Here is a 144,179-nt window from a genome sequence, read left to right as displayed (position 1 = left end):
CTTGGCCCAAAGTTCTGACTTTCTAATCCTGTGTTTGGTCTTTCCGATGACCAGCCTTCATCTTGAAACTATCTCAGGGCCACCAGGAATCACTTCATTAGCATAACAAACACACCATCATGGTTCAGGAAATGCCAAGGGTTTTTAAGACTCTGCCAAGAACTAGGGACAAATATATATTCTTTATTATACAAGAGAACTTTTACAATTTATTGTCTCCCTCTATGGATCCCAAGCAACAGCTTAATTTTCTTCCATCTTTAGGTAAGCTCTCAGTCCTAAAATGTTGTGGAAACTGTAGGAGGAAGTATATCTTTGCAAGACTCATGGCTGAGGATCCTATAGTAAGGACATGTTAATAAGAAAATAACCTAGAAATGTATTTAATATAAGTTTACATGACACAGGATCCTTCAGAAATGAAGATCCAAAGAAGCAGGAAAACTTGTTTATACTTAGGTTTGATGAAGAAGTGGACAAAGGGGTTATGATCTAATGGTAATAAACTAGGGAGTCTTAACAAGGTCTGTTTGCTTGGATTCTTCTGTGTGTCTGTGTCATCAGAGATAAGGACATTCCTTTCCTCCAGGTATAGGAAGGTCGGAGAATTCTTTTATGACTTTCTTCAGGAGTGGAGGTGGAAGAGGGTTAAATTTAACACTTTAACCTTAGTTATTAAAGAGAACTTCCTGATTCTGCTGTTTTCTCAAATGCCATGGTGCCATATTTTGAAGTAGCATGTTCTGAGTCCCATCAACATTTTTATCTGCCTTCTCTACTCAAAGTTATTAAGCTCAGTTTCCCAGGAAACTGACCATCAGTCCCCAAATTCTTGTTGACTGATTTTTCTCTGAGGACTATTAGAATCTTTTGGGAATAGAACTCATGGTGGACTATTCAGATAGCTCAGAGTTTTGTAGACACTTGCAAACTAGGATCCTCTTAAGGACCTTGCTACATAGGCAGAACTTCTATTTAAAGTAGGTCACTTCAATTTATCTTATGCCAAGCCATCAGGCAGAGTTTCTAGGTAGAACACCATTGTTTAGAGGTACAGGTAGGCCATTAGACACATGTCTGGACACCTGCCAGGGAAACCTGGCTTAAATCTCAGGAGCTTATGTAAAATGCCATAGACCAATATGTCCAGACGGTTACACTGTTACATGATTAATAGACATTTTTTGATCACCCTCCAAAATGTATGTTGTCTATTTCTCCCATGGAGCTAGAAAAATAAATTCGTTTGAAATTTCTGACATCATGTGCCTATTTCACTAATCCGGGGAAAACTGGCAAGCTTTTTAGAAAATTAGCATCCAAAATAAATTTTTATTTTTTTTTAGGATTTGGAACCTAGTTGCAGGTTATTTTTACTCATTTGCTCCAATTTATATCTAGTGACATGTCTGAGTGGTCCAAGGACACCAGATGCCATTTGCTAAATAAATGATACCCCCTGACTCCGGAAGAATCAGTAACCTCGTGTGTTTGAGCACTTAACTTCGGAAACACATTGCTTACTCTGACCTTCCATAGGATCGGGTTGACATATGGATGCTTAATCAAGTATTTAAAGTCAGCATAAATAACAGGGACTTTACATATGTAATATCCATAAGCTTCCAGACTTACTTTTCAGATTTCTTATACTAGAATATCTAGTAAAATTTAGTTAGAACATAGTTTAAAATTTAGCACTTTAACCTTAGTTATTAAAGACATTTGGGGAAATTATGCAAAATGTGGTATATAACTCTGTGGTAATATAAGCAGATGTTTTATATATCTGCATAATTCTATTATATATTTGTAGAACTCTAGAGTTAAATGAAATTTCCCTGTGAAATTTCAGAAACATCTGTGTCCTTCCTTCCTTCTTTCCTTCCTTCCTTCCTTCCTTCCTTCCTTCCTTCCTTCCTTCCTTCCTCCCATCCTTCCTTCCTCCCATCCTTCCTTCCTCCCATCCTTCCTTCCTTCCTTTCTCTCTTTCACTTTCTTTTTCTTTTCTCTTCTTGCTTTAATAAAAATAACTAACATGAATAGTAAAAACCTAAATTTTCAATACCAAGGTCATAGGTGTATAATGCCAAACAAAAATGAAGATATTTTAAAAAAATTAAGAATGAACACTAAAAATTTCCTGGAATTGCTATATCACAAAACAACAAAATCTTAGATTTGAAAGAGTTTCCTGAGCCTTTCCCTAAATACAGAAATTTCTTCTATAATGGGATCAAACGAGTTTCAAACTTTAACTTGCCTTTGATAATAAGTTTGCCAACTGAATAAACAGGAATATAATTTTACTTCTAGGGTAGAAACTTATCAATTTTAGTTTTGCCTAGTAGAAGATCCTTTTGTTGATAGACTGGAATATTTTCTTTTCTTTTTTTTTTTTTTTTTTTTTTTTTGAGACGGAGTCTGGCTGTGTCGCCCAGGCTGGAGTGCAGTGGCGCCATCTCGGCTCACTGCAAGCTCCACTTCCCGGGTTCACGCCATTCTCCTGCTTCAGCCTCCGAGTAGCTGGGACTACAGGCGCCCGCCACCTCGCCCGGCTAGTTTTTTGTATTTTTAGTAGAGATGGGGTTTCACCATGTTAGCCAGGATGGTCTCGATCTCCTGACCTCGTGATCCACCAGCCTCGGCCTCCCAAAGTGCTGGGATTACAGGCTTTAGCCACCGGGCCCGGCCTGGAATATTTTCATTAATGCATTTATTAAAAATAATAATTTTTGTTCAGAAAAGGGTGCTATTCTATCTGTTTTCTGGCATTTAAATGGAATACCCTTATCAAACTAGCTCTAGTGAGTTTTGAAACTACAGTTTTAAAGAAAAAGGACACTAGTAAATTACTCATTATTTATTTCTATGCAAAGAAAATTAAATTGCATAGAGAAATGTGGAAAGCTGACATTTTTAGGATATAACATAAATTTCCAAAAAAAAAAAGTAGATGTATCAAATGGTAAGAATCAAGTATACTTTAGTTAAGACTGCTATTTATACAGTTTTAAAAACACTAGCAAAAATGTCACATATGTAGGAGAAATTTCTCTAATAATAAAACATGAACATAGATATTTGGAAATTCGTTTCAGTGCAGCTTAAAACTGTAGAGAAAGAAATATCCCTCCTCCCACCCCCCTCCTCACATGTCAGTTTAATTTCATGCCATTTCATTTGATATGTATTTATGCTATTTTATTGTGTGTTTAACATGTTGTTAGGTGCTGGGGAAATTAACATGTAACTGGAAGGATAGACACTAACAATTATTGACCATATACAATGAATCAAGCACTGCTAGGTGCATCACACAAATGTCTTATTGTTCTCATTTTATGCAATTAGAACGAGTAAGATTAAGTCACACGAGACCAGGCACACAGCTGTGAGTGACAGACACATGTTTCCAACCAAGGCCTGTTGTGTTGCACAGCTCTCTTTGCACATTATTGTGTGAAATACTTTCCTTGTTCAAAAGAGGCTCAATGTCCGATTGGCAACATCACAATCACACATGAAACCATCAGAGACACAATCAGATCAAGTGTTAACATGAATGGTATTAATGAATATGCCAGTTTATTGAAGAAAAGACATTTTAATGAAGTGTTTTTTATATTTAACTTTCATTGTCTCAAATTCTCTTAAAAACTATAATTGCTATAACTTTTTTTTACTTAAAATTCTCAGTGTAGAATGTTTGACAGTAAAGAAAGATACAAGGCAGAAAAATACAATCACCCACTGTCTCACTACTTTAGCTGATATCATTGCTGATATTGTTTTGTAGTTAACTTATATTCTTCTGGTTTTACTTCCATCTAAATATGTCTATGCAATGATGCGCAACATTTTGTCCATGAGAAGTTTTGCAGGAGGAAAGCAATAAAAACAAAGAACAGCATGTCTCAGGAGTCCTGGATAAGGAGTCCTGGAGTTACAGGCTCTTCTTGGGGTGACTTGGAAAGCCTGGAGAATGAGGGAGGGAAATATGCAAGTCACTTCTGGCCTGGGGGCCAAGTGGCAATGTTATGGTGAGGAGAAGGAAATGAACAGGCAAGAAGGATGGGATTGAGAGTTTGGGGAATAAAGAGAGGGAATTAGGGTTAGCTCCTACCCTAACTGGGGAGCTCTGGGCAAAGGGACAAATGTCTAAAGAAAAGTGGTAATAAGCTTTGCAGTGCCATAAGTGGTCAACAAATCTGTATTAGTTAGCAGTCTCCAGAGAAACATAAGCAGTAGTATGTGTGCATGTACCTATGTATATATGTGTGTGCATATATGTGTGTGTGCATATATGTGTGTGTGTGTATACATGGAGAGAGAAAGAGAGAAGGCAAAGAGATAGAAAGGAGAGAGAGAGATTTTAAGGAACCAGCTCATGAGATTGGGGAGGTTGTCAAGTCTGAAACTTGCAGAACAGACCAGCAGGCTCGAGACCCATGGAAGAGTTAATGTTGCAGCCTAGAGTCCAATGCAGGCTGGACGTGAAATTCTTTCTTCCTTGGGAAACTTAGTTTTTTCCTTAAGGCTATTTAAATGAGGCCCGCCCACGTTATGGAGAGTAATTGCCTTACCAAATTCCATTAATCTATTGATTTAAATGTTAATATTGTCTTTAAAATTCGTTCACAGAGACATCTAGACTGGCATTTAACTAAATACTTAAGTACTATGGTCCAGTCAAATTAACACCTAAAATCAACCATCACAGCATCTTTTAGATCAAGCTTGTCCAACCCACGGCCCATGCCACATGCGACCCAGGACAGCTTTGAATACAGCGCAATACAAAATAGTAAACTTTCCTAAAACATTATGAGATTTTTTTTTTGGCAATTTTTTTTTTAGCTCATCAGCAATTGTTAGTGTTAGTGTATTTTACGTGTGGCCCAATAAAATTCTTCTTTGAATGTGGCCCAGTGAAGCCAAAAGATTGGATACCCTTGTTTTATAGTCTTTGAATGAAAGGTTCTTTAGAACCTGAACCATGTCAGGCACTGTACTAGATCTTGGTTATAAGAGGGATAAGAAAACAGAGTCCTGCTCTTAAATTGCTTATGTTCTTAATAAACCACATAACACATAAATAAGTCAGATTTCAGATTGTGAGAAATGCAATGAAGGAAACAAACAAGGTCAGGTGATGACATTTATGATCAAGCTTCTAGGTGGTTGCAACTTCAATTACTCATTTCATTCTGACCCACAAAACATGCATTTACATTCCAACCCAGTAGTAAAGTGATAGTTCACTAAAGTGAAAGTGTCATTAAACTCTCTATTTTCTCTTCTCGTGTGTGTGTTTGTCTATGTGTGTGTTGAACACATTCTGGTCATAACCATTAATTGATTTCACTCTCACACATGAGTCAACAAACTCCACACTTTATCTGGAGGAGTGAGGGAGATCCCTCTGCATAGGAGACATTCGAAGGGTGATATAAGCTTAAGGGGCTAACAAGGGCAGGACAGCCAGGTGGCTGGAGCTTATTGATGGAGGAAGAGAAGCCAATGAGGGAAGGTTGGGGGCTCGGCTGGCGCCAGATCCCAAAGATTCTCTTTTATTGTACATATAATGAGAAACAATGATATGCTGTTAAAGGGCAGTGACATCGTTTGTATTTTTAAACAGTTGTTCTAGCTGCTGTGTGAAGAAAGATTGTGACAGGACAGGAACGGAAGCTGAAAGACTCATCGAAAATTTACTGCAGAGTCCATGTAAGAGGGTTAGAGCAGGGATGCTAATGGGAAGTGAACAAACGCAAATATTGAAGTAAATACAATGGCCTCAAGTAAGAAACTTTGGGAAGAAGAAGAAAAAAGGAAGCATTGAGATATTGGACATTATCTAATTAATGCTATTGTCTAATTTGTCACAGTGTCAATACAGGTTAAGGTACTAATGAAAACTTCAAGGATTCTTCTTCTCCCTCCAAAGTCCAGGTTACAAAAGGCCTAAGTACCTTTTGAAGATAAAGTAAAATAAGGCTTTTAAGAATAATTCAAACTAGCAAGTGAGGGGAGACTGGATGGGAAGATATTTCCAGACCTCTAGATTATCAAATAGATGACTCTGATCACAATACAGTCAGGAATCACTTAACACTAAGGGTATGTTCTGAAAAATGCATCATTAGGCAATTTGGTCATTGTGCAAACATTATAAAGTGTACTTACACAAACCTAGATGGTACAGCCCACTACATACCTATATGGTATGGTCTGTGGCTCTATGGTATAGCCTATGGCTCTTGGGCTATAAACTTGGTAAAGCATGTTACTATACTGAATACTCTAGGCAACTGTAACACAAGGCTAAGTATTTGTACATCTAAACACAGAAAAGAGAAAACAAAGATCTGGTATTATAATCTTATGGGAGCACTGTCATCTATTTGGTTCATTGTTGACCAAAATATTTTTATGTGGTGCATGACTGTGTATATAACACTGGCATTGGTAATGATATTTTATTAAAGGCAATGGAGAAATGTAACTTTATTTTATGTAAATAATTTTGACCACTTTCTACCTGGGAGGTCTCTCTCCTTTTGTCTTGAGAAGTCATTACGTTAGATCAGTTTCTTAATATCAGTGGAGAGAGGCAAAGTTCAGTATAAAATTATTCTAGTGTTGAAATGGTGATCTAGAAAGAAACATTTCTACTTACATGATCATTAAACTGGTGTTTATTATAGATGACCTAATGTGTGTCTGTGGGTGCATAGACATTACATTGGAAAATGAGAAGTTAGAATTTTCAGCAAATATCACAGAATAAGCTTTGCTTCTTGATTAAAAAGTCAAACGTGAAATGATTGTGAAAATACGAAACATAAGGTTCTCTATAACTGATTCTCCTTCCCTTTATAGCTAATTCTTCTGCCTTTATTCATCACTTTATTAGGGAAACAGCCTCCGAGCCGGCTTCCCCATCTCAGGTAGCTTCAAATCCGTCCTCTGCATTGCTGTCAAGGTTATCTTCCAGGAAAACAAAACACCTGGCCCTTGCCTTCAGGATAAGTTTCAAATATTCTTAAAAACGTGCAGAGCTGTTGCAATATTAAATTAGACAATGTATGTAAGGCACCCTCTACAGTGCCCAACCCATATCAACATTTTCAATAAATGGTAGATTATATTGTGATTGCTACTTTAAAAAGAATAAATCAATATTCTATTGGTTTATAAATTCACCAAGTATCTAGGCAATTCTGGCACAAAGGCATTCAAAATTTTCTTTAAAATATTAGAGGATAGCTATAATTAGTATTCAAGAATACCTTCAAAGTCTGAAAGAAATTAAGTTGGGCTTTAGAAAAATCAGGGGGTTTAAAAAGCAAATAATATTTTAAATGTAATCTGCAAATGGAGTAAAACCTAGCCATTACTATTCATAGCTATCGCATTAGAAAATCTGGAACTTTTTTTTCCCCCAACTGATAGATTTTTCTAAATTTGTATGTAAGGTTGCCTCTGAGATCACATTATTTTAATGGTTGTCATTATTATTATCCATTTAAATACAGAGGAATTTAGCTTGAAGAGAAACTATAACCTTTCTTTATTTTAATTCACATTCTGTACAGGAAAACCATGACTTACAGGTTCAAAGGAGAAAGCCTTTAAAAGGGCTTGTAAAAGGCCTGGTAGGCTTCTTGGACATCAAATAGCTCAGCAAAACAGTATTATGATGATTTAAATGTAAATGAATTAGAAACATATGGGTCACATTCCCTTGGAAATACACATGGGTTTGGAAATTAAGGGGGAACTGCCCGACAAACTGCACTGCACTTTGCTTAGCACAAAATATTTGAATAATGGGTTGAATTTTTTTTCCCCCAAATTCTGAAAGTCATGGGTTTGTCCTACAGATATTTTAACAAACCCTATGGGTCTTGAGTTCTTTGGCTTTGAGAATCATGTGACCTGTCAAGGCCAACCCCTGCACCCATTGCTTCTGTGCCCTTCTCTGCACCATGCATATGAATGTACAGTTATTAAAATGGAAACAAGTTTGAGAAAATGGAAGAAATGGGGTGCAGGGAGAGGATGTTACTGATTTTTTTTCTCTTCTTCTTTTTCTGATACATTTTTGGCCTTACTTCATCTATTTCTCTTCAATCTTTTCATCCTTCATTTCTTCTTTATTTTGTTATCTCTTTTCCCTATCCCTACATTTTGCTCTTCTTCTCTTAAGCACAAGAATGGATAAAAACAATATGCTTATAAGGCACAGCTTGTGAGAGGGCAGAGGAAGGAATCATCTGGATTACCCACTGTTTTGTAATTTCTTTTCTTCAAAGTTACGCACCATCAGTTCCATCAGAGAACAGAAAACTTTGAAAGACTTCCACTGTGGAACATTTAGCTTTTACCAGGGCATAAGGGGAATTGCTTGGACTTTTTCTGTTGTGTTTTAAGCAGTTTAGGGTCTCTTGAAGGTAGTGTTGCCTCAGTTGAGCTTATTTTTAAAAGGTAATTTATCATTATTAATATCAATTCCAGGTATAATTAATTAATTTCTTTAAAGTGAGTTGACACATAAACTATCAGAGGCCAAAGGCTAATTCATTGCTGGCTTGCCTGGGTGAAAGCAGGTGTCACAGTAACAGAATCTGGCTTTTGTGTGTGTGTTACCAAATATACTGCCTCTTGATAAGCAGCTACAGAATTGATAGTTAAATCTATCCTCATGGATTTGCTTCCCATATGGAACTAATTGCCTCTAGAATAGTTAAAGCCAAAAGATCTCTACAATTTCAAAAGCTTCTCTTATCTTTCCTCTTGTATGGCTGTTGACAGGAGTGAAACACATCTATCCTCATTTATTATATTGGTCTCATCAAGTGAGGACGTGTTGATGGGGGACTGTTACAGAACCAGATGGTCCAAGTTGGTCTTTTATGTTTCAAGCATTTCCCCTCCTCAGTTTTAAAAGTCCGAACAAGGATTTGTCCTGCATTTGGGTTGATCTTCTAGAATTTGTTTACTTAAAAAATCCAGTCCGGTGTCTTGCTATTCCTAAACAACCCCCCCGCCCCCGAGGATCTGAATATTTCTGTGTCTTTCACCTTGTTTCATACAACCTCACTCCCTTTTTCTTTTTTAGTGCTCTTAAGAGGCTAAGGGATGATGAGCTTTTCTGATGGTCTGGACCCTGACAAAATGTTCTTTTCTCTCCTATCTCCATTTCCACCACAGGAATATCTCCAGATCTTTCCCAAATTGCATAGGTTAGAGACCTCTAAATTCTAAATCTTGACACTAGTAGTATCTTTCTTGTTCTCTGATTGAGGTCTATAAGGCAGGGCTTGACCTGGTGTTTCTTCTCTAAACCACTGAGGAAAATAGTGTAGAGATAAATATGTAGTCATCAGCACTGACATTATTATTGTCTTGATTGTCATCATATTAGTTAACATTTCTGGAACACGTACCTGTGCTAGGAACAGGCACCTTAGATGTATAAACTTACCGATCCTCTCAACCACCTTAGGAATGTGGTCATTATCTGCTACAGAAAAGAAAATGAGAAATAGGGAGATTCACTGTCTGACAGAATCTTCAAGCTGAGAACAAGTATGCTGAGTTTTATAAATGCCAAAGGCATAGGGATTACATAATGAGCAGGCCCTCTCACACTACATCCTTAATCTACCTCTCCTCTTCCCAGGTTCGAGAATAGATAGAAAAACTTTTGGAGAGAGACTCTCAGCCACAGGAGCCTGAAATCATGGATGAGAAATACTACTTGGGGAGAGGATAACATCCCCTTGGCATACCTCTGGCTGTGCTACATGGGAAAAGTAACCTGCACCTTCTGTGTTGCAATTTCCACATCTGTGAAATCAGGATAATAGGGTGCCTGCATCATAAGCCTGTTGTGAAGAGTCATACATCATACATGATTGTTAGAACAGTGTCTGCAGCTAAGAAAGCCCTATGAAGAGAAGCTAGCTATGAGATTATTATCCCACCAAGGAATGTCCCAAAATGCCAGAGCATGCATTATTTTCACATGGGAAAAAATCAAAGTAGTGGATCACTCTAGATTTGATATTCAGTTTCCTCCTTAGTAAGCCACCTCATACTGAATGCCACAAATCAATTATTTTTTTCTATCAAACTGATCAATTCTTCTGCATTTCCTACCTTCATTGGTGGCACTGGAATATTTGAACATAGTGGTCAAAGGGAAAAACCTTAGAGTTAGCCTTTATTTCCCTGCCCTAAAACAATCAGTCATCAGAAATTGTCTTGATTCTGCCACCTTTTGAATGCCTGCCTCTTTGTTCATAGCCACGGCCCTAACTCATTGGATAGCCATCAAGCAGCAAGCAGCCTTCCCGCCTGCATTTTATATAATGTGCCACTAGAGCATTAAACAAACAAACAAACAAACCTCAGGTAATATTATTCTTATGAATAGTCACCCATTTCTAGAGGATGAATTTCAAGCCCCTTGGTATGTACGGTATTTCTATCTGCCTTTTCTAAATACAACACACATATATTTCCATGCCTCTGGGCCAATGGCCATACTTTGTCCTCTATCTGAAAGATCTTTCTGAGAGAGGACTAAACCTTTCTAAGCTTCAGATCCTTAATCCCCTCAATCCTCCACCCCGAAATAATTATACATAGCTCAGAGCAAAGGCTGTTGTTAGAACAAAGTGAAAGAATGAGTCTAAAGTACATACTACAGTGTTTGACCTTGCAGTGTGACCTTAGGTAATTTATTTAACTTCTCTGTGCTTTATTTTCACTTTTATAAGGTAAAGACAGTACCTATAGCACAGAAATATCACAGGAGCTGAATTAACTAACCAGCATATGTAAAATGCTTACAACAATGCTTGTTATTCCTGTCTTATTTTTCTTATTATTTGTGTAGCTCAGTTATAGGATGCCATTGATGCCAATTTGTGCTACAGAGTGAGAAGTGTTTGGGGGAAATTTATTACAGTTTATAATGTAAATTTTACAATTCTGAAAATAACGTTGTATCAGAACAGCATATTTTAAGGCAGAGCCCAAATGTCATTGCTTTGTGAAGACATCCCCAGGCTCTCTGTCTTCCAGTCGGCCAACTTATGCCCATCTCCCGTTTCCTGAGCAGTTTGTCTGTATTTCTTTTATAGCACTTTATTGCATGATATGAGAATTATCTGGATATGTGTCTGTGTCCCCACTAGAATGGGAGCCAAGAGTTTGTGCCATGTTCACTTTTTATTCTTTCTCACCCCCATTATCCTTTCCTGCAGCCCCAGATGCCACCTCTGTGCCTGGCAACCAGTAGGCATCTAATAAATGTTGACTGAATGCATTTTGAATTGGGTAATGAGCCATTGTCCCACCTTGGTGGCTGCCTTCACGAATACCTAAGGTTTAATTGGGACGGGGGCCATGTTGGATGAGCTTCAGAGACCAGAGTGATGTCACAGCAGCAGGGACCCCACAAATTTGGCTGCTAGAACATTCTGACAAGAAAAATGTCTAAGTTTCAAGATACCTGAGGGCTTATTGCCTGTTTTCCTCAAACACAGTCAGGCTTTCATGTGGTCTTACACTCGCTTATTGATACCCAGGATTTTTCTTGTTGGGCCAAATGTGGCAACATATTATTTATTTGACACTGTGGTAATCCATTCAATTGGATGGAAAAGAACATATTAGTCAAATGAAACTGATGTCTCGTAGTCATGCACACTCACCCAAATAATCTGCCCCTGGATCCTGTTCATGGACCGGTTCTCCAGCTGCTTGACGCCGAGCCATATTCTCGCTCGGGAATTTATTTTCCCTGGCCTTGCTGGGATACTAAAACCAACTTTCCGATTCAGCCTCAGCCTCAGACTCCAACCCCTGGACAATAGCAATACTGTGTGATGACTACCGAGGACAGGCTAAGAGGGATGACTGTTTTAATAGCACTTTATGACTCCTCAAGATGGACTGGAAACATCACCACAAGGAGAAAAAAGGTATTCGCCAAGGAGAGGGGACGCCACTGTAGTCAGAATCTGAGCTGGAATCAAAACCACAGACAGAAATAGGGCTGAGGTCCTACAGTGTAAATTCCAGGAACTGGGGAGGAAGCTTGAGGACATGGCCATCGGGGTTTTCAGAAATGTGCTAATTGTGCAATATTCACAACTAGTGAGAGAGAAATGATAAAATCACAATAAAATTGAATGACTGCATCCACGGGCTAATGGTTTGGGGAGAAATCTTCAAAAACTGTAGGAATAAAGGAGAGACATTTGGTAGCATCGCTCTCATTATTGTCTTTCCATTTTTCCATACCCTCCCTTCTTAGTTACCCCTCCCCCTCATATCCTTTCCTCCCACCCCTTCTCTCTCCTTCTCTTTTCTTTCCCTTTCTTTTTCCTTCCCGTTGGAATCATGAAACACAGTAAGTCCATAGGGTGTGCTTATGGGAGCCACATGGTGCTTTGTCATGTTCCTATCTCTGACCAAAATATTAAAAATGGACATGTGAACCTAGAAATTCATTGATCAAATATAGCTTTCACATTGGGTGATCAGAAAGGTCAACTCTAATTTTAAGCTTTGATTCTGAACTATAAACAGCATCTGAAATTCATTTCAAAAATGGCCGAGGAATGAAGCAGGATCCTACTAGAAAAATTCTCACTTCTTATGAGCCAACAAGAAGTATCTAGTCTTTAGCCAAGGGTCAGTCAGTGACTGTTTCAACCTGTGTTTGGCAGGAATGTTAATATTTAGGAGTTCTCACTTAGGTGAAGTCCCAGGGGATGTCCTAACTAACACATGTGAGGAGCCCTGCCATGCCAGGGCAGGCTGCCAAAAGTTCTCTATTCAGGCAAACCCAAGGACTCCTGGAAGAAACACTGTCTGACTTACCATTATTTCCCAGAACCAAGACTCTTGAACAATGAATACACAGGGTGCCTTAAGTCTTGGAGCTTCCTTGCAACCTTAGATAGCAAGGAACCCATTCTGGAGTAAAATATTTTTAAAAATATATGCTAATGAAAGGACATATAGTTCATGCCATTAATGAACAATCAATTGGCTGTTTCTTTCTAGATTTGTATTAAGGGGTATTCAGAGGTTCCATGAAGACCCTGTTGGAAGAAGTGCCATAGTCAATAAGCAACACCTGCCATTACTGGCATAGGTGGATGTGTTTCATATTGTCTCAGTGAGTTTCATTTTCCTCAGTGGGCGAAAGCAAAAACTTTTGGATGTGATGCTATGTGGGATTACTCAGATATGGTCTGCTCAGTCTGGGAAACTATCTCCAGCTTTTGTGAGACAGTAGGTTGTAAGAAACTGAACAACGTCAGTCATGAGTTGTAGTAAGAGTATAGTAGTGCAGCAATGTATAGTACAACATTTTCAGTAGAAATACTGAAAGCATAATACCATTTCAGAGCCTACTAAGAAAGTGTAATAACAGTAAGGAGAGAACTCTGCTCATTTTAGAAACACTGACCAGAGAAATCATCCAAGCCAGCATTCCAGCAAAGGGAGGGCCGTGAAGCCACCAGTGAAATGGCAAATCAGCGGTTATCTGTTCTCCTGTAATCCTAGATTTCTGTTATAGCACGTTATCTTCTAGGGAGATAATACAGGTACAAAAATTATTATAAGGTAGAAATTGTAAGAGTATCACAAGGACAGATTAATTGCTGAGAGTCCCAATTCCTTCCTGGTAACGCTTCTAACTGACTTCATACGTGGGACAAATGTTTTGCTTACTACTTTAAAAGTAAGTCATTTGCCATTTTGCCACCCAGTTGTTCAGATGGTAAGTAAGCTTCCAGAGTGCTCTGTGTATTCATAAGCCTCTCATCCTACATTAGCACTGATATTGGTAGTGATGAATCTTCTGAATAGGTAGACTCTGAATTTCACTAAACCTGGTAATTGTCGTGAGATTTGTAGAGTTTAAAATCTGAAATGATCCCGCACCAGCACCAGGACTTTGAAAAACCAGTGTACCTATCCAGTGATGTTAGACATGACATGGGAAGCCCTTTTTACTGTTTCAAAGAATGAAGTAGATTTTGTAGATTTAGTGAGATTTTCTAGCCTTCTTCATTTCCTTCGTTACCCAGCAAGATGAACTGATTTTCCCAAGGCAGCACCCCAAGCTAGTCTGACAGAAAAGCTGTTAGCCGATCTAGGAAGAATGGGTTAGGTGGCCTGAGAAACTTCTCTTTTTTTCATCCTACCTCTCACCTAGCTTTCTAGGTGTGTGAGAGCTTCTGTATATGAGGTTGCAATCTCTTAGAGAAGTCCCTCTTATACCTGATACATAAAATCCTGAATAAACACTGATTTTGCTATGATTTTTCACTCTCAATTAGACTTAGCTGGGAGAAGAGGAAATTCACACCCTAGAATTTGCGCTGAAACTTTAAAAATTAATTCACCAGATTTGAATAGTTTGTCTAACCCACGATGGTTTCATAGTTTCTGTCCTGAAAGCTGCTGAAGTCACATTGTACTATATCATTTGGAAGATGTTAATGACTCGAAGCCATTGGTTTGTAAGATTACCCACTCCTGCTTTTGAATTTATTTTGTTTATTTTGATTGGTTTTAACTTAAAAATGTTCTTCCAAACTATATTACTATGTTGGAAAATGTGTTTGAAAAGTCATCTCTTTCCTTTTCTTCTAAAAACTACATAAGCGAAGAAGGGGTTGTTTCATTTTGAAAAACATGTTTTGCTTTATTTTGTTTACTGATTGCCATTTTATTTTCTGCCATCCTTGGAAACTTTATGAAGTATCAGGGTGATACTGGGATCTTCAACGATATCACAGGACCCTTGCATTTATAGAAGTGCTGACCAAGAAGAAAAAGCAGGAGGGTAAGAATTATTTAGAGGGCCTGTTACAGGCTCATTGAAATCTGGGAGCAATGTTTTACCATTCAAGTAATAAATTATTGCCTTTCCACTATTTTACTTTGAATGTATTCATCATATCCCATCTGCTGACAAAGACCAAACTTCAAGTATTAATAAGTAATAATTGTTGAAATAGCTGTAACTTTTCAATTTTGCTCATACAGGTAATAATCTTTCATACATTTTAATACATCAGTAATGAAATCTTTAAACAAAACTTCACAGTTCATCTGCTTGCTCAAAGGAGAGGCTGTGAAGTGCTATTTAAGAATGTTTTTCTTTTTGCAATGCCTTCATATGTTTTCCATCAAAGCAAGCATGCAATTTTAAAATATTAGAATATAATCTCTTCAATATAGCATACTTTCAAGAAAGGTGAGATATATATATATATATATATATATATATATATGTATTTTATTTGTAGATGTTGACTTTGATCTATTAGAGACAGAAATGTATTTCTTAACTTCAATAATAGGCCACAATATAATAATATTCATAAATAAACACTTAATATTTCTTATTGTATGCTATAAGTAAATTCTCAAAGTAACTATTTGAACTAAATAACTTATTCTTAGACATTGATGTTCCTGTTAAATTATTCTCTATTTTTAAAAAATTCCACATTTGCCATGCACTCCATACATCTTCAGTATTTGGGACATTTTCAAAAACTTCTGTTTTTATTTATAAAACATTTGTTCATAATATTATAATTAGAAGCATATACACTGTAGCTTTTCTTTGAAAACCCATTCCTTTTTAAAAATCTTCTAGCACAGAGAAAACTTTCCATCACCTCTTTTGCTTTAAACTAAACAATCCAAAGGGCTCCATTTTCTATGTGATCTGTATTGTCTATCCCACAGAAACATTTGTGAGTTCCTTTCATTCAGCAAATAGATCGAGTGAGCCTTTTCACGTAATTTTTCACATCTCACCATCAGTAACCTTGCAAAGAAACACATCTGTACAGCTGTCACTAAGATAGTTTCATTTTTAATCTATAGCATATTAGTTCTCCATTTCACTGAACTCAAAGGCAAGTTTGGACAAAAAAAAACTATGGATTCATAAACGTCATTTCTACATGTGCATTTTGATGTCACCTCAGACTTCAGAGATTTAAAACAAAAATCTTCATTTTTCTTTCCAGTCTTGCTCTCAGCCTAACTTCACTGTTTCTACTGCTAGGGCCAGCATTCTCAATTTCCAAGCTATAAACTGGATGATTGTGATGGTTAATACTGAGTGTCAACTTCATTGGATTGAAGGACACAAAGTATTGATCCTGAGTGTGTCTGTGAGGGTGTTACCAAAAGAAATTAACATATGAGTCAGTGGGTTGGGGAAGGTAGATCCACCCTTAATTTGGTGGACACAATCTAATCAGCTGCCAGCAAATATAAAACAGGCAGAAAAATGAGATAGTGTTGCAAAAAGAGATGAACATTTGAGTCAGTGGGCTGGGGAAGGTAGATCCACCCTTAATCTGCTGGACACAATCTAATCAGCTGCCAGCAAATATAAAGTAGGCAGAAAAATGTGAAAAGGAGAGATGGGTCTAGCCTCCCCATCTACATCTTTCTCCAGTGCTGGATGCTCCCTGCCCTCAAACATTGGACTCCAACTTATCAGTTCTGGGGCTTGGAGTAGCTCTCCTTGCTCCTCAGCTTGCACACAGCCTACTGTGGGACCTTGTGGTCATGTAACTTAATACCTAATAAGCTCCCCTATATATATAGGTATAATGTTGTTATATCTATATAACATATATCTATATAATATAGTATATAATTATATATTATATATCTGTATATTATATATAATGTATATATAAATATATCTGTATATGTTATGTATATATAAATATATATTATATGTTATGTATATATAAATATATCTGTATATGTTATGTATATATAAATATATATTATATATTATGTATATATTAATATATAAAATATATATATATTTTATATATATATATCCTATTAGTTCTGTCCCTCTAAGAGAACCCTGACTAATAAAGATTTTTGTACCAGGAGTGATTCTAGAGGAACAGAATAGTAAGAATGGAGTTCTTTCATTGGTTTTGGTTTCTAGAGTTGGGTGCTTAATAAGATTAGATGTAGAAATGCTAAGGACTCTACTTCTAATAGTATGGAGAACACTGATTATGCTTGGCATGAACTGTTTAGAGAGTTATGCAAAATAAATGCATTTAACACTCCTGATTCACTACTTGTGAGAAGCAAGGAGTTTAGTGACTCTATAGATAATACCTTTGACCATATGTGGAGAACCAAGGAACATAATGAAGCTGATTGGTTGCTCCTAAGTTCAGTGGACTAAGTTATGAAAGAAAATGATGAACTCAGGGATTCTGTCTCAGCTTCAGAAACAGATACTGAGCCTCAAATCTGCTAAGATTGCCCTGAATGAGAGTCTTATCTTCTGTAGAGAAAGAGCTGAAATTGTAGAAAATCAGACACAAGCTCTTATTGTGCAAGTGGTTGACCTGCAATGAAAGGTGCATGTGCAGCCTCACCAGATGTCTACTGTTAAAATGAAAGCATTGATTAGAAAAGAATGAGACCCGGAAACTTGGAATGGAGACATATGTGAAGACCCTGATGAAGCCAGGAACACTGAGTTTGTAAACTCTGATGAACCATTTTTTGCCAGAAGGAACAGCTTTCCCATCCCAGGAGTGGCAACATCCCCTCCCTGACCCATGCTGCCATTAGCCTTTCCACCTTTGCCTGAAAAGATAAACCCTACACTGCCTAAGGCAACAGTGATGGCCTCCTCTGAAACAGTTGTCAGGCAAGATAATGTTGATTCTCCTCAGAAGCCACCCCCAACATCTCTGTTTGCTTCTAGATCTATAACTAGGCTAAAGTCCCTGTGGGCTGCTAGAGGTGAGGTTGAGAGTGTGACCCATGAGGAGGTGCACTACACTCGAAAGTAACTGTTTGAGTTCTCCAATCTATATAAACAGCAATCTAGAGAACAGGTATGGGAATGGATATTATGGGTAGGGGATAATTGTTGAAGGAACATAGTGTTGGGTCAGGCTGAATTTATTTATTTGGGCCCACTATGTAGGGACTTGGCATTTAATATTGCAGTTTGGAGACTTAATAAAGGTTCTAATAGTTTATTTGCTTGGTTAGCTGAAATATGGATTAAAAGATGGCCCACTGTGAGTGAGCTGAAAATGCCTGATCTCCTTTGGTTTAATGTAGAGGAAGGGATTCAAAGGCTTAGGGAGATTGGGATGGTAGAGTGGATTAGTCACTTTAGACCTACTCATCCCAGCTGGGAGGTCGTTGACCAATGTCTTGTGAAATATATTTGTAAGGGCAGCACCTGCATCTTTGAAGAGCCCCACAATTGCTCTTTTCTGTATATCAGATCTAACAGTGGGAACCACAGTCACTCAACTACAAAATTTAAATACAATGGGAATAATTGGATCTTGAGGTGGCAGGACTAAGTGGCAGCACTCAACTTTCACAGGCAAGGTGGGTGTAGCTACTGTAATGGACAGCAGAGGCAAAATGGCAATCAGAATAGTCTGACTCATGTAGAGCTCTGGCATTGGCTAATTAATCGTGGTATTCATAGAAGTGAAATTGATAGGAAGCCTGCTGCATTCCTACTTAAATTATACAAACAGGAAACTTCTAGGTCAAATGGACAAAGACTAATTTGAATTATAAAAACAGAATCATGGCCCCTCAATCAATTTCCAGACTTGAGTCAGAATCCCTTGAATGAAGGGGAGGCCGGGTCCCTTAAAGGAAGGACCCTACTACATTACCAATAATTTATGCAGTGAATCTTTCTCCCATCCTTCCCCAAGGAGATCTCCAGCCTTTTATCAGGGCAACTGTGCACTGGGGAAAGGGAAATGATCAGACATTTTGGGAACTACTGGACACTGGCTCTTAGCTGATGTTGATTTCAGGGGACCCAAAGCGTCATTATGGTCCCCCAGTTAAAGTAGGGGCTTATGGAGGTCAGTTAATTAATGGAGTTTTAGCTCAGGTCTGACTTACAGTGGGTCCAGTGGGTCCCCAGGCTCATCCTGTGGTCATTTCCCCAGTGCCAGAATGTATAATTGGCATAGACATACTTAGCAGCTGTCAGAACCCCGACATTGGCTCCCTGACTGATAGGGTGAGGAATATTATGGGGGGAAAGGCCAAATGGAAGCCATTAGAGCTGCCTCTACCTAGAAAAATAGTAAATCAAAAACAATATTACATCCTTGGAGGGATTACAGAGATTAGTGCCGTCATCAATGACTTGAAAGATGCAGGGGTGGTAATTCCCAACATATCCCCATTCAACTCTCCCATTTGACCTGTGCAGAAGACAAATGGATCTTGGAGAGCCAGTGGATTATCGTAAACTAAACCGAGTGATGACTCCAGTTGCAACTGCTGTACCAGATGTGGTTTCACTGCTTGAGCAAAGTAACACATCTCCTGATACCTAATATGCAGTCATTGACTTGGCACCTGCCTTTTTCTCTATTCCTGTCCATAAAGCCCACCAGAAGAAATTTGTATTAAGCTGGCCAGGCAAGCAATATACCTTTACTGTCCTACCTCAGGGGTATATCAACTCTCTAGCTTTGTGTCATAATCTTATTCAGGGAGACTTTGATCGCTTTTGGCTTCCAAAAGATATCACACTGGTTCATTACATTGATGACATTATGCTGATTGGATCCAGTGAGCAAGAAGTAGCAAACATACTGGACTTATTGGTGGGACATTTGCATGCCAGAGGATGGGAAATCAATTCAACTAAAATTTGGGGAACCTCTACCTCAGTAAAATTTCTAGGGGTCCAGTGGTGTGGGGTCTGTTGAGATATTCCTTCTAAGGTAAAGGGTAAGTTGCTGCATTTGGCCCCTCCTACAACCAAGAAAAAGGCACAACACCTAGTGGGTCTATTTGGATTTTGGAGGCAGCACATTCCTCACTTAGGTATGTTACTCTTGCCCATTTATTGAGTGACCTGAAAGGCTGACAGTTTTAAGTGGGGTTCAGAATAGGAGAAGGCTATGCAACAGGTCCAGGCTGCTGTGCAAGCTGCTCTGCCACTTGGGTCATACGACCCAGCAGATCCAATGGTGCTTGAGGTGTCAGTGACAGATAGGGGTGCTGTTTGGAGCCTTTGGCAGGTACTTATAAGTGAATCATAGCAGAGACCTCTAGGATTTTGGAGCAGGGCCCTGCCATCTTCTGCAAATAACTACTCTTTTTTTGAGAGACAACTCTTGACCTGTTACTTGGCTTCGGTGGAAATTGGACATTTGACTATGGGTCATCAAGTCACCATGCGACCTGAACTGCCTATCATAAACTGGGTGCTTTCTGATCCATCTAGCCATAAAGTGGGTCATGCACAGCAGCATTCCATCATCAAATGGAAGTGGTATATACATGATTGGGCTGAAGGCACAAGTAAGTTACATGAGGAAGTGGCTCAAAGTCCCAAGGTCTCCACTCCTTCTCTCCCCCAGCCTGCACCAATGGCCTCATGGGAAGTTCCCTATGTTCAGTTGACAGAGGAAGAGAAGACTAGGGCCTGGTTCAAAGATGGTCTGCAGGATATATAGGTGCCACCCGAAAGTGGACAGCTGCAGCATTACAGCCCCGTTCTAGGACATCCCTGAGGGACAGCGGTGAAGAGAAATCTTCCCAATGGACAGAACTTTGAGCAGTGCACTTGGTTGTGCGCTTTGCATGGAAGGAGAAATGGCCAGATGTGTGATTATACTCTGTTTCATGGGCTGTAGCCAATGGTTTGGCTACATGGTCAGGGACTTGGAAGAAGCATGACTGGAAAATTGGTGACAAAGAAATTTGGGGAAGAGGTATGTGGATGAACCTCTCTGAGTGGTCAAAAAATGTGAAGAGATTTGTATTCCACGTGAGTGCTCACCAACAGGTGACCTCAGCAGAGGAGGAGTTTAATAATCAAGTGGGCGGGGCATGGTGGCTCAAGCCTGTAATCCCAGCACTTTGGGAGGCCGAGACGGGCGGATCACAAGGTCAGGAGATCGAGACCATCCTGGCTAACACGGTGAAACCCTGTCTCTACTAAAAAATACAAAAAAAAAAAAAAAACAAAAAAGGAAAAACTAGCCGGTTGAGGTGGCAGGCTCCTGAAGTCCCAGCTACTCGGGAGGCTGAGGCAGGAGAATGGCATAAACCCGGGAGGTGGAGCTTGCAGTGAGCTGAGATCAGGCCACTGCACTCCAGCCCAGGTGACAGAGTGAGTCTCCGTCTCAAAAAAATAAATAAAAAATAATCAAGTGGATAGGATGACCCAGTCTGTGGACACGACTCAGTCCCTTTCCCCAGTCATCCCTGTCATTTCCCAATGGGCCTTTGAACAAAGTAGCCGAGGTGGCAGGGATGGAGGTTATGCATGGGCTCAAAAACATGGACTTTCACTCACCAAGGCTGACCTGGCTATGGCCATTGCTGAGTTCCCAATTTGCCAGCAGCAGAGACCAACACTGAGCCCTCAATATGGCACCATTTCTCAGGGTGATCAGCCAACTACCCGGTGGCAGGTTGATTATATTGGACCTCTTCCATCATGGAAAGGGCAGAGGTTTGTCCTCACTGTAATAGACACTTACTCCAGATATGGGTTTGTCTATCCTGCACACAATGCTCCTGCCAAGACCACTGTCATCGGACCCATGGAGTGCCTTGTCCACCATTATGGTATTCCACACAGCATTGTCTCTGACCAAGGCACTCACTTTACAGCTAAAGAGGTACGGCAGTGAGTGGGCTCATGCTCATGGAATTCACTGGTCTTACCGTGTTCCCCATCATCCTGAAACAGCTGGATTGATAGAAAGGTGGAATGGCCTTCTGAAGTCACAATTACAAGGCCAACTAGGTGACAATACTTTGCAGGGCTGGAGCAAAGTTTTCCAGAAGGCCATATATGCTCTGAATCACCATCCAATATATGGTACTATTTCTCCCATAACCAGGATTCATGGGTCCAGTAATCAAGGGGTAGAAGTGAAAGTGGCACCACTCGCCATCGCCCCTAGTGATCCATTAGCAAAATACTTGCTTCCTGTTCCTGTGACATTACATTCTGCTGGCCTAGAGGTCTTAGTTCCAGAGGGAGGAACGCTGCACCAGGAGACATAATGATTCCATTAAAGCGGAAGTTAAGATTGCCACTGTGACACTTTGGGCTCCTCCTACCTTTAAGCTAAGAAGGGAGTTACAGTGTTGACTGGGGTAACTGACCCAGACTATCAGACGAAATCAGTCTACTACTCTACAACGGAAGTAAGGAAGAGAACACATGGAGATCTAATAGGGCATCTCTTAGTATTAACATGCCCTGTGATTAAGGTCCATAGGAAACCACAACAGCCCAATCCAGGCAGAACTACAAATGATGCAGACCCTTTAGGAATGAATATTTGGGTCACTCCTCTAGGAAAAATCCACGACCTGCTGAAGTGCTTGCTGAAGGCAAAGGGGATACGGAATGAATGGGTAGTAGAAGATAGTCATCAGTACCAGCTATGACCACGTGACCAGCTGCAGAAATAAGGACTGTAATTGCCAGAGTATTTCCTCCTTTTTAAAAAAAAATATTTGTGCATGTATATGCTTGTACTAAGAAAATATCTTCATTTTATTTCCTTTCTCCTTTATAATGTGACATAAGCGTTATTGCCTTCATATCAGCATTTAAGTATTGTTAACTTCGTGTAATAGTATTTGGGTTGGGGATTAGTGCATTTCCAGTTGTATGAAGTATAGTTGTATTCTGTTAGGTGTAATTATGACCTTATTATTGTCTTTATTTGACAATTATGTTTAATCTCAGGAGATGTATATGGGTTCAAGTTGACAAGGAGTGTGTGTGTGATGGTTAATACTGAGTGTCAACTTCATGAAGGATGCAAAGTATTGATCCTGGGTGGGTCTGTGAGGGTGTTCCCAAAAGAGATTAACATTTGAGTCAGTGGGCTGGGGAAGGCAGACCCACCCTTAATCTGGTGGGCACAATCTAATCAGCTGCCAGCAAATATAAAGCAGGCAGACAAATGTGAAAAGGAGAGATGGCCCTAGCATTCCAGCCTACATCTTTCTCCAGTACTGAGTGCTTCTTGTCCTTGAACAATGGACTCCAAGTTCTTCAATTTTGGGGCTCAGACTGGCTCTCCTTGCTCCCAGCTTGCAGAGAGCCTATTGTGGGACCTTGTGATTGTATGAGTTAATACTTAATAAGCTCCCATTATATATATGTATAGTTCTGTCCTGTTTTATATTTATATATTATACATATATATATATGTATACTTCTTAGTTCTGTCCCTCTAAGAGAATCCTGAGTAATACAGTGATCAACTTTGATTTAGAGGCCTTGCTCTTTTTCCATGTCTAGAGAGTCTCTGTATACCACCACACATCCAGGGCAATCTAGGTGCCTATGACATCCAATATGTACTTTTGTCATTATCCTCCTGTCCACTTTTTCTGTCTTAATTTATTTTTATCTCCAGTTTATTCTACCAATCAAACACATGCAAAGCTATGTAATGCATCTCCCTAAGAATACCCCTTTCCTATTGCCTCTCCCTTTCTTGGGGCCCTTTAGTAACAGTTTTAACTTTAAGCCCTTCAGCCAGATTGCGCTATAGACTTACTTGCATACTCTATTTTCTTACATAATATTAGTCTTAGCACTAATATTTACAGAAAAGACTTTTGAGTCTTTTTATTCTGTTAGGTACTGGGGTAAATACTTTAGCTACATTTTCTAATTTAATCCTTGCCACAACCAGATAGTAGATATTATGTCCATTTCTCATGCCAGAAAACTGAAATTCAAGTGCATTTGAATAGCTCACACAAGGCCAACAGTCATAGAGATAGAATTTATACCGAGGGCTTAACTAAAAGCTGTGTTCATTTTTTGTTGTTGTTGTTGTTTGAGATGGAGTCTTGCTCTGTTGCCCCAGCTGGAGTACAGTGGCACGATCTCGGCTCACTGCAAGCTCTGCCTCCCGGGTTCACACCATTCTCCTGCCTCAGCCTCCCAAGTAGCTGGGACTACAGGTGCCCACCACCACGCCTGGCTAATTTTTTGTATTTTTATTAGAGACAGGGTTTCTCTGTGTTAGCCAGGATAGTCTTGATCTCCTGACCTCGTGATCCGCCTGCCTTGGCCTCCCAAAGTGAGCCGTGTTCTTTTTGTTTTCCTTTTGCCACAAAGGTTTATATTTTCAGCTAACACTTTATAATGCCTCCTGCAGACCTTTGTCTTTGACCAAATGATTCTATTAAATTTCCTGAAGTATGCCTCAAAGTTTTTCATCTACGTTCTTTTGTTTTTTTTTTTTCACATAATTGTGCCTAGAATGCCATTCCTCCTGCCCAGTGAATTGTCACTTTTCAAAGCCCATCACAAACCCTACTTCCTTCTCAAAAATTTAATCTAGCTATCCACCTATCATAAAAGTGGTTATATCCAATCCAAATTCCTACATATATTAATACTATTCAATTAGTTTTCTACTGCCCTATGTCAGATTTACTTTGCCCTATGGTAGTATTGATACTTTTTCTTGTTTGAATTTGTTTTTTGCATGTTCTTACGTTGTAGTATTTCTCCAACCATATTGTCAGTAGCTTTGTCTTTCTACAGTTTGTTGTACATAGTAAGAGATAGATAAATATTTGCTGATCTGATTATTTAAGAAATTCAGTTTAGATTGGTTGCCCAAACTGGTTGTTCTGACTGTACTGATGAAGTCAGCCATGGTAAGGAAGTCAGTTGTTTATACAAACAATGCCATATCCTGGATATACTGTGATTTCGGATGCAATTTAAACATTCATCTAACAGAAAAAAATATATTAGGTAATAAAACTGGGGGCATAAAGATTAATTGTAAAATTCAAATGTTATGATAATATCATGTTTGTTCCAAGTTGTTAAAAAAAAACTTAGACAAATTAAATTTAACAAAGTTTTGTTGAGCAAACAGGATTCTTGAATGGGGCAGTCTCCCAAGCGAGAGTTGGCTCAGAGAAACTCCAGTGCAGGCATGTTGTAGATTTATGGACAGAAAAAGTGGCATACAGAAAATGGAAGTGAGGTACAGAAACAGTCAAATTGGTTAGAGCTCGGCATTTGCTTGATTTGAACATGGTTTGAACAGTTGGCTGCCTTTCATTGGCTGAAACTTGGTGATTGGCACAAGAGCGGGTTAATCTGTTTACAAATCCAGTGAGATTTCAGTTTACCATTTATAAGGAAACCTTTAGGGCAGATTTAAAATATGTAAGGCGCCAACTTTAGGTTAAATTTGGTTGAACAAAATCAATAAGTATACATATATAAAGGTTTCAAAAAATCTGTGAAGATAAAAATCAACAAATATTAAACAATAATTGGTAGATCAAAGAGTAATTATCTCTGCATTGCTCTTGGACTGTTTTTAATTTGTGATTTACATTAAATCCAAATTGCAAGACACAAGATGACACCTTCCCCCACTTCATCCCCGACACACTCAGCTATTAAATCTCTATCTCACTCTTAATTAAAATCATAGAATGTTATTACTGGAAGATTCCATATAGATTCTGAGTCCAACCTCTTGCTCATTGGAGAAAATGTCTAGGAAACTTCCTTGCCATGCTGTGATTTTGTCATTCTGTCATTCAGCTTCTCTCTGAACACCTCTGGGAACAGGCAACTCTGTGCTTCTAAGTTAGCCCTGACAATTGTTAGGCATTTGTCATTGTTAAATCAGCTCTTTCTGAAAATAAGCCTTGGTCAACCTCTCTATAACATTTCCCCATTTTTTAAAATTCTTCTAAATTACAAGGTTTCATAATATATTAGCTAAAATCAAACAAACCTCAATTTTTCCCAATACAATTCCTTCAATTATTTGAAGAAAACTCCCCTGCCTCTTCCTAATATCTCTACTCCAGACCCGTTTCCCTAGCCCAGGAAAAAAATCTCTAGTTCTTTCAGCTAGCAGTCCTTTGACTTAGTCTCCATATGTCTCACTATCCTGGCCTTTCTCATTTGGATATTCTCCTCATCCCGAGACTACAATAAGCCAGATGTGGCCTCAGGAGGGCAGAAACCCTGAAACCATAACTTCTCTTGCATTAGAAATGTTATTTCTGTCATTGCAGCCTAAGTTTGCATTAGCTTTTACAACAGTAGCATTATACTCATGGGTTCTGCTGAACCTGTGGTCTAAAGTCCCAGGCCTTTTTTTCCCCCTAGGAAGCACATTCAAGCCATGTATCTCTCATCCTGTCCTTATGTAATTAATTTTTTTTTTTTAAACTGTGCAAGACTTTTCCTTTATGCTTTTGTGCCTTTTATCGTGTTGGACTCCAGAAGTGCATGATGGGACAAACGAGAGGAAACCACAAGATTCTTGGCTGCTCTGAATGCTGAGAATCTGGAATGGCTTTGGTGAATTACAATAGGAGTTCTACTCAATAAACCCAAAACCCTATGGATATTAAAAACATAAAAACAAGCAAAGTGAAGAAAACCCCAAAAGCCACTTGCTGGTGAGAGTTGCATTTTACCTTCCTTATTACTAAAATTGGAAGATGAGGAGGGAAAATACCTAAATCCTTGGTAGTTGAGGCCTCCAGCTAGGACAGTTTTTCAGTCTTCTGAAAGTTTTTGCCTTCATTCCAGCCTTTCAGTTAGTAGGGGATCTAGTAGATGGGAACATATTTAAAATATGCAGAGTTTTTTTCTAGGTTTCTTCTTCCCTGAGCCAATTATCACTGATTCAACAGCTTTCCCCTTCCTCCATTAGCACATAAGTTACCTTTTGCCTCCAAACCATCTGGAACTCAAATGACTTTCAACTACTTGCACTCTGAAAGCACTTGTTGTTTCCTAGAAACAATTCTCTTCCCACTGGGGAAAATAGTGGGGAGCAGGGGAGACACAACACATGTCTCTTCCAAAAGGCCAGGCCAGATCATTGATAAAAGCAGCCTTTTTCTTAACAATTATGTGGTGCATCATACCCACAGCGTCTTATCTTTCCCTCTGTTTCTCTTTCTTCTGTTGATGACTTTTTAGATTTGCTTTTTCTTTGGGGGCTACAGCAGATGCTGTTGGTACCTGTATTTATTTGCTAGGATTGCCATAACAAATGCCACAGACTAGGTGGCAGAAGCAACAGAAATTTGGTTTCTCGTCGTTCTGCAGGCTAGAAATCCAAAATCAATGTGTCAACAGGGTTGGTTTCTTCTGAGGCCTTTCTCCTTGGCTTGTGTATTAGTCTGTTTTTTTTCATGCTGCTGATGAAGACATACCTGAGACTGGGTAATTTTTAAAGAAAAAGAGGTTTTTTTTAAAGAAAAAGACTCAGTTCCATGTGGCTGAGGAGGCCTTACAATCATGGCAGAAGGTGAGGAAAGAATGTGCCTACATCTTACATAGCAGCAGGCAAGAGAGAATGAAAACCAAGTGAAAGAGGAAACCCCTTCTAAAACCATCGGGTTGGCAGCACATGGTGGCTCATGTCTGTAATCCCAGCACTTTGGGAGGCCGAGGTGGGTGGATCACCTGAGGTCGGGAGTTCAAGACCAGCCGGACCAACATGGCAAAAACCCATTCTCTGCTAAAAATACAACAATTAGCTGGCGTGGTGGCACATGCCTGTAATCCCAGCTACTCAGGAGGCTGAGGCAGGAGAATTGCTTGAACCCGGGAGGCAGACATTGCAGCGAGTCGAGATTGTGCCATTGCACTCCAGCCTGGGCAACAGAGCAAGATTCCATCTCAAAACAAAAACAAAACCATCAGATCTCATGAGACTTACTATCATGAGAACAGTATAGGAGAAACTGCCCCCATGATTCAATTATCTCCCACTGTGTCCCTCCCACACCACAAGGGAATTATGGGAGCTACGATTCAAGACAAGATTTGGGTGGGGACACAGCCAAACCATATCATCTTGTAGATAGCCACCTTCTCCCTCTATCTTCACATGGTTGTCCCTAGGTGTGCGTCTATGTCCTAATTTCCCTTCATGAAAGGACATCAATTATAGTGAATTAAGGCCCACCTTAATGACCTTATTTTACGTTGATTATTGCTTTGAAGACCATATCTCCAAATACAGTCACATTTTGAGGAATTGGAGATTAGAATTTCAACATATGAACCTTGTAGGGGACACAATTCAGTGCATAACAGTACCCCCATCCAGATCCACTTCTCTGGACTTAGGCACTATTTCCTAGCTTCTTTAAGCTTCAGCTTCTGCTGCTAACTGCTCACAGCTTCTTCCAGCATCCTTCTCTGAAGAATACACTTGGTTGACAGGAGCTGTCTAGCATGGAAATGTCAGGAAAGTTGAGAATGCTCCTCTCAACTCTGCCACAGTCAATTTTTTTTTTTTTTTTTTTTTGAGGCAGAGTCTTCACTCTGTCGCCCAGGCTGGAGTGCAGTGGCACCATCTCGGCTCACTGCAAGCTCCGCTCCCGGGTTCGTGCCATTCTCCTGCCTCAGCCTCCCGAGTAGCTGGGACTACAGGCGCCCGCCACCGTGCCCAGCTAATTTTTTGTATTTTAGTAGAGACGGGGTTTCACCGTGTTAGCCAGGATGGTCTCCATCTTCGTGATCCGCCCGCCTCGGCCTCCCAAAGTGCAGGGATTACAGGCGTGAGCCACCGGCGCCCGGCCTGCCACAGTCAATTTTGTCAGATGGTGGGAAGAAGGGAGGTTGCAGGGGGTGCAGTAACTTTTGTAGTAGAATTCCTGCTACAGAGCCCCCCATGGGATCAGAATGAGGCTAGACTTCTCCCGTAACCATCTCTGCCTATCTCTTTTTTTTTTTTTTTTTTTTTTTTTTGAGATGGAATCTCACTCTGTCACCCAGGCTAGAGTGCAGTGGCACGATATGGACTCACTGAACCTCTGCCTCCCTGGGTTCAAGCGATTCTCCTGCCTCAGCCTCCCTAGTAGCTGGGATTACAGGTGCCCGCCACTGTGCCCGGCTAATTTTTGTATTTTTAGTAGAGACAGAGTTTCACCATGTTGATGGTCTTGATCTCTTGACCTCGTGATCCACCCGCCTCGGACTCCCAAAATGCTGGGATTACAGGCATGAACCATTGCGCCCGGCCTCTGCCTATCTTTAATCTCATGGCTATCCCGATTTTTTTCATTACCTTGAACGTTCTTCTAAGAACAGTTCCATTTTACATTATTTGCATACAAATCTCCATTGCAGGCTCTGCTTCTTGGAAAAACAAAGGCAGATTCCTGCTTTAGTATTACATCACTTGTTTAAAAATTAAGCACTTCAAAAGAACATTCAATTTAATTCAGCAAACATTTACTAAGGATGATCTACAAGGCTGAATTTCTTCATTAGATGAGAAGCTTCTTGAGGGCAGGGATGAGGTCTAATTGACTCTTTTTCTCTAGTGGCTAGCACAGTGCCAATCTCAATGTATATATTTATTGAACAATGTTCTGTTGTGGAGGCATTATGATGAACATAATGCAGCCTCAACAGCAAATAAGTTTACAATTTTCTTGGGAAAAGCAAATGTGTTCCAACTCATAACAAATCAAATTTGAATTTGGAAAGTGCATAAAAAGCAATATGCACAGTGCTATGGAGGCATGGAGGATCAAAAGCATAATTTCAATTACAGGAAGATTTCATGAATCTGAATGAAATAGACATACGATCTTAATAGAGAAGAGAAAATAATATTGCTAGCAGCTATTAAATGACTACTATATGATAGACATTGTGTAAATTTCTTTATAAGTATTATTTAATATTTGTGGAATATCTATGGTATAAAGATTATTATTAGCTCTATCCTACAAAAATATGTCTTGAGACATTAAGTGATGTCTTCTAGCTGGGAAGTAGTGGAGCCCAGATTTAAACACATTCCTTTGAGGAAGGACATTGCAGGAAGAATATGATGAACACAGATAAAGATTCAGAAAAGAAGTCTACCAATATGAGCTTGAGTGGATGTGATAGGGAAAAAGCCTGAAAAGAGAAATTGGGACCAGTTTATGAGAGACTTGGAATACAAATGCTAAATTTGGACTTTATTTTATAAACCATGAGGAGCATCTAGAAGATATTTAATTGGAAAATTGGCTGATAATACTTGTGTCTTAAGAAAATTACTCCAAAAGAAGGAGAGAAAATGAACAAGTACTTTAGCTTGTTCAAAGGAATATGGGTAAATCAATACATTTAAATGTATGTATATTCCTTACAAACTCTTTTCTACCTAGATTTTACTGTGACTGACCCAATTTATCTTACATTTATAAGTGATTTTGTTAGGAGACTTGATTTCCCGTAACTTTAATATTGTGACACTCCTTATTTGACTTTACTATCTGTGCTACTTTTTCCCTGCCCTCTTTGAAATTTTATTCATTTATTTTGGTAAATAGTATAAACCTCTCTTCGAAAATGGCAAATAAGGAGTATGTTTCATGACACCAAACACAACCTCTTACAGATTCTCTTCCCCTATGTCCACAGAAAGCTCATTCTAAGTATTCTGGCAACTATCCCTAGTTTCTCATTTTATCCTTGCCAAACTGCCCCAAATCTCTACACACTCTGTTTCTTGTTCCTTTCCTCCCACCTTTCAACTTTTTCAATCTAGTGTTTTCAGAGCCAGTGACTCTCCAGCACTTCTAAAGCAGAAAAAAACACTAATCTTGGCTCTTTCTGTTTTTCTCCTCATTTGTTATCAAAAATGAGGAGAAAAATACTGAAATCTGAGGATAAAGAAGACAACAATTTATCATCTTTGTCTCTCTATCTCTTTCTCGCTCTAATTTATGTGTACCTGTTTTGCAATAACTATTGAACTAATTGCAGCCCACCACTCCTTTTCAGTTAAATGGATCCTGGCAATTGGAGAGATCTGCTTTCGCACTGGGGCGCAGTTGCTGTTGAGCTTCACATGATCAAGGATTGAAAGTCTGAACAAGAGAGTAACCATTTGTTTTTTATTTTTATTTTACTCCATGTAAAGGCCTCTCCATAGATACAGTCACTTAGGACCACCACATTCTTGAATTGCTTTTTTCAGAAATTAAAGGTTACTGTTAATTCAAAAGGAGCTAAAAACTCCCAAAGCTGAATGACTGCCATTAGTACCTCCAAAGGAAGACTCTGCTTTCTTTTTCCATGCATGGGGATGGCTTACTGCATCTCCGATGGTCATCAGATTGTCAGTGACCACGGTAAGACCTCCAGTTTTCTCAGGTGGGAAGGCTTAAAGAAATTGTGATAAGGCAGCCACCCTTCATATTTCTGTGAAGAGCAAGCATAAAGGAAGGTTTTCATTCATTTTCTGTGCCTTGCATTGTTTAGCCAGCCACCTGATGTTTCTGTCATGTTGCAGATCTGGAAAATGACTATTTGCTGAAATTTTTCACTGCTTCAATTTATTCAGAGACGTAAGACGGTTTCCTGAGTCTGGAGTATTTCTGATTACAAGAAAGAGAATCTGACCATGTTTGATTTCAAGTCCATTCAGTCACATTTTTCAACTGCCAATTCTTTATTGTTTAAGTTTTGTCACTTCATGTATTGACCCCACTTCATGAGTTAGGAAAAGAAATAACGTAACAATGACCATTTATTTCTCATGTGGAGAAATTGAGTCTGATAATCCAAATGGTCTGTTTGAAGCTACAGAAGAAAGTACAGATTGTGGAAGATAAGCATGGATTGGAAAAAGCTGTAAAGAGGGATTTTGTGCATACTTGTTGCTTTATAACTAATTCAGCCTTAAGAATATATATATATTTTTTATTATTATTATTATTTTTTAAAATTTATTTATTATTATTAAACTTCAAGTTGTAGGGTACATGTGCACAACGTGCAGGTTTGCTACATATGTATACTTGTGCCATGTTGGTGTATATTTTTTATTATTTAGACAACTCTTCTTTGACAGCATTAACCTAACTATTCTACATGCAGCCCGTTTTATAGTGGACCAAATGAGCACAACTCTCTACCATTGGTTTTTTACTTTGTAGCTCCCACAGTACATTGTAACTATTTCTGTTTAATCATGACCACACAACTTGAATTTACTGGTAGGGCTGCCAAATAAAATGCAGGACATTCTGCTGAATTTAAATTTCAGATAAGCCATGAATAAATTTAGTAAAAGTATGTCCCAAAAATATCATGGGAGATACTTATACTAAAAATTATTCATATTTTATCTGAAATTCAAATTTAACTGAGTATTCTGTATTTTTATTTGCTAAATATGGCAACCATATTTACTGGGAGAGTGATAATTTCATGTAATTTTGTTCTACTCAATAAATTCAGCTGCATACATTTAGCTGTTTTGTAAGTTTTTGTACAAAAAAATTAGGAAAAAGTCTTATTTTAGACTATATATTCCAATTTGTGATTTTGATTAAACGGCCAGTATAATTAAAGTTCCTTTTAAAATATATGGGGATTATCTATTTACCTGTTGTGTTCTCTATCCATTGATGAAATAAAAAATGGAAATCTCACTCAGTTTTGTACTTATTTTATTGGTACATAGGATGAGCTTGATAAATTGTTTAATAGACTGCATAATTAAAAAATGGTAGGTTGGCACAGCAACAAGTGTGTGTATGTGCATGTGTGTATGTGGGCATGTCAAAAGGGTCTAGCAGTTTTGAACACTAACTTTGCACCAGCACTCTGCTAAGAGTGCAGTGCCAAGACCTTAGTTCTTACTACCTTTTCATAGAAGAGCCTTTCATTAAAGGATGTTTTAAAATCAATCAAAGGCCATATCTGAGAGTGTATCAATAAATATATGAGTCAGCTTGATACTGCATCCTCCCTTTGTTCTTATTTATTTATTTACTTTTAAAAAAATTACACTTTAGGTTCTAGGGTACATGTGCACAATGTGCAGGTTTGATACGTAGGTATACATGTGCCATGTTGGTTTGCTGAACCTATCAACTCATCATTTAAGTTAGGTATTTCTCCTAATGCTATCCCTCCCACCCCCCAACAGGCCCAGGTGTGTGATGTTCCCCGCCCTGTTTCCAAGTGTTCTCATTGTTCAGTTCCCACCTATGAGTGAGGACATGCAGTGTTTGGTTTTCTGTCCTTGTGATAGTTTGCTGAGAATGATGGTTTCCAGCTTCATCCGTGTCCCTGCAAAGGACATGAACTCATCCTTTTTTGTGGCTGCATTGTATTCCATGGTTTATATGTGCCATACTTTCTTAATCCAGTCTATCATCGATGAACATTTGGGTTGGTTCCAAGTCTTTGGTATTGTGAATAGTGCCACAATAAACATACGTGTGCATGTGTCTTTATAGTAGCATGATTTATTGTTCTTATGTCCCTGTTTATTTTTGAGACACAGTCTTGCTTTGTCACCCAGGGTGGAGTGCAGTGGTGCAATCTCAGCTCACTGCAACTTCCACCTCCTGGGTTCAAGTGATTCTCCTGCCTCACCCTCCCGAGTAGCTGGGGCTGCAGGCGTGCACCACCATGCCCAGCTAATTTTTGTATTTTTATTAGAGATGGGGTTTCACCATGTTGGCCAGGCTGATCTTGAACTCCTGACCTCAAGTGATCTGCCCACCTTGGCTTCCCAAAGTGTTGGGATTACAGGCGTGAGCCACCGTGCCCTGCCTACATTCTCCCTTTATAGAGGCTCTAAAATGAAAATGTCTTAGTAAAAATTATTCATATATTTCATGTGCTTTCCTCATATCTCTGTTACTAAATCTTCATTTCTGAAAGTCAGTGTGTAACCTAGTTAGCCAAAATAGTGACAACCATGGCTCCCACCACATATGTTATTTTAGAATCTTGTCTTCCTCAACCAAGAGACAGAGTCTATGTCCCTTCTTTCAACCTGTGCAGGCCTTGACTAACAAAGTATAACTTAAGTGACAGTTTATGATTTTCTATGAAAATGTTCTACTTTGCTCTTTTGACACTCCTGCTCTTAGAACCCGGTCAGATACTATGCTGTGAGTAAGCCCATTCAGGCTGTGGAGATGCATGCATGGAAATGAACTTCGGTCCTTGGACCCTTGCCCTGTTTTAACTGCCAGCTGACAGCCAGCCCTAACTCACCAGTCATGCAAGGGAGTCATCTTATAATTGGATTCTCTAGTTGAGTCCTTCCAGCAGAAACCATGTAGAGCAGAGATGCCCCCTGTCCAAACTGCAGATTCATGAGCAGAATAAATAATTATTATTGTTTTAAGTCACTTTGCGGTGGTTTGTCATTGTAGCAATAGCTGACTAATAAAGATTTTGCTACCTGGAAGTAGGGTGTTGTGTAACAGAACCTAAAACATATGGCATTAACTTCAAGATCAGGTAAAAGGCAGGAGCTCCAAGGGCCTTCAACAGATTGTTAGTGAAGGCTTCAGGGCCTTGAGTAGAGAGTTAGCATGAGCCTAGCTGGCCTCAAGGAGACTGACAATGAGGGCTTAAAAGAAGTTAGAAAAAAGGAGAACTCTGTTATGTAGTTACACAAACTTTGGCAACTCTATAGCCTGGGGAAACTTGGAAAACAGGAAATGAACTCAATCATGTAATGATTTCCAGACAAAATATAGTAAGTGTCACCTGGCTTCATCTCACTGCCTGTGATAAAATGCAAAAGAGAGAGAAATGAGCTGAAGAATACACTGTTAAATAGAAAGGATCCAGGACTTGATGAGTTTAATAATAAAACTGTTTCTCATTCTTGGCCTATCCAGACAGCAAGTTCTAAATTAAAAGGCAAAAAATTTATACAATCTGAAGATAAACCAGATTATATCAAGTTCTAATTTAAAAAGGACCTTCAGGTCCAAGATCAAATCCAGGATAGGACTGTACAATTCTTTGATAAGACCTCACAAAGATCTAAGAGCATACCTTATAGACCCTTTAAGAGGGAAAGCAGATTCCTTAGGGACCTGAAGGGTGTGCTTTACAAATCTTCCCTATAAAATAGGAGGGCTTCTAAGAATCTGAATGGTGTTTGCCCACAAGAGCAAAAGCACTGGATAGAGAAAGAGCTAACTAAACAGTGTTTATGGATTTATGACTCTGGCTTTAGTCTAATGGAATAGGTTCATAAATTGATACATAAGCATCCCACAACATTTCTAAAAGAATTCTATCACCTTGGTCTGAAAACCACTGAGACAATATAAAATGAAAAAAGGTCTTCGGCAGTAAAATTTTTACATGCAGAAAACAAGCAGAAGAAAGTACTCAATTGCAAATACAGGCAACTTTTTATAGAAAACAATATATGACTCGAATAAACAGCCAAGATCCCAGAGGGTATAGCCAAGAGGTATGAACTCCCAAGGAGTAGGACTGGGCTCTAATCAAGGAACTGATAACATGTAAGGGGCTGGATGTCAGAACTGCAATGAACCCATATCTGCAATCCACCTCTTGTTTTCACAGTTCAAATGGGGGTGTCTATAGATATTAGCCGATGTCTGCCTCACCATCATTTATACAGAGTGTGGAAAGGGCCAACACAGTGGCTCTTTAATTTGCAGGTCTTTGGATTGAGAATAATGATGCTTAAGAAACTGTACCCAAGGCTGCACCTGAGAGCTTCATCCACATCTGGATCTGATTTAACTCCTGACATCCTGGACCTCTTGCCTGAACCCAAAGCCCTAGCAAAATGAGGCACTGGGGGATTCTTGAAGAAAGAGGTGAGTGTGAGAAAGCTGTAAATTGTGGATAAACAGAGGGCTGTGAAATATTGTATTTCCCAGAGATAGCCACCTCTCTTGTTTGACGTGGTGTTTTAGAACTTCACCACTCCATCATCAAATCTCCAAGATAAGCCTATGGCCCCTCCCCTTGAGCTTGGACAGGACTTTATGATTGACTTGACCAATGAAGTATAAAGAAATTTGCCCTGTGCAATTTCTGAGAGTAGGTTATAAAAGTGCCATGCTTCTTGGGATGCTCATTTCCAGACACAGCCACAATGCTGTGCAGAAACCCATGTAATCCATAGAGGAAAATGCTTCCTCCACCCCCCAGGGCTTCCCAGTTAATACTGAATGGACTAAAAACAAATAGATTTCACTGAGCCCTGCCCAATTTGCAAGTCCATGGTAAGTAAGTAAATAAATAAATAATACATTTAAGGTTTTGTTTTAAGTCACTAAATTCTGGGGTGGTTTGTTATGCCCCAACAGAAAACTGATACACCATATTACAATGATGAAAAAGTTTGGGTGTTCTCAAGGTTTCTATAGAAACATATTTACCAACCAACCTTTAGAATGAAAGAGGTCTGTTTGCATTTGGAAAATGTTATGTATCTGTATTTTAAATTATTTTATTTTTTTGTCAGGTACTACACATGAAATCTTTAAAAAGTCAGTGACAAAAGGCTTTTAATACAGATTAATGTTTATTGCCCCCTCCTTCCCATGTCATTTCACTCCCCAGTTCAATCTCTTTCAACTCTTTGAGTTATTTCTCCTGATATTATTTCTAAATAATATTCATGAGCTACTATTCCTTGGCTCATCAATTTTAGTTATTAATACATTTCTTCCTCTTTATGTTAGTGGAGGATTTTACCCTGCTTACATTAATCACTTTTTTCAAGTCAGTCTCATCCTCCCAATAAAATCATATAACAATTTTGCTTTAATACATATTCAGTGTATACATCAATTACAACTTAGCAAATATTCAATGTCAAGCCAAGTAGAGTACTACAGGTACACATTGTATTTTGAAAGGAATAAAACTGCTTCCTTTTTCAATTTCTTAACTTTTTTTTAAAAGTCTGACAAAATCTACACAATCTAATAAATCTGTTAAATGCTTCACAATACAGGTTTTCACAATTTGTATGCGAACATTGGCTACACCCTTTGGGATCTTGGCTGTTTATTTGAGTCATATATTCTTTTCTATAAAAAGTGACCTGTGTTTGCAGCTGAGTAGGGTTTTTTTTGTTTTTGTTTTTGTTTTTGTTTTTAAATGCGTGTTTGTGTGTAGTGTGTGTGTCTGGAGGATAGGATTTTTGCTGCTGTAGTGTTTAGCAAGCAATGAATGGATGAATGACAAGGAAGAATATGTCTCAGGTTTGGGATAGTGTTTTTTGGAAGAAAACTTATAGACAGAAGCAGAAGTGAATTATGGTTCCTCTGTTGGCCATGGCCTTCTGAGACAGTGCACCAAGATGTGTTATGTCCAGATATCAGACTTCCAGAGAGGGAAACTGCCCTTTGAATTTTAGTGAATTGTAGTTGAGTTGAATTATAGAAGAAACATGATTAGGGACCCATCAGCCCCTCCCCTGCCATGATAAGGTACAATGGTCCAAGTCTTGTGGTTGCAGCTATATGACAGGGAGAAGCAGTTGCTCTCAGCTGTCATCTGCCATCCTACAGTCTACTAGGATAGTATTTAGCCATACCCAATTTCCATGGAGCAAGTTTAGGTTTCTAAATGTTTCCATTCTGTAGGATGCTAACTTTTTCTCTTGTCACCACCCTGCAGGGAATCTGTCTTGCACAATCTATTCTTTGTTTCTCCCCTTGAAACTTCCTTCCTAATATGAAATGGTTCTATTTTAGATCTTCTGCACAGCTCACTCCCTCAGACTTACCTCTGATATTACTTTGGGAATCAACTTACCTACTCCCTGGGTTGGGAGTCACTGTTTCCTCGATCCCGTGTTCTTCTCTTTTTTGGACAATTCCCTCACTTTGATGGAATATATCCTACAGTAGCTGCTCACAAAAGTTTACATGGGAGGAATGTTTTTTTGATCCTTTATGCATTTTTCTACCCTTGCCTGATGGACTGAATGACTAGAGAATTTTAGGTTGAATTTCATGTCATTAGGAGGTTTTTAATACAGTATCATATTCTATTTGTCAAGATTGACCTTGAGAATACTGATAGATATTGGATTCCCTAGTATCTGTGACAATTTTTTTTTTAATCCCTAGGAATGTTTAGGAAATATATTTTTAAAATTTCTCATACTCTAAGACTTTACAATAATTTGCCTTTGTTTTTCTCACTTATTAGTCTGGATGTTCAATAGAAAGGTTATGCCCTTCAGCTTCGAAAAAAATTTTTATATTATTGCTTTGAAAATTCCCTGTTTATTATCACTACCATTTTATCTTTTATGTGAGATCCCATTTGTTGGCTGTTGCATCTCCTGGATAGGAGCTTCTAATCATTTTCTTTTTTATCATCCATTTTCTGTTTATTGTTCTACTTTTGAGCGAATTCTTAATTTAGCATTCAACCAGTTCTATTGAATTACTGATTTCAGCTATCACACTTTAAAGTTTCAAGTATTTATTCTTCTACAATAGTTTCTTTTGGATACCATAATATTCTTGTTTCCTTGATGCAGCATGTTTTTTTTCTCTATTGCAGATCAACAATTCTATATCTTTTGAAGTTTTCTTTGATTCCCTACATCATCTGTTTCTTTTGAGTGCCGGGTTTTTCTATTTGTCTGTTTTGCTGTTTGTGATACTTTCCTCAAATATCTGATCACCCTTGACTATCCATTCATGTCTAAAATTGGGCACTTAAAAATGAATTGGAAGCACTGTGGGCTTATAGGGCAATTAGGTAGACAGTGGGTTTTTATTGTTTGTTTTTCCCCAGGGTAGTCAGTTTCCTCAGAAAAGATCCTACAACCTTCTATCTGAAAAGCATGTGTGGCTGCTGCTTTTATGGAGTTGGGGACTTTCAGTAAGTACTTAATTTCCTTGTTTTCAGTATTGAATTTAAATAACCTATGCCTGGGCTAATGAGGCCAGAGTCTTGCTGGCTACTCAATTTTCCTTGACCAGTGGTTTTCACGCCTTAATATGTATCAGAATCTTTTGAAAGATTAGCTAAGATACAGTTGATTAGACCTCAACTCCCAAGCTTCTGACTCAGTAGGTCTGGGGTGGGGCCAGAGAATGCACTCCTAACAAATTTCCTAATCTGTGACCTGGGGACCACAGTTTGAGCAACATTGCTCTAGCACATAATCTTTTTGGTTGTTTTTGGGTGTGGGTGTTTGTAGGAGAGAGGGAGTGAAAAGTCTCTGAATGCATGGCATACTGGTCTAACTTACAACACTGTTAGATATTCCCTCTGTTTCACCATCTCAAGCTTTCCTCCTGATTTCAGTAATATCTGTGCCGTCTAATTCTTGAGACCTTCTAGAATGTTTTAGGGGTAAATAAGCAAACTTCTCTTTGGCCCAGCCCCTTCTCGCTCTTCTCAGCTTCTCTTAGGAATATTGGATTGACTTGCATCCTCTCTGTTTGGTCTCTTGTCCTCTCCCTGCCCCACACCGCTTTCCATCTTTATATTCCAAAGATAAATATTACCAAAGGCCTCATTTTCATCGATGGTGGAGTTGGAGTCTATTCTTTTTCTTCTTGTTGTTTGGGGTGTTATTTTGAAGAGAATAAACTAAAGAAACTGTGTCCGGAATTAGTGGGTTCTTGGTCTCACTGACTTCAAGAACGAAGCCACACACCCTTGCGATGTTACAGTTCTTAAAGATGGTGTCTCCGGAGTTTGTTCCCTCAGATATTCAGACGCGTCCATAATTTCTTCCTTCTGGTGGGTTTGTAGTCTCGCTGGCTTCAAGAGTGAAGCTACAGACCTTCGCAGTGAGTGTCACAGCTCTTAAGGTGGCACGTCTGCAGTTGTTCATTCCTCCTGTCAGGTTCATGATCTCACTGTCCTCAGGAGTGAAGCTGCAGACTTTCACAGTGAGTGTTACAGCTCATAAAAACAGTGTGCACCAAAGCAGTGAGCAGCAGCAAGATTTATTGCAAAGAGCAAAAAAACAAAGCTTCCACACTCTGCAAGGTGACCCCAGAGACTTGCCACTGCTGACTCCAGGAAGCCTGCTTTTAATCCCTTATCTGGCCCCACCCACATCCTGCTGATTGGTCCATTTTACAGAGAGCTGATTGGCCCGTTTTACAGAGAGCTTATTGGTCTGTTTTGACAGGGTGCTGATTGGTGTGTTTACAATCCCTGAGCTAGACACAGAGTGCTGATTGGTGTATTCACAATTCTCTAGCTAGACATAAAAGTTCTCCAGTCCCCACTAGATTAACTAGACACAGAGCACTGATTGGTGCATTTACAAACCTTTAGCTAGACACAGGGTGCTGATTGGTGCATTTACAATCCTCTGTCTAGACATAAAAGTTCTCCAAGTCCCCACTGGACTCAAAAGCCCAGCTGGCTTCACCTAGAGGACCCCACGCCAGGGCCACAGGGGGAGCTGCTGGCCAGTCCTGTACCAGGCACCTGCACTCCTCTGTCCTTAGATGGTGGATGGGATGAGGCACCAGGGAGCAGGGGGTGGTGCCCGTTGGGGAGGCTCCAGCGGCGTGGGAGCCCACCATGGAGTGGGGTGGAGCTCAGGCATGGAGGGCTGCAGGTCTTGAGCCCTGCCCTATGGGGAGGCAGCTGAGGCCCAGTGAGAATTCGAGCACTGTGCGGGTGTGCTGGCAGTGCTGGGGGACCTGGCACAACCTCCGAAGCTGCTGGCCCAGGTGCTAAGCCCCTCACTGCCCAGGGTGGACAGCCCCCGCTGGCTGATCAGAGTGCCCCCCGCTGAGCCCGCGCCCACCTGAACTCGTGCTGGCCTGCAAGCTCTGTGTGCAGCCCCAGTTCCCACCCACGCCTCTCCCTCCACATCTCCCTGTAAGCAGAGGGAGCTGGCTCTGGCCTCAGCCAACCCAGAGAGGGGCTCCCACAGTGCAGTGGAGGGCTGAAGGGCTTCTCAAGCGTCACCAGAGTGGACGCGGAGGCCGAGGAGGTGCTGAGAGCCAGCGAGGGCCGCCAGCACATTGTCACCTCTCAAAACTTTATTAGCATCGTTTTGATGGGGTGTTATTTTTGAATCAAATAACAAGAAGCTTGTTTATTTTCTTGATTCTGAAACAAATAAATCCATAACATTTTGATTCTTGCTAGTTTTACTTTTAAAGAGTATTTTTGTGAGAACTATATTTAAATGGGTGCAGCACTTAGAAACTGGAAATTTATGCTATATAATAACTTCCAGTTAATCGAAATAGTCCATTGACCAGCACAAAATATTTATCATTGTCCAATAAATAGTTTGTACTTAAGAAAGATCTAAACTTTGCACTAAAAACTATAGCTAAAGTGATGATGTTTGTCCTTCTATTTTCTTAAATTGATGTTGATCTTATTTTGCCAGAAATAAGGTTATTTGGTTAATATTTATTAACCTCAAATTTCAAAGAAATGTAAAATGCTGTCTTAAATATCTAGAGCCCTGCTACTTAAGGTAGTTGGCAGTATCCATAAATAGCTATTTACATTTAAATTACTTAAAATTTAAATTTATTTCTTTAGTCATACTAACCTCATTTTTGTTAGTCACACATGGCCAGTGGCCACTGTAATGAAAACCTTAGACAAAGAACATTGCAATCATTGCAGAAAGTTCTATTAGACATTACAAACATAAAATCTCCTATATTTACAGAAGGACAAAAGAAAAAAAAGAAAAAGAATGACTGTCGTTTTCATTTTGAATGAAAACAGTCTTTTGTCAATCTTAGACATTTTACTTAAGAACCTTAGTTTGAAAATATCAGTGCCTTCAATATATGCCCCAAATGGCCAAACACATTTTTAGCTTGATAGTGGTTATGCAGGAGATGGAAATGATTTACTCCAAAATGCAGGATGGATTTGTGTTAAATCATTTGCATGCTGTTAAGGTGTAGGAATGCTCATGGGGCTGCAACCCACCTCACCCATTTTCCTATCTGTTTAGTGTCTAAAGGAGGCATGTTGAAAAGCTGAGCCACTGCAGATGTGCTTTGTCAACTGGGATTCCAGCTCAGAGTTTCTCAGATCAACACAGTGTGTGGCTTATATGCAAAGTGCCTGCTTTCAGTTGGGAAGTGTGTGTGTCAAGGATAAATGGCTGGTTCCAACGCAGAGCCACACACTCATAGATTCTGGCTGTGTTTGTTGACCTTCAGATCCCAATTTAATTCTTTATTGATTAAATAAACATTAGAGGCTATTTATTGGGTCTCAATTGGGAGCTGTTATCCTAGCCAACGGATGATATATATATTTTTTAATCCTGTGGCTAATTTTTTAAACGTTAAAATAAAGTCTTCTTGGAACTGCCAATGAAAATAAAACATTTCTAACATTTACTCATAAAAAATATGCACATGGAAACAAAACTTTATTATTTCAATATTATAAAAATATTCTTCTGAAGCTAGTAAGTGGAAATTATTTAAAAAGATAAGGAGGTAGATAAATGGTAGGTAGAATTGTTGATTTGAGTATCAGCAACTTAGTTGCATTAATTATCTTCTTAATTTTGTTAACCACATTAATTAATTAGTGACATTTAAATCTTAGATACTTAAATTTTCTCTTTTCAGTTATCTGGGAAGATGATCCCAGAACAATCTCGCTAAAATGTGTGCAGGTTTTTTTTTTTTTTTTAACTATGTAAAACATCCTGGCTGCCCACATTTTGTTCTATACTACCTAGTTTGCTGCAGACGTGGAGATGTCTACCTAGATTTGTGAATGCCTGGTCTTTACCTAAGGCTAGCTTAGGTATTACTCTGATGATTTTCTGGAATAGGTGGAAATCAGCTCTCCTGCAGGTCATCTCTAAAGAGCTTTACCCTTCCCTCTCGCCTTGTTTGCAGGGACATTCTCCTCAGTGAATGGGATGACCAGGCTGCTAAGATTTATGGGGAAAATAATCCAGTAAGGCTCATTCAAAATCAATTGGAATTTTATAATGTAGGTACAAGTTAGCTACAAGTCAGCAAGATAACATCATGACAGAATTTAAATTTATAGAATCTGCTATATTTTAATAAGAACTTATCTGTTTTTTTGTTTCTAGAGCCTATAGCAATAGGTAAATAACAGAACAAAATAGACGTAATAACAATAATGATCATCACTGAATACTTGATATGTACGAAGCACAGTGTCTCATGCTGTGTACATAATATATTAAATACACTTAGAACTTCTAGTTAATCTATTGGATAAAGATTGTTATTTCTATTTTACAGAGAAGAACAATGAAGCTTACTTTTAGCACCTGGACCAGTGTTCTAGCTAGTAAGTGATGGTATTCAGGACCCAAATTTGTCAAACTCTACAAACGTTTCTCATAATGACTATGCCAGGCATTCAGTGTAACTAGTGAAATAGCATTTAGGAGGGACAGGACTGTGGAGACTTGAAATAGCATGTGGGATAGAAGTTAAACAGGTTTATACAAGATCATTTTTTAAATTCTCAGGAAATGCAAAATTTCTAAGAAATATAGTAAATTCTTGATGTATCCCAAGCACCTACAAGAGCAACTGGAACATAATGAATATTCAATGAATACATTGAATTAGGGTCACTATATAACTGTTACAACTTCAGATATCGTGAGAGATCTTTAAAGCTGATATAAAGTATGCCTATTTTTACTTGCATGAGACATAGCTTGGTCTATGTAATGACTGTGCAACTCAGCGAATCTATTCATATACATGTATATACCTTCTCCCATTATATTAAATATAAATTTGTGACTTTAGAAGCTCTCTGTAGGACAATATGTATTGCATTAAAAGACAATTCAGTCTATAATTAGTAAGGACTAGTAAATTTAGGGACTCATATGGTTGAAAAAGAACAAGTTTATGACTATGAGTCTGTAGTAGATATTTTAAATGTCCTCATTACCTCACGACACTATTGTACTTTGCCTACACCTTCCAATATTCTTGAATAAGTGAAGTATTCTCTAAAATAAGGTGGATTGATTTTCAAATAGAGACAATAACATCCTGAATCTGTCCTCCCCTTGGTTAAACATAACTGCCGGACTCTTTTTGGATCAGGATCACGTGTTTCCATGATTATTTAACAACTCTTAAACCACTGGAATATTTTACATCTTAGTTGTGTATCAATTTCTCATTGTTCCTTTAACAAGTTACCACAAATTTAAAAGTGGTTTGAAACAACATCAATTTATTGTTTTATAGTTTTGGATAACAGAAGTCCAAAATGGGTCTCACTGGGCTAAGATCAAGATGTGTTATGGCTGTGTTGTTTTCTGGACACTGTAGGGAGAATCCCTCTGCTAGCTTTTGCCAGTTTCAAGTTCCTATTCCTTGTCCCATGGCTCCTTTCATCTTGAAAGCCAACAATGACTAGTCACGTCTTTCTCATATGGTGTCACTCTGACATTGACTTCTGTCTACATCTACAAGTAAGGACCCTTGTGATTATAATGGACCTGCTTTGATAATTCAGAATAATCTTTCTAGTTTAAGATAAGCTAACTAACAAACTTAATTTTATCTGCTGTCTTAATTTCCCTTTGCCATGTTATGTAGCATATTCACAAGTTTTGGGAATTGGGACATGGACATCATTGGAAGGCCAATATTCTGCCTACCACAGAAAGATAACAGTATGGAAGTATTAAGTAACACACTTGCATGTAAATCCCGACTCTACATCACCTATTCGATCTTGGGCAAGTTACTCAATCTCCTTGAGTTGCCTGGATGGCAAAACTAAGTTAATAATTACTACTACTCAGGATTGTCAAAAAGATGCTCTAAGTATTGGAGAATCTGGGAGTCTGACACATTAAGAATTATCTTGTTTAGTGTGTCATCCTATTAACATTTGGAGAAAAGTCTTCTCAAATGCATATTGTAGGTTATAGCATGCTTAGATATCCTTTATTCTTCTTAAATGAAAGGAGTGAAATTCACCCGCTTATCACCTTCCTTATAGCTCATTGCCTAGTCCTGTCTCAAACATGATCACTGAGTATGGGTCTACTATCTGTCTTTTTCTTCACCAGTTCACCATGAAGATACTGCATTGTGACACAGTCCTTGAAGAGACAAGGTTAGTGAATTTGCAACATTTAGAAAAAAATTGATGGATAAATTGTGCTGAACAAGATTACCATTAAAGTTCAAGAAGGTGATAGATCTATAAAGAATAGTATAATTGCTGAAAGCTTTAATGCAGCATAGAGTGTACTGAAAGAGACTTTCAAACAAAAGGAAAAACATTAGCAAAAATGAAAAGTAGTGGATGAGAGACTGAACCTGGAATATAGGAGAAGACAAGTGACAGGAGGGAAAAAAGAGCTAACTGACAGAGTAGAGGCTATGTTAAAGTTATAAAGAGCACTGTTTAACATGGAATATAGAAAATGTGTTATAAAGAAACTTGAAACAAGGTAAGAAATTCTAGGGAAAAATAGACACTGAAGATTATTGATTAGAAGTTAATAAAGGCAAGGAAGTTGAGTTTGGAAGGAGATGAACTTGTAGGCACCAGAAATAAGTATGGAAGTTGAGACATAATTCCTTCCCCTACTAAGTAAATCAAAAATTGATATAAGCTAATGCACGAATCATCGGAGCACAAATCTTTCTTCTCTGTCTCATTCAAGCATTTCTACTTATATCAGAACTTTTAGAGAAAGAAAATTTGATCCATTAAGAGACTAAGAGGTGTCCTGAGAGATATGAGCCATTTATAAAAATCACTATGAGGGAATATAAGAAGAAGGTAAGAGAGATATTTATTAAACAAAACAAAGCAAACTCTGCTCTTGAGGTGAATTTGCTCTTTGTAACCTGATGTGGTATATATCTGTGATATTTAATTCAGGTGTCATTTCTGGAAAGAGTGTATGTTTATAGAATTCTGCTGATTAACTGGTGAATTTAGAAAAATAATGCACTTCTGAGATCCTCAAATTTCTTCATTTTTAATATTGGACTCATACTCATTACCTAGTAGGGATTTTATGAGGATAAATACAATATGGATAACTTACTTCATCAGTGAGACTGGTTCCTAAATAATTACTGGGTAGTCTAAGCAAGAAAAGAATTCATTGGAAGGATACAGGGCAATTCACATGATTGAAAAGGAGAGCAAATGAGGGCAAGTCCAGACATTTAAGGAGAAAGAACAAAAAGTTTGTGTTTTCAAGTGGTTACCACTGGAATATCTCAGTCCTACATGACTTCTGTCCTTACATCACTCTGTTCAGAATCCAAATTCCCAGGGGAAACAGGGTATCTGATGAGTCCAATGTCAAAGTAAAAATTTCACTGGACAAAATTAAATAGGCAACGAAGACTTTATTCAAGGACATTGCAACTGGGGAGAGACACCAGAACTGAGTCTGAACTCAGCTTTGCAGAAACAAGGGCAATAGGGTTTTTAAGAACTGGGGTGTAAAAAAGAACTGGAGTTTTAAAAAAGAACTGAGGTTTTAAGAACCTCTTTGGAGATTATAGGCTATCTCTTTATTAATTGGCTTTCCCCAAAAGAAAGGTCAACTTTCTCTTATTTTCATGGCAGGAGATGCTTTTACAAAATGGAACAAGGCACCCACCTAAGTTAGGCTCCTATCCTCCCACATAAACAAGGAAATAAATAGGGGCGCTATCTCTTTTGATGATTACGTTTCAAAGGGATGGCTCCCAGGACCTAGATAGCCTTGTGTGTAAAATTGGCAAGAGATTTTAAAAATATTTCTATATCAAAGAGACAGACACAATTATAAGCTTTCTCAGGAAAATGCTCTAAGAAAAGGGAAAGGTTGCCGGGTGCGGTGGCTCAGGCCTGTAATCCCAGTACTTTGGGAGGCTGAGGCAGGTGGATCATTTGAGGTCAGGAGTTTGAGATCAAGCTGACCAACATGGTGAAACCCCGTGTCTACTAAAAGTACAAAAAAAATTAGCCGGGCGTGGTGGCACATGCCTGTAGTCCCAGCTACTCGGGAGGCTGAGGCAGGAGAATTGCTTGAAACTGGGAGGTGGAGGCTGCAGTGGGCTGAGATTGTGCCACTGCACTCCAACCTGGGTGACAGAGTGAGACTCCATTTAAAAAAAAAAAAAAAAGAAAAATTAAGACTATCTTTGTCAATAAGTGCAGGCCAAGAGACTGCCTAAGCATCTGGATTAATGTTTCTACCAAGACCCCTTGGAATGGAGAAAAGAGTCATTCTCAAAGAGAAAAACAAGATACAGTCTCTCTCTCACACACACACATCAGGGAAGAAATGGTGGGTAGGACATGATTAATAACAAAAATGTGCCCAAGACTGTGTTGAAAGCTAGAAAAGAAGTGCAATGCTTCATTGTTTTAAAACTTAGTTAGAAACCCAACCCCCCAAAAAACAAAACAGATCCATTCAAAAGAATTAGCGAACAATTCAAAGGCAATGCAGAAACAAAGGCATAGCCTGTAAAATTGTGCCACACCATAAACAATCCTCTACACAGACTTGCATTCGGGGGAAATAAAATCCAACCTCAGATATGAAATTGGAGACAACCGACATCTTTACTGCAGCTCCTTACACTTGCCAGGCACAGGATGATATTGCATGACGCAGAGCAACAGATCTTTAAAATTCTTCTTCTTCACCCATCTCCCTCAGTGTGTCCCTTGTCATTCTTGTGTCCTGAAGTTTCCCAGAATGCTTTCCCTTAAACTTAACTTTTTTTTTTTTTTTTTTTTTTTTTCTTCTGGAGACAGAGTTTCACTCTTGTCACCCAGGTTGGAGTGCAATAGCGTGATCTCAGCTTACTGCAACCTCCGCCTCCCGGGTTCAAGCAATTCTCCTGCCTCAGCCTTCCAAGTAGCTGGGATTACAGGCATCTGCCACCACGCTCAGCTAATTTTTGTATTTTTTAGTGGAGATGGGGTTTCACCATGTTGGCCAGGCTGGTCTCGAACTCCTGACCTCAGATGATCTGTCGGCCTCGGCCTCCAAAGGTTCTGGGATTACAGGTGTGAACCAGTGGCCAAAACCCACCTTTTGTTGATCTCTCTCTCTTTCAATTTCTCCCATCTTTCTCTTACACACACACACACACACACACACACACACACACACACACACACACATATTTCTACATCTATTTGTTTCTCTTCAAAGTATTCTCTGCTTCTTCTAATGCAGATTTTTCAGGTCTTTTTAACTTCTCCAGTTCTGTTTTGTCTTTTTTTCTCAACACTTTATTCTAATAAATAGGCAACAATATTTCTCTTAGAAGTCAGGGCAGTGACATTTGGCTGCAAATCCTAATCCTATTGATGTTCCCATCACAAATGTGAAGGACCATCCTTCAAATAGTATGTATGTTTGCTGGGGAAAGTCAGGCTGAGGAGTTATCACTTGTTCATCATATCTCTTCAGTACCTACTTAACAGAGCCTGGCACAATAATAGTATTTATTAGTTTTACTTTTCTAATTGAATTGTTCAAAAACAGAATTAGTCAAAGTGTTAAGAAATATGTGATTCTTCTGCAGGTACAAACGAGTCTATAAATGCGTTCGGCAGCAGTAAAGCAGTGCTCAGGAGTTGCAGAAAGCTTTCCAAATTAGCAATGGAGAAGGGTCGCCATGACTTGAGTTCCTCTAGTAGTTCCATTGCTATTTAGTTCCCTAATCTGAGTGGAATATTGGAAAATCTGGCAGGAGAGAGAGAAAAGAGAATAATGAAAATGAAGAAAGAGGAAGAAGGGGATTTGAACATGGCCGTCATTGCCACCATTCCAGACTTCTCGCATGTCTCAGACACCAGACCAGGCTGTTGGATTCCAGACTGTCTGGATAAATAGTGGATGTGCGGTAGCATGTGCTAATATGACCCCTTTACCTTTATTTAAGTATCCATAAAAATGCTTTTATAATAAAAATATCATCTTGTTTCAAGTGGGTATTGAGTGGTTTAGCTATCAAAGTTTATATGGCATTCTAATTACAGTGTTTCTTTTCAGTAAAACTCTATTAACATATTTTTCAAGAGACCAGATACTAAAACCCTTTCAACAGGTTGAAAGAAAATTCTTAGGATGGGAAATGGAAAAACACATTGAGTGAACATAAAATATTAAAAGTTTGCAACAGAAAAATTTCTGGAGAACTCCTTCAGATATTTTTATGCTGCATAAACATGAAAGACAGTCCTCGGAGTATGTGTATATAGTATAAAACTCTGATATCTAAGAGCTGAGTAGCAAGATGTTCTTTCTACTGACTGCAAATACTCCTCAGAGCCTAAGAACTGAAAGATCAGTGTGAAACACTTCGTTGTGGCACAAATGCAAAAGAACCGTGGCTGGGAGTCATTGTTTCACTTTTCCAGTAGTTGTTAGAAGCTTTTGTGTGTTCTCCTCCCTACATCAAAAGCCTGAAATCTCTCAGCTCTAATGATAGATTTACATTGGGATTCAAAGGACAGCCAAAATGCAACAATGTTCTCAGGTTGCTAATCACAGAAACTAATTTAATGCAATGAAACAGACAAGATCAAGATTATAAGTGTTTAAGGCCCAAAACTAGAGCCTCTAGGACTAGTTAATACAGTTTCTATTTTGTTCACATTCAGGCTCAGGAAATTGTGTCTCATGCATTTGGAAACATTACCTTGGAAACATTAAATAAAAGACAGGAAACCACATACCAGCTGAAGAAAAGAACCAATTCCTGCACAGGGTCTCTGTAAAGGTGATACCTGACTTCAGTCTACAAACTCAATCACCAGACAAGGGTGTCTGATAACCTGCAAACTGACATTACAAACTCTGAAGGCTTACGTGGGGACTCATTTCCAGCTCAGGCCATGATTTCATATGATTCCACTTTTGCATAAATTAATCACAGAACTATAATGATTTCCTGCTAGGGTTCCAATTTTAAAACCCGGTTCCACCTTCAAGTCTGTACCATAGATCTTTATAACGCAAGTGGAAGTACTAACCTCAACCCAAAATGTTTGATCTGCTTTTAATCTCTCTTCTCCTTAAAAGGATTGCTCTCCAATTGTCTCTCTCTTGCCTGCTTGGTGGTAGATCTCCCAAAAGATGTACAGTTTGGGTGACTTTGGCAAAATGCTTTTATGCTTTGCCTCTTACATAACAACCTAAAATTGTTAGATCTGGATTCAGTTTAAAGGGTACAAACTACAAAAAGACAGCAACAAAAAAAGTACAAAACAAACACACAAAAATGCCAGAAGGAATTATTTTGATTCCCTTAAATTTCATCATACATATCAACAGACATCTAAGGAAGAAGAGTCTACTTTCTTGATCATTTTTCTAAGTAAATATTTTCAAATGCAAAAATCCATCTTATACAAGAAACTCTCAAATTGTTAGCTACTTCTGAAGGCATTTAGATTAAATTTTATTTTTTAACTTTTATTGATTGATTTCTTTTATTATTATTATTATTATTTTGAGACAGAGTCTTGCTCTGTTACCCAGGCTGTAGTGCAATGGTGTAATCTTGGCTCACTGTAACCTCCACCTCCCAGGTTCAAGTGATTCTCCTGCCTCAGTCTCCTGAGTAGCTAGGATTATAGGCAAGTGTGCCACAACACCCAACTATTTTTTTTTGTATTTTTAGTAGAGACGGGGTTTCACCATGGTGACCAGGCTGGTCTCGAACTCCTGACCTCAAGTGATCCACTTGCCTCAGCATCCCAAAGTGCTGGGATTACAGGTATGAGCCACCACACCCAGCCTATCATTATTTGATATTTGGTGGCAGGGGCTTGGGGAAGAGGCAGAGGATGGTGGAAAACTACGTTTTTTCTTATGACTGTTAGTAAGTAGTTGTTGAAAAAAGTAATCACCTCAGGGCTGAGGCTATTGTCATTGGCAGTGTCTGAAGTCTTCATGTTAACTTCATGTAAAGTCTTCCTATTTCACTCAATACAGCGCTGTACTTTCCCTGCTCTCAATTCTCCTCCCATATGCTCCCAGTTTATGGGGATGACTGCTTGCACTATTTCCTTCTTTGTTAGCCAGAACCAGACCAACATGAAAAATGTCCCACATAATTTTCTTCTGAGTGAAATAAATGGCTGAAGACACTGTTTTGTTGTTGTTCTTGTTTGATGTTTAATACTTATTCAACAGTGTTAACAAGGGGAAAAAGAGAAGGGCACCCTCAGACATAGCTGCTGGGAGGGCGAATTGTTACAAACTTTTGGTAAGAAAAATAAAATGTTCAAAAGCACTTCTATTTTGTTGAATTGATCTTAGTTAGTAGATAAGAATGTTCACAAAAGTTATCTCATGAGATTTTTTTTTTTTTTTTTGAGACAGTCTTGCTCTGTTGCCCAGGCTGCCTCTGCCTCCTGGGTTCAAGTGATTCTCCTGCCTCAGCCTCCAGAGTAGCTGGGATTACACACGCCCACCACTCCTAGCTAATTTTTGTATTTTTAGTAGAGATGGAGTTTTGCCATGTTGGCCAGGGGCGTCTGGGACTCCTGGACTCAAGTGATCTGCCCGCGTCGGCCTCCCAAAGTGCTGGGATTAGAGACATGAGCAACTGCACCTGGGCTTATCAGATATTTTGCATATTGATTTTAATAGCAAGAACTTTGAATAAGCCAAATGTTAAAATAAGGGATGAGTTCAATAAATTTTGACATATTTATGCAACAGAAAAATTATTTTTGAATGATATTAAATGATATATGCCTACAGAAATATTAAATTCTGTATTGCTTGTTGATGAGGTTCATATCCTATTTATTTATTATTAATGATTCTGCCGTGTGTGTATTTTTTTTCCCAAAATGAACCTCTAATTTAATTTTTTCCAAAACTAACCTATCTAAAAATATCTTTTAAATTTCCCTAAGAAGTCTAGAGGAGGTAAAACTCCTGGTGGGGCTGTGGGAGCTATAGTCAGATAAAAGTAGACCTTGAAATAGAAGTAAGGGCAGATATTTGCTTCCCTGTTAACTTTTTCAGCTACATTCATATTCATCAGACATGACACCATTAGGCCAAATTTACAAAGCACGTCGTGAAGTGGAAAGGAAGCAAGTAACTAATTAATCTGTTCTAGAAAGACAGGGAAGAGAGGAAGTAGTTTACCCAAAGCCCCTTTAGTGCTGATAACGGTCTTCATGAGCAGTGTGCTAATCTATTAGTCTTTGCTCAGCTTTATGTTCTTTATATAATGAGTTTGTTTTTTTGTAGTCATCGACTTAAGAATTGGCAATCTTTTCCCTATATTTGACTCGTGGAAATTTTGTTCTGTTCAGTTCAAGATATGTGCTGAATAACTTGCCCAAACATTATATCAGTATAAATAGATTAATAATACTTAAGATTTAGGAGTTTTATGGTTTGGTCAATTAATGTTGAGTTTACAGCAATTCTAAGCATTGCACTATCATTTATGAACATGATAATTGCTCATTAAACATTTGACCATCATCTGCCAAATTACCATCTACCCTCTTATAAAAATGCCTGAGGTTTTAAAATATATTTCCACTAAAAGAATAGACTGCACACATCCCATGAGATGAACCTGAAAGATAATATGGAACAGATTATTATGGCAAAAAAAAAAAAATGAAGAAACCATGGCTGAAGCTCCAACTGGACTTTTTAAAGCAACTGTTAAAAGCTTTTGTACATTAGAAGCCACTTCATTAAAAAGCCTTGAGTTTGTGAAACTTAATGATAGCTTTTGTCAAAGAGATTTAGAATTCAAAAATTATTTTAAGGTGGATAATCACTGACAGTAGCTTGGATTGTTAGTGCCTATGAGTAAATTTCAGTAGTGAAATTTGCAATAGCAGATGAAATCGACTGGATAATGGCAAGCTCTCCATTCCGCTTCAATGTGCATAAGCTTGGTCTCAGAAAACTAGTACATGAACCTATAAACAGAGATGAACACACACACACACACACGCACACACAGCTAAGCTCCATGTGTGAGCCTTTGACAGAGTACAAATATAGCATGTTTTAGTGTCAAGTTTGCGCTTAACCTCAATGTATTTATTTAAGTAAATATGGTAAAAGATCCAAGCATATAATATCTTGGCAAAACTTAGAAGGGAATATCTGGGTCAAAACCTCATAAACATATTTCATCTGATTTCACACCCATAAAACAGTGGTTTAGAAACCATGCACAACAACCAGACATCAGTTGTGCCTTCGAGACAAGTTTTCGGCAGTTGCTAATAAAGGATCCTGTGATCCCCTGACTTGCAGCATGGTTACTGTAAAAACTTTTAGAGTACAAACAGAAAGGGTGGAAGTACTTTTTGTATTGTCCATTTCTGTTTCTTTAAAGCTCTGGGCACATTTCATCTCTCTCTCTCTCTCTCTCTCTCTTTCTCTTGATCATTCATGGAGATATACAAAAAAGTTCTCTTACTTTTTAAGCCTTGTGTTTATTACCTTGGCCAACAGAGAGAGAGAGACAGAGGCAGACACACAGGCAGAGAATGAAAGATAGGACGGCCCATTAAATTTTTTTTTTCTTTTGATAGTGATTTATTGTTTAGAACTTTTTAAGATCAACTTTTAAGATCAAGATAAGCAATAAGGTGGTCAAATAAACAATATAAAGTCAGGGACACCTTCCTACTCAAGGATTTCTTTTTTTTTCATTTTTACTATTTTATATATACTCTTGAAGAGTAAAAAATAAAATAAGAATTGTAACACTGCATTTGGATAAGCATTCATCAGAACTAGGGTCTCTGTAGGAAATAATTACCCAAGAATCTTACAATATAAAGAAGTCAAGGCTTATGTTAAATAGCAACAAGCATCTCAAAAACGGACAAAAATGAGTCAAAAATCCATTTAATGATGTTCATGCATTTTACAACATTTAAATGATATTGGCAGAATTTTTTTCTTAGCATTAGAAAATAATGTAAATAGATATATACCTGTCCAAATTTTAGTTGTCTCTTAGTCTTTCTGCTTTGATTTTTCGCATCCTGACTTCCTCCCTGATTTCTGATTTCTCTACTACAAATCAATGCAAGCAAACTTATATTTAGACCCAAAGAAGAGAATATTTCTATTCCCACACATTGAAAAAGGGAAACATTTGCTGTTTTTACCCACTTCCTCCCCCTTAACTTTGTTACACAATTTTTGTTGTTGTTGTTTGATTGGGTAAGGGCACTTTTGTGTTAAGTCAAGCGAATTTGTTAAAAGTGAGGCATATGGTTACTCTAAGATCAAAACCAAGTCTTTTGGTCTCACGTGAAGAACTATGCAGTTTTGGACTCGCTGTTCTTAATTCAATTACAGTCCTCTTTGTATTTATTTGTTTCTTAAATCGAAGGCAGAGTACAACACAAGACAGACGGGGGAAAAAATAACAAAGGGAAGATCGTACTCTGTAGGCTCTTAAGAGATTTTCTCCTATGCTTCAAATCAGGAACTACTTCACCCAGACAGCTGAAGTCAATTTCACCAGTTATGGGGAGTGGGAGTCTTTGTTACTGGGACTTGCATGTTAAGCTGCTAAGTCTGCACTTACAGGCTTGCTCCATCTTCTTTAAATTTTGCAGTGCTCTTACAGCTCCCCAAACTAATTGTTCCTACTCATTAGACAGGAGAATGTAAACCCCTGTTTACTTCCATTGTTTGCTATTTTTTTTTTTTTCCCTCAAGGCACCTAATTCTTTATTCGCTCTTAATCATCTGACTTCATTTGGGTTGATAATAGGTGGTTCCCTCAGTTGCATGCCCTTTAAACCTTGCTAACATCCTCCTCAGAAAAACATGCTTGAAGTGTACTTGTAGAATAGTTTCCTTTTATTTTTAAGGAGCATGCTAAAAGATCATAACCCATGCTAAACTCTTGGTATGTTTCTTGTATTTTCTTTTGCTGAAAAGAGCATCCATTTTAAATAATTTATAACCAGACACAATGGATTTGCATTCCAAAAGATTAAATGGATATTTACTATGTTCTGGACTCAGTATTTACAAACTTTTTTTGATTGTCTACTCCATAAGTAAACATTTTAGCATCTATAATGTATATTTGTTTATTTGTATGTTATATGTGTACTTCTATATAAAATACTATACAGCTTTTATAAAAATAGAAAATGGAAACTGATCATGTATGTATACATACAAGATAAATTATAATATTTTTGCTTACACAATTATATATATATTTTTGTTTATACATATCCCTTAGGCAAGGACACAGCAGCTGGAGACCAGTGCTCTAACCCAGCAGTTTCCAAATTCCAGCACTTAAAAGCCTCTTCAAACACAGATTCTTAATCCTATGACAGTTTCTGAATCAGTAGATCTGGAGTAGCACCCATAAATTTCTATAAAGCTTGCACACATTGGGCCATGCTTTGACTAATACAGCTGTAATCTATAATGTGATTTATTGACTGGACTGGTCCAGGTTCAGCTTCATTTGTAATCTTTGTCAGAGGCCTAAAATAATAGGACTTGAATCCATTTGACCCAGAGTGTATATATCAGTCTTTTCCATCCTCCTTGGAGAATAATTTTAACATACCTAAATAAATATGCATTAAAACTCCCCTAATTCAGACCAACTGGAGAAGGGGCCATCTGAATTCACTGAAAGGTGCGTCTCGAAATCCAACTTTATTGTTCTTGACTCCACAAAATTACTAGAGGCAACTGCTGAGGAAGGATTATCTGGAAAAAACCTAAACCTAAAGATTTATGAATTAGATTAAAGTGCAATGAATAGCATAGTTCTGTATTTAAGTACAATTTGATGCTTTCCAAGTATTTTGAAAAGATTTTAACTTTAGTAATTTGAACATCCTCTGTAATATTGCTTACATTTCTTTGAAACTTGCTCACACAATTAATTTGCTTAGCAAACTTATAGGTCAAAGACAATTCAAAGAAAAATGAAAGCCCTAAGGGTGTGCAAAGACTTCAAATGTATTCTGGCCTAGTGAAATTTTATAGTATTTTCGGTAAAGTGAACATACCCCAAATTTTGTATGCCTGAAAATTTGGTAGATGAGTCTTTCTGAGTTAAAAGTAACCCACTTGATAATTGATTATTTGTTTATTCAACAAAGCATATTATGTACCTGTTATACACTGTTAATTCAATTTTTTTTCTTAAATTGAAGGTAGAGTACAACACAAGACAGATGGGGGAAGATACACTGTGCTGTGCATCACTGAGGGATAGCTGTATCAAAAGATTATACAAACATGTATAATATCATAATGATAAAATAGCTAAAGGAAGTTTATGATGCTGTGAAAGTGCAACAGGAGTAAATGGCTTAATTGACTCCAAGGTAAAATGTATACTGTGTCTTTCTAACCTTGTGTCTTGCTCTTAATTACTTGCTTATGGGTATCTTAAAAAAAGGTTAGGAGTCCATGGACAAAAGGCATGAAGAAACAGACCTTCATATTCAACAGACTTTCAGTGGATGTTCACAATCACTGTGTATATTTTTTCCTATATAGGTTCAGGTCAGCAGGATCAAGTACTATATAGGTGGGGGTAGGAGAGGCTAAGAGAATGGTGAGGAAATTTAGGCCAGCAATTGACCAGCTGTAGTTAGTTTAATTATTGAATAAAATGATTAAAGAATAGTGAAATGGTTTGGATCTGTGTCCCCGCCCAAATCTCATGTTGAATTGCAGTCCCCAGTGTTGGAGGTAGGGCCTGGTGGGAGGTGATTGGATCATGGGGGGCAGTTTCTCATGGTTTAACACCATCCTTCTTGGTGTTGCCCTGGTGAGAGTGAGTTATCACGAGATCTGGTTGTTTACAAGTGTCTAGCACCTCTCCCCTCTCTCTCTTCCTTCTGCCCTGGCAATGTAAGATGTGCCTACTTCCCTTTGCCTTCCGCCATGATTGAAAGTTTCCTGAGGCCTCCCCACAAGCCATCATGCTTCCTGTACAGCCTGTGGAACTGTGAGTCAATTAAACCTCTCTTCTTGACACATTACCCAGTCTCAGGTATTTCTTTAGAGTGATGCAAGGATAGACTAATACAAATAGGGTTGAATAACTTCCTTGCCAGTCAGATCCTGAGTCTCATGGCAGTTATTGACAGATCTGTACACCCTGGCCAAATTTCTTTCTGGGTGACTGTGCCCTGCCAATTTTATAAATAAGCAAACTGTTCTTGGCATTTTGAAAGGTCCACTGTTCTTCACATCCCTTTCCTAGTGCTCATGCTGATGAGGTCCTCATCCTACACACGAAAACCTCTTAAAGATCCTCAGGTTTTAGCCAGGTACGTGCACAGAAGGCATTATTACTCTTAATTTAATAATAGAGTAACATTTTCATACTAATCAGAGACTTGCTGGCTTTAATTACTACACATTATTCCATGGGAAAAAGAAAACACTCAATTTTTAAATAAGATGTTAGCAGGAGTGTGATAAGTGTTTCAGTTTTAGCTGCTGGTCTACTAATAAAATAGGTTTGTTCTGGATATTTTGACAGTCTTTCCATTTGTATTTTAAATCTGACCTCAGCGCAGGACTTTTTAAGTTGAAATTGATGTTCATTAAAATGGATTCTCTTTTTCCATCTTCTTACAGGAAAAAAAAAAAATATCAATGTTGCTTTTCTTGAGGAAACCACCTTAAAAAATTACTTGCAGAATGTGGTTTGTCCTTTAAACCATGTCTCCTGATTCCTAAACTGAGGTCACTTTGTTATAATGACTCACTGGGTTTGGTAACATCTATTATGATAGGGATTAGCAAGTTTACTCAAAACAAAGGAAGTATAATAAAGCCTGATTAATAAACTAGCAGACATTGGTTTCCCTCTAATCGCCCTCCTTTCTTCCACTGTAGTTTGGGAAAAGGAAAGGTGCCATCTTCTTCGTGGAGGCCTTACTAGTAAAAATGTATAAACTTTGAAGTGTGTGTGTCTGGTAGATTCTTCCTTACATAACTACTATTCTTACACCGCATGACTTAGCTAACTTTCTGATTTAATTAATTCTGGAAAGAATACAACTTTCCAACTAGTTAGTGGCTTTTTCCTAATTGATAGATTGTTAAGTTAATACAATCTGTATGTTTTGCTTTTGGTAGAAATCTAAGTTGCTATCGATATTCCTCAGTGGAGCCATTCTTCACTCCTCATACCACATGGCAATTAATACTGTGTCTCGGAAATCCAAATCATCAGACTGATGCCACCCTGCAGAACTTAAAAATGAACCACATATGCTAATTATAACAACAAGGTTGTAAAGAAGGAAGAAAAAATGACAATGCTGTATACTTATTTATCTCCTGCCTTTAGCCAAATACTACACCATAATTAATGACTGAGCTATTGAAATACATAATTCACCACCTCACTGTTGACTATTGACTTCATCTTGTTTCAAACTTGGAAACTCAGTGTAAAATACAAACAAAAAACAAAAACTAACAGTGTTGGCCAAGTGCAGTGGCTCATGCCTGTAATCCCAGAACTTTGGAATGCCAAAGCAGGTGGATCACTTGTGGTCAGGAGTTCGAGACCAGCCTGGCCAACATGGCAAAACCCCCATCTCTACTAAAAATACAAAAATTAGTCGGGTGTGTTGGCATGTGCCTGTAGTCCCAGCTACTCAGGAGGCTGAGGCAGGAGAATCACTTGAACCTGGGAGGCAGAGGTTGCAGTGAGCCAAGACTGTGCCACTCTACTCCAGTCTGTGTGACAGATCAAGATTCTGTCTCAAAAAAAAAAAAGAAAAAAAAGAAAAAACCAAACCAAGCAAAAAAGACAATGTCATCGATCAGACAAATCATAAATCAACACAAAAAAGTGTTACAAGTTATCAGTAATTTGAAGACTAAATATTAAATTATATAAGGATATGAATAGTAACCACAATTATAGGTTGTAGACTGGCTTTGCTGGTGTGCAGAGCTTAGAGTGGACTTCATGTGATGTTTCTTTGATGGGACACCTGTCAATCTGTTGACTAACAGCATCAACTTGGCTCACCTGAATGACTAGGCTGATGCATCCTCCTTCCTTTTACAGATCTAGGCTTGTTCCTCCTGAGACTACTTCTTTGACAACCTTATCTGAGAAAGAAGAACTATTTTTTAGTCAAAGGTGAAACGGGAGAGTTCCCTGACCCCCTCATAGGACTTGCAACAGAAGTGTGGCTCACTTGCTTGGCTGCCATGTGTTCAAACCTTTTATGGGACAGGGAGCATGCAGATAGGCAGGTGCAGGAGCCGGGGTGAGCACTTTGGGCTCCAGCCCCATGTAGCGTCTAGGGGTTTATTACAAATAATGCTCTTTTAGCAGTTGCTGTCCACAGATGGCTAAGTGTTAAACTAGCTCAGTGGAGAGTCAGGGTGACAGCCTTTTACACTCTGCCCTCTTGGTATCTGGGTCCTTGATGAGCATCCAGGAAGAATCAAGTCAGTTGGACTTGAAGAATGGTGAATGTGGGGATTTTATTGAGTGGTGGACATGGCTTTCAGTGGGATGGACGGGGAGCTAGAAAGGGGATGGAGTGGGAAGATGATCTTCCCCTGGAGTTTGGCCATCCCACAGCTGATCTCTCCAACCAACCCCAGTCAAACTCCTCTAGATGTTTAGACACTCCTTCTCTTCTCTCCTTCTCTGCCACACTGCTCTGCCACTCTGCTCTGCCACTCTGCCACTCTACTGCTCTTCTGCTTCTCTGTACCTCTGCTCATGGAGCTTGGGGTTTATACGGACACAGGATGGGGCATAGCAGGCCAGAGTGGTCTTAGAAAAGGTAACATTTGGGGATGAAAACAGGAATGCCTGTTCCTATTTTGGGTTGTGGGTTTCCAGGCTTGAGGGTGGGGCCTTTGCCAGGGAACCTCTTCCACCCAGTATTTCCCTGCCTCTTGTCCGTATCAAGGAGACAAATTAAGTGTACTTTCCTAATAAGAGTACAGGCTTTAAAATTTTTGATTGAGGCATGCTCTTGGAAAAGTTTTCATTTGGAATAAACAGTGGGCTCTTTTTTCTTTATTTCAGAGTTTTTTTATGCAGAAAATAAGGCCATAGCTGACAGACCAAGTAGAAACAGTGATTTTAGATAGGCCACCCCTCCAGATAATGGGAGCTCTTTCTTCCCCTCATTACTATTTCAAAACTTATAGTTGAACCAAACCCGGTTATCTTCCTGGCTCAGTCCGCAATGATGTGTACTTTTCCCCACTGAGTGCTAAATAGAGAGAGGGAGTAGGACTGGGACTGCAGTTGCAGGATCCACCGTGGCATGGAAGCTTATAATGTACCATAACAGATGAGAGAGAGAGAGAGAGAGAGAGAGAGAGAGTGGGGAGACAAACAGACAAAATAGTAACTGCATGAGAGAAATCATTTGTAATCTGAGTCTGTTTATGAAAATATACATTCTTCAAAAATAAATAATAATTACACAGTTGTTTACTCTGGAGCTGGATTGGACTTAAATCTTTCACCACAGCAGGCCTTGGTTTATGTCCTCATGACACTAATCATCCAGATGACTGACTTGATTTTTTTTTTTTTTTTAGTTTTCATTCAGTTTTGGCACCTCCTAGAAATAAATTGTGTTCACACATACTACAGAAGTGCAATTATATAATCATTTAGTTAAATAGAGTTTTTGTTCAGACTTTCCCCACAAATATTGATGAGAATACCTTCCAAGAAGAGGATGCATTTAGGTCTGAGCACATTAAAGAAACAAACTCTTGGCGGCAATCTCAACTGGAAAATTTTGTTAATATGACTTCATAAGCATATTTTGCCAAACATATAGAAACAGACACAACCTTGGTCTCCCAATTATATCTGTGTATACAAAGCATAGGCACATTGCTAATTTGCAGCTGCTGATCATTTCACATTTGACCCTAAGGCTGGGCAAATCAACTTACTGTCAACTGGGAAGTCCTCTTACTCTTCTCTCAATATCTGGTCAGTCTCACTTTCTGAAGTGTGTCCACAGCACTTAAGATTTGGGAGCTTTTCTAACTTTATGTTTAATTTTATAATTCATTATATCATAGATGAAGAATTTCAATTTTCCTTTTGATGATTATGATTTTAGTTCTATACACACATTTATATATTGAAATGTAAAGTACATTTATACTCTTTAAAAATTATAGAAGGATTGCTTTTTAGGCTTGTGAGCTCAAAACTCAGTCTCAATATTTATGATGAGTCTGATTGAATTTAGTTTAAATAATAAATTCCATTTGAAAGTGACCAAAAAAAGCCAACCCTTATGGAACTAAATTATTTCTTATGGAGAATTCAAGTTAATTATTGCAAGTGAAATATATTTTTAAAGTCCCTTTCATAGAATTTTATTCAGAGGTACACACATGAATAGAGGTCATCAGTTCTAAATTTTTCAGCTAACTCCTTGAGACTGCCATATCAAAATGTCCAAAGAAAAAAAACTATTTGTATAATTCACATTGCTATCCCAATGATAATTTGAGAAGGCTATCACTTATCAAAAGAATCTAATGAGCCTATAGCTCTTAACTCCTAAATTAAATAATGTCAAATTTAGCTTATTATAATTTGATTTTGAGGCCCACACTTATTTTACTACGAAATTACAATGACATGTATAACAGGTTTATTGAGAAGTCAACTCACTGATGTGTAAATATGATATTGTTTAATCATTTTCCTGCATTCTTCTGGATAACAGGCAACTAGAGACACCTGGTACAATTGAAACTTTTCTCAGTCATTTTGGTTATGGGATACTTTCATCTAGTGATTAATACTCAGTTCACTTTATTTAAAAACATTTTTAAATTAAATCTCAAGTTCAATTCAAAGCTCCACTCCTCTTTATCTAGTGTGGCCTAGTTGAAGGTTAAGAGAAAATATGGTCTCACTGCTCATCCTCCCTCTTAAAAGAGACACTAGCTATTTCAATATTGGTGACAGAAAGATGAGAGATGGGTGGCATTTGTATGTGTCTTTGTACTGACAGTGGGGAAATGTGTTTTTATTTTGTTACTGGTGGCCTCTGACATTGAGGTGATCTGTACAGACTCTGCACATGGATGGTGTTTGTGGTTTTCTTGTTGAGCTCAAACCAGTCCACTCCAACTTCTCCCTCAGAGGGACAACTATGTGTGCCTTTAGCTGTTCCAAAGGTATATATCCCCAATATTTTCTTCTTTTTGGGTGTTCCAATAATTGGCTGGGCCTGGAAAGCCCCACAACTCCTTCTCTTTCAAGTGTCTTTTTAAGTAGTTCCACTGGGATCAATGTGGCACTTTGCTGTGTCCTCTGAGGACCACAACATGCTGAGATGGTGTCAGTTTGTACTATCCTTATCTTAGGCTATGCTACAGTCCTTTGAAGCTCAGCTGGAATGTGTTAGCCAACAGCCTAGGCAAGAAGTAGGTTGGTTGTTTATATTCAACTGTGCCTCCCCACTTCGGGGAACACATATGAAGAAACAGCCCCTGTTCTCCACTGGAGGGTTAGAATGTTTGAGAACAATAATTTGCTGCACTCCTAATCTCTCAGAGCACTCTTTCAAGAACTGTCTCTTCCATGTTTCCCTGTAGAGCTTCACAGAATGAGCTGTGCTTTCCAAATGGGGAAGGGCATGCAGCTATCTTTCCAAGCAGGGCCTCTGTTCTTCATGAGTGACTCTTCCAGAGCCTCTCTCACTTGGCCTCCATGAAGCTTACTCCTTTTCCAGTCTTCCATGTTCATGTTATACTAACTTGGGCAAAAGGGAAAGGCTTCATCCTCAGAAGTCAGTAGCCCTAATTAGCTCTCTAGTTCTAGAATGCACAGTACATAGAGCCATGTTTCTTAGCTTTTGTATTAAACTATGATTTTTCAAAATATGAAAAGTCCCAATCAACATCTGGTTTTACAAGTTTCTATACATTAAGCATTAAAAATCACCCTAATTATTTATTTTTGGAGAATAACAACTTAAGTTTATATAGACTTATATCCAATACATTAACCTCATCTCTACTAAAAATACAAAAATTAGCTGGGCGTGATGGCAGGCATCTGTAATCCCAGTTACTCGGGAGGCTGAGGCAGGAGAATCCCTTGAACCTGCGAGGCGGAGGTTGCAGTGAGCTGACATCATGCCACTGCACTCCAGCCTGGGCAACAGAGCCAGACTCTGTCTCGAAAAAAAAAAAAAAAGGAAAAAAAATATATATATAGGGTTTGATCTTTGCTTACCTGTAAGATTGGGAAAATGCTCTCTGGTGTATTTTAGCTTTTATATTTAGATATCTCATTGATCTCAAATTAGATAGAGATTAAAGTCTCTCTCTCCGCCCCCCTCCCCGCCTTTTTTTTTTTTTTTTAGTAGAAATGCAATTCTTTCAACATCATTTGTGGAAAATTTTATCCTTTCCCCATTGAATTACCTTGGTGCCTTTGCCAAATGTCAATTGATCATGTAAGTATGGGCATATTCCTAAATTTTTTGTTCTGTTTCATTGCTGTATTTTTCTCTCCTTATGCTACTGTCTTGATGACCATAGTTTATAGCAACGTTAAAATCAGACTTTGTATCTGTGAACTTGCTAAAGTTATTATAGTTATTCTGATTCTTTAGGATTTTCTACAGAAACAACCATGTTTTCTACAAATTTAAAGAAAGAAAACTTATCTCCTTAAAATCTAGATGTCTTTTTCTTTTATTTGCCTTGTTGCACTGATTAGGGCTATCTTTACAATACTGAATATAAGTGTGAATAGAGGAAATATTTGCCTAGTTTCCAGTTTTAGGAGGAACATATTTAATATTCAACATTTCACCATTAAGCATAATGTAAGCTCTAGGTTTTTTATTAAAAATGCTCTTTGTCAAATTGAGGATGTCCACTTTATTATTTTTTTAATTGTAACGAAGCACAACTTGAGATCTATCCTCTTGACAGATCTTTATGTGTATAATACAGTGTTCTTGACTATAGGTACACTATTGTACAGCAAAGTTATAGAACTTATTCATCTTCTTGACTGAAACTTTAAGCAATCCCTGACCCTCAACCCCTAGCAATTATTCTATTGTCTGCTATTGATCACTCTCTAGTATCTTCAAATTGATTATTTTCATTTTTTCCTGAGTTTAAAATTACCATATATGGGAAGATTAGTGTAATAGAAACTGCAGAAGCATTACCTGAAGTCTCAATCCTGTTCACATTGTCTTGTAATTTTTTTGACAACATTTTAGTATACTGTGTTTCATTTTCTTCTGCCAAATGTATTTTCATTTTATTTTCCCTATTTTATAGAACATAAGGCTTGATTTGAAAGACAATGTGATTTTCCAAAATCTAATGAGTAAATGTTAAAGGAATTAGAAGTAGAATTTTAAAAATGGAAACATGATCAAGTTCTTCTGTCCCAGGGATTTTGCTCAGTCAGTCCTCTGTGCCTTGCAGGCTGTGATCCCTACTGTTAGTCAATGTCAATCTAATCATTTTGAGTCTTACTTTAAATATTATCTTCTAATCTAAATTATGTCTAGATATATTACTTTTTCTCATGGTACCTTGTCCTTTTTCATTTGTATTCATATTATAGGGAAGTAACTATTTCCTGCACGTATATTGGTTTTACCCACATCTCTTTTGAGGTAGTAAGCAGTAAGAGAAAACCAATGACTGTTCTGCTCATCCTGTGTCTCACCCAGTGACTGGCATAAATTATGTATTCAATAAATATTTACTGAGTGAATGATTAGGTCAGTAGTCTTTCTGCTCTATCACGCTATTTCTGTGTGAAATATAAGAACTGATGCCAGGCACGGTAGCTCACGCCTGTAATCCCAGCACTCTGGGAAGCCAAGGCAGGCGGATTACCTGAGGTCAGGCATTCAAGACCAGCTTGGCCAATGTGGTGAAATCCCATCTCTACTAAAAATACAAAAATTAGCTTGGTGTGGTGGTGCTCGCTTGTAATCCCAGCTACTCGGGAGGCTGAGGCAGGAGAATCCCTTAACCTGGGAGGCGGAGGTTGAAGTGAGCCAAGATTGTGCCACTGCACTCCAGCCTGGTGACACAGCGAGACTGTCTCAAAAAAACAAAAAAAAGAACTGACGTCCAGTTCCTAGCACACTTTAATGACCAGTTGAAGATAAAAGCCAGGATTTATGAATTTATTTCACAGGTTATTTTAAGAACTTATCATATTAATTTTTATATCTAGGATATTTTAAGGTGCTACCTTTTTCTGTATCTTTTTGAGAGACATAAAGGACTGAGTTAGATCTGGGAAGAACAAAAGAAATCTCTGTTTATTTTGTAGATTTATAAATTTGTCATTAAAACATTTTGGGGCATAATACAATTAAAAGCTTAATTAAGTAGAATACACAAACCCAGTATTGAGTGGCAATAATTTTTTTTAAAGCAAGAGCTTAAACTCAGTGCAGTAAATAAAACTTTGATGAGAATTTCCCTTGATAAAGAACCTCCAGAAACTGAAATGACAAAAAAGTTTTAAGTGCTATGAAAACAATAAAATTTTAAGCTTTGATTCCTGTGTCAAAAATAACACCGACTTCTAGAATAGAGAGGGACTTCGGCAGATTGGTTGATTGGTGTGTATGTGCTGGTGACCGGGGAGGACCACTCTAGCCAAGGTGCTCAGGATACAGTCATTTGAGGAGATGAATGTTTGAACTGAACTGCAAATTATGAAAGGGCCCAGCCTTGCGAAGCTCTTTTGGAAGCTTTTCCAGGTGGAAAGAAAGACTTAAAGGCCTCAGCTCTCAAGCAAACCTGAGTCTTCAAGGACAGAAATGTTAGTGTACCTAGATCCTAGAGAACAAGAGTAGTATTAGATGAGCTTCAAGAAGGATGCAAAATTCAGATCAATCAAGGTCCTGCAGGCAGTCATCAGGAGTTTGAATTTCCAAGAGCAATGGCAGCAGAAAAGTGGCTCCGTCTTCTTGCTAATCCAAAATAAGAGGAGAACAGATTCAATGCAGTGGGCAGAGCTGGACTTTGCACAGGCATGGTGGATAAACATCTTTTGGATTTTTGTTGGTATCATTTGAGGTCCCCAAGTCAAATATTTCCACAAGAATAATTAAAATATGAACTACCAATTACTTCTGGGTCTATGATTCTTGGAGCACCTTTATGGGCTCCTTAATTTCTCAGTTCTGGCTAATTGATATTAATATTATCCCTGACTTATAACTGAGGAAAGCAAGAGAAAAATTGAGGGATTTATACTGGATTCACTAATGTATTCAGCATCTATTTATTGAGCACTTACTAGGTGGCACTGGAACAATTGGAAGCTAAATAATACAATTTCAGCCACAGAGAACTTTCATTCTAGTAGGGAAAAAGACAATAAACAAATACACATCCATAGTGAAACATCATATAGTGGTCCACGCTCAGGGAAGAATAAGACAGGGTAAGAGGAGAGAAGGTGGTCAGAGGAGGGGCTGTTTAGACAGAGTGGTTCAGTAAGGCTTTTTTGACAAAATAATCTCTGAAAAGTCATTTGAATGAGGTAAGGTTGGAAAAGGAAGAAGGAAATCATATAAATATCTAGAATCTGAAACCAACTGCTTAAAACCTAAACTCAATGCTTTTGGCAAAAATTATCTTCTGGTTATTGAGGTCAAAAATTTCACCAAAGGGTTTGCAAAGCTTTATAGTTACAACTTCAGTTGGTAACAATATAACATCTTTCTCTTGAGTCTGTAATTCCAGTTCAAGATAATTTAATTATTTCTGGTTTCATTCAGTAACATTCAGGTTAACCCAGTGTTTCAGAGGCAAGTAGCTTTACAGAGTGTTGCTCTCCTCTTCTTCTCTTTCCGTTTTCCCAGATAACATCAGGTTCTGGCAAAGCTAAGATACAACAGGGCACCAGAGGCACGCAACGTCCTCCGGTCCTCCATATTCCCTGCTGATTCGATGTTGAAGGTCTGGGTTTGTCCTTGCTGCATTTGCTGCTCATGGCACAAGTCTGTTCTCTTGGCATGAGCAAGGCAGGGAGATTGCTCCTTGGGAGTCAAGTCACTCTTTCTGCTGACTACACCGATCCTGCAGACCTGGTGAAGTTCATTTGTGACTTCCGTTTTATCTCAGTCTGGAGTTTTCCACTCTGCAGTCCTCTGTTACAGACTGACTTGGCCTCCTGTGCCCTGGGGAGCTCCCAGCCAGCATCCTGAGCTCCCATCAACTTCCTCAAGGGGGCATGAAGAGCTTTTTGGCTCCTCAATGCCATACTATAGCTGAGGGAGACTCAACCCTGGAAATGGGCCAGGCTGGAAGTCTCTTTCCTGATCCTCAGCTCTCTTCCTTCCAAATGTACCAAGGCATCTTTTTTTTTTTTTTTTTTTTTTTTTCCAGTAAGTGAGAAATTGCTGTTAATATTACATCAGGGTATCTTAATTTTTGTCCTGTTTTGTTTTGAAATGCTCAGAGGAGACAAAACAAGTGCTCTTTATTTATGAGGGCTGAACTTGAGAGACAAACAGTTTTGCTCTGAACTCCAACAAAGATTGGGCATGGACAATAAACAGCCAAAGCCTGGAGGACCTGGGCCACAGAGTGAACTGTGGGGAAGGGTGCTGTCGACCTGTTGAACAGGAATCATTCTCAGAGTGTCATTTGAGAGTTTCAAGGAGGAGACTGTGAGTGGGAATGTTTCTTTAAAGGAAGGGGAAGCCATTCGTTTTGGGCACCCATCCCTCTTGATGGAAGAGGAAACCGGAGCATCATAAATCAGCGTGGAAAGAAGGATTAAACAGTGATGTAAAAATCCCATAAGTAGATAGGATGATATTTTTTTAAATACAGCATGGTAGACACACCTGTTTACATTGGCCTTCAATAAATCTGGCCTTTGTTTTCTGGGGCAGATTTTGGGAGGGTGCTTATCATGACTTGACAATGAGTAAAGGGTTAGGAAGAAGAAATGTAATTAAAGGGTTTAGGTATCACTTTAAGATGTAAGTGAATGAAATATAGGTGGCACTTATTTTTCTCAGTGAAGTATGCATTTCATAAAATGTAAGTGATAAAATGATAGATATTAATGGGCATAGTGCAAAATTTTGGGCCTTATCAATAAAATATCTTTTAAGTATGCTAGCTTACTTTTAAACACTTGGTTAAACAATCATTAGCAGACTGTTGACAAATAAAACTTCCTCTCCAAAAGGCATTAACAGGTAATAATGTAAAAGGCCACAAAATTAGTGATGTGCACAACTAGGTCCTTCTTGTTTTATGACTTGTTTCTCCAGCAGAAACCCCAATATAAAGTTTTGAGTTTCAAAGTACTTAAGTATATAATTAATAAATAAACATTTGATTTTTTTACTTACAGCAAGTGAACTCAGTCCATGGTAGTAATGTAATATGATGGGGGGAAATCATAAAGATTACAATTGTCCCCTTTCTTTTGGTTAAGAAGAGGGTGAGTTGAGGGAGATAAAGGAATAGGGAGGGGAGGGAGAGAGAGAAAAGAGAGAGAGAAAGGAGAGAGAGAGAGAAGAGAGAGAGATTGTCTTTGTTTACTGGATTAAGAGATGTTTGTAGATACATATTAGACAATTCTCAAAAAAGGAAAATCTTCCTATTTAACAAAATGGTGGAGCATCATGTAGTGAGTCTGGAAAGACATGAGGAGGAAATGAGCTGGAAAAAAACTGGCTGTAAAGGAAAGAGGGAAAAGCTTGGCTAGAGGAGATTGAGAGCAGAAAGGAAAAGAGAATGGGAGAGAGGTTATTCCTGGGGATTAATTTGTGACTACTTTTTATTCTCTACTTTGTCTCTAAGAAGTATAATATAGCCAGTAAAAGCAAGGCTCATCTACATTAAAAATTTAGGTTTTAGTTAACCTCTCTAGGGCTCAATTTTTACATTAATAAAATGTTGTTTAATAATTGTACCTGTCATACAGTTATTTAGAAGACTAAATGAGTCAATAGATGGAAAGCACTTGAACAATGCCTGGCATTTGGAAACCACTAAATAAGTTTTAGTCTAAATTAATATAATTACTTTATTTTTATTGTTGTTTCCTCTGCCAAAACATGAGAGAGAGAGAGAGAGAGAGAGAAGAAAATCAATACATTCTCGGAAAGGATTTGAGAAACAAATTCACATTGAGATATTAACTACTAAACATTTTTAGTGGATTATCATGTAACTAGAACCACTAACATAAGCCAAAGTACTCCATCTCCAGTGAAGTCTGTCAATTTTGTTTTCAAGGGGATGGCTCCTGAACTCCCCACAGTCAACTACTGAGGTTGTCTTGCTTTAGGTCCAATCTTTCCATAACTTAAATGAAAATTCAGTCTTTTAGTTTTTTACTTTTTATTTTGAATTGATATAGATTCTCAGGAAGTTACAAAATATGTACAGGAAGGTTGTCTGTCCTTTCATTCCATTCTCCCTAATGGTAACATCAAGTATAACTATAAAATGGTATCCAAACTAAAAAATTAACATTGGTAGAGTTTACAGCACTTATTTGTATTTTGTCAGTTTTTCTTGTACTTGTGTGTGTGTGTATGTGGAGTCTGTGTGTCTATAGTTCTGTGCAACTTTATCAAGTGGATTCTTAAAATCACTACCACAATTAAGATACAAAACTGTAGCCACTCCCACCCTTTTTATCACCTAACCCCTAATCCTTGACAACCACGAATCTGTCCTCCATCTCTATAATCGTGTTATTTCAAATATCTAACACAATTAGAAACATATAATATGTAACCTTTTGAAATTGACTTTTTCACTTACTGTAGTTCCCTCAAGATCTATCCAAGTTGTTGAATATATTGCTAATTTGTTCCTTGGTATGCCTGAGTAATATTCCATGGTATGATTGTACCACAATTTGCTTATCCCTTTAGCATCTGAAGGATATTTGAGTTGTTTCCAGTTTGGGACTATTATGAATAAAGGTGCTGTGAACATTTGCATACAGGTTTTTGTGTGAAGATAAATCTTCATTTCCCTGGGATAAATGCTTAAGGATGCAACTATGGTAGCTGCATGTTTAGTTTTGTAAGAAACTGTCATGCTCTTTCCCGAACTGGCTGTACCAGTTTTCATTTCCAACAGCAATGTGTAGTGATTCAGTTTTACAGCACTCTCACTAGCGTTTGTGTGTATTGATCACTATTTTTTATTTTAGCCATTTAAAAAATATGTGGTTATAGTCATCATGCTTTTAATTTGTACTTCCCCAGTGGTTAGTACATTAAATGTATTTTCATGTACTTATTTGTCATCCATATATCTTCTTCAGTGAAATGTGTTTTCTTTTTCTTTTTTTTTTTTGAGATGGAGTTTCGCTCTGTCGCCCAGGCTGGAGTGCAGTGACGCAATCTTGGCGCACTGCAAGCTCCGCCTCCCGGGTTCATGCCATTCTCCTGTCTCAGCCTCCAGAGTAGCTGTGACCACAGGCACCCACCACCATGCCCGGCTAATTTTTTGTACTTTTAGCAGAGATGCAGTTTCACCGTGTTAGCCAGGATGGTCTCAATCTCCTGAACTCGTGATCCACCCGCCTCGGCCTCCCAACGTGCTGGGATTACAGGCGTGAGCCACCGTGCCTGGCCGAAATGTGTTTTCATGTTTTATTTTCCTATTTTCTGATTGGACTGTTTGTTTACTGTTGGGTTTAAGAGTTCTTTATATATTCTACTTATGGCCGGGCATGGTGGCTTACACCTGTAATCTTAGCACTTTGGGAGGCCGAGGCAGGTGGATCACAAGGTCAAAAGATCAAGACCATCCTGGCGAACATGGTGAAACCTCGTCTCTACTAAAAATACAAAAATTAGCTGGGCGTGGTGGTGTGCACCTGTAGTCCCAGCTATTCAGGAGGTTGAGGCAGGGGAATCTCTTGAACCCGGAGGCAGAGGTTGCAGTGAGCCAAGACTGCCCTATTGCATTCCAGCCTGATGACAGAGAGAGACTCCATCTCTCTCTCCCTCTACACACACACACATATATGTATATTCAACTTACTAGTACTTTGTCAAGTATCTGTTTTGTAAATATCTTCTCTCAGTTGGTAGCTTCCATTTATTACTTCACAGTTTTTTTTTACAGAACAAAATATTTTCATTTTGTTGAAGTACAAATGTTCATTTTTTCCTTTTATGGATTATACTTTTGATATCAAGTCCAAAATCTCATTATCTAGCCGTAAGTCCAAAAAGTTTATTGCTATGTGTTTTTTTTCTGAGAGTTCTATACATTTACATATAAGTCCACAATCTATTTTGAGTTCATTCTTGTATAAGGCATAAGATTTAGATTAAAGTTCTTCGGTTTTGGGGTTTTTTTTTCTTCTGAATATCCATTTTTTCCAACAGCATTGTTGAAAAGGCTGCCTTTTTTCTTCTGAGGCGGGGCCTTGCTCTCTTGCCTAGGCTGGCATGCAGAGGCATGATGATGGCCCGCTGCAGCCTCAACCTCCTGGGCTCAAGTGATCCTCCCACCTTACCCTCATGTGGAGACTACAGGCATGTTCTACCATGCCTGGCTAATTTTTCCTTTTGGGGATGGGGGTAGAGATGGAGTCTCACTGTGTTGCCCTGTAGGGGCTGTCCTTCTTTCATTGACTAATATTGATAACTTTGTCAAAAATAAGTTGATCATGCAGAGATTTATTTCTGGGTTTCATTCTTCACTGTATCTATCCCTCTACCACATTGTCTTGTTTACTGCAGCTATATAGGAAGAATTTACCTCAGGGAAGATTATTTCTTCCGTCTTATTCTTGTTTCTCAAAATTGTTTTAGCTATCCTAGATCTTTTACATTTTGTATTAATTTTAGAATTAATTTGCAAATGTCTACAACAACCTCACTTGAATTACTGTTTTCAAGGCATACATAAACCAATGGCAGACTAAGTACTTTGTTTAAAATCACATAGATAGCAAGAGGCAAAATTGGTATGTGTACTTAGTCTGGTCCAGAGCTCATATGAATAACTGTCTCTCCATATCATGTTGTTCCCAAAGACCTGGTTTATGACAAGTGCTTGCACTGTAGAGTTCGACACTGTGTGCAGCATAGTGGAAAGTTGGAGCTGGGAGGGACGTTGTTCTAAATTTGGATGCCAATATTGACTAAACGTTATTCTTCAGGACACTTTTTATCCATTCGAAATTTACCTTTAAGCTATGACCACTGAATTATCAGAACCCATGGTGTGAAATTAAAAGAAGCGTAACGGTCAACCATGTCTTGTTTTTAGGATGGATTTGAGCTGTGAGTCATGCTTGTTAATAAATGGCTTACAATGTATGTCTTAGTCCATTTTGTGCTTCTATAACAGGATACCAGAGACTGAGTAATTTATAAACAACAGAAGTTTATTTGGCTCATAGTTCTGGAGACTGGGAAGTCCAAGACAGAGGGGATGCATCTGGCTAGGGAGTTCTCGCTGTGCCTTCTTGTGGCAGATGGCAGAAGGGCAAGAGAGCATACCCATGACAGAGAAAAGGGACAAAATGCATCTTTTTTTTTTTTAAATTAGGAATCTACTCTTGTGATAACTAGCCTACTCTTGCAATAACAGCTTTAATCTATTCATGTGGCACAGCCCTCATGATCTAATCACCTCTTAAAGATACGACCTCTCAACTCTGTTATATTGGGGATTAAGCTTCCAACACATGAACTTTGGGAGACACATTCAAACCATAGCAATGTCTTACAGGAAAATGTCTATATCTCATGAGTCAAATGCTCCATCACTAAGTATATTACCATCAAAGCTGAAGAACTTGTTTTCCTGTAAATATTTAATTTTATATTCCCCCAAAGCTAATTCCTGTAAACATTTCTTTCAATGGTGTGCTGGGCAGAAATTTCTGTGAGTTTAATAATGTAGCTTGTAGTAGAGGGTGTTGGTGATAGTTTGAAGTCTAGAGCACTTGTTTCAGGATAGCAGCAGCACTTGTTTCTATGTAGCAGCTTCAGGGATTTCTAATTGAAGAATTAAATACTCACTATCCATTTCATTGCATTAAGTGAAACAGACACTAGAACAGAATCAAGCAGCAGCCCTTGTACTTGGCAAAGATGGTATGTGCATGTATTTGAAAATAATCCAGCAGTTAGAACTTTTTGCAGTTTGTACTTTTGCCCACTGTTGTAAATATAGTAGAACATGCAGTCAATATTTTATAAAATGCAAATCTATGAGTGTTTTTTCTCTGCAGTAATTTACCTTGGGCATAGAAGTCAAACAGAGGAAGATTAAATTCTATTCAGAGTGGTTAGATTGCCTCAAGCTAGAGATGAACCTCTATAAGCTTCATTTTTCCTTCCCATATTAGTATGTTTTGATTCTGAATTGACTCCTAATAACGTTTTGTGTCTGCTGTGTGACTCTAGCTTTGAGCCTGTGTTAGGATAAGGCTAGGTGCTATAACAAATAACCCCCCAAATCTTGATTTAATACTGTCATATGCATTTCTCACTCATGTAAGTATTCTAGAATGTGTGTTCCTGGTGGGGCAGCTTTCCTTAAGCAATGATTCAACGACTCAGCATCCTTTCTTCTTCTTGTCCTGCCATTTGAAACACAGGGCTCTTGAGATTACCCTAGGATTATCTTCATGGCAGAAAGCCAGAAGGAGAAGAGAGCATAGAGTAGTTCATGTGGTAGAGCTGAGCCTGAGAGTGGACAACCTCACTTCTCCCTGTATTTGTTTTTTTAAGATACACTAGTCACATGTGCACAGAAAACTGTAAAGGAGACAAGGCAATATAATAAATATATATGCTGGGTAGGAGCAAGAGATGGGTTTGGTAGACAAATGTTCAGACTCTACAACAGAGACAAGGATGCTTAAACCTCCCAGGCACCAAGATCTTACACCTCTGCCCACTAATGTTATTTGCTCCATGATTGGTACAGTAGTTAGTTTATAAAAAAAAGAAAAGACGTGAGAGTGGGTACATACATTGCTGGAAAATTCAGTAATCTCCTCTTTCCTTCATGTATTAAATCTGTTTGTTGTTCACAATCAGTAAACAACAGAACAAATCACTTTGTTGAAACTCTACATTGTTTCAGGCCAGCAGAATTCTGAGAGCAAATCTTCCCACTTTCTACACTGACAAAAAATCTACAAGATCCACTCTGGAAGGGATTAGGAGCACACAGGGAGGTAATCTCAAGAGTAAGAGGTTATAGAAAAATTACATGCACTAAAAATAATTTATAATAGGTCAGGAACTTTGACAATAGGGCAATTCTATAATACTTGATGACAATTAGTCATAAATTTTATTGGGTTAGCAAAGAAATAAAGATAAACCTATGGTATTTTGTTTAATTTATAATCAATATAGCTTGTAGAAATAATTAACAAAATAAAACTGACAATACTTACAACTTCTCACTGTAAAATTTGCTGTTAACTAAAAATTGACTGACAACTCTTGTTGAAAAAATACAGATCTGTAAAATTTAGCCTTAAAAATAATTGACTTCATCAAAATAATAGTCACCAAACTAATTTTAAAATAGCTAAATATATCACCAGAAAGGTTGAATTCCAACAAAATAAATTATTTTGAAATTAAAACTTCCTGATGAAAGTAACATAGTAAATTGCATTAACCCTTGTGATGTTAATTTCAGTTGAATCAATTGTAAAAGACAAGTACAATGTATAAAAAAAATGGAGATATTAAATTGGTTTAGTATATAGCAGAAAATATTTTCTTGATAAAATTTCATCCCTGATGTTATAATTTTGATTTGAAAATTTATATTCATAAATGCAGTGTCAGAATATCATGAGGTCAAAATATTGGTATCAAAATCTCCTGGGTTGTTGTCTGCAAAAGGGAATAATGTATTAGGTTGACACACACACAAAAAAAAAAAATGGCAAAAACTGCAATTACTTTTGCACCAACCTAATATTTGGGTTTTCATCACAGAGTTTTTAGGAAGTGTTTTTTTACACTTTAATGTACATAGAGTCATGGGAGGGGGCTTGTCATTTTTTTGGGGGCAGAGCATTTTCATTTCCAACAGTTTCCAGGTTATGCTGATACTGCTGGTGTGGGAACACACTTTGCATACGCTCTATACCATTTTTTGGCATACTAATCTTTGAGGTGCTTTTTCTTCCAATAGCCAATGCCTACAGCTTTTTGAGAGGACTGGCCTCAGGTTGCAGCATTCTGGCTTGCTTTTTCACATAGAGATCTAGGGTGCCTGAGAATTTATATCTCCCCACCCTAACCCCTTAACATAGCCCTTAACCAATGGGCTGCAGATGTCAGGGTATAAATACTACAGATCCTGAGCAAGGCTACACTGAACTGTGCTTACACTATTTCCAGATGTTCCCTGCGAGATAGAATCAAAGTTAGTTTTACTGGACACTTAGCAAGAGACGTCTGAGTAGAGTATTGAGGACAAAAGCTTGTCTGGAGTAAGTTTGAGAGAGTTTGGGAGGTGAAAAATGAGAAGCTGTCATGGACAACTCACACAGGACATTGGGCTATAAAAGGGATCAGAGAAACCAAGCAGTGCTTGGTGGAGGAAATGGAGTCAAATAGTTATTTTTTGAAAGGTAAGAGATAATATAGCATGTTTGTGTGTTGCCAGGATTTATTTAGTAAAGAGAGGTAATATAAGGATAGAAAGAGAGGATGTATACTCAGAGCAATGATGTGCTTGAGTGCATGAAAGGGAAATGGAGTAGATACACAGGTAGAGAGGTAGCTTTATATAGAAGAATCAGTATTTCATCTATTAACCATAAAATGCTTTGAGACAATCTAGAAGTCTTTTTTCTCTCTCACTTCTCATATTGTATTAGCTCCTATATTCTGCCAATTCTCTCTTCTTAATATTTTTTGAAACTGCCTGCTCTTTCTCTACACTCCCACTGTCATAGCCTTAGTTCAGACACTCATAAACCTCACCTAGATTTTTGCAGTGACATCCCACATGGTGTTACTTCCAGTCTTACTTGGAGTATGTTCGAGAGAGATTAGGTGGTGAAAAAATGGGAGGCTGTCATGGACGACTCACTTGGAGTATCCTCATCAATCCATTCTCCCATTCTCCATGTCACTAGACATCTTTATAAGATGCGTATCTTAGTATCTCACTTTCCTGTCCAAAATCCTGCATTTGGTCTCCAGCTGAATGAAAATTTTAGTTTATTGGCTCCAACACAAAGCCTTTCATGGTCCATTTACTGATTACGTGCCCCGTTTCTTCTCCCACCATTCATCCTGCTACCCTTTGCAATCGTGTAACTATGAGCCTCAAGCAGTTCCTCTAAATGTACCACACAACCATACACCTCTGTCTTCATATTTTTGTTCCTTTTTCTCAAAACAATCTTCTTCTACATGCATGTATGGCCAATCTTTGTTTAGCTTTCATACCTCAGCTCACAGGCATTATTCTTCCTGTTAGTCAAGTGCATGAATTATGCTTGAATGTGTTGATTATAGCACCAGTCTAAATTCTCAGTTTTCCCTGGCCAAACACATTTTCCAATTTGAGATTTGAAAAATTTGTGCCAGAGAATGGTAACTGGTTAGTTCATACTGAAGTGTGAATCAGACTTCACCTTACCAGGGATCATTTACATTTTCTCAAAGGAGTTTGAAAAGTAAGCACAAACTGTGTTGAGGAGTGCTCACTTTTTGAAAGTTTCTGCCAAACGATAAAATCCATGTATTCAAGAGGTCTTGGAATGGCATCTCTTGCCTTTACAAGTCTGCCTGCAACCCACTTTCTTAGGGGAAGAGAGTATGATCACTAGAGGGAATAAGTATGGGATAATGCTCCCAAACCTTTGGAATTGAGATTACAAGGGAAGGTGGAGACTTTGCTACAATTTATCGATTTATTTTGGCAAATACTAAATAGGGAAAGTTGTACCTGTTCATACCAGCACCTCTACAGAGTGAAATGTGAAAAGCGTCTAGAACAATAATCGCCATGACAAAACAGAAGTGCTATATTGCTTCAAGGAGCAAAGTCAAAATAACTCCTGACTTTTCATTCAAGTGATGCTCAGAATCAGACTCCATTAAGGCTTTTGGTGGGGGCGGGAGGCGGGGGTACCTAGGACTATTGGCCTACAGACGGAATAACAATGGCGCTATAAAAGGAAAAAGCTGGAGTCTAGCCCCAGGGGGTAACTGAGAATCCAAAGTGCATAAGAGAGTGAGGAAAACAAGAAAGATGTTGGGGAAGCACCCAGACCATTACAAAACTTGCCAACTGCCACCAAAAGTGACAAATGTACTATGTGAGCTTGTAAATGTTACAGGGGGAAGCAGTTATGATATATCTGAAAGCCGTCAGAACAGTACCTTTTGCCAAAGACTAATATTTTTACAAAGAGGTTATAAAGCAACCTCTGTAATGATTGTACTTTCCTGAAATTTCTTTGGGGAAGGGGATTGTTTCTCTTTAAAGTTCTCAAGGCTTTGGTTTTAGAGCTTATTTGCCTTTTGATTGTTTGCTGTGACTGCCTCTTTAAGAAATGTTTTTGCTGTTACTGCTCCATTTTAATCTTTCACTTTGTATTAACAAAATCAAAACCAGCACAATTAGATACCTCCTGATTTTGATTTGTTTTAATACTAAGAGAATGTTTGAAATGGCACAAGTGGTGGGGGAAATACTTCAAGCTGTGGTGGCTGCAACATTGGAGTTCTAGAGGCAAACATCAAAAGATAGCTTGAAAGACAGACCAAAAACATCTAAACCGATAATTCTTTACATTTGTGTGTGTGTTTTTTTATTTGTTTTGTTTTATTGTAGTCTTCACAATTAAAGCAAGAAGATCATGTAGAGGGAAAAAGAGGCTTGTAAGTTCATTTCAATCATGCAATTTAAAATGAAATCAAATGGACTTTGTCCTTGGCCTTGAAAATGGACAATCAAGCTACATATCTATAACTCCAAAAAATTATTTACTAGACTATACAGGCAACATTCGGTGCCCAACTGTCTTTTTTTGTTAGAATAAATGAAAAAGAAAATGAGCAAGATTCAGAAAACAGGATTATAATTAAGCTACATTGATCTAAAAACCCACCTTTTCTATTTCTGTACTGGACATCCTGAACAAGATTGAAAGGCTAGAAGCAAACCGAGGAGAGATCCGCAAGTAATAGTAATTTGGCTGCAGAGGGCAATAAATGAAATGAATAAACAGGTCTTTGCAACATCACAGCAGTCAGAATCAGCAAGAAGTGGCTGCAATTGTTCACATGTGGACAGCAGTATCAGAATTATGAAACAGCCTGCAGGCACAGTGGCTCATGCCTGTAATCCTAGCATTTTGGGAGGCCAAAGCAGGAGGATCACGTGAGGTCAGGAGTTTGAGACCAGTCTGGCCAACATGGCAAAACCAGTCTCTACTACAATACAAAAATTAGCCAGGCATGGTGGCGCACACCTGTAATCCCAGCTACTCAGGAGGCAAGAGGCAGAGGTTGCAGTGAGCTCAGATGAGATGGTGCCACTGCACTCCAACCTGGGTGACAGAGCAAGACTCTGTCTCAAAAAAAAAAAAAAAAAAAAAAAAGAATTATGAAACAGCCAAGGATGCAGTGTTGGAAATGTTACCTTTGTTCTTATTCTATTTCAAGTCTGGCAGCTAAACAGAAATCCTACTGTGTTACACAGCCCTTGCGCCTTCAAGGAGAATGCTTTTAGGGTGAAATCTGGGTGTCTCTGGCATATTTGATTTTCCTCTCACCATTCATTTAGGTAGATTTTCATGTTACTGAAACACAGTAAGTATTTGGTTTTCTGGAAGAGGCTCTTATGGTCCTTTTATTAAATAAATAACGAATAGCTCGGCATGCTGGGAAATACGCGCATTCTGCTGTCTGTGGGATAAAACAGTGAATGGAAATGATGTATGAAACATGAGCCACCTCACTCTTCTTCTCTGTAGGGCATCTCAGTCCACCAGTCTGTCTTCCTCTTACTCTCGCCTTCAGGATTACAGGGTGTGGGGTGGGTGGAGTGGAGACAGAGAAAGGGGAGATTAAAAGAACAAAGTGTATTTATTAGGAGACATGTTGCCTTAGAGTCATTGAATTCACAGGACCCTGGAAATAGTGTTCTATATTGAAGAGCACTTTCTTTTATACTGTATATACTGCAGACAGAGCCAAGAATTTCCCTGCCAGAGCTCCCTCCCTCCCATTATTCTGTTGAGGTATCCAACCAAAGGAGGGATCTGAATTTCCAGCTATGTAACAGGACAATCCCCCTCTCCCCCAACTCAACTTAAACTCTTCGTCCCCAGTCTATACCATCTAACCAATGTCTGAACATGGCAGACTTTCTGGGGAAAAGGAATAATTTTTCTGTTTCATATTATTAAATCCAGAATCTTTTCATTTGAGTTTCATTAAAAGGTTAGAGTTAGCATTTCCTTTAAAAGGTTCCAGAATGGGCCAGTTTGAATGTCAAAACCTTTCCCTGGTTATCAAGCATTTAATCATGATAAATAAAGGCTCTGCTTTTAAGTCACTGCACCAGCATACTTCAGTGACATGCAGAAACTTCAAATAGCAGAGAAATAATCTTCCACGTGTCCTGAAACAACACTTCCAAAAGAGAGGATGGGGTTACAGTCACTACTGGTAGCAGCTCTGGGAAAGCTGGAAAGAAAGAATAACTAACCATAAAAGTGTATGACAAGGAAGAAGGGTAGTTGTTTCTACAGAAGAAAAGACTAGCTAAAAATTGCCTAGGCACAGAATTTCCAAAGGTTAAATTACTGTGACACCTTTTCTGTCCTGAAACTTTACGAATTTTCAAATATTGTTAAAGAGATTTTCTGTTATTAGTCCTAGCCTGACTATACAGTTTAGAGGTGGGGCAGTGTCCACGTAGGAACACAGCGGGAGTTTAAACTAATCATGCTATTAAAATAATTTCCTGAAAATGCACATGCATCACCTTTCATACAGTGTATTTGTGAAAGCGGTTATTGTCAAGGAAAGCATTTGATTTCTAACCAGGCAAAGCAAGATGTGTAAAACTTAGCAGCCACAAAAAAATTTTGTAATGTTAAAGTGTCACAGGCTTGAAAGTTCAAATACTTTTAAATATCATGCAGCTTTTCTTCTAAAATACTCCATCTCTTCAACTAGAGTGAAATATAAAGCCTTAAAACTCAGCATTAAATTATTATCCTACTACATATATACACACACACTACATATATATACTTTTTTTTTCTATAGACTTCCTCTGTGAACGAATCCTATTATATACTTTCGTTTAAATGTTGAATACTCTCATTTGCAAGGTCTGGAAGAACAAAAGCTGCAATCACTTATTGAGGCGCTCTCTCTCTCTCTCTCTCTCTCTCTCTCTCTATATATATATATATACACACACACACACACATCTTTTTAAACAATTTTATTAGGTAGACATTACTATGCTCATTTTACAGATAAGAAACTGAGATTTGCAAAGTTTGAGTAACTTGCTCAGCTTAAGTGATTCAGAATCCAAACTTGGATCTATCTCTGCTATTCTGCCAGAAGTGAACTTCTTGCAAAATAAGTTTCATTCCCTTTATAGCTAAGAGATTCACCTCAACGGATCCTTGAGAAAACTTTGCTTTTTTCCCCCCCATTTGTCTTGATTTGCTTAGCCATGAAGAACTCAAATAGCAATGCCAAGAAAACAGTGTCTAGGTCATTTATTGGCAGCTATGGTTTTTGGTTTACTGCTTCCTGCTACTCACTCTTCAGCTACTCCAAAGACAGCCAGTGGGTTCTGGCTCTCACTCTACTTTCCCAGTTCCTCTGATGCTTTTGTAGCCATGATTGAAACTAGCAGCTCCATGGTTACCAGGAAAAACAAACGAGCCCCAGAGCTTATACCAGCCCTGGGAGCACTTGCCGAACAGATTTTGAAAAGGAGTGAACTCAGTATAGCTGCAGAGTTCCATCTGGAAATTGGCACTGATCGTAACATTAGCAGCATGTCCTGCCTGTCTTTAGAAAGCCCACGGATCCTGCAGCACCAGGCAAATATTCACTCACTCTGGACCCCTCTCAGAAACATGTGAGACATATTGGTATCATGATGCTTATTTTACTGACGGAAACTCGGAAACTCCCAAGCTCATGGAGAGAGGTGAACATGTGCACATTTCCATTTGAGGGTTAGTCAACTACAGAGCTGAATTAGAAGGGCATTCTTTTTTCAAAAATCCGCCCAGTTAAAGACAACATCTTAGGGTTTCAAAACTCTGGGGTTGGCTTAAAAATTTTTTAAGCTTCAACTAGAAGAACAAGGAAATATGAAAGCCTGTTTAGAATATTATATGAATAAAAATAGTAGTGTATTTGGAATAAAAAACACTAGTGTATCTTATTTTTCTTGAACAATATCATTCCTGTCAGCCTGAGGGCACCTGGACCCAAAACACATACTGCTGTGCAAAATCTTATGAGATTTCTTAAAGAGAGAATGATGAGTAATTAGATTACTCCGAATGTACAATTGGAAGTTAGATCTCTTTCTCTAGATATAGATCACTCATTTAATCGAACAATTGGTAGTTAGATAGATAGCTAGAGATATATTTCCGAGAACAAGTAAGGAGTTTTGGAATACTGAGAGACCCAACAATCTATTGTCCAGACATAATTATATAAAGATTATTTTTTATATTTCAGTGAGTATTTTATTAACTTTCTAGAGATGAATTCAGGCTTTGAGATCCCAAGTTCTCCTGCACTCTGGAAAGCTTTCCAGTGGCCTGGCAAGAGGTAGACAGAAAGACTGAATGACCTTATGACACTTTTGGGAACTTAATTTACAGGACTAAGTTCTAAAAGATGTGGTGTAGGTGAGCAATAAATGTTATGCTTTTTGAGTGTTTACTGTGTTTAGTCATAAATCGAATCAAATCAAATCAAATGTTAATAACTTCCCTTTTACCTGAGAATAAAATATTTGTATTGTTATATTTTTTCCAGGTTCAGCTGAAATTGTTTTCCTCTTCCTGCCATTAAGTTAGAGATCCCAAAATTGCAAGAAACTCTGCACTTAGTGGGGTGGTTACTAAACATTTTTCATTAAGTGCTGCATCTTACAAATTTTTCAAGACTACATCCTTAACATTTGAATATTTATTTGTAATAAATAATAGATAGTCAGAACAATAGAAAAATTAAAGCAAGACGATAACATTTTAAAATAAATTATATCTTATTTTGCTTATTAATAGAATGTCATTAATGACAGTGGATGTCAATTTCCAATAGACAATTTCTTCTGCCACTGCCTTCTTATCAGTGTTTATTGTTTTATTGTTTTAACGTGTCAGACAAGGAGCTCCTAGAAGGAATTGAGGGCGTGCCAGCTCTGTCATTTTCTGGTTATTTTCTTCAACTTGTACTTTTTTTTTTTTTTCTTTTTGAGACGGTATCTTGCTATTGTTGCCTAGGCTGGAGTACAATGGCATGAGCTCTGCTCACTGCAACCTCTGCCCTCTGGGTTCAAGCAATTCTCCTGCTTCAGTCTTCTCAGTAGCTGGAATTAACAAGCACCTGCCACCACTCCCAGCTAATTTTTTGTATTTTTAGTAGAGACGGAGTTTTGTCATGTTGGCCAGGCTGGTCTCGAACTCCTGACCTCAGCTGATCCACCGCCTCGGCCTCCCAAGAACTTGTACGTTTTTAGTACTAAATCAATTCATAGTTTCTTTTGCAGAAGTTCTTTCAAGCCACTTGCTTATTCGTAAGTTGTTTTTGAAGACAAAATGATGTCATTCACAAATCATCGTAGTACATACTGGGTAAACAAGGGAGGCGCCACATCAACCTTTCCATGCTGTGGGCTTCCCATTCTGTCCCAGGAGACAAAGGGCATCTTTTTCTACATGGTAAGTGAGCAGCTGATTCAGATATGGAGTAGAAACATGGGCATCAATCCATACTTTAAATATTAGTATATGTGTAAAGCTGAATTCCTTTTTTAAAAAGGTTATATATATAATGTATATACCCATATATTAATGTAAGTTCATATATTTTCATCCCACATATCAATGGTTAATAACACAGATGCTCATTCTAAATTGCAGACATCCCACCCTACATTGGAAACCAATCCCTAAATGTAATAACAGTAATGACATCAGTACTGCTTATAAAAATAATAACTACTGTTCAATGAGCATTTATTAAGTGCCACGCACTGAGTTAGGCAATTACATATAGTCAATTTTTACAATGTTCCCAGGTAGTGGTTTTATTTATTTATTTATTTTATTTTGAGACAGAGTCTTGCTCTGTCTCCCAGGCTGGAGTGCCATGTTGCGATCTCAGCTCACTGCAACCTCCGCCTCTTGGGTTCAAGCAATTCTCCTGCCTCAGCCTCCCAAGTAGCTGGGATTACAGGCACCCACCACGATGCCCAGCCAGTCTTTTCGTATTTTTAGTAGAGACGGGGCTTCAGCATGTTGGCCAGGCTGGTTTGAACCCCTGACCTCAAGTGATCCACCTGCCTCGGTCCCCCAAAGTGCTAGGAGTAGAGGCCTGAGCCACCGCGCCTGGCCTATGACTATTTTTATAGGGAGGAAACTGAGGCTTAAAAAGAAAAATAAAACAGTCCCTGAGTGGTTGAGTAATCTATCCAAAGTCACATAATATTTAGTGGCAAAGCAGAATCAGAATATTCTGCGCCCCATGAGACCGTATTCTTTCTGAGCAAAGGAGAATCTAGGAAAGAATATGCCATTTTCTCATCTAGAATTACCTTCAGGAAAACCCAGCCTTTTGTGATGCCTGAGCCAGGAATCCTGATCCTTTTAAGTGTCCCCAATTTATCGTTTGCTGTTGGTATTCATTTAACAGAGATTAAGCTTTACTTTCACATTTAAAGAGATGATAACATCCAGACCGACTCATTTCTATTAGCATGCAAATGAGCAACACCCTATAGACCCTTTGCTGAGAACAGTGGAAAATGGGGGACCAGAAAGCTCTTGGGTACATGAAGATTGGCGGAAGTGCTGGAGAGCAGAAAAGGGCTCAGAATGGAAGATTTGGATCCCTAATGCCTATTTCCCACTTTTGCCTCAAGCCAGACCTACAAAGCAAATACGTTGTAAATTTTATGTCCTTTTATATCCGCTTTCTTTCCCTATGTTATTTGTCTTTCTATGTAAACCAGTAGTCACCCTGGATCACTGTGACTCTTCTATCAATACAGGCCATCAGCCTGCTAAGTTCTGTGGTTCTGTGGTTTCTCTGCTGTGTTTTCCTCAATTCTTTTTGCTCAGTTTGTTCCCCTTGTCATCTGCCCACAGGAAGGGTTCTTCTAAGTTTAGATTCAAGTTAATTTACATTTCCCACAAACCTGATATTTGTCTTATTTCTCTTATAAATTATTTACACTGGAAAGACTGAATCATAAAACTGGATCCAAAAATAATGTTATTTTCATGTGTTAATTTTTAAATGGATAGTTTACCCCATACATATAGATATATATATGTATATGTATGTATTTTCTGTTTCTATTTTTATTTTCAGTTTGCTTTTGTCCATGTGGCTCCCCGGTATTTGTATGTGATTGGAGAAGACATGGCATTCCTTATTCTTTATATTCATCGATGATATCAGTCAAAAACATTTTTTAATTCAATAACTAGTCATTAAATGGTCCATTACAGGCCAGTAGGGGATATATATACACACATACACATATATATAAAAAATATAGATATAGAATGTGTATAATAAAGATATATACATATTATATATCTATATTATATTGTGTATATAGATATATACATATACATGTATTATATATTATATAATACATATATTATATATTACATATAGTATTATACACTATATGTATTATGTATTATAATATTAATACATATAGTATTATATATTATATTATGTATATAGATATATCCATATTATATATCTATATTATATATATCCCCTACTGGCCTGTAATATAGATATGTAATATGTGTATATCTATATGATATATATAATCTATATTATGTGTATGTATCTATATTATATATATAATCTATATTGTGTGTGTGTATATATATATTCCCTGCATTCTAGAGTGTTTCTAGAGGTGATGATAGACAAACCTATTGTTATAAAGCAAAGTCCACTGAATGCTGAAGCAGAAGGACAAAGTCCTCAGTTTCTGGAAGGAAGTAATCACATTGACTGGGAAGACTGACTGAAGGTGAGATGGATAGGCTAGAGGTACCTCTTGTCACGACTGTCTAGCTCTACATAACTACTCCGAAACACAAAGGGCTGCTTTCTCTACATAGTGATCCTGGCCCTTTGTCTTAGAAAGCTGATTCAAAGATGGGTATCTGATCCAAGCTGGAGCCATTAGTATCCCTTCTTCCACACTTTGGAATTTTTAACTAAGAAGCAGAGACTTGGAGTTGTCTGAGGGAGAGCCACGTAATCATGCGGTTGTTTAAATATGCGAGCTGTCATGCCAGTTTGAGTTCAGTGCCTTGCTCTGTTACTTTATAGCAGTGTAGTCCTGGGAAATTTATGTAACGTCTTTGTCTTTAGTTGTTTGTTTATTTAGAAAACAGGAAAAATAATGTGAACTTTCTCATACAGTTGCTATGAAGTATAGATTAAAGAATCTATTGGAAGTGTGAGCCAGGCGCGGGGGCTGACGCTTGTAATCCCAGCACTTTGGGAGGCTGCGGCAGGCGGATCACCTGAGGTCAGGAGTTTGAGACCAGCCTGGCCAACATGGCAAAACCCCGTCTCTACTAAAAATACAAAAACTAGCCTGGCGCGGAGGTGTACACTTGTAATCCCAGCTACTCAGGAGGCTGAGGCAGGAGAATCGCTTGAACCTGGGAGGCAGAAGTTGTAGTGAGCAGAGATTGTGCCATTGCACTCCAGCCTGGGCAAGAGAGTGCGATTCCATCTCAAAAAAAAAAAAAAAAGAAAAAGAAAAAAGATATGCTATATATTCAATTAATGTTTGTTTTTAAAATTATTATGACTCCCATTGTTATTAAAGAGGTATCTCAGAAACACCATTGGTAGGTCCATGAAGCACCCTTTTCATCAGGGATTGGTTAATCATCAGCTCCCCTTTGGGTCTTTCATTATCCTTCTCCATAGAAAACAATAATAATAATGGCTTAAGTTATTCTGGTTTGAATTATTGTTACTTGAAACTAAAAAAAAAAAAAAAAAACTAAATCTAATAAGGTAGTAGAGTATAACAAATTTTTCTTCCTCTTCCTTATTTCTTTTCTTGCTATCATTATTATTGTTATTGCTTGTGGTTATTTTCAGGAAATTATAAAAGAAATTAATTCAATTCTCTCCAAAATTTGATTAGATATGGATACAAATGAGCAAAATGGATTATCACTGTAAACTCTGACACAGATGACAAAATAAAATAAAAAACAAACAAAATCAAGAAGGTTGCAGATGACCTAAATCTGTAATGGGAAATAAATAAATAATTAATTAATACATACTATATTTACATACTATACTTGTATATATATAATACATACTATGTTATATATAATATAAATATAGATAATACATACTATATTATATACAATATAAATATATATACATACTATATTACATAAATATAGTATGTAATATAATACATACTATATTTACATACAATATATATATTTTATATATTTTATATATAACGTATACAATTGGCCATATTCTATATGCCGTTTAAAATGAGAGACCTCCATATGCTACAATTCCACAGAAGTACTATGTTATTTAGGAAGAGAAACATCCAGCATTCAGAATGATCCAAATATGACTGCCTTTGAAAATGCAGGGGAGATATAGCTATATGATGAAAAATACTAGATTAAAAAGGATTGATTTCCACACACACTCCCAGAAGTCATCAATTAAGTCAACCTCATGGCTATTCTTATGATAACCCAAATCACTGGTTATTATGACTTCTAAAGAATTTTGCCCTAGAAAACACACCCTCAATAGTTACATAGACACCTACACCTTGAAACTGCACTCTGGTTGGATGTATATAAAGTAACCACTTTTTATGAATTTAATGATGTATTACCCAACCTATAATTCATTTATGAAATAATCCAGTTCTGACTTTATCGTACTCTGGCCCACGGTTTTATTTTTTTCTTGTTCATTCACTTGTCTAGCCTGGCTTCTGTCTTGATCAAACAACAAAACAAAATAAGAAAACAGAATAAGGTGAAAACAAAGCAAAACACAATAAGAAATGAAAAACATGAACTTGATACTTATTAGTAGACAATTCTTATTGGATAAATATTCCAGAAGAGATGCTCCATTTTACGAATTCTGGCTGTTAACAAGATCAGAATTACAGTATTGTTAAGACTCTTTCTTTGGCAAAAGAAAGAAATCCACCTCAGAGGAGTTTACATTAAAATAGGGTTTATTAATATTTGTGATTAAAAAGCCAGAGGGCTTCCCTGATCTCCCACTGGATTCAGGTGGTGAAATACGGTCATCAGAGCTGTCTCTACACTGTTCTGTTCTTTTGTCTGCCAAAGTCACCTTGCCTCATTCAGTTATTTAGGCTTTTTGAGTTCCTGCTGCATAGACCATAGTGAAATGTTGTCTAACAAAGGGTTGGGCAGGGAGACAGTTGAAGGGATAAAATGTAGTGACAGAGATAGATGGTGTGTACCTTGTTTCTTGTTTTTTCCCTTCATTCTTTTGGTTTTATAAATATGTGATTCTATAATAAAAACTACTGCATTAGTCAAATGCTTCCTCAGTCCCAGTCTGACACTAGGTGTTCGAGGAAAAGCGAGAGGGTTCACCCTTACCCAGGACCTAGAGAATTTGCCATAGGATGTCTAGTGAAGATTGTCCAGACTTTAAGATTGTTGTTCACGTTTTTATCACACAAATCATGTGTGGCTCTAAAAGGAAACAAATTCTCCCTTAATACATTTCAAAGTGAATGCTAGAACAACACAAAGCAGCTTGTTTTTGCTAGAAATATATAAATATTTATATATAGAAATATATATATTTGAGACAGAGTTTCCCTCTTGTTGCCAGGGTTGGAGTGCAATGGTGCGATCTCAGCTTACAGCAACAACCTCCACCTCCCGGTTTCAAGTGATTCTCCTGCCTCAGCCTCTTGAGCAGCTGGGATTACAGGCGCCCACCACCACGCCCAGCTAATATTTGTATTTTTAGTAGAGACGGGGTTTCGTCATGTTGACCAGGTTGGTCTTGAACTCCTGACCTCAGGTGATTCACCCACCTCGGCCTCCCAAAGTGTTGGGATTACAGGCGTAAGCCACTGCAATTGGCCTCCCTCTGCTTAAAGATGTAGTTACCCTGGCATACAGATCTCACTCTCTTTTCATCACCCTTTTTTCCAGGAAAGTTAAGCTGTATCTTCCTTGATGTAGCTATGAGTTTCTGTAGAAATTCCAGATATCGTATATATATTGAGCAAAATAATAATAATAATGATTATAATAATTTATGTTTTAAACTTCCACCTAAAGAAAGGAAGTTTGATGGCAATCTAGGTATAGGATATCATATTTTACATTAGATTGTGCAGCCTTTTATAGTCTACACAGTTTTCACAATTTTATGTTTTGCTTTCAAACAAGTGTAGAATATACCATTTAAAACCCAAATTTATTTTATACTAATACTCCGGCATTCAAAGTTCCACAAGTTATGTATGACTCTAAAAGAAAACAAATCCTTCCATAATACATTTCAAACTGAATGTTAGAACAGTTTCAACAAATATGAAGCAGCATGTTTTTGCTAGAAAATAAAAATATTTTTACTTTGTTTAAGGATGTGGTTACCCTGGAACACACAAAAATCTCTTTTTAGACAATAACTTACTCATAAAGAAAATTTAGAGGGAGATCTTTTCCTCCATGGGAAAAATATCCTGATTTAAAGTACTTCAACCAAAGGAAATTTCTCCAAGTTAACCGAACTTAGGGCATCCAGCTCGCAAGATAGTTAATTTTCTAAAGGAAACTACTTTTCCTTATATGGAATTCCTCTTGCAAATGCATTCAGGGATTCAAAGGAACGATTTTGACTATCTGAATTCATCAGTAGCATTTTATCTGTGTGACTATATGTTGGGGAAAAGCAAACAAAAAACCAAAAAAACAAAAAACTTATCTCCTGCCTCCCAAAAAAGGAATCTGGAACGACATAAAAATTTTTAAATTCTTAATTTAGCACTCTCAGCCTTTTTTGATAAAGCTGTCAAATATTACTTACCTTAAAACAGCAACGTGATATAGAGGAGAGGAAAGCCAGACCAAGGGCAGCCTTGCTGCGGAAAAATTTAAATATTCAGCATCATTATGCACCATAATCTGTCCAGCTACTTTACTGACCTATATATATTATGACCATTCCTTTCAACCTCTTGTGCTGGGCTGCATGGATGCATAGAATGTAGCTCTGGAAGGCTGCCTTCCCTGCAAGAAAGTGTTGATTCACTTAAGAATATTGTACAATCAGGGGGACTGTATGAACCCAGTTGAATGTAAGTCATGTTCTAACCTGATAGTAATAAAAGATACTATGTTAGAATTTTTTAATGGATTTCTTCAATTTATGTCCAGGCCATACATTTCAAGTACAAGATTATCTGAATAATTCCATTTATAATTTTTCTGACTTCATTGTGTACTTCTCTCTCCCTACCAAACCCACCCTTACCCCAGCTAACAGACCACAGGAAGGGCTTGGTTTTGCTATAAATATATTACTGATCACCAAATATGTGACCAATATAGACAAATATGTAACCAACTACTTGTTGGTTACCCTTATTATCACATTGTGCAATACTGATGGTGCACTAACCATGTGTCAGATTAACTTTGTTTTAGGTTATATTTGGATATAAAATGAAAACTGTTCATGTATTTTCTAACTTAGTGGTTCCTTGTTCAGATGACTCTGTTAACTGGTGGCAACTCTAGAAAATTAGAAGACACCAGTGTAACCTTAAATATTAATGGGCTCAATGTTTCTAACCTCAGAGGCATTAGAATACAAGTTCCCACAGGGAAGAAATTTTTGTCTGCTGTGTTACTATCATTTTCTCAAAACTGAGCAATTCCTGGGACATAGTAGGTGCTCAATAAATATAGGTTGAATGAATAAATGAACTACATATAAGAATTATTTTGTTTTAGCAAGATCCATATGGAAAAGAATTGTGAGTAGATGCCATGAAAATGTCTTCCCTAAAGGTCATTTAGAAAATATGCTAGATTGAAGATAAAATATTAGTTTCATCTCATTTGCCAACCTTGACTGAATAATAGTGATTTTATTGGACACTAAGTTGAGAAGGATTCTGTGGGTCATCCAAGCTCAGTGGGAAAGCGTGCCATAATGATGTCTGCTGTGCGAGGCAATCGTGATCCATATAACAAATATTTGCTATTCCTGAAATGTTTTCTCATCTTACTGGGTATATACTATTCAGATTTTGCCATTCTTAGGGAAGTTTCTCATATAGTTGAATTAATACCATCCATTATAGATACATATTGATCCTAAGATTTACACAGAAATTAATTTCCTCTTCCCTATAAGTTTCTGGCATGTTGACAAAATCCAGAACAAAAAAAGTCTATCTCTTTCTAAGAAAATTTGTTATAGATACCTGTGCTCTACTAGAATGTGCAAGGCATTATATGATTCTGTTCTGTGCTACCAGTTTTAGGAGAATATTAACATAACACTCTTTCACCTATAACACAGTTCCAGGCCTCCAGCCTCATTTTAGCATAATTCCAAGGTTCCAGGGTAATTGTCCAAGTCTGTTGAAAGCTGCTTTCTTGCAATGCATTTTTTCTACATTCTTTGTATTTGCCAGAATGAACAAAACTGATTTTTGTCAGCTGTCAAATGGAGCAAGATGTCAGAGGGGAAGAAAAAAAAAAGCAACCTTTTTCCATACTTACTTTCAATTCTTGTAACAAAAGTACACGATTAGGCCGTGTGTGGTTGTCTGCTCTGGGGAGAGGTTTATGTTTCCAATATTGCATAGCACACTCATATCTAAGCAGATTGGAAACAGTGCGAGAGTCAACAGGAAGACTGGCAATTTTGCTTTATTCAGATGGAGCCAGTAAGCTACTGGCACATCGGGAACAGCAGCCTGAAAATTCTAAATCTTTTAGAAGTGGCCTCTCTCTTAGGTGGTATCCAGTGATTTGAACAGGCTTTTTTGGCATTTCCAGATGAATTGTGGGATGTGCTGTTGTTAAATTTACAGGTCATGTTTGTGAGTCTGTGGCGCACACACACAGCCTGTCTATTCCACTGCATGACTTGTTCTGCCAGCACTTCTCAGCTTTGACCTGCTAAGTGATTCAGACTGTTTATTTAATCACAAGGTTGAGTCTCCTTTAAGTTAAAAAAAAAAAAACTACCACTTAGGCAAAATATGGCAGATCACAGGGTGGTTTATAACTATCTTAGCCTGCAAATTCAAACCAATATTTTTTTTTATCAGAATTAGATCAGTCCTGCCAGTTCAAGTTTCCCTTAGCAAATGTTATTTCTATGACACTCTGTTTTTATTTCCACTGAAATTGACTCAGACTACATAAAGCTACAGTACATCTGCACATTTTTGATATGAAGAGACTTTTTAAAGGATCTATATGTAATTTGTGTTTTAATTATACCATGTAGTAACATACCTTCATCCTCCAGAATGGTCTCCTTCCCCTTCATCTCCCACAGGAAAAAAAAAAATGGCCTTTGGGAAATCTCATGGACCCAAATGGTGGAATGATTAACCTGGAAGCCAAAGCAACCTGATCTGCTGCTATTTCACTGGCTTTTATTTGCAACAGCACATAATGTTTATCTCACAAAAATTGGCTCCCCGTATCCCAGCCAATCAGTTATGTTGATTGTGAAGCTCAAGATTTTTACTGTACTGGTAACGCAGCCCCAGACGCTGGGCTTGTGGCATATAAGTAAATACTCCCTAAGGGTGAACCTAATTCAGGTGTTATTTTATTGGCATTGGAGTTTGGATCCTCATTCTTTTTTGCTCTTATGGATGAAGATAGTTACCCAACTAACTCTCCTAGTCATTGCTAATGTGCTGGTATGTTTCAGAATCATTTGGGGGTGCCTGTTGAAAATGCAGAATGTGAATTCTCACCTCACTCCAGTGCTGCCTAATAGGAACATAACTGCTGCTTTTAGCACAGCTTCCTGGGTTCTGAAGAACCCAGGATAAAGAGAAAGATCTAGCTGCAGCTTTACCTAGTATAAACCAATATTGACTTCATTTTATACTCAGGACTGGTGCTCATTCAGCCTGCACACACTGGTACAGATCAAAAACGTTGTTAAAATATCCAAATATTTCCAACCTAACTGTTAAGGGACCACTTTCCTGGGTTTTTTGAATGCCCCATTTCCATGCCAGCTTCTTCACTGGAATCTCTCAGGCCTCCTTTCTCCCCACAATCCACCAACTAAACGGTTAACATCATGCACAGAAATTCCCTTCAACTCAGCTTTTCTCACTGGGTCTTCTCTCTCAGAAGATTTTATTCTCATGGCCATAACAATCAAATATTTAGTGGTTAATCATCAATTCCATCTCCTGCTCATATTTTCTTCTGAGATCTAATCCCAGATATCTAACTGCCTTGTGGGCATTTCATTGGCACCTCTGTAGCAAACTAAAGCAAAACTGTGTCAAAGAACAAATTTGTCATCTTTCTGTCTAAATTCAGCTCCTTCCTCAACTTCTATCCTGATCCCTGATTCTTATTCATTCTGCCACCATTGCCTAGACAACTAAGCACAAACTGAGTCATTCTTGACTCTCTGCTCTCTCCATCCAATTAGTCATCCAATTAGTTGAATTTTACTCTAAAAGTTATCTTACATCCATCATTTCCTTTCCATTCCCACTGCCACCACTTCACTGCAGACTCACTGCCTCACTTTTAGATCAACAGTAATTACCTTCAAACTTTCCTTCATCTTTTTTCCTAATTTTTTCCTTCATGCCACCTCCAGATGAATCCTTGTGAAATATTTTGATCATGTTATGTTTCTATTCAAATCCCTTCAGTGGGTCACTTTCCTATAAAGAAAGAGCCAAATGTCTTGAACTGGCATGTACAAATTATATTATTCCCAAAAAACTGTCTTAGGTCTCTCTAGTCTTTTGTGGAAGATATTATATTCGATATTACAGAATTGAACTACAATTCACCTAATAAATTTGACTTCAACAGACAAGTGCTGAAGTGATGCAGCCAGGATAATAATCCAGTTTTCCTGACTCTTTCTTCTACACTATGTTTCTGCCAACCCCCACACCCCCATAGAAACTGCAGGCCTAGCTTTGCCAAATATCTCCTTTGGCATCTAGTCCTTGATGTCTTTCTCTTAGGGATGATGCATTATGTTTTCTCTTTCCCTCTCCCTATTGCTTTTATGAAGACTTGTTCTGATTCAATTCTGCCCTAATCTTTCTTTTTCTCATTACATTAGGGAACTTACGTCACCTTTGAGTTGCCTAGTTGAAATTGGATTTAAGTTTTTGCATATCACCTCAAACCACAATACTTCCTCCCTCACTCTCTTAGCTGAAGACTTTGTTTTCTGTTTTATTGGAAAACATTGGGCAATCTTAAGAGGACTTCTATACTACGGTTGTTCTCAACCTGGGATGCACCCAAGAATCGTCTCCATACTAGCACCACCAAAAAAGACAAAAATACAAAAAAACCCAATACCCAGTTTGGAACCCAAATCAATTAATTAAGAAACTCAGGTGTTAGGTGTGTATAGGGGGTAGACATTAGTATTTTAAAATACAATCTAGGTGATTCCAATGTACACCCAAAGTGAGAATTACTGTTCCACAAATTCCCATCACCATATTTATCCACCTACCTGTATCTCTTCTCATATACTCTGCCTTCTCTTTGGAAGAAGTCTGTGCTCAAAGTTAGGTCATCCCCTCCACTTGTGCACAAGATTCCATTGCCACACATCTCCTCATAGTATCACGCCAACATCTAGCCACTCTTCTTCCCTTCTTATCAACATACAAATATTCTGCGGTTTCCCCTATTTGGGAAAATAAGGAACAAACTGACTCTCTCTAATTCTCTGCTCTATTTTACCATGAAACTTTTCTGCATCCTTACAAGAGAATTATTTTTTAAATTGTCTCTAGTGATTTCCATGTTGCTAAAACCCTATCATCAATTTTCAGTCCTTATCTTCCTTAATATTAGTATTTAATTCAGTTGATCACGAGTTTTGCCTTGGTACACTTGCTAACTTTGGGCCACAAAACCCCTATGCATTCCCAGATCTCCTCTTGTCCTACTGGCTGTTCTCTCTGCTAGCTTCTTGTCTCTGTCTCTAAATGTTGGGATATGCTAGGGACCAGCCTTAGGCTTTTGTTCTTTATCTACACTTACTCCATTGGTGATCTCATCCAACATTTTTTTAAAAAAAACTTTATTGTAGTTCAATTGAAGTAAAATAAACTGCACATATTTAAAATGTACAATTTGATCAATATTGACATATGTATACACCCGTGAAATAATAACCACCATCTAGATAACAAACATTTCCATTTCCCCTCAAAAGTTTCCTTATGTCTCTTTATAATCCTTGCAACCCTTCACTCCAATCAATCATTGATCTGATTTCTTCAGTAGGGATTAGTTTGCATTTTCTAGAATTTTATATAATTGAAGTCATACAATATATACTTTTTTGTCTTGGCTTCTTTCATTCAATGTAATGATTTAAAAATTCACTCATGTTGTTGTATGTATTAGTAGTTGATTACCATTTATTGCTGAGTAATATTCTATTGTTTGGATAGGCTATAATTTATCCATTTAACCATTGGGTTGTTTCTGGCTTTGGATCATTACAAATAAAACTGCTACAAGGTTTTCGTGTAAGTCTTTAAATATATGTTTTCATTTATTTCAGATAAATACCTAGAAGTGGAATGGTTGTGTTGTATGTTAAGCGTCTGCTTAATTTTTTAAGAAACTGCCTAGCTTTGTTTCACTGATAGTATGAGAATTTCAGTTCTCATGTCCTTGCTGAGACTTTATTTTAAGACAAACTATGGCCTGAGGTATCTTGCTTGCCACTTGTTTTTATAAATAATATAGCTATGCTCATTCATTCACTAATTATCTATCGCTGCATTGATGCTACAGTGGCAGAGTTGAATAGTTTTGCCAAAGACCATATGACCAATGAAACCGAAAATATTTACTCTCTGGTCCTTTTATTCAAATGAAGTTTGCTAAACCCTGCTTTATATGGTCTTTTAAAAAATTTCAGCTGTCTTAATAGGTTATAGTAGAATCTAATTGTGGTTTTAATTTGGTGACTAATGCGATTAAACATATTTCCATGTGGTTGTCATTCACTTATCTTCTTTTGTAAAATCTCTGTTTCAATCTTTTATCCATTTGCATTTGTTTTTCTGTTTTCATTTATTTCTCATTGAAGTATAAGAGTGTACTGTCTACTCTGGAGACAAGTCCTTTGTCTAATATATGTAATGTGAATATTTTTCCTCCAGTTAATGGCTTGCATTTTGATTTTCTTAATGACAATTTTCATATGATAATAGATTTTAAATTTAAGAAGGTTCAATTTATCAGTTTTATTTTTTATGGTTAATGCTTTTAAAATATCTATCTAAGGAGCTATCGCCTATGCCAAACTTACAATGATTACATCCAAGTTTTCTTCTGTTGTTTTATAAGTTTATGTTTTACATTAGGCCTACTGTCTATGTGGAGTAAATGTTTGTGTGTAATGTGAGTTAAATGTTAGCATTTATTTATTTAGTTTTGCTTATGGAGGTACAGTTGATCCACCAAGATTTATTGAAAAGCTTTTTCTTTCTCAAGTGAACTTTCCTCTGTCAAACTCTGTCAAAAATCAATTTACCATGCATGTGTAAGTCTTTTTCTAAACTTTATTCTACTCCATTAATACACATATGTATCTTTTGGGTATTATCAAACTGTCCTGATGATGGCAGCTGTGTAATAAAACTTGAAATTAGATGAAGTTCTTCTTTTCCAAAATTGCTTTCACTATTCTATACTTTTTGAATTTGCACATATGCTTTGGAACATCTTATCATTTTTAACAAATGCATGCTGGGATTCTGATTGGTATTATGTTGACTTCACATAACAAATTTTGAGAGAATTGCCATGGAAACAATTTTGAATCTTTTAATCAATGAATATCACATGTATTTCTAATTGTTTAGTCTGCCTTTAATTTCTCCCAACAATACTTTTTTGTAATTTTTAAATAAAGATCTTAGATGTCTTTTATTAGACATATGCCTAAGTAGTGTTCAAAGAAAAACTTCAGTTGAATTAAATTTAAAGGAGTTTAATTGAGCAATGAATGATTCGCAAATTGGCCAGCCCCTAGAATCACAGCAGATTCAGAGAGACTCCAGGGTGCCTCATGGGCAGAACAAATGTATAGACTAAAAAAGTAAAGTGACATACAGAAATTGGAAGTGAGATACGAAAACAGCTGGATTGGTTACAGCTCGGTCTTTGCCTTATTTGAACACTCAGGTTTGAACACTGCACTGAGTAGTTTGAACACTCAGCAGTCTGTGAGTGGTTGAAATATGGCTGCAGGGATTGGCCAACACTGAGCTATTATTACAGGTGCATACTTCTAAGTTAGGTTTTCAATCTTGTCTACCTATTAACTTAGACTGCAGTTCATTCACAAGAACTCAAATATAGAAGAATGGAGTCCTTTTCAGATCATATTTAGTTTGCTTTAACAATTTCCCCTTTTTGGTCATTTTCTCAATTTTGATTGATTAACCAAAACTTTAGTCATTGATGTCACTATCGCCATTGTAAATGTACTTATTTGGTCTTACAACTCACTGGGAGAGAAGAGAACAGTGAGTTTTGCAAAAGTAGGAACAAGGACTGAGTAGAGAGTAACTCCTTATGCTGGAATGTCCTGTTTACAGGAGAAAAACAAAACCTTGGTTGTCCTGGTCTAGGATCTTTGCATTTCTTTAAATTCTTAGTGTAATTATGTCATATTTAGCATGAGTAACTCCATTTTTGTTTGATTTGGTCTGTTAATGCCTAGTGCATGAGCTCAGTCCAAAACAATGGCCTCCCATAATTTTGCTTCAAAAAGTTATCCCCTTTTTGGCCAGGTTTTCACTTAGGTGAGAGTGTGACCAACACTTAGGGCCTTAGTACCAGTCTCAGTTGACATCATTTTGGGTTTCTGGTCTCAGCATGTCGTTCATAGGTTACAGTGTCCTCATGATCACACATTTCTTTCAGCTCTTGTCATTTCAGTTGAAGACAGACCATTTGACATTCTAGAGACGGCTGCATGCAAACATTTAAAACCTTTGAGAGAATACAGTGCACCAGGGAGACTATTATGACTATTAGGAGGATAAAAACCAAGAGTTTGGAGTATGATTCTTACCTGGGGTTCCCATAAACTAAACCACCTAAAATCAAATACTTTAAAGAATAAGCTAGATGAAGAGTCTACTCACTTAACTAAGCAGACTTTTTGTTAATCCTTTGCAACTGAATCTCTATAATACCTGGTTTTCTCCATAGGCCATAAGTGTCAACAGGCAAACAGATACATTTCTGTTTAGCCAATTCTATTATTTAGCATAATTTTCACAAAATAATTTAAGGTCTGTGGTGTAACCATGGCATTTACAGCAAAATCTGCTATAGAGCCTATTATGAGGGATACATTTCTAATCATTTCCTCTTTTATTCCAAACTTTGGAAAAAGGACCTAACAAATGATGTCCTTCTCTTAGAGAAGAGGAAAGGTGTCCTTGGCAATGGTCTTTTTAACTCATGATGTGGGTTAAAAGGAGTGAATTAATGTTAACTTTCTGACTAATTATGAGAGAACGTGTGTAACATTAAAGTTTCTCACCTACATCGGACCTTCACCTTTTACCTATCAAAGTATAAGGTTATGAATGTATGAGGCTGGCTGCAAAATCCTTTACAAATAAAAGTATACTACATAAGTGCACACAACAGACCCCCTTTTTCTTTTCTTTTCTTTCTTTCTTTTTGGTTTTTTTAGATGGAGTCTCATTCTGTCACCGAGGTTGGAGTGCAGTAGTGCCACCTCAGTTCACTGCAACCTCTGCCTCTCCAGTTCAAGTGATTCTCTTACCTCAGCCATCTGAGTAGCTAGGATTAGAGGTGTGCACTATGATGCCTGGCTAATTTTTGCGTTTTCAGTAGAGACTGTTTTTCACCATGTTGGCCAGGCTGGTCTCGAATGCCTGACCTCAAGTGATCCACCCACCTTGGCCTCCCAAAGTGCTGGGATTACAGGCATGAGCCACCACACCTGGCCCCCTTTTCCATTTTTATTGTTCATAGAGGCATAAACAAGAAAAAATATTCAAAGATAGGAGTCTATTAATAGAAGTCTTGATTTATGATTTTGGGAAAGCTGTTCACATCAACAATGCCATCTTTTTCTTTGAGAGACTTCCTTGATTAGCTTTACCTTAAGGGTTCCAATGGGGGCACAGTTCCAAGAGTGTGGAGGGACCCTTCTCATTTGCAAGTTTATGAACCCAAAGTTCAAAGTTCCAAAGTTTTGCTGCAATGTGAATGGCAATGACAGTCTTTCTCTGACATTCTCAGAAGATCCAGTCTTCAGGTTCTAGATTGGGAAAGGGTTGATTGTCCTCAGTGAACCATAAAAAACTTTCTTTACCTGGTAAAAATACACTGTGGCATAATAACTTAGTGTTATAACATTAGCCTTCTTTCACGGGAGAGTTTTTATACAACCAGAAAATGTGTATTGAAAATGACAATTGAATGAAATTCCTTTATAAAATGTTTAAATGGCCCATCAGGTGACCAAATGTTCTGGAAGCTTTGATAGTTTTCCCAGGAATATGGGACCAAACATTGATTATAAACTATTTTAGCAATTTATAAGTCACCACACCAATATATTCAATTTGGATTATTTTATCTATTATATGATGAGTCATGGAATAAATAACTTTTGAGGACTCAGGAGTTTTAAGGACTCAGGAGGGACATGGTGGCCATGCTGATTCTCCAAGAGTCCATGCTTAATTAACATTAGACTTTTATACCCTCTTGTATTCCAGTTGGTTCTCCAAATTAGGTGCATAGCACTGACAACTGATGGGTTATCATAGGTAATTTGACTTAGACCATGGAGTTCATTCAAAATGTATATCTAAACAATTTCAGTATTAGCTGATTTAACATCAAAACCTGGTAAAGTATTTTCTTGGTATTTAATTTTTGTTCTACTGGGATTAGCAGTTTTAAAACACAGTCTGTCTTTTCATTAAAGTTCCAGGAATTCTTACCCCATTCAAATAATATAATTCTAAAGTTATTAGAAACCTGTATTTAAGAGTGCCTTTTAGGGTCCTTTCCCTCCTTCATGAACCTACCAAAAGACACCATATTCTAGGATTTTGCATGCTTGTGAAGTTTTCAGAAACCGCATTAGCATTAAGCAACTAACTGTGGAAATGGCTTTAAATAGTTATAGTTAAAAACATAATTGACAATGAAATTTGGTTATTGTACACAATAACTATAATTATGATTGATAGCCTATACTCAGACATATTAGAATTTTAGAAATCCCATACAATTTTAAGACATATATTAATATGATTCACTAAAATATGCACTGCAGAGGATTAAAACTTTTTTGTATTTTTGACAATGCTTCCCATGTAATTGAACATGTCAAATAATTCTGTTTACCTCTTTTTTGGATGCTTCAGAAGCTATCTGTAGCGTCTTAAAGTTAGAGGTCAGAAAAGACAATTTTGAAGCTGAAATTTGATTTTGGGAAGCCTATAAAATATGTTAAAGGTTTGAAACACTTGATAATGTGAAATACGATTCCAGGTTACCATAATCATTCATTTAGCCAAAATGATGACTCAAAAATTTTTAAAAAGGCAAACACTTTTACCATTGATAGAAGGAGGACAGCTTTCCAAATAATCTGTCTCTTGTCTTTCCTTTCTTTTTTCAGTAGTTTATTCAAAAGGCAACAAAAATCTTTCATTATCTTTTAATATTACATGAAAATCTTGTTCAAGAGAGAAAGTCAAATTTCACCCTTGTATTAGTGTACTGTTAATGTCAACCTCAATTTTTAATTAAACCTCATAGACAAATCTTTTCTATCTTAATCGGTTTCACCATAACGTGAGATTCTCATAAACCTTGTACTCTTTACAAATGTTTTTTAACGAGCAGATAAGTGCTTTAAGAAAACACTGTGGTTTTATTTTGGTGTTCAATTTATGGAAAAAAATGGAAAGACTCCTTTAAATTTAGTTAATATGTTCACACACAGAATGTTTTTTAAAAGATTTATATTTACAAACCTTTAACAACTTGATTAAACCTTTAACTTATTCTTATGTAATTTAAAACAATTCTTTAACACTCTAAACTAGGCAAAAATTTACATTCCCATGCCTTCTTGTAATCTTTCACCAAAAACACATTTCATTCTCTTCACATACCTTGCATGTAAGACTTTTTTTTAGTAATCTCAATCACATGTGATAATTGTAACTCTTAGCAACTTTTACTTTCAGTGTATAAATTTCCTTTCATGAATCCTTTCATGACTTACACAGACCATCTACAACATGCTTTGACTTTTTGACTTGTGCTAAATGTACTTCTTTTTAAACAACCAGTTATGTTACTTTAGGACATTTTACCTGAGTAAAGGATGGGATTGGGTTAGAGGCTCACCTTTTAGGAAAGTCCCTCATTGTTAAAAAAAGGATTAAAGATGACAGAGCCCAACTGGGAGCGAGTTTGAGTCTTGCCAGTTCAATATTTGGTGCTAAGCCAATCCTCCAAAGTAGGTAAGCTGAACAATCTTCAAAAGTCTAAGAGGCAGTTTATGACCTTAAAGCTTTTAGCAAACCTAATATCTGACCTGCCTAATTTAGACCAAATATTTTTATTTTACCAATAATAATTAAAGCTGTTTTTATTTCCCCAAGATTACTAAAATTATATGAACTAAAAGGCATTACAGTTTGTATTTTTCTTTCAAAAATTCTGTTTAAGCTCTTACTTTTCTTAAAGCCAATTAGCTAGATGGAATTATACATGTGTGCTATGATGCATGTGTAGTATGTAACTACACATACAGAAGATCTAGTAGTTGTAAGATTTTTCATTTGCCAGTTTGTACATTTTTTCTTAATTGGATTATTGGCTTTAGGGTGGAGCTCTTGGAAGAACAGTGCCAGGAAAGGCTGCAGCTTTTAGGGCCTAAGAAGCAGGCACAGCTAGAAGGTAAAAACAGTTCCCCAAAATTAAGGGTCCCCATTTTAATACCAGATCCTGGACACCAAAAAGAATGGAGCCTTAGATTCCAAGAGAGATCTATCCATTTACAATTCCTGCTTTTTTGTTTTGTTTTTGTCTGTTTGTTTTCCAAAATGGGGTCTGGTGCCTCCTGTTTGTCTCAAGGAGTACCAGGCTGTTACAGCTTGAATATCCACTTTTAATGAAGCCAACTTTTAACTATAGTACTTTTTTGAAAAAGTTATTTTAAATCTTTTATTACTTAAACTTTGCTAGGCCAAATGGCTAATATTTCTGTGCTCAGGGAAAAGAAAATTTAAGATAGGTCATGGAGGGGAAGAGAATCAACAAATGGTAAAGGTCATGAAGATATCAAACCAGGAAGTACTCATTTCCTAAGCTGGGAATTGAACCCTGAACCCAGGTTACCATTGTAAAAAGAGAAAGCAGGGCCACATGGTGACAAAGTCAAGTGCCGAAGGATACGATTGACCAGTTTCCTGCATCATCTTGAAGAGAAGGCATATGGGGTCCTGGGCATGCATTTTATCCTAAGGTATCCCTCTTTATGACAGAACAATACAGAAAGACATGCAACGCACACCAGATTAAGTATAGCTTAAGATCAGCCTCAGAATTCTTTTTGTATTAATCAAAACTTTACAGATAAACAGTGACTTTTACCATTTATTTAACCAGTTTGCACAGAGAGAGAGAGAGAGAGAGAGGCCAGAGTCTGAATGGTAAGCATTTTTTACCCTTTTGATGGCATGCCAGGCTTCTGGATTCCCTTTCCCTGAGCAGCCCTAGTGACTCTGCTTGCCACACTATAGCCCTGGGGGCCAAGCTGCATCATAAAGGAAAATCATCTTTTTTTGTTTCATGGAACCACAAGCAAAAGCCTCTCAATTTTGCAAGTTGCCACCCAAGGGATTGCACAGGGTAACCCAATTAACATTTTTCATTCTGGCCACAGCAAAATACATGTGATAAAACATAGATATTAGCCACTCCACTTGGCATCAAATATTGAACTGGCAAGACTCAAACTTGCCCCCAGTTGGGCCCTGTCATCTTTAATCCATTTTTAACCATGAGAGAATTTCCTGAAGGGTGAGCCTCTAACCCAATCCCATCCTTTACTCAGGTAAAATGTCTCCCATTACTTATTCAAAGTCAGCCAACGTGTGCTGCAGTTTATTTCCTTCAGATTGGGATTCCCATGCCTAATGTATAAGCCAGGAAAAACTTGATTTTTCAGAAATTAAAGACCCCATTTCTATCTAAAATATTGGCTTTGCTCTCAGGTTCACTTAATTAACTTATTGAATTATTCTTCCTATCTAAATGCACAATAAAAATGAAACAAAGGGGTAGAACACAAAAATCCCCTTAAATTTTTAAAAGCCAAATTTTACACCTCTACGATGTTACCAGTTTCTTTCTGACCCAGGCAGATGTAAGAGGTCTTTAACTGGATCCAAGCCAGTTAATTACTGGATCAAATCCATTCGTGGACCCAGTCCAGCTTCTGTCATGACTTCCAAACCCAGTTTAGATCAGAAATTTGCTCAAAGAAATTTGGAGAGCTCAAACCACAAATCCATGGAGCTCCAAAATCCAAGAGAGATCTTACCCATGATCTCCAGCTGCTCTAAGAGATCAATGGACACAAATTGATCCTGTGGGTACTTTACATGTTCACTCAGTACTCCTGGGAGTCGTTATAAGCTCTATTTCAGACTCCACTTCTGATACCATCTGCTAAAAGAAAAATTTCAGCTGAATTAAATTTAAAGGAGTTTAATTGAGCAATGAACAACTTGCAAATCAGGAAGCCCCCAGAATCACAGCAAATTCAGAGAGACTCCAGGGATGATGCCTCATGGTCAGAACAAATTTATCAACAAAAAAACAAAAATGACATACAGAAACTGGAAGTGAGGTACAGAAACAGCTGGATTGGTTACAGCCTGGTGTTTGCCTTATTTGAACATAGGTTGAACACTCAGCCCTCTATGAGTGGTTGAAGTATGGCTGCTGGGATTGGCCAATACTCAGCTATTGTTGCAGGCACATACTCTTAAGTTAGGTTTTCAATGTTGTCTACCTATTAAGTTAGGTTGCAGTTCATCCACAAGGACTCAAATATAGAAGTATAGAGTCCTTCTCAGGCCATATTTAGTTTGCTTTAATAGCAGGTAGCATGGTAAATTTTTTGCCATTCCTATACATTGCATTAGTTTTGATATATTTTCCAAATGTTTGATGCTAATATATAGGAATGTAATTTATTTTTGCACATTAACTTTATATCTTGTGAACTGTTTGTGTTCATTTGTTAGTTCTAATTTTTATTTTGAAGATTTCCTGGGCTTTCCTAAAAAAGAATCACATCATCTGCAGATAAGGAAAATTTTAATTCTTAATTTCTAATCTTTACAATTTGAATTTCTTTTTCTTGCTTTCTTGCAATGACTAGGACTGCCAGTAGAGTGTTAAAAAAATGTTACAAGTTAGCATCCATGCTTTGTTCTGGCAGTGTTTCAATTGTTTACCACTGTTGATGACATTAGCAACATTAGCAGTAAGGTTTTCATAACTTCTCTTTAATTAGTTAGAGAATGTTTTCTGTCATTTCTAGTTTTCTTAGAGTTTGTTTATGAATGGGTGTTACATTTTGTCAACTGTTTTTTCTGCATCTATGGAAAAGATCCTATTTGCCCTTTAGTCTGTTGATACAGTGAATAACATCAATTGGTTTTCAAATATGAAATTAATTTGCATTCCTAGAATAGAATGTACTTGATTGCAGTCATTTGAATTTTTGTATTTGTATGAAATGTTATTTTTCCTTAGCTGCTTTCAACATCCTTTTCTTAATTTTTGGTTTTTAGCAGTTTATGATGTGTCTTGCCATAGTTTTCTTTGAGTTTATAGTATTTGGGATATGCTGAACTTTTGAAATCTATAAATTTATGTTTCACCAAATATGGAGAGTTTTTAGCCACAATTTCTTCCTATTTTCATTCTTGCCCAATCTCTCTCTCTTCCATGGGAATACCTTAGAAATGCACAATCAGCGGATATTGTCATACACATCCTTGAGGTTCTGTTGATTTTTGTTCACCTTCATACATTTGTTTCTCTAAGTTTTGACTGCTTTCCATATTCTGCCTGCTTTTATTTACTTCTTGTTGTCCTCAGGAAATTGTCTGTAACATTTTTTCTTTAGAGTTTTTAGTTGTAATCAGAAAAAAATGTTGAATTGTAGTGGATTTACGCTGCCTCAGGAAAACCATACCTCCATTATAGTTGTATGGCTTTAAATACCATCCTATACCTGAGACTGCCAAATTAATATACTCAATTTAGACCTTTCACCTTCAATTCCAGGTATTTATGTCCAATTATTTGCCTGACATGTCTAACTTTAATGTCTAATAATCATTTTAATGTACACTTCTTTAAAACGGAGCCCTTGATCCACCCTCAATCCCTGAAATCCGCTCCTTCATCCCTTCAGTTTCTTTGGAGTCATCTCTAACTCCCTTCTTTCACATGCAACATTTGAACCATCAGAAATCCTGTTTTCTCTACTTTCAAAACATTTGAATATTTCTGTTACCCTTCCCTCACTATCTTCTCTGCCCAATCCATTAGCGTATCTCACTTGGATTATGGCAATTGTAGTCAGACTGATCTCTTGCTCATGAATGTTTGTTGAATTAATGGTTCGCCAGCCCTAAATGCATGAGATATTTGCACAATATTTAATTGCTGGGACTTGCCTTTTAGTGTTGACAAGTAAATGACTGAAAAGGTGAACATCACTTTCAGCTGCTTGGATCTGGGGTTATAAATCAGGGAGTTAAAATCCACAATTCTTACTAAAATAGGTTGGGACTATGTCCTAGGGCTCAGCCTAAGTGATACTCCTGAAATACAAGTTCTTTAGTAAAGATATCTTCATATAAATCATGTGTTGTATTTGCTTTACTCAAAACTGAGCCACACCCCGTAAGTGGGAGTATATAATATCCTTGAGTGGGAAGAGCATTTAACTAGAGTCTTGTTATCAAATCCTTTTCAACTTTCTATGGTGTTTGAGAAGCCTTTGGCTATTTGATTGACTTGTGTATTTATTAGTGACTCTTCATAAGAATAGCTACCATTTGTATCAGTCGAAAGCTATAATGATCCTTAGAGAATTTTCTGAAGTTACATATGCCCATTTACCCACTCTCTTCCTGTCCACCAATACCAACATTCTGGCATGTCCCCCAGAAGAAATCTCCTAACCTCTGAGAGATGGAAACATATAGAAAACTTCCCTAAATAATTTTTATAACCATAAAAACCTTCTTCCCTCACTCCAAACAAATTGTGCACCACTGGTGGTAATGGTGATTTTTTTATGGCTTTTGTTCAATTGCTTACATATATACATAGAGTTGCCGTTTTTATATTAAATTGTAGAATCCATAGAAAAAACATTTATGAAATTTATGTGCAGAAGGACTGCAAATATTGGAAGATTTTATGACCCACTATACATGATAATGACAGTTATTATTCTTTCTTTTTAGGGAAAAAATATTTCCCTTTTTCTTTTTTATTTCTTAGTCTCCATAAAGAGATACAAGCTAATCATGTTTGCACTGGGATTTTTTGTCTTCATTTATGCATTTATTTAATCATTCAAAATGTGTGGTTGAACAATAATTTTTATAATCCTAATGACTATAAAAATCAGAAGTGAAGATAAAAGGTAATTATTTACCCCACCTCCAATCCAGTTAAAGAGCTTTTCCTAAGAGTATATTATCTATTACACAAGGTCACTCCCTCAAATATTTTTAAGTTGTCTGGCTTTTTTATTTATTTATTTATTTATTTATTTATTTATTTATTTATTTATTTTTCAGCAAGTTTGCCAAATTTTATTCTTTACCGCTTTCTTGGCTACCCTAAGACATATTAGGCTTACTTTCTCTTTAATCTTGGACACATTTTTTGTTTGTTTGTTTGTTTTAGCTTTTTAATGCTTCTTTTGCGTACTCTGCTAAAAGAGTAATAAGAATGTACACTACTTTATAAGGTTGTATTAAAGAGTGAAAATGAAATAAATATAAGATGTTTAGCACAATGTCTGGTACATAGTCAAAACTTCACAAGTAATATACATACCTTGAGGGTGTATGGAACTTATCCACATACTATACATTTTTATTGTAGTTGTTTAATGAACATAATTTTAATTCCTTTCATTTTTGCCAAATTCTGTTTCTTATACATGTGTCTTATACAAGTACCTGCAGGAAAAAGATGAGGGTTTATCCATTCTATACCCAGAGTACCCAACAGAATGTCTTGGATGCACATTATTGAAGGCTTAATAATTCTAAACATTGTTTACATATAACAAATGCTTTTGTCAAAGAAAAATTCATCATGCAATTTTGATGATCAAAGATAAAACTTCCTACTCCTAATGCCTATACTGTAAGACATATAAAAAATGTGTTTTTACTCCTTTTTTTTTTTTTTAATTATACTTTAAGTTCTAGGGTACATGTGCATAACGTGCAGGTTTGTTACATATGTATACTTGTGCCATGTTGGTGTGCTGTACCCATCAACTCGTCAGCACCCATCAACTCGTCATTTACATCAGGTATAACTCCCAATGCCATCCCTCCCCCCTCCCCACTCCCCATGATAGGCCCCGGTGTGTGATGTTCCCCTTCCCAAGTCCAAGTGATCTCATTGTTCAGTTCCCACCTATGAGTGAGAACATGCGGTGTTTGGTTTTCTGTTCTTGTGATAGTTTGCTAAGAATGATGGTTTCCAGCTGCATCCATGTCCCTACAAACGACACAAACTCATCCTTTTTTATGGCTGCATAGTATTCCATGGTGTATATATGCCACATTTTCTTAATCCAGTCTGCCACTGATGGACATTTGGGTTGATTCCAAGTCTTTGCTATTGTGAATAGTGCTGCAATAAACATACATGTGTATGTGTCTTTATAGCAGCATGATTTATAATCCTTTGGGTATATACCCAGTAATGGGATGGCTGGGTCATATGGTACATCTAGTTTTAGATCCTTGAGGAATTGCCATACTGTTTTCCATAATGGTTGAACTAGTTTACAATCCCACCAACAGTGTAAAAGTGTTCCTATTTCTCCACATCCTCTCCAGCACCTGTTGTTTCTTGACTTTTTAATGATTGCCATTCTAACTGGTGTGAGATGGTATCTCATTGTGGTTTTGATTTGCATTTCTCTGATGGCCAGCGATGATGAGCATTTTTTCATGTGTCTGTTAGCTGTATGAATGTCTTCTTTTGAGAAATGTCTGTTCATATCCTTTGCCCACTTTTTGATGGGGTTGTTTTTTTCTTGTAAATTTGTTTGAGTTCTTTGTAGGTTCTGGATATTAGCCCTTTGTCAGATGAGTAGATTGCAAAAATTTTCTCCCATTCTGTAGGTTGCCTGTTCACTCTGATGGTAGTTTCTTTTGCTGTGCAGAAGCTCTTTAGTTTAATGAGATCCCATTTGTCAATTTTGGCTTTTGCTGCCGTTGCTTTTGGTGTTTTAGACATGAAGTCTTTGCCCATGCCTATGTCCTGAATGGTACTACCTAGGTTTTTTTCTAGGGTTTTTATGGTATTAGGTCTAACATTTAAGTCTCTAATCCATCTTGAATTAATTTTTGTATAAGGAGTAAGGAAAGGATCCAGTTTCAGCTTTCTACTTATGGCTAGCCAATTTTCCCAGCACCATTTATTAAATAGGGAATCCTTTCCCCATTTCTTGTTTCTCTCAGGTTTGTCAAAGATCAGATGGCTGTAGATGTGTGGTATCATTTCTGAGGACTCTGTTCTGTTCCATTGGTCTATATCTCTGTTTTGGTACCAGTACCATGCTGTTTTGGTTACTGTAGCCTTGTAGTATAGTTTGAAGTCAGGTAGAATGATGCCTCCAGCTTTGTTCTTTTGACTTAGGATTGTCTTGGCAATGCGGGCTCTTTTTTGGTTCCATATGAACTTTAAAGCAGTTTTTTCCAATTCTGTGAAGAAACTCGTTGGTAGCTTGATGGGGATGGCATTGAATCTATAAATAACCTTGGGCAGTATGGCCATTTTCACGATATTGATTCTTCCTATCCATGAGCATGGTATGTTCTTCCATTTGTTTGTGTCCTCTTTTATTTCACTGAGCAGTGGTTTGTAGTTCTCCTTGAAGAGGTCCTTTACATCCCTTGTAAGTTGGATTCCTAGGTATTTTATTCTCTTTGAAGCAATTGTGAATGGAAGTTTATTCATGATTTGGCTCTCTGTTTGTCTGTTACTGGTGTATAAGAATGCTTGTGATTTTTGCACATTAATTTTGTATCCTGAGACTTTGCTGAAGTTGCTTATTAGCTTAAGGAGATTTTGGGCTGAGACAATGGGGTTTTCTAAATGTACAATCATGTCATCTGCAAAGAGGGACAATTTGACTTCTTCTTTTCCTAACTGAATACCCTTGATTTCTTTCTCTTGCCTGATTGCCCTAGCCAGAACTTCCAACACTATGTTGAATAGGAGAGGGCATCCCTGTCTTGTGCCAGTTTTCAAAGGGAATTTTTCCAGTTGTTGCCCATTCAGTGTGATATTGGCTGTGGGTTTGTCATAAATAGCTCTTATTATTTTGAGGTACGTTCCATCAATACCGAATTTATTGAGCGTTTTTAGCATGAAGGGCTGTTGAATTTTGTCAAAAGCCTTTTCTGCATCTATTGAGATAATCATGTGGTTCTTGTCTTTGGCTCTGTTTATATGCTGGATTACGTTTATTGATTTGCAAATGTTGAACCAGCCTTGCATCCCAGGGATGAAGTCCACTTGATCATAGTGGATAAGCTTTTTGATGTGCTGCTGAATCGGGTTTGCCAGTATTTTATTGAGGATTTTTGCATCGATGTTCATCAGGGATATTGGTCTAAAATTCTCTTTTTTTGTTGTGTCTGCCAGACTTTGGTATCAGGATGATGTTGGCCTCATAAAATGAGTTAGGGAGGATTCCCTCTTTTTCTATTGATTGGAATAGTTTCAGAAGGAATGGTACCAGCTCCTCCTTGTACCTCTGGTAGAATTCAGCTGTGAATCCATCTGGTCCTGGACTTTTTTTGGTTGGTAGGCTATTAATTATTGCCTCAATTTCAGAGCCTACTATTGGTCTATTCAGGGATTCAACTTCTTCCTGGTTTAGTCTTGGAAGAGTGTAAGTGTCCAGGAAATTATCCATTTCTTCTAGATTTTCTAGTTTATTTGCGTAGTGGTGTTTATAGTATTCTCTGATGGTAGTTTGTATTTCTGTTGGGTCGGTGGTGATATCCCCTTTATCATTTTTTATTGCATGCATTTGATTCTTCTCTCTTTTCTTCTTTATTAGTCTTGCTAGCCATCTGTCAATTTTGTGGATCTTTTCGAAAAACCAACTCCTGGATTCATTGATTTTTTGGAGGGTTTTTTCTGTCTCTATCTCCTTCAGTTCTGCTCTGATCTTAGTTATTTCTTGCCTTCTGCTAGCTTTCGAATGTGTTTGCTCTTGCTTCTCTAGTTCTTTTAATTGTGATGTTAGAGTGTCAATTTTAGATCTTTCCAGCTTTCTCTTGTGGGCATTTAGTGCTATAAATTTCCCTCTACACACTGCTTTCAATGTGTCCCAGAGATTCTGGTATGTTGTATCTTTGTTCTCATTGGTTTCAAAGAACATCTTTATTTCTGCCTTCATTTCGTTATTTACCCAGTAGTCATTCAGGAGCAGGTTGTTCAGTTTCCATGTAGTTGAGCGGTTTTGGTTGAGTTTCTTAGTCCTGAGTTCTAATTTGATTGCACTGTGGTCTGAGAGACAGTTTGTTATAATTTCTGTTCTTGTACATTTGCTGAGGAGTGCTTTACTTCCAATTATGTGGTCAATTTTGGAATAAGTGCGATGTGGTGCTGAGAAGAATGTATATTCTGTTGATTTGGAGTGGAGAGTTCTATAGATGTCTATTAGGTCTGCTTGCTGCAGAGATGAGTTCAATTCCTGGATATCCTCGTTAACTTTTTGTCTCGTTGATCTGTCTAATGTTGACAGTGGAGTGTTGAAGTCTCCCATTATTATTGTATGGGAGTCTAAGTCTCTTTGTAAGTCTCTAAGGACTTGCTTTATGAATCTGGGTGTTCCTGTATTGGGTGCATATATATTTAGAATAGTTAGCTCTTCCTGTTGAATTGATCCCTTTACCATTATCTAATGGCCTTCTTTGTCTCTTTTGATCTTTGATGGTTTAAAGTCTGTTTTATCAGAGACTAGTATTGCAACCCCTGCTTTTTTTTGTTCTCCATTTGCTTGGTAGATCTTCCTCCATCCCTTTATTTTGAGCCTATGTATGTCTCTGCATGTGAGATGGGTCTCCTGAATACAGCAGACTAATGGGTCTTGACGCTTTATCCAGTTTGCCAGTCTGTGTCTTTTAATTGGAGCATTTAGTCCATTTACATTTAAGGTTAATATTGTTATGTGTGAACTTGATCCTGCCATTATGATATTAACTGGTTATTTTGCTTGTTAGTTGATGCAGTTTCTTCCTAGCCTCGATGGTCTTTACATTTTGGCATGTTTTTGCAATGGCTGGTACCCGTTGTTCCTTTCCATGTTTAGTGCTTCCGTCAGGGTCTCTTGTAAGGCAGGACTGGTGGTGACAAAATCTCTAAGCATTTGCTTATCTGTAAAGAATTTTATTTCTCCTTCACTTATGAAACTTAGTTTGGCTGGATATGAAATTCTGGGTTTAAAATTCTTTTCTTTAAGAATGTTGAATATTGGCTCCCACTCTCTTCTGGCTTGTAGAGTTTCTGCCGAGAGATCTGCTGTTAGTCTGATGGGCTTCCCTTTGTGGGTAACCCGACCTTTCTCTCTGGCTGCCCTTAAGATTTTTTCCTTCATTTCAACTTTGGTGAATCTGGCAATTATGTGTCTTGGAGTTGCTCTTCTCGAGGAGTATCTTTGTGGCATTCTCTGTATTTCCTGGATTTGAATGTTGGCCTGCCCTACTAGGTTGGGGAAGTTCTCCTGGATGATATCCTGAAGAGTGTTTTCCAACTTGGTTCCATTTTCCCCCTCACTTTCAGGCACCCCAATCAGACGTAGATTTGGTCTTTTTACATAATCCCATACTTCTTGCAGGCTTTGTTCATTTCTTTTTCTTCTTTTTTCTTTTGGTTTCTCTTCTCACTTCATTTCATTCATTTGATCCTCAATCGCTGATACTCTTTCTTCCAGTTGATCGAGTTGGTTACTGAAGCTTGTGCATTTGTCACGTATTTCTCGTGTCATGGTTTTCATCTCTGTCATTTCGTTTATGACCTTCTCTGCATTAATTACTCTAGCTATCAATTCTTCCACTCTTTTTTCAAGATTTTTAGTTTCTTTGCACTGGGTACGTAATTCCTCCTTTAGCTCTGAGAAGTTTGATGGACTGAAGCCTTCTTCTCTCATCTCATCAAAGTCATTCTCCATCCAGCTTTGATCCGTTGCTGGTGATGAGCTGCACTCCTTTGCAGGGGGAGATGCGCTCTTATTTTTTGAATTTCCAGCTTTTCTGCCCTGCTTTTTCCCCATCTTTGTGGTTTATCTGCCTCTGGTCTTTGATGATGGTGACGTACTGATGGGGTTTTGGTGTAGGTGTCCTTCCTGTTTGATAGTTTTCCTTCTAACAGTCAGGACCCTCAGCTGTAGGTCTGTTGGAGATTGCTTGAGGTCCACTCCAGACCCTGTTTGCCTGGGTATCAGCAGCAGAGGCTGCAGAAGATAGAATATTGCTGAACAGCGAGTGTACCTGTCTGATTCTTACTTTGGAAGCTTCCTCTCAGGGGTGCACTCTACTCTGTGAGGTGTGGGGTGTCAGACTGCCCCTAGTGGGGGATGTCTCCCAGTTAGGCTACTCAGGGGTCAGGGACCCACTTGAGCAGGGAGTCTGTCCCTTCTCAGATCTCAACCTCCGTGTTGGGAGATCCACTGCTCTCTTCAAAGCTGTCAGACAGAGTCGTTTGCATCTGCAGAGGTTTCTGCTGCTTTTTTGTTGTTGTTGTTGCTGTTGTTTAGCTGTGCCCTGTCCCTAGAAGTGGAGTCTACCGAGACAGGCAGGTTTCCTTGAGCTGCTGTGAGCTCCACCCAGTTGGAGCTTCCCAGCGGCTTTGTTTACCTACTTAAGCCTCAGCAATGGTGGGCGCCCCTCCCCCAGCCTCGCTGCTGCCTTGTGGTTAGATCGCAGACTGCTGTGCTAGCAATGAGGGAGGCTCCCTGGGCGTGGGACCCTCCCGGCCAGGTTTGGGATATAATCTCCTAGTGTGCCTGTTTGCTTAAAGAGCAGTATTGGGGTGGGAGTTACCCGATTTTCCAGGTGTTGTCTGTCTCAGTTCCCCTGGCTAGGAAAAGGGATTCCCTTCCCCCTTGCGCTTCCCAGGTGAGGCAATGCCTCGCCCTGCTTCAGCTCTCGCTGGTCCGGCTGCAGCAGCTGACCAGCACCGATTGTCCGGCACTCCCTAGTGAGATGAACCCAGTACCTCAGTTGAAAATGCAGAAATCACCGGTCTGCTGTGTCCTTGGTGCTGGGAGTTGGAGACTGGAGCTGTTCCCATTCAGCCATCTTGCTCCACCCCCCGTCTGGCTTTTTAAAAAATTTTTGACAGGAGGATGAGTTAGGATAATCTACCTAACATGAAAAATAATTTAAGAGCGAACAAGGGATTCAGAACAAGATTAGGTAATATATTTTTAATGGAGGGACACACTAGTGCACATAAAAATTAGGGAGGATTATATGTAAGTAACAAGAGTAAGAAGCACCATTTGATTTCAATTTTGAAGGACAAGAGAAAAAACATTTTAAAAGCTAATCTAATTTTCTACCTTAAAATAAGAATTATACAACAATGTTTTTTTTTGAGATGGAGTCCTGCTATGTCACCCAGGCTGGAATGCAAAGGCATGATCTTGGTTCACCGCAACCTCCACCTTCCGGGTTCAAGTTATTCTCCTGCCTCAGCGGCCCAAGTAGCTGAGATTACAGGCACGAGCCACCACATCCGGCTAATTTTTGCATTTTTAGTAGAGATGGGGTTTCACCATGTTGTTGAGTTCCCGACCTCAGGTGATCCGCCTGCGTTGCCCGTCCATTCTTTTTAATAAATAAAAATTCCGTGTAGTTTAAAGAGAGGGAAAGGAGGGCTGGGCGTGGTGGCTCACGTCTGTAATCCCAGCACTTTGGGAGGCCGAGGTAGGCAGATCATGAGGTCAAGAGTTCGAGACCAGCCTGACCAATATGGTGAAACCCTGTCTCTACTAAAAATAAAAAAATTAGCCAGGTGCACTCGTGTGCCTGTAATTCCAACTACTCGGGAGGCTGAGGCAGGAAAATCACTTGAGGCCAGGAGGTGGAAGTTGCAGTGAGCTGAGATTGCACTCCAGCCTGGGCGACAGAGCGAGACTCCATCCAAAAAAAAAAAAAAAAGAGGTTAAGGAATGAAACAACTAAGACACCAAAGAAAAACCAAACTAACAATATCAGAAGCTGATTAAATTAGTGAAAGGGAATACTAGACATTAAAAGAAGACGACGTTGAAATCAAGAGGAAATGATATGGAGAGAACAGGAGACAGGGAGAGCTTGAAGACAAAGAAAGAAGGAACAAGAGAGGGACCATCTCTAGCCAGTTCTGCTTCTGATTTTCACATCTCCTCTGGAGGATCTCTTTTCCTCCAACCCCTCATCTTACTCTCAGTCCTGCCACTGTTTCCCACTAGTTTTCTTCACTAACTTAAATTCTATCAAAACAAACTCAGTCTAAATCTCTAGGCCGCCCATCTCTATTTCAGTCAACAACTTTTAGGATCTAAATTAGGTATGATTTTGTCTCCTCTAAAAGTTTGAATACTGCAGTAACTGGGTTAGTTTAAGGCTTTGGTTGTACTAGATTATTCAACAAAGAGTGTGTTGTCATTAAATCAAGAAAGGTTTCTTTGAAGTCTGTGAAAGAATTTGATGGGAAACCACAATTCTTGATTATTAGGAAGAATCCTATATAATAAAACTTCTCCTAAAATCTATTATATCCTCACTTTGTCCTAGTTACAGAACATTTCTCTTTTCCTTAACACTTAGTTCTTCTAGGCTTATAACTTCCTGGAAAACCCATGTGAGAAATTCCACAGTGCTATGTTTATAAGAGCTGTGTTCACAAGAGCTCTGGATAGTTGTTTAAATGTATTTGAATTTGAATTTTCACACCTGTGAATAAGTTCAAGCCAAAAAACAACTATAAGAATCCAGAAGCAAGGACAAGCAGTTAAAAAAAATGGAGCCTTCCATTTTTATTGAAAATAAGATTATGAAATTGGGGATTGGGATCAAAGATGAATCATCATTTTAGAGTTTCTTTTGAATGTAGACCTGTGTATAGATCCATTCTAAAACCTGCAAATCACATGAAATTTTATGTAGATATAGCCCATGTCATAGTAATTGAATACAATTCAGATGTGTACTCAAAGACAAAAACATGGCTACTGAAAACAATCCAATCTGATATTCTTGCTTTATTAAAGGTCAAGTGCTTAAAAAAATCAATGTACTATATAGCTTCACTTAAATAGGATTAAATAAAGGATAGATTATAATCTAGATTGTACATGTCTAATATTTGATGATTCATGTATTTAATTAAGTCAGGTAATTAACTTTACCCATACACACACTTATACATGTACATATATAACTTTTCAGCTCATATTTTGAAACACTAACTTGGGACTATAAATTAGAGATTACTATGCAGAATTCTGTTTGAATATTTAGAAGAAAACAAAATATCTTCTATTAAGAACACTATAATTTTAATATTATTAACTTTTAATGTTTTATTTTTAAAAGTTGTATTGAAATGATTATTTAGTGGTAATAGCAGAGATGGAGACATGTAAATCAGTTATATTTTCAAAACAGAATTGTAAGATTTGTGATGTATTTTATCTGGGTACAGTTGATGCAGAGGGGATATAAAAATGATGTATTAGGTTCTGGCTTGAACATTTGGATGGGTGGTGGTTCCATTTAATTAGGTGGGAAAAACTAGGGAGAATAGTTCAATACTTGGAAATATGGAGAATTACTTAAATGGAAACTAAAAAACACATTAGTTCAGAAAGAGCACATTATACAGAAAGTTAATTTCTATATGATGACATTAGTGATCTGGCTACCTATCACTTGTCATGTACTTTACTGAGCATTTTATATACATTATCTTTTTCAACTATGTCAACAATCCCATGAGTTTGATAATGTTCTTTATATAAAAAAGGGCATCAAAGCTTGGAGTGGTAAAATAATGTGCCTAAGACTAGTAAATAGTGGAGCAGAATTCACACTAAAATTTGGTGGACATCAAAACTTACCTTCTTAGTGATTAAGCTATTTCAAATATCATAGTAAAAAAAAGATAACATGCTACTCATCTATATTTAGCTTAGATATCAGGAAGATAAACATAGTTACTAATTTATGAAGAAGGAAAAAAATTATTTTTTGACGAAGAAGGATTTTCATGGTAATTCTGGGCAGGGAGATACCACTAACACCTATGTCAATGCTTAAAGAAAACTTGATTGATGCCAGTTACAAATCCTGTGTCACAACTAGTGAAAAAATAGAACAAAAAGTCAAAGGATTCTCTTATCTACCCTTGATTAGACCAACACTCATGGTTATGCTTTAATATTGCTCACCAGAAATTAATTTTAATATGTCAGTTAATAAGTTATGTCACTTAATACTTAACTTAGTATTTGAATGTGATCTGAAGAATTCTTCAGAAAATAATTATTTCGTAATTCACTGGAGTACAGTCATGAAGCCAGATTGGCAAATCTCTGGCTAACAGATCTGACATTCAGCTCTTTGCTAAAACACATTTGCTGAAACTAATAAAGCAACATTGATTATTGAGAAGCAACTTGGTCTGGTGAGGTAATAGTACTTAATTTGCCATCTGCATCTATTAATTGTTGGCTGTGAGACTTTGACAATTAACTTACCATTTTTCAGCCTCTACTTTTTTGTTTGTAAAACAAGGATGATAACTCTCTCTTGCAATACCTGTGAGGATTAAAGACAGCGTGTGTACAGCAAATGGTAAATATAATTATAATTAATTGTTATTATAATAAAGATCACAATGACAACAATAATGGTAATAACTATTATTATATCACAGTAAAAATGTGGCTAGGAGAAGGGACTCTGGAATCAGAGAATTTTTTTATTCACAACTTATTTTGACCCCTCAATCGTCTATAAAATGATGATATTAGCCCATACTTCACAGGATTATTATAAAGATTTTATGAATTAATCAATAATTAAGTTCTTAGAGTCATGTCTGGCATTTAGAAAGTGCTCAATAAATGTTGCTATTGGTATTTTTATTGTTATATTAGAAGTAGATGTAACAATTTTATCAATAATAAATCGTAATAGAAAATAGTAAGCCATAGAAAAATTACTGTTAATGATAAATGGTAAATTTCTTTTTTTTCTTTTTTCTTTTTATTTTTTTGAGACAGATTCTCTCTCTGTTGCCCAGGCTGGAGTGCAATGGCATGGTCTTGTCTCACTGCAACCTCTGCCTCCTGGGTTCAAGAAATTCTCCTGCCTAAACTTCCCAAGTAGCTGGGATTACAGTCGTGTGCTACCACACCTGGATAATTTTTGTATTTTTAGTAGAGATGGGGTTTTACCATGTTGGCCAGGCTATTCCTGAACTCCTGACCTCAGATGATCCACCCACCTTGGCCTCACAAAGTGTTGGGATTACAGGCTTGAGCCACCGCATCCAGCAACAAATGTCAAATTTCTTTGAGAAAACTCTTAGATTTAACTCTTAAACACACCTCACTAGTCTTGGTGAATCTGCCTCAATTTCTATGGCAGTGACTAATCTTTTCCATGACAGTGACTAATATTATTTTGATGTTTTCCAGTTTCCACATTTGCTTTTGTCTTTAGTTAAATTATTTAAAGGAATATACATAAAAGTGTTTTTAATGCCATAAAGAACAAGATAATTTAAAAGTATCATTAAAATAATGTTAAAAATTATAATGAAACACTATAATCTATTTATCTGTATCTATTTATCTATCTACCTGCCTATCTTTTTTTTTTAATGTTGAAAAGAACTTCCATGTAGCATATTATTTTGTACTTAAAATAATGATGTAAAAGGAATAGGTGATAAGGCCGGGTGTGGTGGCTTACACCTGTAATCCCAGCATTTTGGGAGGCCAAGGCGGGTGGATCACCTGAGGTCAGGAGTTCCAGATCAGACTGGTCAACATGGTGAAACCCTGTCTCTACTAAAAATACAAAAAGTAACCGGGTGTGGTGGAGCATGCCTGTAATCCCAGCTACTTGGGAAGCTGAGACAGGAGAATCACTTGAACCCAGGAGGCAGGGGTTTCAGTGAGCTGAGATAGCAAAAACTCGCTGAATGGTATAATGTTATTTGCAGATGCACATTTCTAACGCGCTTTTCATCAGAGTGAATCTGCCTTAATTCATATTTTTCATCTGCTTTGAGCTTTCCATCATACCTACTCATTCACTTATCCATTTATTTAATTTTTTCATTCATTTATTCATTCTATTTGTTCAACAAATATGTGCTATAGCCATCTGGTATACCCAAACCTCCATAGATATGGAAAAACTTATCAAGAACAATGGAATAGCAATCCAAAGACCTGCATACAATTCTTGGCTCTATTGTTAACTATCTGCGTGATGTGAATCTTCCCCATATGGATGGATAGTCAAGCAGGATCTTAAATCAGACCTAGCTTACATGCCATCTCCTCCTTTATGAAACCTCCCAAGTACTTCCTATATAAGCAATTCTTCTGTGTTTATATCTCCTATGTCATATACAACCTGCTTCATGCTGCATTGCAAAATAACACTTGCCCTGTGTGAGTTGGATTTTCACAACAGCGGATTAGGGAAGTGGGAGGAGAAGAGGCAGGAGGAAGGAAAGGCAAACCAGACAGCAGAATAATATGAGTAATATGTGGAATGGGGACCCTATGAGTCAAGATTTTTTTTTTTTAATTGCAACAGAAGCCCTACTCAAACTGGCCAAATAGCATCTTTGTGTTAGTTAAGTTCTTGTGGCTGTAAAAAGCAGACTTACTCAAATTTTGTCAAGTAACATAAAGTTTACTTTAGGAATATAGGTGATTTGGGAGGCACAATAAGGCCCCTAAGGATGTCTAGTTCCTGAACATCAAAAACTGCAAATATGTAATGTTGTATGACAAAGAGGAAGTAAGGTGCCCCTTTATTGAAGATAATTAAACGGAATTATGGTTGCTAATCAGCTGAATTAGAGATGGCGAGACTGTTCTGAGCTGTCTGCACAGACCCCCCATTATCACAAGAGTCCTGACAAGTGAGAGAGGGAGAAGAGTCCCTATCTTGGTCAGAAGGAGAGTTGAAGATGCCCCACCACTGTCTTTAAAGAAATGGAAAAGGCCATGAGCGAAGAAATGTGATCTGTCTCTGGAAACTGGAAAAGCTAAGGAAATAAATTATTTCATAGAGGCTGCATATGTAACACACTCTGCCAACACCTTAATTTTAGCCCACTGAGGCCCATTTTTGACTTCTGATCTCCAGAACTATAGATAATAAATTTGTGTTGATGTAAGCCACTAAATTTATGACAGTTTATGGTAGCAATAGGAAATCAATATAGGTAATAGTAAGACTGCAAGCATCTAAGCCATACATCCAAGCATGATGGAAACTCAAGAACAATGGGATAGCCCAGCCTCAAGAAGACCAGTCTCCCTGGGGTTTGAATGTAGAACAGTTTCTTCAGTGACTAAAAAGTCCTTTGAGATCCAGCTGTAGGTATCAGTTTATCTTTTGCCTTTGGTATAGAAGAATTTTGTAGATAACCTTGTTCCTTATCAATAATATGAGTTTGTGTTTCTCTGTTGGTGCTTTTCTCTCAATGTCTTTCCAAATCGAATCCCAGTGCCAGCCAGCCACCTCACCCTTTCCTCTACTTACTCATTGATTGTGCTGGCTACAGGCCTTTGCTCCTTGCTTTTGTCCATCTTTTAATTTGTACTCTTCTCTACCAATAGCTCTCTCTCTCTCTCTCTCTCTCTCATTATGACTATCACCACATGAGGGAATCTTATTAATTAATCAATATTGGTCATAGAGGGCAGAGCACCGGTATCAGGCAACCTCAGCAGATGCCAGTCAGTTGCTTTAGTGGCTGCTCTTGGATCAGACACCTACCAGTGGTGCAATCATCTTGGCAGATGGAGAAGTGCTGCAAGTTACAAAACATGGCCACCAAGGCAGCTCACCCAAGGGACTCTGTGTGTGTGTGTGTGTGTGTGCACGCACATGCACGTTTGATGTTTGATGCTTAGAACAAAGTAGGCACTCTTTTTTTATTATACTGATTAAAAATATGGGTTTTGGAATGGAACACCCTGGATTCATATCTTGGCTCAGCTACTACCAACTGTAAGACTTCAAGTAAGTTGCTTAACTACTCTAAGTTCATATTTTCTCATTTATAGACTGGAGATAGCTTTAGTAATGACTTGTAATTGTTGTGAGGATTAAATTAAATAATCCAATTAAGATGATGGGCATATAATAGATTCTCAATAAATGCCAGATGCTATTGTTATTATTTTTATGGCGTATGTTATTTTTTCTTGTGAGGATTAAATAAAGCAGTTTATATTCTTTACTGTTACATGTGAAAGGTCTTGTCTCCTGAGTAAATCATATAATTCTTGGAGGTGGGAGATGTTATTTTATATTGCTTCAAAATCATTCAGAGTAATTTATGCAGTTTGTTATATAGATGTTGCCCAATGTATTCCCTCATTCAGTCAATATTTATTGAGCATTTATTATGTTCCAGAATCTATTAGTGGACACAGAGGTATGAATATTAATAAGATATCAGATCTGTCCTCAATGGACTCCTCAATGTTCATTGTGTTAGGGAAAAAAAACAAAAGAAGGGATTGTGGAGATACATGAGAGGTAGACTCAATTAACCCACATGAACTTCGCAATAGAAGAAAAGGAAGGCACAGAGATGTTATGACCTTACAGATCATCAAATTCAACTCCATATTTTTATAGATGATGAAACTGAGTTCATATACACCCAAATCTTTCCTTTAGGATCACTGTGGACCCTTTTGCTACAGCCCATGCAGGAGTATATGAGGACCTTGGATTCATTTATAAACAGATGAGCTCTCCCTGCAAGAATCTGTCAGAACCCAATGCATGGTATATTATTAAATATCTACTTGCCAGAGAGTGTTTGTCCAGCATGGGTCATCTTGCCATTAGCTGGAATTATGAACACCAGGCCAGCATCCAGTGCTTCAAAAGCTCTGAGATGTAGTTTGACATCTCAGTGTCTTTTCTATTAGTAGAAGATGCTATCAATGAGAAACTTTTCCCAAATCTGACTTAAAAAAACCCATACATAACCATGGTGACTTTCTTCAGTCCAGCCCAGGGATATTATAGCACAATCATTCTTTATCCAAAGCCAAAGTATTTACCTACCATGATCTCAAAGAGACCATAATAGTCTAATAATCTTTTGGTTAATTGTGTAGCTGAAGGCTTTATTCACTTCTTTAAAGGGTTTTTTGTTGTTGTTGTTTTTGTTTGTTTTGTTTTTTGTTTTTTTGTTTTGGACGAAGTCTCCCTTTGTCAACAGGCTGGAGTGCAGTGGTAAGATCTCAGCTCACTGCAATCTCTGCCTCTTGGGTTCAAATGATTCTTCTGCCTCAGCCTCCTGAGTAGCTGGGACTACAGGTGCACACCACCACACCCAGCTAATTTTTGTATTTTTAGTAGAGATGGGGTTTCACCTTGTTGGCCAGGGTGGTCTCCACCTCTTGACCTTGTGATCTGCCTGCCTCGGCCTCCCAAAGTGCTGGGATTACAGTTGTGAGCTACCGCGCCCAACCTAAAATGTGTTTTTCAAATCAGAGTGCTAATATGATTATCATACTAAGGAATGTTTTATATTACCTATTCATTCAATTTGTATGGATAATATGAATTTCATCAAAACCTTAACATTTATTTGCAGACAGTATTAAGATATTATGTACCATACCTCCCACAACCTTACATTGACAAGACTATAACAAATAATTTTTTATATGCTAATATCATCTGAGATATTAGGAATTCTTTGACAGGAGAATCCCTCTTTTTCTTTCTCTCTCCCTCTCTTATTTGTATGTGTATATATACACACAAGTAGAGATTTAATATCTTTATATCACCAGTCCTTAATGGTATCTAGCACCTAGCAGTAGGGTCTCAACAAATGCTTGTTGAATTGTACAGAATATGTTAGCCTTAATTAATCACTAAGTCAACAAACATCTGTTATGCACCTATTATGCCTGACACTGGTCTGTGTGCTGAGGATACATTGAATGGTAAAAAATAACTAATCACTGTTTTTACGGAACTTAAGCCTAGCAACTTATTTTTAATAAAGCCTTAATAATGCCATTTTACAAACAATTCTTAGTTATATGACTTCCTTTGAGGGGCAAAAAAAAGCCATGAATTTAAAAATTTTCTGTTCGCACAGTGTTTCCAATCAAACCGAGTTAATAACAGTTATTTCAAAGGTGGCTTCCAAATCTTGAAATGTTAGTTGTAGACTTTAGAGCTCCATGTCCGCTATTTTTAATGGCTTTCTGCCAAAAGTAGCTTAGACTAATTGGGAAGGGATGTGTTCTTTTTTTGATAAGTGAATTACTCTCATGAATGATAATGGGAGTTATGTGTGAACATGAAGAAAAACTTGACCTTAATACTGAGGATTGCATAATAGCTTCGCAGAGACTGCTTTTATGACTGATTGTCTCTTCGTAACTGGGTTCCATCTATCAATATGATTTGAGGAAAGGATTGCTTTTTTATCCTGAATAAGGCTCTCAAAACAAAGAGCAGCTAATTATTTGCAAATTCCAAAACACACTTCAGGATAGTGTTACGGAGTGAAAACACATCCATTTGGATATCCCATAGGAGTTCCCATTCATTAATGTTTAAAACAGATGCTTCAGTGAGCAACATATTTAATTAAATCCAAACCTGTTGTTATTATCCCAGAAAATATTATTATTAGCACAAGTGCCAAATGGAATTCACAGCAACTTCTGGTTTAACTTTGGAAGATATTTTAATTCTAAAGGAAATTACTTAAAGTAGAAATGACCACAATTATCTAGATAGATACATTTTCTTCAACTCAAGGCCATGATAGTTGTGAGAGTTAGTTAATTGCTTGGCGTCATTGCTACTTTGATAGAATGACTGAGCAGCCCAGCTGGCTGGACAGGCCACATACATCATTATAAAATGCTGGAATGTGCACATGAAGTAGCTATCTCTGCTTTTAAAATAGAAGAAATGAAGAGGAAAAAAAGTCTTCAAATTTTATAAGATGGACTTATAAGATTGGCAGATGTGTCACTAATTACATAATTGCTTTCTTATGTGGTTCTAATAAAAATTATTTGGAGCCTAAAAAAGTCTAGCAGTGAATTGTTTAATTTAATACACAGTTATAACAAAATAATTAGTATTTACTTTAAACTCTAAATGGTCAACAAAAAACCTCAAGTAATTATTTCCATAGTGCTGCATAACGAAATAAATGTGTAATTAGTGACAGATGGGACTTTTAAAATTTAAAATGTAGAAAAAAATAATATCACCTGTTTGGGTTATTTTCTTTTTACATGAGTGAAATTAGAGTTTTTGAAAATGAGGTACAAAGAGTTTTAAAAATTAATTCTACCTAAATTAACATAATACTCTTTGTGTGCGCTTCCTGAGTTCTACGAACCTTCTTTAAAATGTTTGGTTTTCAATCACGAAGATTGGTCTTAGCCATGTCATGCCAACTATTTCACACTGCTTTTAAGTGAACAACTTAAGGCACAGGTCTCTTAGATTTTATAAGCACCATTTTATTTGAGGCCGAGCTTTAACAGTGGGATGACATTTTAGGTTAAGTTAGCAGAACTTGTTTTGTACAGTAATTTCTCTATTCTTACCTATGACTTTTTTCTGTGCAGACTGAAGATGCATGTTTTTCTATGGCTTATCAAATTGCCTGAACCATGGCTAAAATAATCAGTACAGTCTCATCTTGTCAGTCTATAAGATGAGCACAGATTGCTATGATTCCATTGATTATGTTTTGAGCTGGTGCTGAATATGCACATCTATACATGTTCCACTGGCATTCACTTGCAAGCCGCCATGTGTTTTTATCATCTCATTCTGACGTTAACTAGATTATGACCTGCTCTACTAAAGCCATCCTATTCTTGTTCTCTCTCTTTGTAATCCTCTTCTTGGCCATATAACCGCAGTGTGCCTCAGTGCTTGCCTTCTCATCCTTATCAAGTTAGCTGTCAATGCAATGATCATAATTAAATAAGTTCTGCTTTTTGGATGAGCTCTCTTTCATAATTTTAGTCTTGTAAAGAAATGCATTGTGAGACTTTACCCAAAAACTCTAATTGGAAATATAAACTTATATTGCTGAACGGTGAATTCCTGGAATACACGACTCACATCTTCATTTTGTGTCTCTAAATTCAGGTGCAGTGGTAAACTAGTAGGATTAGTAAATGTTTGTGGAATTATATGTTGGTCTATGCCATGGATCATAGAGTGGGGAGTGGAGTGGCCTTATACTTTAGGTGAAAAATATAAATGTATGGGAAATTTCAGATATTAGAAAGGATCTAAATAATCAAATAACAACATTTCTTTCCTAGCTGAGTTTGGAATCAATTAGTAGAAATATATAGGGATCAGCTGGATTTCAGAATATCAGTTTTATGATTAAGAAACACTATGCAAATGTTATTTGTGTGAGTAAATGGATTTGCTAACACCCTATTGTAGTAAACATACACTCCAAGTTACCATCACCTTCTACTGGGATAGGCTTCTTCCTGCATCTGATTGGCAGGCCAGAAGTTTCCTTCTCTTCAGATGGCTGGATCTGGAAAGACCCACAACGGGCAATGCCATGTGAGTCCAGCCTGTCTTATCAATCTCACTTAACGGGTAAATGAATTAATGTTCCTTTTCTGGAGAATAAGGATATGGAGAAAGATCAGAAGTAATGTGTAGAAGAAGTTTCTCAACTTAAAATCCCAAATAATGAGAGAGAAGAATTTTCTTCAATGTTCTCTCACTTTTTGTTGTTGTTGTTGCCCATAGACAGGAGTGTGGCTTTCCTATCAAGGTACTTAATCTATCAAGAGTGAGCAGTCAGAAAAGTAGCAATGTAATTGCATTTTTATTATGGACAAAAGCTAGCCTGCAGAAGGTGACTTAGGTTTGTGGTCTGCTAACATCCTCCTAAATTAAATGTTCTCCACAACTGCAAACTCTCCCACAGAGGGAGTGGTTTACCATCTGGCGGAAGATCAGGATGCACCCTCTCCTAAGTCAGATGAGAATTCAGAAGATTCTGATACTGACACTTTCAAGAGTCAGAATTCAGCAGAGATTAATAAATCACTCCTCTCTTAGAAATAAGTGAGAAAAGGAGTAGAAATTAGTCAGAAGTGTTATAGTAGTTACATTCTACTGCAAGAGAACATGAGGAGTCAGATACAAGTGTTTTTAGCAGGAGCCAAAGAAAAGTCCTAATCATCATCAAAACTGGCTTACAGAAAGAACACTCTGAAAAATGTATCTGGAACAGGCAGTATTGAAGGCTGAGAGATGAACTAATGCATAAATAGCAATTGAAATCTCAGGATTGGATGGGATGACCCAGAGAGTACGTAGAGAAAGAAGTGAATAAAATAGAAGACAGCAGAAGATGAATCCCCAAGAAATGCAAATATTTAGAGCATAGCTAGAGAAAGAAGAATCAAGGAGCCCATAGCTAGAGAAAGGGGAAGCTTTCTCAGCCTCCTTGGGCTTCTCAGAAGCCAAGAGTTTAAAGGAAAAAAAACAGAAGGGAATGCATAAAGGAAGGAGGGGCCAATAGTGTGAAACCTTCGATGGCCAAGTAAGATGATAAGGGTTGGCAAGTCTCCCTGGGGTTGAGTAACCATGGAGGGAATTAGGAACATCTGTAAGAATAGTGTCACTGGAATAATTGGACCAGAAGTCACATTGTTTTGTGTATAGACATGTATAGGGGTTGAGCAAGTAGAGCTCATTTCTAGAAACTTGACTACAAATGAAAAAGAAAATGTGATAATGAGATGGAGACCTCAAGCCCAAGTGGCCACAGCCCTAGGCTACATAACAGTTTAATCATTAATTGAAATGATTTTTGCAATCTGCCTGATCTCTGTATCTCTCTCTCAATTAGCTCTAACCTCTGGTAGGGTTGGGGCACTGGAGAGAAGAGTGATATTAGTTATTAGGCACTTCCAAACTTGAACAAAGAAAGGATTACTATGGATTGAAATAATGTGTGTGGGAAGAAGTTGAGGAAGGAGTTTCAGCCTGAAGGCTTCTATCTTTTATTTGAAGTAGGAGGCAAAATCAGCTACTGATGGAGCTGGAGAGAAAGAGTAGGTAGGAAGCTAAAGGAAAGTGATAAAAATTTAAAAGAGATTCTGTGTGAAATGGTAATGGGAACTGACTAGGAACAAATAGAAGAATTTCTTATTATTATAAACTGCCCAATTAAAATTTCATTTAAAAAAAATCACAGTTAATTTTCAGTGGAACCGATGTACGTAAATTGAGAAATGACTCCAAATTCAGTCAGCTTTCCAAGAAGAAAATAATTTTGCAATTGAGACTCTTGGCTTCTGAAAACTTTTTTTTTTCCCAGTTCTTTTACCATTATGAACACTTACTCTCAGTCGGCTTCTTCTCTAATCTTTAATGTTGATGTTCTCTAGGGACTTATCATCGACCTTATTTTGTGCCTCTACACTCTCTTATTAGTAGATCTCATCCACTCCCATAGCCTCAGCCTTAATGCAAACACCATCAAAACTTAAAAGTTGAATTCTGGCCACATTGATCAACTGCCACATAAGCTCTGAAACTCAACAATTTAAATGACAAAGCTACCATCCAGGACAAAAAAAAAAATAGTAATTAGCAATGACTGTTGGGCATTCTAAAACGAAATAGAAATGATTCAGTTACATACTGGCATATGATTCCACATCACTGCTCCCCTAGTAATTGCTACATTTGTCTAGATCTGCACTATCCAATATGATAGGTACCAGCCACATGTGGCTATTCAGCACTTGAAATGTGGCTAACAGCCACATGGAGATGTGATGTAAGTGTGAAGTGCTCACTGAATTCCAAACATTTTAAATTGAAAAATAGTTTTAAAATATCATTAGTAATTTTATACTGATTAAATGTTGAAATTATAGTCTTTTAAATATACTATGTTAATATACAATTAATTTTATCTATTTCTGTGTACTTTTGAAATGCAGCTACTAGAACAAAGAAAATTACATGTATTTCTCATTACACATTTCTAGAGTACAGTGCTGGGCTACATGTAGCTACTTATTCCATATTCCAGTTGAACCCATTTATGCATCCACAGTTGCACTTAGCACATTTTACTGAAATTTTACTAAATATATAGAATGCTTTTTGGTAATCCAAGATCTGAACGCTCTTCTTAAATTATGTGAATTTCTTGATAAACAGCTCTTAGTTTGGGTCCTTCCTCCAAAGTAAGTGTAAACCCCAGATACTTTCTCAGCTTCCTCTAGTTAAGGAATCAGCACTTGATCTATGCTCCACCAATCAGATGCACCTCCTCTGTATTTGGAACTGAGAGTTTGTGAGGCAAAGAAGCAGTGACCGTGGGGTCTTGATGCCGGTGTCAGAGAAGCCTGAGAATAAAAGCCGACACAGAGGAGGGAACAGCTGCATTCGTTTCCATTGTCCACAGCTGACTGTGGTGTCAGCTGAGGTGTCCATTCTTCAGAAAAGCGGCAGCAGGGCTCACCGGACTCATTTTTCACTTGAGTTTTGTTCTGTTTCTGGATGTCAGTTTTTCTTCTTCCCGCTAGTTTTCTAAGCCTAGTCTTACAGATTTCTGTTACCTGCCCTAAATTTGTTTCATTAATCCCGCTTCTTGAATGATCCAGAATAGACTTCTGTTCTCAGTAACTGAAAAAAAAAAAAAAAAGAATTGGCTCAATCTTTCTATTATATTCTTGAATAAGAGTAAGACATAGCTAGAGAAAGAAGAAGGAAAGCTGTTCGTGGTAGAAGACATGTTGCTGGGAGAGCACTCATTACAAGACAGAGGTGAGAAATGCCATGCTTTGTGTGAGAAACTGCAGGAGACTGGAATTAGCAGTAGAGCTTGTAAAGCAACATGTACTGAAGTGCAGAAGCTGCCCCTGTCAAGGGTAGAATCATAGAGGATGTTGCATGTCACGCTAGAAGGTTATTCTGCAGGTGATGAAGAACCAGTGGCATATGTTAGGAATAAAAGTGACAAGATCATATTTGCAATAATCATAGATTGCACCATCAGTTAGGATTGAATTGGTTACAGTCAAAGAAAACCTGATTAAAGAAGTTTAACCCTTAAGTGCACATATTGCACATCTTGCACTCATAACAGGAAGTCTAAACGCAGTCAGTATAAGTTGGTACTGTGGTTCAATAATGCTGATAGAGTCCAGCATCTTGGCATCCTTTCCCCCTTCATCTTCCTTTGTGTGCTGGTTCTTATCCTCAGGTTGATGGTTCATGCTCACAGACTGGTCACTCCATGCACCACACTTATCTCGAACATCTAAGTTATGAAGGCAGACAAAGAGATAAACTACTATCCCCAAGCTACTGTGTCTTTTATCAGGGAGTAAAGTCATTTCCAAAACTTTGTAGATGATGTCCACTTATGTTTCACTGGGGGAAATCAGATCACCTAACCACTCCTAGCTGAAAAAGAGGTTGAGGAAATGAATATCTGGTGAAAAATAAAAAGAAATCAGAACCACAAAACAGAAAACAACATAAGAAAAAAACTGGCACACTCAACATGAGTAGTTTAAACAGAATTTAACAAAGGAACTATTTACAATGATACGATTGAGGTATGGGATAGAGCATTCACTGAGGGCTTGTAAGGATAGTGGGGTATGCCACTCTCACCCTGCCCCAAAAGGACAAATGGAGGAAGTAGTTATTGAAACTGGAGATAAAGAGAGGAGTGTGGAGAGGTGTGTGGAGAGGATGGGAGTTGTAGCATGTAATCATATGATATAGCCAGTGCCCAGCGATTCCTCAGGAAGGAAACTGGTAAAGAAAATATCCCAGCATTACTTATCTTCTTTTGTCTCACACCAGCTCATTGGCTGAATCCAACTCAAGGTCAGATAAAAAAGGAGTTCACTGATATTATCTATAAAGGCCAATGTCACAGGGTAGAGAACAGCATAAGGAAGTAAGGAGAATAGATTTGGATATAGGTATACGGAAGCTACCCAGCACAGATTGACTTGCCTGGATTAATATTCTGATCATGGACACTTCGCTACCTGAGCAAATTAAGGTGCTGATAGAAAGAAGAGGAAAATGTTTGTGGTGCAGGGAACCATATTTACCCTTGTAACAGTCTGTAAATGGATTTAAGATGGGAAACTTATCACAGCAATTCCTTTCAGGAGATGATGTGAGACAGTGACTGTTATTTAACATAATTTTCTAAAGAGGTTAATATGCAACATTATACACTTAATTATTTCGTGATGAAGATATATCTTTACAAGTTTAAAAGATTTGCTAGATTTAGGGTGTTGAATTACATATCAAATGAACACCTTTTAGCTTCTTTTAAATAAGTTTTATTTATTTTTATTTTAAATTAAATAAAATTCAAAAATGTGCTTCATTGCAGCAGACTCCAGTCAATCATATGGATTGTGTTAAGTGGTAAGAAGAAGAGATATTGCAAATAAAGTAAATGGTTATTAGGACTAACTCAGGAATAATTTAGTTATTTAACAAAAGCAAGTGTCGAAACTGTACTTTTGTAATCTGTAAGGCTGAGACATTGTATTGGACTCTGATCGTCCTGCTTATCAGTACACCTTTATTTTCTAACTCAATGCCTGCCGTATTAGTCTGTTTTGATGCTGCTGCTAAGACATACCCAAGACTGGGAAGAAAAAGAGGTTTTATTGGATTTACAGTTCCACATGGCTGGGGAGGTGGGAGATGAAAGGCACTTCTTACATGGCGGCGGCAAGAGAAAATGGGGAAGAAGCAAAAGCGGAAACCCCTGATAAACCCATCAGATCTCCTGAGACTTATTCACTATCGAGGAAGTAGCATGGAAAAGACTGGCCCCCATGATTCAATTGCCTCCCCCTTGGTCCCTCCCACAACACATGAGACATCTGGGAGATACAATTCAAGTTGAGATTTGGGTGGGGACACAGCCAAACCATATCACCGGCATATAATCACATCCACCTTCCTCCCACTGCCCCACATTCATCCTTAACCTGAAAAAAACTTATTTGTCTTACATTTCTAAAATTTTGTTATTTCAAAACTGTTCTATAAATGGAATCACGTAATATGCAACCTTTGGGATTGGCTTTTTTCACTCAGCATAATTCCCTGGAGATCCTTACAATTTATTGTGTATCAACTTTTATTGCTGATTAGTGTTCAAGGGTATGCAAGTAGCTTTTGCAGTTACATTATTCTGTAATCACTTGTACTCTTTAACCAATTAAATGTACAGTATTGGGCATTTGTGAAGCAATTGCTTAGGTGAATTATCATATGGTCATCCAAGTCCTTACTATTCAAAGTGTCAACATTGTGGAGTGCTTGTTAAAATGTGAACTCTCAAGTGTCACCCCAAACCTTCTGATTTAGAATATGCATTCAAACAAGACCCTCGGGTGATTCATAGAGCAATAAATTTAGAGAAGCACTGATCAAAATCACACTGAGGGCATTAAACAAATGCAGAACTTCCTTAAGGACAGCTCCCTTCCAGATTTTAAGGAAAAGCTTAGTCTCTACTGTGCCCTTTGGAAGCAATTTAATATATTTTCTCTGAGCTTTTAGACCATCATTCACTTAAAAAAAAATAAGTTAGCTGGCTTAATTTCCCCCAAGTTTCATCAGATGTTACCAGTCTGTATGAAAATATTCTCTCCTTTCTCCAAACTGGCAAATCCACTGGAGAAAACTGGGAACTGGCTTGTGGCCATTCTATGTGCAGAGTGCCACCATTTTCACTACAGAAAGCCCCATTGTCTAGAAATAATAGTGAGGTTTTGCCCACAGCAGAAATCTGCATTCAATCCCAGGAGTGGAATTTTGCTTAGAGCCAAATTCTCAAGTCTTCTTAATTTTGGTGAAGATATGTGTTTTTGCAAGTGCAAATTCATGAAATTAAAGTTGGACTTTTCCTAGCTTTCCTCTATCCAGTGTTTTATGACAGGAAGGACCTTTGAGTACTTTTTCAAAATATCAAGTGCCAGCAAAGCTAAGCCAGGTTTGCTGTTATACTCACCACCCAAGTCTTTGTGAAAGGTTGGCTGGGAAACAGAAGGATATCACTGTGAATTTTGACAATCGTCCAGTGTTTTCCAGTCAGGTGCAGTCAGTGGTCCAAAGAAACATTACCCTGGAGAGAGAGCCCTGTGCCTGAATCCCACAGGCCAATGGAATCCCTCTGCTCTCTGCTCCTCTTAGTAATATTCTCCTAGCTTCTGCCTTGTATCAATTATAGATATGACCCTCAAGATAAATAAAAGAGACCAGGGAACTGTGAAGACTGCCAAAGCATCAGATTTTTAAAATTCTATTAAAGATGTGAAAAGGGGCTTCACTGAATAAAACACAAGTTGAAATGACTGCAAATACACTCAGTGGTATGGACTACCATTTCATTATTACAAGCAACAATTCAATTGAAAAGGTTACTTTGACTATTGTTTTAGTTGGAATGATATTTGTTTTCACATTCCCATTGCTAAATGCAGACAGTCAGAATTTCTAACAATAGTCACAGTATGTGGCTATTACAGCAGTGTTCTTGCCTGAAGTAGGTGGTGTCAAAATAGTTGCAATCCCAAAGGTAATTATCCCCTTCTATCTTACTCTCTGTGTTTAATGCTCTGATGCAATTTATGCAGTCAAGATGTAGTATATTTCACTACACTGCTATTTAAGCTGGAAGTATGTTTTAAAACTTTATATCATTGGACCGGCAACGAGTTTTTAGTACAGAAATGAGAAATGACATTTTTGTTTGTTTTGAAAACGTTTAGTTTGTCCATTAGTTTATGGCAAATTTCTGCTACATCAAAGATATTTTAGGAATTTTTAAGTGAAACCCGACTGAAACTGAACACACATTTTAATCGTGTAGTTTTAGGAAAATGCCCTTATCAAGCTAAAAAAAGAATGAGTTAAATGAATCAAATGAATAAAGTAAGTATCCTGAAATTAAGAAGCCATGTCTGTATAGTATAAAAATTTCAATACGTCGATATTGTATATCTAGTATTCATTTCCTTTGCTATTCTTTTTCCTGATTACGTCAAAATAAATTTCTTTAAGCCACTGATGTTGGTGAGGAAAATATCTTAATCTGATTTCTGAGCATCCACCGCCCCATATTCCCAAATTCTAGACCTACTTTGAGGTTCTTGGCTTTCCCCTAAATCTCATCTGGAGAAGCCACATGTTTCCTGTGTGTATCCTCTTACCACGTCTTTGCTATTGTGAATAGTGCTGCAGTGAACATGCAAGTGCATGTGTCTTTTTGGTAGAATAGTTTGTTTTCTTTTGGATATGTACCCAGTAATGGGTTTGCTGGGTCAAATAGTAGTTCTAAGTTCTTTGAGAAATCTCCAAATTTATGCTGTCCACAGTGGCTGAACTAAATTACATTCCCACCAACAGTATATGAGGGTTCCCTTTTCTCCAGAGCCTTGCCAGCATCTGTTGTTTTTTGACATTTTATTAATAGCCATTCTGACTGGGATGAGATGATATCTCATTGTGGTTTTGACTTGCATTTCCCTGAAAACAGTGATGTGGAGCATTTTTTTCATGTTTGTTGGCTATGTGTATTTCTTCTGAGAAGTGTCTGTTTACCCAGGTCTTTTACCCATTTCTTGATGGCGTTTTTTGCTTTTTGTTCATTCAATTGTTTAAGCTCCTTACAGACATCAACCCAGGTACCCATCAACAGTGGATTGGATAAAGAAACTGTGGTACATATACACCATGTAACACTGAGCAACCATAAAAAATGAAATCACGTCCTTTGCAGCAACATAGATAAAGCTGGAGGCCATTATCCTAAGCAAATTGAAGCAAGAACAGAAAATGAAATACAGTTTGTTCTCACTTATAAGAAGGAGCTAAACACTGGGTACTTATGAACATACAGACAACAATAATAAATAGTGGGTACTACTAGAGTTGGGATGGTGGGAGGGGAACAAGGGCTGAAAAACTAACTATTGGCTGTGCTCAGTTCCTGGGTGATGGGATTTTTCATACCCCAAATCTCGGCATCATGCAATACACTCAGGTAACAAACCTGCACATGTACCCCTTGAATTTAAAAATGTAATAAAGTTGAAAAAAAGAAAATATCTACTTAGTATTTCTGTGTATGAATAAAGAAAATGCTATCAAGAAAGGGTTGTCTACATGATGCCCAGAAAAGAAAAATGGTAAGATTTTAGCGGTGGACTTTACTGCACTGTCCAGAGAAGGGTATATTGGCTAAGCATCTGATCTGCAATATTTGGCATTCCAAATTGTCTATCAGTCTCATGTATTTAGTTATCATGAAACAGTCTCTGACTCCAGTCAATTCTGGATGGAATGACCACAACCACATACAATCTAGGATGCATTTGATGTACTGCAAAAAGTAGATTGTTACAATCAGATATATCTGATTTTGTCACCTTTTATTATTTATCAGTTGGAAACCTGGGCACAATTACTTAATCTAACCAAGCACTTCAGACCTTGAACTACCTGTGCACTATATATATACACACACACACACACACACGCACACACATATATATAAACACACACACGCACATATATATATATATATATATATATATATATATATATATGTAAACATCAGTTCTCATTGTCTTTTTGCCTTGTCTTTTTTTTTTTTTTTTTTTTTTTTGAGACGGAGTCTTGCTCTGTAGCCCGGGCTGGACTGCAGTGGCCGGATCTCAGCTCACTGCAAGCTCCGCCTCCCGGGTTTACGCCATTCTCCTGCCTCAGCCTCTGGAGTAGCTGGGACTACAGGCGCCCGCCACCTCGCCCGGCTAGTTTTTTGTATTTTTAGTAGAGACGGGGTTTCACCGTGTTAGCCAGGATGGTCTCGATCTCCTGACCTCGTGATCCGCCCGTCTCGGCCTCCCAAAGTGCTGGGATTACAGGCTTGAGCCACCGCGCCCGGCCTGCCTTGTCTTTAGTGGAAATGAATACACAGGATTATCATAACTTTTGGTGATAACTAAGAAAATAATCTTGCTAATTTTTTGATGACTATCCTCTGTTTTCATATAGCAAGCAAAACATACATCTACTGGTGTATCTACCTTACTATGTTGAAAGTGTAGAAGTCATTAGTCATTATTGATGGTTGCACAGAATCAAGCTTCTTTCTTATGCTTAAGAAATGTATATATCTTGATGGAACCAGTGCCTACTGTATTATAGAGATGGAAAGTGACACATATTAGCTTACCCAAGCTTTCATGAAGGTAGTGTGCTGTCATGCTACCTAGGCTCAAGCAATTGTTTGTACCAGACCAAGAATCGCAGGGCTACCAGGAACTCTCTCGGCACTGTTGTTAAAAACATTTCAGACACCTGGGGTCAAAATGGCAAAGAAATGGTGGCAGAGGGACAGCAGCAGTGTACTGAGCTAGTGGGTCTAGGAAAGGGAATAGGTAATAGTTACTGTAATGGTGGTAATGGTGTCCTCACCAGACTGGTTGTTGTATGTGAATTTGGGCATTCTTTCTTCTTATATGGCCTTAATGTTGCTTTCTAACAATTACTTGAGCAACTCATTATTGTTTTAGTAAATTCTATTTTCCATGAAAAAAAAAAGTCATAGTTGGTTTCAGTCACTTGCAGCTAAGAGCTCTGCTTGAGATAAAATAACATGTTTATGTTTTGGTCTTCTACTTAATTGCTCTTCCTGAGTAGAGAGTCTTGTTTTATTCATCTTTGTATATCTGATGTTGTCAATATCTAGAATAAAGAGGGAGCCAGAACTGGGACTGAACTGAACTTCACTTGTTCCTTTCTCATGCTCGTTAAGCAGCCTTCTAGTATAATTTAACATTTCTTGCAGATTTCCTTCCAGAAGGGAGCAATGTATTGGTCAACTGACAACTGCTAAGCAAACCTGAATACTCATGCTTCTCCTTCTTAAGAACTCAGTGACATTCTGGTCAGTATCTGATAACTGTGCTTAGCATGAATCAGTTCCCAGCAATCTATTTCTTTAGAATGACACTAACAAAATCACATTTCTGGGGCTACAAAACTGAGGTCAGCCTTAGTCTATGAAACTACCACCCTGATAGATATCACTTAAGTGGCCAGTCAACGTATTTTAATAAGATTTCCAAATTAGGAAATCTCTAACTTGAGCAATACCATCTGTATCTGTTACATTTCTCATTATTTTTCACCCATTTTCCCATAAATATTTTCCTTTTCACTTTTACCACTCTTTGGCAGAAATAAAGCTGGATAGTTGGAAAGATAAAGACATATTTATCCTTCAATTGCATAACAAAATGCTGCACTGTTGCAAACACTTGAACTGTCCCATTGCTGTGATCGTAGCAGGAATTGGCTGCCAGCAGAATTTAAAGAGAGGGGCAAAACATAGTAAGACAGTTATTGACCCTACTCCGAAGTACTGCATTTAAAAATAATGAATTGATGTAAGTGTCCCTCTGCATGTGGGTGTGTTAATCACAGAGGAAAGAAGAATTGATTATTTGAAATTCCTCTTTGGGGCTAAAACTTATTTTAAAATTCTGAGTGGGACTTGCAACTTTTTGTTTAGAATCACCAAAGAGTTGTGAATATTCATTAAAAGTTATACAAGTATTTAAGGTCACCAAACATTTTGTATCCACATTTCAACTTCCTATATTCCATGAACAATTCATGATATGTGAAGCACTTTACAGTTTACAAAGAGCTTTCACATGAATTTGCTCATGTGGGTTTCATAACAGCCCCATGTCATAACTAAATTTATTAGGCAGGCCATACATGTACTAACATGTTATAACTTTTTCCCTGAAACTTTTATTCTCTTGGTGACCCAGTGATATGCACAAGAGTCATAATATCCATTCATACCTTTCCATTTTCTGTATTCATTTGAAAATATTCCTGAGGCTTCTAAGAAGAGGTTGGTTCTTTGGTTTTATGCACATTTACTGTAGCGTGTTCAGGAAGTCTCTCCATCTTGGAGAAAGAGTTGAAATTATTTTCCACTTCTACTAAAATGTGTGGCTATCACCAAATTTCACTAGAGTCATGAGATTTGGTTTCTGTGGTTTTCTCTTTAATGCTATCTTTTTCATATGGTCCTGAGCAGATAGCAGTTAACATGAGCAGTTAACAATAGCCAATATGTCAGACTTGTTAAACCACAAAGGAAAATTGCCTGTAGGTTAATAAAGAATGGAAGAGTCCTATATTTCATTGTCAGGTGAGAAACTGAGAAACCAGTAATTGCTGAGCAAGAATTAAGTAAGTTGGCAGAAAATGTGATGTAATGCCTTCAATTCAACAGGTGTAGTTGCATAAATAATGGTCCATTTTAATGGATCTGACCTTTGGTTGTAAAATCTAGACATTTCAGTTATAAAATTATATAATTACCTTCTTAGAATATAGAGATGGGAGATAATATGTAATTGTCTTATAATTTGACATTGTGATAGGTGCTTTATACCATTTACTAAAATTATTCCTCATTCCAATAATAGTAAATATGAGATGAAGAAACTGATATGTTTAGCCACATACCAAATGCTATACAATTAGTGACCATATTATAAGAAGGAATCAGTGGTGTTTAAAATGATATTTCCTTAAGTAGTGTTTCTGGTTAGGGGAAACTACTTCATCCAACCAAGGTTCATTTTTTAATTGAATAAATGCAAATAATTGTGATATTTATGTCAACACATCTGTAACATAGCCTACTAAAATGCTATGTCAAGGTGCTAGTAGACAGAAGCCTGGAAATTAGCCACTTCTGTCATTATCTTGGGCAAAAACTGTAATTTCTGTTCTGGCCTTTTCTTTGGTGAAACAGAAATCTTTCCCTAAAAAGTGGGGATATTAATGAAAAAAATTCAGTCTCTGGCAAGGATGTTAACTGAGAAAAGGGAGCCGGATTTACTATTATTTGACTTTGGAAGATCTTGGGACATGTAATGATAAACCAACTAACCTGCTTTTAAACTAAATTTCAGTTATTACAGCTTTGAAGATTCAAGCCTTATATAACACTGATGGAAATGAAGTAAGGCTAGTGAATATATCAAACCTTCCAAAGAAATTCAGTAGAGAATGAAACTCAATTGAACATATAACAGAACAAAATTCAGGATCTGATATTGAAATATAAAATAATACTTTAAGGAAAACTTCAAAGGCATAGCCCACTTGAGGATAACAAAAATAAATGTAACCTTGTTATGACTGTCCCTGAGACTGTATACATGTATTGCACATTGGTTACATCCAATAGTGAAATTCAAAGATTATGTTTGTCAGTAGGATTCTATTCATATCCAATAGTATATAACATAATTATCAAATTAAAGTCCATTTACAAGCATTAAAATGAGCTTGTAAACTTAATGATTAACTTTGTGCAGCCAGAGAGGAATCCATTTACATGTCCGATTTTCATAGTAGAAATAGAAGGATTAGAAAGTGGGAGTGCCTGTGGGGAGAAAAACGGGGAGGACTGTAAGGTACTTTCAAATATTGACCTTCTGGTGGTGTATGACTTCAGCTCTAGCCTTACCTTAAGGAAAGAGAAAAGCTGTTTCCATGAAGGTCGCCATAAAACATTGCAGTAAATAATAATGCCACTCTGGTGCCCAACAGGAGATTATTCTCTCCACTGTGAAGTACCTTGGTACTTCAAGTCCTCAAGGAACACAGACAGCAGAACATGGCAGACACCTCTATAGAGACTCCCAAAAATTAATGGCTGAAATGTTGCATGAAGCTGGAAACTACATTAATAAGTGAGGATAGGTGTGAAAGGAGTAACGTGACTCCCTTAGCCCCCATCAACTTGGGAGGCCTAGAGAAACACACGTTAAATTAGAAAGCTTAAGGTAGAATGCTATCTTTAAGGAGATTATCAGGTACTAAGTTCAATCCATCTTCCAATAAATAAAGTTATGTTTTATTAACTTTATTAATAAATTCGAAGGTATTGATAAATTCGAAGGCATCTATAAGATGGCTTGACTTAAAATGAAATATGTGTGAAATTAATCTTTGGGAAATCCACAAGGTGTGCATTGCAGAGAAGGTGATCATCCTCAAGAGTGTTTACAATCACTGATTTGAGATGGAGCTGCTTCCCAGATGGGCTATTCTTGTACTTATATGCAAGGGTGAATTATAGTGGAGATTTGTTCATTTAAGGTTGTTGTATTTTCCAAACAACATTGGAGAAAGCAGAAACAATGAATTATGAAAACCTTAAAATTTACAATATACCAGAAGTTTTCAAGTTTGGCTGTGTATCAGAATCATCAGAAGAGTTTTAAAGATGCGGATTCCAAGGTTGTACTACCATTTAATCTGAATCACAAGGTCAAGTGGGGCTCAAGTATTTTTGTAAAAATTTCCCAAGGTAATTTTAATAACTTTCTATCTTTGGGAATCATTAGTTTAAATACAGAAAATATGTAGGAAACCAGAGAAAGAAAAAATCAATAGAGGTTGGAATTGTCAGATAATTCTCCATTGAAGAACTGAGATTTGGAGGCGGTATAACAGAAAGGATAAGATCTGAACCAGGGGCAAAGTTCTAAACGATACAGAATGAAGGGTGCATTGACTCCAACAGCTATAAAAAGCAAATCCCCAAATTATAATGGCTTAAAACAACAGAAGTATATTTTTCTGTCAAGTAAAAATACACTAAGATATTCCTGGTTGGTGGACAAATAAATCATATGGGAGTTCAGAGGGTTCCAGGGCCATTCCTTTTTTTTTTTTTTTTTTTTTTTTGATATGGAGTCTCCCTCTGTCGCCCAGGCTGGAGTGTAGTGGTGAGATCTCAGCTCACCGCAACTTCTGCCTCCCTGATTCAAGTGATTCTCTCACCTCAGTCTCCTGAGTAGCTGGGATTACAGGCACATACCGCCATGCCCGGGTAATTTTTGTATTTTTAGTAGAGACGGGGTTTCACCACATTGACCAGACTGGTCTTGAACTTCTGACCTCAAGTGATCCGCCTACTGTGGCCTCCTAAAGTGCTGGGATTACAGGCATGAGCCACCGTGCCCTGCTGGCCATCCCTATGATTGAATGAAAGAAAGGTACACCTGCTTCTTAAAACCTTCGACATGAAAGAGATTCATATTGCATCTGCTTACATTCCACTGGTGAACATTAGAGACATGACACCCCTAGATACATGCTGGGGTGTGAGGTGGGGACAAGAGCCTGCAAATCCTTGTTCCTGACTGGACAGTTGTCTCTTGGTAACACAGCAGCAGAGCATAGATTTGGGTGCACAGCAAATCACTTCTCTGAGAGTGGGCAACAAATTCTGAATACAAATGAACTCTCTTAGTGTTATTCTGCTACTGATACTAACCTTAGTTATGTGCATTTTATATTTTTGTGTTACTCTGCGTTTCTGCATGACCACTTCTTCTCATTTTCTACTTTTCTTAGGTGCATGAGCTGGAACTTATAATATTGATGTGCTTATGAACATCCTTCATCAGACCCAAGGTTTGAATTTGAGTGTGTGTACTTGGCTCCTGGAAGTAATTAGCCAATAGGCACACTGTCATCTTGGGTCATTTGATCCCCACAGGAGGGACTGAGCCACTGATGTAAAAGAAGCTGTTGCCTGAACTCATTTGATTATTTCAAAATCTTGTTTTTCCATTACAAATAGAAAGAGACAATACAACCAGAAGGAATTCAGCTAAAGAAACATTCAGTGTTTATATGACCCATTTGCATGATAATGGAGTAACATTTATGACAATGGCCAAAGGAGGATCCTCTTCCAAAAGGAAAAGATCTGAGAAAAACAATTTCCATACAGAGAGTGCCAAGCAAGAGAGGGCATAAAACCAGGAGTGCAAGCCCCTTGAAGATATAAAATTTGTGAGATAAGTAGGTGTGTGAAGAAGCTAAAACTATTTTATTTCTTTTGTTACACATTTGATTTGTGTTAAGAACAATCAGTACTCTCTCATAATTAAAGTAGTTCTGACATTTTGGTGTGTTTGACTGTTGGGCTATGCACAGAATGTTCCTACTGTCTTTGTTAATATATTTTGAATAAAGATGGGTTTTATATTCATTTTGACTTTGTGATACTACCTTGATTGGAACAGTAGTGCATAAAAAGATAAAGGAATTTTACAATGATCAATCTTGGATACTAATGAAAACATTGCTTATTGCCAAAAGGATAATGCATTTTGCACTACTCTAAATTGAGTGACAATTTAGCCTGTTAAAATTATTTTTGTAGGGGCAATGTGGCCTGGGGAAAAATCTGTTATCTTGTGGTTCCTGTGGATATGAGCATATTACTCATGATTTGAGAATGTTTTAGGAAAATAAAATTAGTGACATTTGTCAATATTAATCTATTCTTCTCTTTTTTGTACTTTTTAAACAGGAGAACATGGATGTGTGATTTTAAGAAAAAGAACATTTAATTTTTTTAAAGAATATATTTGTCTTTGGGCTGTATTACATTTTTTTCTTCCAAGAATACTTCCTGTACTGAGCATGTTTTGTTTGGGATTGAATTAAAGTAACTGTTAGCTATTCTTTTATTCATAGCATAACAATTTGGCAAGTTCACATCTTATCTTCAGAACATGGCAAAGAAATTTTTAAGGACTTTGGGTAGCCAAGATTGATGTCATAAATTCCATACACAAAATTCAGGTGCTTCTTCATCAGAGACCATCACAGGCCCTCAATCAGGGTTTATTTAATAAGTCAAATTTATCGATAGTTGTTATATCTATTGTGAGAGGAGAGGAAGTTGATTAGGCAGAACCAGGAGACTTTCCCCCCAAAAATTCAAAAACACAAAGGTACACCATGACCCTAGAAAGTTCAATCATCATTTATTCAACAAATGTTATCTCATTGTGCTCTGTCATAAGCATAGAGTCTAGAGCAGGAAACAAGAATGGTATGAGGCCTGACTTTGATGAATTTCATTCAGAAGGAAAGACAGACAATAATCAAGTAAACAAATAAGCTTGTAAATCCAGCGGTAATAAGTGTTGTAAAAAGGTATCAGGGTAAAGGGTTATATAGAGGAGCATTACTTTGTTTAAAGTCATCAAGAAATGTTTTCCCTATAAATCGTATTTCGGCAGAAACAATCTCATATGGTTATCTTAGAAAGATCTGGTAGAAAGAAAAAAGTAGCTGGCATAAAGTCATCAGTGATGTCCGTCCCATGACAAATGAGGACAGGAAGTTATCAAGGCTTCCATAGTAATAACCCAAAAGTCAGAGATACTGTGTCTTTTGTCATAGTTGCAACACAGTGGGGTGAGGGACATTTACAAGATCTGGCATCATAGGAAGTCTCAGTTTGGACCAGATAGTTCCACAGAAAGCCACCCAGAGTGAGGAGAGGCAATACAAAGCCAAACACAGGACGGATCACACTGAATTCAGGGCTTACCAAAGAGAATATCACCTGTGCTTATGTGTAAATGCTTTATTTAAAAACAGAGAGAGAGAGAGAGAGAGAGAGATACTGCTTTTGTCTTACAAGTACTTGAAGTTAGGATAATGAGCCCTAAGAAAATCCCTGGAAATTATCCAACAATTATCATGAAGTCCTGAGTCATCAAGAAAAAAATAAATCAGGCTGAGTCTGTGCTATTTGAAAAAGTAGGGAATGTGATAATCCATTTTATTAAGATTTCATCCTCCGCAGAATGATCAGTTTCCTGAGAATCTCCATTTCCTGGGAGTTCTGATCTCTGTGATTATACAGATATTTGTGTTCCCAGAATGTTCTGGTAATGAGGAAGGGTAGAGAGTAATTTGCTGAAAGAGAGCTAGAACCATTTTTTTTTTTTCGTTATTAACTGAAGACCATATTTCATTGTGATTTCCTTAGTTTTTACCAAATGTCCTTCTTCTGTTCCAGAATTCTAAGCCGGATACATCACATTTATTTGTCAAGTCTCACTGGGCTTCTCTTGGCTATGACTGTTACTCAGACTTCCTTGGTTTTGATGACCTTTACAGTTTTAAGGAGTCAGGTATTTTACAAGACACCCTCTACTGGAATTTGTCTGGTGTGTTTTAATTTTTTTTGGTCAGACTGGAGTTATGGGATATGGGGAGGAAAACCACAGATATACAGTGCCATTCTCTTCATGCCCCACCTTGCTGAGGTAGTGCTTGTGAGATTTCTTCACGACAGTTATTCTTTCCCTCCCTTTCCATTGCTTATTCTTCGAAAAGAAGTCACTATGTGCAGCCCACATGTAAGCAGTAGTGAGTCATGTTCCACCTCTTTAAGGGTAGGGTATCTATGTAAATTATTTTGAACTCTTCTACTAGGGCTATTTGTCTATTCTCTCTCTTACTTATTTATTTTCTTATCTTAGTATGAATGTATGGGCATTTATTTTATACTTTACGTTATAATCCAATTTTGTTGACGTTGTTTCTCAAAGTTTTGCAGCTTTGGTTATTGGGAACTCTTTCAGAAGGCTCCTGTGTCCCTGTGAGGTAGCCCTATCAATGTAAAAAAACAGTTTTCAGCACTTCTTTCAGTATAAAATGTTCCAGACTTACCTTGCACATTTCCTGCCCTAGTCCTAGAAGCAGCTGTGTCACCAAGGATCCCTGGTTCTTTTTACTTAAGAATGCTATTAGGAACCAAGATCTGAATAAATAGGTGGTGTTTCCAGAATTTTTAATTCATACCCCATCGGGACACAACTTTATTAGCTAGAGTAGAGTAGTTACTTTGCCTTTGGTCTTACACATTCCTCTCATTTCCAGAGGTGTCTAGATCCTTTCCCATCATCACCTTCAGTGATGTCATTTCATATATCTATAATAATTTTGTGACATTCTGCATTCTGCATTCTATTCTTGAATTCCATGATCTCCTAAATGATATTTTAAAATCTGCATCAACAAGATTCACTCTTTGTGCTTTAAAGTTCTATTTTTTGTGTGTTTTTTTGATGGAGTCTCGCTCTGTCGCCAAGGCTGGAGGGCAGTGACATGATCTCAGCTCACTGCAAGCTCCGCCTCCCAGGTTCATGCCATTCTCCTGCCTCAGTCTTCCGAGTAGCTAGGACTACAGGCACCCACCACCATGCCCTGCTTTTTTTTTTTTTTTGTATTTTTAGTAGAGATGGGGTTCACCGTGTTAAAGTTCTATGGGTTTTGACAAATGCATAGACTATCATTCAGAATGGTTTCACTGACCTAAAAAAAAACCCTTGTGCTTCACCTGATATCTGATGCTCTCCCCACTTGCTGAATGCCTGGCAACCATTGATTGTTTTAATTGTATCTCTAAGTTTGCCTTTTTCAGAGTCTCCTGTGGACTTATACATTATGTACCCTTTTCAGACTTTTTTTTTTTACTTATCAATATGCATTTAAAATGTAATATGGCTTGGCTGTGTCTCCACCCAAATCCCACCTTGAACTGTAATAACCCCACATGTCAAGGGCAGGGCCAGGTGGAGATAATTGACTCATGTGGGCAGTTTTCCCCATACTGTTCTCATGGTAGTGAATAAGTCTCACGAGATCTGATGGTTTTATAAATGGGGGTTCCCTTGCACAAGCTCTCTTGCCTGCCTGCTGCCATGTAATATGTAACTTTGCTTCTCCTTTGCCTTCTGCCATGATTGTGAGACCTCCTCAGCCATGTGAATCTGTGAGTCAATTAAACTTCTTTCCTTTATAAATTACCCAGTCTTGGTTATGAATTTATTAGCAGCATGAGAACAGCTAATACAAAATGTATCCATATTTTTCAGTGGCTTGATAGTGTATTCCTTTTTTTTATCATGGAATAATATTTCACTGTCAGGATATTTGTTTATTCATTCACCTAGTCAGAACATCTTGGATACCCAGTTTTTGGAGATTATAAATAAAGTTGCTCTAAACACTTACGCACAAGCTTTTGTGTGAATATAAGTCTTTCAAATCAGTTGGATAAATACCTAAGATTGTAATTGCAAAATTGTATGGTAAAACTATATTCAGCTTGGT

This window comes from Chlorocebus sabaeus, chromosome 8 (assembly GCF_047675955.1).
Source record: "Chlorocebus sabaeus isolate Y175 chromosome 8, mChlSab1.0.hap1, whole genome shotgun sequence".
NCBI classification, from domain to species: Eukaryota; Metazoa; Chordata; class Mammalia; order Primates; family Cercopithecidae; genus Chlorocebus; species Chlorocebus sabaeus.
Note: the sequence above shows the minus strand (reverse complement) of the source record.